The sequence below is a fragment of the Erithacus rubecula genome (assembly GCF_903797595.1).
Source record: "Erithacus rubecula genome assembly, chromosome: 1".
Taxonomy (NCBI): domain Eukaryota; kingdom Metazoa; phylum Chordata; class Aves; order Passeriformes; family Muscicapidae; genus Erithacus; species Erithacus rubecula.
In genome coordinates this window covers 26,047,925-26,186,205 of record NC_136658.1, presented here as the reverse complement: position 1 = coordinate 26,186,205, position 138,281 = coordinate 26,047,925, and the positions used below count along the sequence as shown (strand labels likewise).

Sequence of the window (138,281 nt, the reverse complement as noted above, 5' to 3'; positions counted from 1 at the left end):
TGTAGGTGGCCTTGAAGGTGTCAGTAACAGAAAAAAGGGCTAAAGATTGTAGCACAAAGTTAAAAGGGAAAAGGAACATAGGACCTAAGATCAAGCTATAAACTGGAGCATTGCCTATAACCATCAGAAAAGAAGAAATACTCTGGATCACCAGAGGAGGAGAGGTGCAATCCAGGAGGCATTTCTGGTAGCTATTGGTGAGTGTTACTGTGCCTGTGAGAGATGCTGATCAGACTTCACCTGTGGAAGAGAACTGTGCTCATTTCTAGCCAAGAAAGCTTAATTTGAAGTGCAGGTAAGAGAGCACTTTTGCACTCTGTTTGAGGAGCAAGTAAGAGTATGGAGGGCTCACAGTGCACAAGGGGGCTGATTTGGTTAGTTAAGCAAAGTGAAGTCTATACTCAAGGGAAATAAACACCAGGGAGGAAGTACAGCTTCAGCTAGAGCCATGCTGACACAGGCACAAGAGAATATAAACTAGTCGTGAATTCATTTAAGCTGGAAATTAAAAAAATTTAACCACTACAGCAGTTGGGTTCTGGGGCAGCCTGCCAAGGGGACTAGTGGGGACAATAAAATCAACCAATTTTGGGTTGGCACCTGAGAAGCTTTTGCAAGGGATTGTGAGACCATAGTGGTAAGAGATCACACTTGGTCACCAGGAGCCTCCTCGCTTTTGCTCCCACCAAAGAGATCATCCATCTTCCCATGTCCTGAAACCAGTGCTAGATGCTTCAGAGGCAGATACAGGCAAAGCCTCCCCAGAAACATTTTCTCCTGATCTGAAGGGACTGGGGCTTTACTGTCCTCAGAAGAGGAGGGTGCAGGGTTGCTTTTAACACATGCACAAGTGCTACAGGAATTCTGAACATTCCTGTTACTGTAAAGGGGTCACAGCTCTCAAATCCAGCTGACATTTTGCCACCTATTGAATTCATCACAACAGGAATATAATTGCACACTGCACAAAGAATTTTGCAAATGAACTCCTTTCCTTGGCAGGACAAGAGCCTGCCACCAGCAGAGGAGGCAGACAATAGTCTAGGCAGCCTAGTTCCACACTGGACCAAGAGGGATGCTCCTGGAAAACTGCAGATGAGAGAAAAACGCCCAAGAGATGGGGTGCCTGTGGAAGCAGTAGGGAAAACAGGTGGTTTTTATATGAGTATTTCAGCTAAGCAGGGACTAGTACTGGGAAAGCGGATGAGGAAAGAAGAGCCCTGCAGGTGGGAACACAGAGAGACTCCCATGGAGAGGATGGCAAAAAGGGAAAGGGGTCACAGGAGGAAAATGAGCTGCTATTCCGGGGCATACAAAGGAGACAAGAAGGATGTCAGAGATCTGAGAGAAACATTTGCAGCAGCTGACATGAACTGTGAGATTCTTCTGTCTACTCTACCTAGCTCTTCATGAGAATCCTGCAGAGCCAAGGCCTCATCCCAGGAAGGATGGTCCAGCTGTGGCAAGCAGCAGGCACAGTCCTCAGTGGCTGCTGTTTCCAGGGGGTCTTTGTGCAAAAGTACAGCCCCATGAGCAGCAGAGGGGGACACACATCATCTGTGCCAGCCCTCCCAACAGACCAGACTGCAGGCACCCACCTGGCACAAGGGGCCTTCAGAGGAGCACTGAGCCACTGCCCTGGTGGAGCAGAGCCAAGGCATCCCTGCATGGAGCTCTGGGGCACCACAGATGCCCAATCATCCAGCAGATGCAGTCTGGCTGGCATTGCCACAACCCTGCAGCGCCACTCCTCAGCTGGCACCAGAGCTCACAGCAGCATGGAGGTGATGGGCACACGTCCTGCTGCCCCCAGACAGGCCTGAGGGAACCTGCTGTCCAGAGATGTGTCCCCCAGCCCGTGTCACTGGTGCAAAGGAAACTTGGTAATGCGTAACAGCACTTGGGTACACACCAGCCTATCCATTCATCAGGAAACAAACCACCCTGCCAAAGGTCCCCTCTGGAGAGCAGAGGGAAGGGCAGCCTCAGCAGCCCCACTGAATAAAATATTGACTCCTTTTGAGCACACAAAGACCACCTCTGACTCCAGAGGCACCTCAGCACAGAGCAGTGGAGGGTGGGGAGAACCTTACAGAAGTCCTGCAGGGCATCTGCCCAGCTGTGTCACTTCCCCCCACTCATCAGGTATGGATGGGCACTGCAGCAGCTGTCCAGCACCTTCACCATCTTCAAGAAGGGGAGCAGCAAGCTTCCCAGAAGAAATTGTGCCCCAAGAATGCAATAATTACCATCATTAACTCCAATCCCTGGTTATCTCCTGGCATGGGGCAGCTGAAGATGGCTGGCAGAAGTTGGACATGAGCGATAGAGCAATTCAAGTCCTCTCCTACCTCCACCCTTTTCTGAACCCATATGAAAGCCCCATGTAGATATCCAAAGAGGGGGTTGCAATGAATCACTGCACAAGAGCTCTTAGACTTTCTATGCTGGGGATGGCAGATCTCCTGCTCCTCCTTATAGGATGGACATTTCTCTGTACGCTCTCTTCCACAGCCTCCTAAACCTGGTTCCTTTGTAGGGCTTAATGTACCCAGGTATGTCTGTTCTCTACTCAGGGTCTGTTTTCTCAGTCTTTTCTTTGGAAAAAAATGGGTTAAAACATAAAGATTTTATAAATGAAAACTTAGAATAATGCTCAGTTCTTACCTCACTCTTGCCATCTTCAAAGTGATTTATAAATGTTAACAAATTAATTAATCTTCACATCTTCTCCAACTGAATTTCAAGTCACAGCTGAAGTGAGCAGAAAAATAAAAAGCGTGGTTTTCAGGTGAAGGGCAAAGGCAAACCTATGCTCCTGCCCTCTGTTTGCCATCCAGCAAGGCAATTTGCAGCAATACTTTCATTCTGCACTGCAACCCTCTCATTTATTTTTCAGTCCTACTAAAGGTCTGAAGTAATTTTATGTGCTACCTCCAGCTTTCCTTTTCTTAATGGAGGTCTTAAAAGGTGCTCCCTTTGAAAAGTAAACAAAATGGAAGATTTTTCCGAGCTGTATTTAATCCCAAATTCTCCTAAATTTTTTACCACAGCCCGCCTTGAGAGGTAGGCAAATGGGAAGGGGGAGCAAAGCCTATCTATGGTTGTGCTTGGCAAATGCTGCTCCCAGAGGGATGAGTTGACCCTGGGAGAGCGGGGTGAGCCAGATGTCCCCTAACAAAGTTATGGCAGAAGGACACAGCCGGACCTGTGCCAGCTGTGACTGAACTCTGAGGATACGAGCCTGGGGCTTCAGCACAGCCTGCGGCTGGAGTGGCAAGCTCCCCCAGACCCCCACTGGTCCACACGCTGGCTGCTGTCACCCTTGTGGGGAGCTTGTGCTCCCAAGGCTGATGGCAGTGTGTGGCACAAAGCTCAGGCACTGCTCTGCCTGGCCTTTGCTGCACAGGATGGCACACGAGCACTGTCACACACAGCCAGCTTGGAACTCTCCGTGCTGGCTTCCAGCTCACTCCTGGGAGCTGCAGCCTGGATTTAAACTGTGGGTTCAGGGCACTGAAACAGACCCTCTGTGTCTAATAGCCAGTTTGGTTAAAGATAGCAAAGCCCAACAGACCAGAGAGGAGATGAGACATTCAAGGGAAAGAGCCGTTACAGCTGCTCTTCCTAAGCAGCAGGTTCTTGTGGGACACAAATATCCTCCTCCATTACTGGTAACTTCAGCTCTCCCTGGAGGTGACACTGCTCCAGCCCAGCTCCCGCTGGACATCAGCCAGTGGCTGTTAGGACACATGCTCTGTCCGGCTGCTCAGCTCACCCCCAGCCCATTCTCCTCAGCCTGTCTTTCTCATCACACCCCAATGGCTTTGCAAGAAACAAATCTTTCAAGGGATGTGAGGTGCCAGACATCTGGCAGGTGCTTGACAGGTATCTCCTCCCCTGTTGATACCTTGGTCCCAGACTAGCCCTTCCCAGGGAGCTGAAGATCTGATATACATGGACACTTTTGTTTCTTGCAGACAATCGCAAGCACAGCGCCTCTCCTCCCCGACAGAGATGAAGGTGATGTGATGTGACGCAGAAGGAGGAAGGCTCAGGTGACTTAAACAAAAGCTGGAAGCTTTGTCACAATCCCTCCCAACAACTTATGGAGAGCAGGATTCATCAGGTAGGCTCCCTATGGCTGGAAATTCGTTAGATCTCTCTAAGTGGGTGTACACAATCCTGGCTCTGCTATCCCCTCCTGTTCCAGCAGCCAGATTTGTGTCTCCCATCTGCACACCTTCATACCAAAACTCTCCTGTTTGGCACTTCTGTGCCAGGCAACTACAGCCAAGGTGCTCAATGCCTTATGCAACAGAGAGGGGCAAGGTGTGGGTCTGCTTGATCTCTTGGGAGATGGCAGCCAGTGACAGCCCTCACTCCAGGACAGCTGGCATATCCTGTCCCCAGCAGAGCCAGCTGGCACACCCAGCCCTGCCACCACACACAGAGGAACAAACAAAGCTGCTTGCAAGTTTTAGGAATTGGCGAGTTCGGTTGACAGGGTTTTCCCATCGACAGTCAGATCTGTATCATAGCAGCCTGGAATCAGCAGAGCAGTGATATGGCATTAAACCTGCGTTTTGAGGGGTTTAAGATCCGAGATGGCACCTTGCTACCACCAAAACAGGCACAGACCCACCCCCCTCCCCATCCTCTTCACAAGACTTGCTCACACCTACAGTACCTCAGCTCCAACTCTCACCTGTCTGCACGGGGAGCTGACCCAGAAGAAAATCCACCCCAGCCAGTGAACCCAACAATGCTCCAGAGACAAAGCTCACAGATTTCCTTCACAGGATTATTTTTTCCATGGTTTGCTCACACACAGAAACACAGGTTCAGGGAATCAAATTTTAGTCTTGGCACAAGGCACAGAACCAAGCGGGGGTGGGAGTCATGGTGTCAATTTACATTTACATCAGCTACACGTCGTGGAGAGGCAGTGTGACACTGACATCCATCTGACTCGGCTCCAAGCCAGCCTCGAGGAGGCATCCTTTGAAGAATCTGAGTTAGTTTTTTTCCTGGGCATCTCACAGAAGTCACTTTCACTGACTCAATTTTTTTTACCAACCAGACACCAACACCACCCAAGAACAGCTTGTGCTGCATCTATCCTGTGAGAACTCACACATGTGGGCATTGAGTCTGCTACCTTCACCTGTCAGGCAAGTCCCCACATCACTTCCCATTCTGTCCAGGATCACAGGACACACAGTATTGACACAAATAGGGACTTTTTCCTCAGTCTCTGCACCTTCTTCTAACAGTATCTGAAAATCCTTCTGAAGAGTCTAGAGGAAAATAAACCACACAAAAAACACTTTAAATAAGATTTATAATTAATTTCTGTTTCATGGATTATCCCAATAGAGATACTGTGGCACTACCTTTAAAAAGAGGACCTAGAACTTTGAGGATATTCCACCCCAAAATAGGACAAAGGCTCTTAATATCACAGCTTATTTTGGAATCTCCAGGATCAGTGTACGAGGCAAAGAGACACTACTATCCACAGGAGCACAGGTTTGTACAGATATGTCCATAGATCTATATTTTTATTATTTTATATATATTTATAATATATTTATATTTTTTTTAAAAGAATCCCTTCAAAAACTACCCTCCCACCTAGCAAAACAAAGATTAAACAATCAAAGACGATGTCCTGGAGCAAAGTATCCCAGGGGTCTCATAGAGCCAAAACGACTGCTGAGCACCAGCACCCTCTTTTCAAGCTTTTGTGATGCCCTGGGGATGGCCAAGGTGACTGTCACACCTTTATGGCTCCTGAATTTGACCTGTCAAAAGACAGGGAGAAAGAAAGAGAGAAACACGTGGCCGTGGCGACGGGGGCTTGAGCGGTTGGGGAAACAGCAACGCGTACAACCTGAAGCTCAGAGTGTGAAATGCTGCGATGGAAAGGAGGGAGACACTGCCTGGAACGTCGGTAAGGAAGACAGGAAAGAGAACAAACATGCAGCAGAGTTAGTTGGCAAGATGTATCTCAGGGAAGAGCTCAGAAGCATCACACTTGGGACCCCTGCTACCCCTCCATCCCCCAAACCTCTTCCTCTCACCCTCCCAGTTGTGAAGGGAGATCCAACTAGTTTGATTTAGACCAAATCTTCGCGCTGCTCCGGAGCCTGCGGGCACAGGGGGAAAAAAAGAAAAACGAAAGTTCCAAGTGGACACTCAGGTTCATATCTCACTCCCTCCCTAAGTGCACAGAGAAAAGTGCACTGGGGTTCCCCCAGACACACGCTCTGTGTGCCCACACTGCTCACCCTTTGGCTTTGGAGGTTTTCTTGCTCGCCTGGCGCTGGTTGGTGCCAGGGGCCGGCTCCCTGAGCTCCGTGAGGTGCTGCTCTGGGTCTTGGGACGTGGCTGCTGCAGCAGCTGCTGTTGTCACTTTAATGGTCTTCTTCAGGTTTGCCACCTGCAAATAGCAGCAATGCAAGAACTAATGGGTTTCCAAAGCTGGGGTTTTTTTGGCTACAGGTGCTTTTAGTTTCACTTTGGATTTTTTTAGAATTTGTTTCTAAAGGAAGCCCTGGAGCTAAAAGCTGCAAGCTCACATCAAGCAAAAGAGCCAACATCTGTCCAGGCCCCTGCACTGCAGAGGAGTATTAAGCTGATTTAGGACTCTTCTTCAGGCAGAAGTCCCTGGGGGTTCTGGCCTCAGGAAAAGGCAATGCCTCACTTCAGAGAAGACTGTAATAATCACAGGGTACCGGTTCTAGCTGTTTTAAGGCGAGGGGCACTGGGGCTCCCTACTGCACTCACTCACCTCACTCTCAATCTGCTGCTTCAGGGCCAGCTGCTGCTCTTTGTGCTGGTTGGCCCGGCTCACCTGCTCTTCGATGCCCGACAGGACAACCTCGCAGCCCTGGCACCTGGAGAGGAGACCCACAACTGAATGGGCCAGGGAATTGGCACAGCATAGAGAGAAACGTGAAAGACAGCAGATTTCAACTCCAGAGGCCAAAAACACTGGGAGGTGACTGCTATGCCAGGCAGGGAAGATATTGGGGCAGGAGTCTGATGTAATAACACTGGGAATTGTGTTATTATCTGGGAGGGAGATAGGTAACCAAGCCATGCTGGGTTAAGAACTACAGATAAACACTCAGGAAGCCTTCTGCCAGCAGCCAGCACTGTGCAAAGACTGCTGTATCCCCATCACCCCTCTAGACACAAAGAGGGGAATTTGGTAAATTACTTTCCGTCAGAGTATGGGAAAGGGGATCAAGTAGGTCACCTCCCAACACCACCCATCCTTAGTGACACACAAAGGATCCAGGAAAGCCACCAGCCACTCCTGCAACCTTTTTTGGGTGTTAGTACTGGGGGCTTCCTCCTCACCACTCCTGCAATGTGCGGGTGATGGTGCTAAGCTCCTCCCTCCGGATGTCCCTCCCAATGCTGTAATCCACCTCCAGGCGCTGGTTCCGTTGATCCAAGCTCCCTCGCAGCACATCTGCATACACAGCCTCAATCACCAGGTCTTCCAGCTGCCGGACATTCTTCAGCTGTAACTGCTCCAGCAGCACCGAGTAGGGGATGCACTGTGGAAACACAATGGTAACTAGCACGAGATAGTCCCAATGGGAGGAAAACTCAAGAAAAACAGGGCCACTACCTTGATCTTGGCAGCCAGAGTGACAACTGATAAGTGCCTCAGTTTGTTCTTCTGGGCCTCTGTCAAGGGAGGGAGGTTTGCTGCTTCAGCTGTGTTCAGGGGAAAGAATGGGATATTAGAATTTGTGCCTCGTTTCCCAGTTCTGCACAGAAGCATCTGTACCACACCTGTCTCTTAAAACGTCTGCACACCAATCCCCCAAGTGGTGCTTCGTCTTGCCAAGCTGTCCTCATCAATTCTCAGCTCAAAAGACCTTTTCTGAGTAGCCTATCTTCCCTCCACCCTCAACTCAGCCTTTCTAGCCGTCCCACGCGTTATTTATGTGCATCCCAACCGGATACCTAAGCCTTTCCCTTGGCCCCCTAAAACCGTCTTTGTCAGGACGCTCTTTGGCAGGTGGCAAAGGGCAGCGTTAACTACAGCCAGGTACCCCAGCAGGCTGGGCCCAAAGCAGAGCCAGGCACAGCGTGCGGGCCCTGGCTGCAGGGGGTGCTCCCGGGGGAGCGAGGCCCTTCGCGCCCCGGCTCTCCGGAGCCTTTCCCGCCCCGCGGGATCCATCCCCTCCGCCGGGCCCCGCCTCACCCAGGTAGTCCGCGTAGGTGCCGTAGGCGAAGATGGTGAGGAGGCGGAACACGGGGGAGAACTCGCCGTCGGCCAGCTGCGGGGACAGAGGGTCAGGCGGCGCCGGCGGGCCGCGGGCAGGGCCCGGCGAGGCCGCGGGGCCGGGCGGCTCTCACCTCGCGGACGGCGGGCATGTCCAGCAGCTCCCCGAACACGTAGATGCCCGGGGCCTCCAGCACCTGGTGGATCAGGCTGGCGAGCGCGGCGCCGCGGGCCGCCTTGGCCAGCAGCAGGAACTGCTCTTGGCTCTGCCCCGTCACCTTGCCCTCGGCCGCCATGGCGGGCGGGCCCGGCCCGGCCCGGCCGCTCGCTCGCCCCCCGCAGCCCCGGCCCCGGCCCCGGCGCTCCCGGCCGGCCCCGCGCACCGCCCCACACCGCCGCGCACCGCGGCCGCTTCCGCGTGTGACGCGCACCCGCCGCCCATTGGCGGAGCCGCGGCTCGTCCCGCCCCCGCCGCCTCCCCATTGGCCGGGCCGGGCGCAGCGCGGCGGCGCAGTCGCACCGCCAGGGCGCCCCCAGCTGGCGGGGCCGAGAGTTGCGGGTCGCGGCGGCGCCTCCCCCGTGCCGGGTCCGTCCGCTCCGTCCGCCGTGTCCTCCGGCCACCCCAGGCTATTCCCGGCGATCCCAGGCCATTCCCGGCCGCCCTCGTCACCCTGTCGCGGCAGCGTTCATGTCCCCGGGCCAGCCCGGGCTGCGGTCTGCCTGGGGCGCGCAGCCTCTGCCCAGGCAGACAGCGGCCACCGGCTGATCGCAGCCTTGGTTCTGCTGGTCGCAGGCACCAGCCAGTCCTCAGCTCCGTTCTGCACTTTTTTCATGCCCTGCCCTGAAACCAGCAGCGTCTGTTCACCGTTCTTTTATTTTTCATGACCCATCCGCTGTCAAAACTCCTCCAGGCTGCTCAGCCACAGTGAGATGTGTCCCAAAATGGCAATCAGTGCCAGATGAATATCCACGTGTTTATGGGTCTTGCCAGTCTGGTGAATACCTGCTCTTCATCCATACACCTGGAAATGTTCAAACGCAGGATAGACGGAGCTCTGAGCAACGTGGTCTAATAGCACACCTCCTGGCCTCCAGCAGGGGTGGTGGAACAAGATTATTTTTAAGATCCCTTCCAACCCAAACCATTCTGTGATTCTATGATTAATGATGAAATAACTGTTGAGAATAGAGATGCACTACTATATGGCATGGTGTTTTTCACATCTCAATGATCTATTCCATAACCATCACACCAGAACTAAAAGAGGTGCATGGAATACCTTGTGTGTGCCCACACATCACTCTCATTTTTGCTTTCACACCATTAAGATTTCACTATTTTGGGCAGTATTTTGGGGATATGTAAATGTAAAAAATCTTATGTTGCAAAGAACCGTACTTACGAATTTAAGCTGTGCATTTCTTAAATCCCTGCATGCCTCCATTCCTCTACTGCATTAATTTTTACAAAAAAAAATACTATCTGCTGAATCATTAACCATCGCACTTGTCAAGAAATGCATCCCTGATGCAGGCAGGGTATGGCCATAAAAAGATAGTTTAAACGCTCCACAAGGATAGAAATGTTTGTAGTGCACCTTAAGTACCTCTTCGTGGGTGTATGAGCTGCAGCAATGCAGTCATTGTTGAGGGCACAGTTCCCTGTGCCAGGTGAGAGAGAATAAAAAGTGGGGCTCATTTGGGAAAAAAAAACCCCAAACTTTTGGAATTCTTCTCATCTTATACAAATCACAGGGTAGGCAGAGGTGAGTTGTGAGGGGGACTGGGAGGAGCGCAGCCAGTGTGCATTTCAATAAGCCACATTAAACTGTTTGGCCAAGAGTTTCCAGTGCATCACCAAATTTCCCCATGGCTGGCTCCTTCAGAAATCCACAATGATTTTCCATGAAAGAAAAAGAGGCAACAGATTGATGGGAGCCTGATACAGTCTATGCAGATAGTATGTTTTTAGCATGATAAAATTGTAGAGCTATCAGGGCAAATTTGCACTCCAGCATGTGATTGCCAGCGAGAGATTTGGTCTTCAGCTGTATCAGTTTAGCACATAATAAAGGCAGTTGACTTGTGCTTTGCCAGACTTCTGTAAGTGTAACATCTTGAAATGAATGTAACATCTTGAAATCTTCATCTGGGTAAAGTCTACGTTTGTTAAGCTTTTACTTGCCAGTATCAACAACTCTCTTCTCTCGCTTTGACTCTAGTTCTTGTCACACAGCTGCTGTGGCTGAGTCATGGAGAAGGCTCCTTTGGGGTACAATTCTACTCCACGCACCATTTCGGAGCTGGAAAATACAACCCATGGCTGCCTTGGGGAGATGGATCGTTGTCTCCCAAGCTCATTTGTACAGCTATAAGGATTGAAACTACTCCTTCTCAGGGTCATCCTCTTCAGTCCCTAAGGCTTCTTTAGTGTTTGTTCTTCTCACTGAGGCTGCTGACAGGAGGCAATGGTGTGGACAGCAATGGTCAGTGTGAAAAACTGAACTTTTAATGTTAATGATCATGACACGAAGATTAGGTGGACATCACTTCAAACTAATTCCAGACATAAGGAGCAAAACAGCTCTGACTGCAGGGCCAGAGAAGCAAACATGGGCCCTGAGAGGGGAAGGTACCCAAACCCTCAGCCCTGCTCTTATAGGGCAGACGTTCATTTATGTGTTCTGATGATTTTAGCTTTGAGATGTCACAGTCTCCTTTGCCTCAAAAATCTGAAGCTGAGCAAAGAAACTTCTCTGATGATGTTCCATTGGTAACTAAGCATAGGCAATGAGTCAATAGTCAACGAGCTCTCCTAGGAAAGTTCCTCACACCCAGCATTTTGTGGGCTTTGTTGGAAGCTTCCCTGGGTCCTCAATGAATAAAGTAGTAAGGAGCATTTCCTATGCTCAAGTCAGGTAAAATGGGACCAAGACACATTTTACCCAACAGACATTTCTTCAGGAAGATCATGATGACCCAGGGAAGGAGGGAAGTCTATCAGTCTGTATTCTCAGAGCCAGCAGTATTTGGGCTTCTCCATACAGCAGAATTAAAGGAGAGGCAAGGTAGGTAAGGTTGGCTGAGAGCTGTGAAGGCAGGTTACAGGGCAATATTGACAAGGGCACCATCTCCTCCCTCCTTTTCCCTCTCTGTTCCTGTATTTAGGCAGATTCACCGTAGCCTCACACCTGCTGTCCTCACAGCAGTGCAGGGTGCATTCAAATCAGGCTCAAACATAACCTTGCTGATTTGTAGTGTTTTATTACTCTCTTCCCCACCCCTTTGCCAGCTCCTTCCATCTCAGTTTTATCTCTATCGATCTGTTTCTCTCACACTCTCTGACACGCTTGCTGCCTTTCATTATTAGTTAGATAAAGCCTGGCAGTCTGAGCGTCCTAGCTACATGATGCTCGCTCTCTTCTTCTCCACTTCAGCCCCAGTTCCTAAGTCCTGTGTGCTGGATCCCTATGTTTTTGTCTGCTCCTTTTTTATCCTGCATCAAGGGGAAAAACCAGAAGGTCCTTTGAATGATTCAAATCCTGCACTCTCCGAATGAGAAGGTCATTGTCCTCATGAGTGCAAGTTATGGGTGACATCTCCACAACTTAGCAAAACTTTGGCCTCATCCCTAGATTGGAGTGCTGGGTGTTGAAATTAAATTTCAGCCTCCTGGAGTCAGTAACTTCCATACTTTTGCTTTCCTCACAAAGCAGACACCTATCTTTATGGTCACAGGGAAACTGTGAAATGTGATTTTCATGTAACCAAAAGAGCTGAAAGTAGGAGGCGAAGAGTGCAGTTGAAAGCAAGTCTGTACGACATTTCATAATTTTAAGATAAATCTTGTGACATGGAGAAGTTCTGTGTTGTTATTTCTGAAAGTTTGGGATTTCTGATCCTGGCTGTAACCACCCTCTGGCATCATCCTTCTCTTCTGATCTTGCTCTGATCTTTGCAGAAGGGAACCTCCATTCTCTTTGCTCTATAGATCCTCTTTCTTTCCTCTGTGCTCACTGTCCCACTTTAAAGGTCTAGAGCTGAACAGGTTCATTCTAGGTTGTTCCTTTCTTCACTACCACAGAATCCAAATAACTTGTTAAAATGCTGAGGACTTTTTTTTCACCAGTCCTTCTCCAAGCATAGCAGAGTCACATCTCATGAGATGATTTTTCACAGCTGTGTGTAACACGGACTCTGAGACAAAAACACTATAAGGACAAAGGAGGGCTGGCATGACTCTATTGGATACTAAAGACTTTTAACCCTCTTGTTTGTACGGGGTTAATGCACACAGGGCTCACACCTAAAGTCAGCCCAGTATCAGCTGCTTGAGGGTAACTGCACAATGATTCTTCTTCTGATCTGCTCTCACAGCCCTCAGGATTTTGCAGACCAGGAACTGTCTTCCAGACAGGCCTCCAGTTGTGATTCAAAGACTCCAGAAGAGAGAGGATCTTGCACTTCACTAGGTAGTTTGTTTCTGTGATTAATCACTCTCCAGTGACTGGCTCTTGTTATTCTCTGCCAGAATATTTGGTAGACTTTTCTCCAGGAAAGGAGTGATACTGCAAACAAGTCATGTCTCGTTCTGCTTTTTGATATATTAAACAGGTTGACCTCTTTAAATTACTGAGATCTCCAGCCTTCATATCACCTTTGATTCAAAGTTATTTTTAAAATATGGAGCATAAAGCACTGTACAGTTTTCCAGCATGAGACTTACTCCACAGAGAGAGGTTTAACAGTTTCCTTGCTTCCCATCCTTACTTCTGTTTTTACACAGACAGGGATCATCACTTCAGATTCATTGCTGCAGCCTGGACCACTGATTCTGTGTGCAGTTTTCTGCCTGTTATAATCCCCATATCTTTTTCAGAGCACTTTTTTTGGGACTGGAAGTTGTTCCCTGTAGACATGGGCATTTTTTTTCCTGTTCGTGGCTGTACAATTTGGTCTCAACAGTCTTATAAGAAATTTTATGAGAATGACCACCTTACTGAAAGGGGCAGGTCACTCTGTCCTGGTCCTATCCTCATTATTTTTAACATTCTAACAATATTTGTGCCCTCAGTAAATTGTGTCAGGATGAACTATATCTGCTCACCAAGCACTGAGTAAAATGGTGAGTCATACCTGACCCAGGGCTCATTCCTGGGCATCCACGTAAGAAACACTGCCACTCAATGGTGGGCTTCCAGGGATGACCTCCTTTGTGTTTACAGGGCGTTAAATGGAGTTAACCAGCTCACTTAACCTCCTGCTCTCTTAATGTTGCATAACGCTTTTTTTTCTTATCAGCATGCTTTGGGAAATTAACACTTCCAGAAGCCTGGATAGATCTAAGCCATCACCTTTCCCAAACAAACCTGTAGTCACATCAAAGACTGACAAGAACAAAACAAGTTTATGCAGCAAGATCAGTTTCCTCCAAACCAGGCTGATTGGCATTAACTGGAGAATCTCATATCAGCTCTTTGTTGCTTTGCCTAGAATTTTTCAGGTCTTCTGTTTGCTCTTTACAAATATTCACAGGGCACAGTTCTCTTCCAGTCTTCTGGGATGTCTCTGATATTCCAAAGCTTATTAACCCCTTGTTTGATGAGCAATAGGGCAGAGGGAACCGGGTTCTCTGTGGACATTTTTTCCTGTGTGTTCTGTGCTTTCCACTACCATACCCTCAGCTGGGGTCTCTTGATGGCACCCTTTCCACAGCTTGCCATGTCTGTGAAGGGCAATTTCTTCTACTGGGCTCCCCCATCACTCTGTAACATTACACAGCTTTTTTTACATAGTTCATAGCTTTTTGTTTTGTTTCTGAAATAACACAGCTTTACCAACATTTTCTGCTTAATTCTTTTGGCCTGTTGAATGGACTGCTCTGACCTGTGGGGCTTTGCCCAGCAGCATTGCTACAGGCTCTATTCCAGCACAGGCATTGGAAGCATTTCTTTCCTCTGTCAGACTGCAGGTTTTTGTAGAATTTGTTGGAGCTTATTTACCTTGTAGAGTCTGGTCATTTTGTCAAATCCATGGCAACTAACAGACAGACAGACAGACAGATAGGCAGGATTCTGCAGGTAGCAAGGCAACAACATGGGTCTCTCTTCCCTTAAGGAAATAACAGGAAAACCAGCAGCAGTGGCCTGCCTGGGTTCAGGACTCCTGGGTGTAAATGATCTGTACGTGATCACTGCCAAACAGAAATAACAGCCAGTAACACCTGGTTCCATCTCTCCCCCCAAATTTCCATGTAATTTTACATTAGCTTTCCTTTGAAAAGGAAACTAAACAAGCCTTTCCATTTATATCAAGTAAGAGTGAGGTACAGGTGACATCAGCCCTTGAGCTCTTTGTTCCCATCATCTTGATGGCTTTCCTGACTCCCCCCTAGACATCTACCAAGGTTTCCTTGGTCCCTAAAAAAATGGGACCAATTCCTGCTCCTTGTCCTCTCTCATATTTCTGACTCCTTTTGCTGCCTTCTGTAGTTTTACTCTTCAGGGGGATTTTCAGTGTTTGCGTCATTTGGATTTTCACCCTTTAGTTGACCTTTCCTTGGTTGAAATTTCTCCTCTGTTTTGTGCTTCCCAATTATACTAAACACATTCGTCAGGATTTGAAAAGGTCAGAGAGAGCCTGTGTGCCTGATGTAGCCCCTTCCAGAGCTTTCTACCCTCTGTTATTCCCAGGTGAGAAAGCAGGAAAAGAAGTACAGAGAGTGAGACAAGCTGAACGCTGACTTGTTCTGCTCCACCATATCTGTACAGGGGTTTCTTTGGATGAGCGTGTGAGGGATCATTGAGCAAGGTTTGTGCAGATGATTTGTACAAGTCCTGTGAGAGCTAGAGATGAAAAGGCTGGAGTGTGACAGGAGCCAGGATAATCTGTGACATAAAGCCCCGTGTACACGAAAGGGACAAAAGCCGGGGGGGTTGGCGTGTGCGTGCCTGGTGACACACAGTGGTGCAGCATCTCACACAAACCTCAGCTTGTCTGACACCACTGCCCGCAGTGTCCTCCTCCCACACCACACCTCCCGGTGACAGCGAGCCTTCACACATCCCCATCCCTGTGCTAGCCCTCCAAACACACACCAACATCACTCCCAAACGTGAAAAACCTGTTGACTCTCCTAAACATGCTCACAAATTCACACACAAGACTCAAATATCCTGGCATTGGAAAGCTCAGAGCAGCCTGGTTCAAGAGCACAGGAGATCGCAGGAGGCCTGGTGAGGAACAGACTCAGACCCTTCAGACACCTATCCAAAGTTGGCATGAACTATTCTGGCCATCCTGTCATGCTCAGGCTTAGTACTGTGTGTCCATTTGTCACCTGCGTGCATCTCTGATGCAGTGGCAGGTTGCTTTACAGCTCTGTGCTGTCTCTACTATTTCTTTCTGGTATTTTTTTTTCCCAGGGTCAGTCACAGTCTTTCCTCATCGCTTTATGATGAAAAGTTTGATTGTTTTCGAGGATCTGAGGAAATTACTTTCTTGCTTCCTCATATTTCAGGCCCTGGAGTGGAAACTGTCTCTCTGTCATTGACTTTCTTCTCTCACCCGTTGGTTGCTCAGCTTCTCCCTTCTGATTTGGTCTGTGCTTTCTGTTTGGTTCTTGATGGTGGAGGGAGATGTTCCCTGTGAAACACTCGGCCCCTCAAAGGCACATCAGCTTCTTTCTTTAATTTTGCTGTCACATCCCCACCATTTCCAGACGCATCCCATCGATCCCTGGCAGAAACGCGCTTGGGGACACGCTCAAAAGACCTGGGTGATCTCTCAACGGGTAAAACACACCTTGGACGGATCCCCCTCCTCCCCCCGCCGCTTCCCCATCGCTCCTACCTCACCCATGTGTCCCACGGGCTCTGCCCATGAGGCTCGACCGAACCCCCGCCGGGGGTGCGACTCGCCGGGGCCGCCGCTCTGCCGCCCCCCCCCTCCCGGTATCGCGGCGGCCACGGGGGCCCGGGGGCCCGAAGCCCGGGGATGATGGATGCGGGGACGGGGGACGGGGGGCGGGCCCGAGGGGCAGCATCTCCCCGAGAGCACTGCTGCGGGGCGGAAGGCGAGGGGCGGCGGGGACGAGCCCCGGAGGGCAGCCCGGGGGAGGGGGATCCCGGGGGGCCTCCGCCCCCAAGGACGGACCGGTCCGGGGGTGGCATTCGCCGGAGCGAGCTGGAGCGACGGGTCCCTTGGAGACACCTCTCTCCATGGCAACCTAATCGCTTCCTGTGAAGATCCCGAAATAACCGACGAGACGGGGGAGCGGAGCGGAGCCGAGCGGAGCCGCGCCGTGCGGGCAGCGGCGGGAGGCGGCGGGGGGCAGGTCCGGCGGGCGCGGGGCTGCGGGAGCGCGGCGGGGCGGGAGGGAGCGGGAGGAGCCGTCGCGCCCGCCGCCGGGGCAGGGGGCTCCGGGCCGGGGGGACGCGCTGCCCCAGCCCGGCCGCTGCCCGGCCCGGAGCCCCGGCGCCCCCCGCGGGCTGCAGCGGGGGCCACGGGGCCGGGCGCGCCCGTGCCAGCAGCCATGGGGTTAACGGGAGGCAGCGAGCGAGAGAGACAGAGACAGAGAGAGAGAAAGAGGGGCTGGACCAGTCCTCGGCAGCTGTTTATTTCAAGGCATCTCTCGCTCCCTCTCCCTCAGCCAAGGCTCAGCCTCAGCAAACCTTCCTCCTCCTCCTCCTCTTCCTCCTCCTCCTCCTCCTCTCCTTCCTTCGTCCTGGCCATGAGAGGCACGGGCAGCAGCAGCTGTGCTCCCCCAGCCCTCTGCTCCGCCGCCCCGGCTGCGCCCCACTCGTCTCCCCGCAAGGTAAGTTCATCCTCTCGGCCCGGGCTTGGGGGACAGAGTGGGGACGGGGCTGCAGGGGCGGGGAGGAGGGGAGCTGCGTGCCCGTCTCCAAGTCATCTCTCCCCGTCTCCTTCCCTGTGTCCTTTCTCCCCCTTTTTCTTTTCTCTTTCCCGATCTGAGTGCTCTGTCTCCTTCTAGCCGGCTGTCTTCTTCTTTCCCCCTCCTTTTCCTCCTCTTTTAGTCGGGGACAGGGGACGCCTGAGGGGCCGGGAGGGAGGGGGCACAGCCGAGGGATCGCTGCCTCTTACCCTCCAGCTCCGGGCTCCATCACAGACCTGTTGTGCTGGAGCACTGGAGCCTGCGCTGAGGAAGGCGACTTCAGCCAAATTGGCGCAGCTGGAGAAAGGAAACAGAGGGGTCAATCCCACCTCCTACCTGGCCAAGGGTGCACCCTGCAAAAGAGAGCAATTCAGATGTGGAGACTCAGCACTTGAAGCACTTGGATGCCCGGGAACAGTAGGAAACTGGGAGGCAGAAGATTGTCAGACTCATGACATGTATTGCAGGCAGGCACTAGATGGCAGGGGACCGGCATCCTAGAGTGCTGCTTGGAATGGGGCCACACTTACAGTTCCCAAATGCAGGGAGACTTAAGCTCAGAGGATCACTGATGGGCTTCACACACCCATTCCTTTGCTATGAAAACGTCCAAATGCAGCATCACCCTTCCAGCCCCGCATTCTGCCCCAGCCTAGGATTACCATAAGTGCTTACCCTTGCAGCCTGGCACAATAATTCCTATCAGCAAGCCACTGAACGCTGCAGGACCTGCACTGACTCAGGGTGAGCAGTGTCAGCCCCTCCGGGATCCTGCTGGATCCTCCTGGGTGCTGCCTCCAACCCTCTCAGCCTCAGACATCAGCTAGAGCAGCCTGACGTGAGCCGCTGCATTCCAACTACCAACCCCCAAATTCAGCCAGCTCTGGGAGACGCTGCCCCCAGCCCCATGCATAGCAGGAACTTTTTCCCTGGATGGGCTCGGCATCTCCACCCCAGGGTACCAGCATTCAGATACACAATCCCAGCTGCCAAAACTCCTCCGAGTGCAGCAGAATTGTCTCCCTGGGTCATCTGCTCTGGGATTCCGCCCTTTCCCTGTCCCCACCCAGCCGAATACAGCAGGGCATATACATAACCCCTTTTCACCGACACCGGGATTCATGTTTCCTGCTGCCAAACCAGTAATGACTGCATCTCTGCCTCTTGGACCATGAACTCGGGGCTGCCCGTGGCCACTGAGATAAATACAGGTGTGGTGTGCCCAGGCCATCACGCAGTGTGGGGGGGTCTCGCTGCCAGTGCCTGAACTCACTCTGCTCAGTGCTTGGAGATAGCTGCTGGCTTCCGTGGTCCCAGATCACAATCTCGTATCAGCAGCTGTCACCATAGCCCTTAGTGCTGTCTGGGAGATTAAAAAATGACTGCCAACCATACATTCCTTCTCTGTAAGGAGGGCCAGGTCCTCCTCAGGTCTGTTTTGATTTTTCCATCACTACTTCGAGTGGAATCATTGCAGTGGGGGAGCTGGGCGAAGCAAGGATTTGCATGAAGCTCTCGGTGCTGCGGGGTTGCTAATGGTGAGCATTATTTCAGCCAGCAGTAAGTTTCATAATCTTGGCCCAGCTCTTGTGAATGTTCCATTTTTCAGGGTCATGAGCCTCTTTACCCTTTTTCCATCCCTTCCCCCTCTCCCCAAACTCGTTGGCAATTTCATTGTTCAAGTGGAATATATCCGTCATGTGAGGTCATCGCTGCATAAGGAGAGGTGATTGATTGCTTAGGTCACTGGGGCCTGTCCCATGCTGGGCTTTGAATGCTAGTTTGGAGACCTTGCACTGGACTCTGTGCTCAAAGGCGAGGAGAGGCGATGTGGGGTGCAGAGGGGCATGGTGATGCATTCCCGGCAGCTTGAGTCGCCGAGCAAACAGACTGCTGCATTCTGAACTAGCTGGAGTGCTCTGAGAGCAGACAGCTTCATTCCTAGAGGCACAGTATCACAGCAGTCAAGCTCTAGATGTTACAAAAATACAGATAGATCATCATTTGCCAGATGAGCCAGACAGAATCGGGTGCAACTCTTTTCCCATCCCCGGATGGAAGGAGCCTCTACCCGCTCCTCGCTAACACGGCTTGTGTGCGCTTGGCTTCATCCAACTGCTCTCCAGTCAGAGCTGATCTCAGCTAGGCATTGAGAAAGCTGTGAGATTCTCAGATTTTAATGCTGGAGGGACCATTTTGATCATCGAGACTGACCTACAGCAGAGCACAGGCCAGAGAATTTCACCAATTTAATTTCCTGCACCGAGCCCATAACTTCTGATTGAACTGTAGCATCTCTTTTAGGAATACAGCCAGGCAGAGGCTGCAGGCAGTAGGGAACACACCACCTGCCTAGGTGAATTGTGCTAGTGTGTGACCCTCTTTATTAATAGTATTGTTCCTCATTTGAATTTGTCAAACTTCAGCATTTTGTAACAGAAGGTTACAGATTGCACTTGATGTGAGGGAGCTACAGCATACAGCTGGCACCTTGGTTCTTTTACTCCTGTGTTGCCCTTTTTGTTTGGATAGGATTTATCTATGGCATTAAGGTATACAAGAATCCTGAACATGGAGAAGGAGTTATCATAAGCGAATCCCAGGGCTTTCCAGGGGCACAGGAGTGTCTGAACTCCAGAGCTCAGGGTGTCACATTCAGGGTTTAGTCAGAGCTCCCTGCTCTGAGCAGGAGTGCAGCAGGCTTTGCTCCCAGCCATTAGGTAGGATGTAAATTCCCAGCCCTGCTTGGTGAACTGATATGTATGCTTTGGGGCTTGGCTACTGAGATATGCTCTCTCATGTCCCAGCAACAGCAAGTCCATGCTGCAGGAGACTTACAAAGAGGGAGGAAGCACAGATGGGTGTGGGGAACAGCAGCAGGATTTATGCTTCCATCCTGCAAATGCATGAGAGCAGCTCCTAGCAGATTAGCCCCAATCTGGAGTGATGGTGGGGTCCATAAGCAGTAGCAAAGAACAGCATAATTCTTACTCACTACTTTCAAGCACCAAGATTCACAAACTGAGCTCAATGAAGTGCCCTGGGTAAATAGCTTTGTCATTCACACTCTGTCATCTGTGCATCACAGGACCGGAACGCTGAGATGAAGGCTCTGTACCTAGAGTGAAAGTATACAGGTTTCTTGTTCAGACCCTGGGAGGACCTGTGTCCAGTTTTATTGCCATTAGACCTGGGAAACACATATGAAAGCAACAGTCTTGCTACGAGGTACTGGTGCAGAAATCCAGTCTCTCTGCTCTGGTACACAAAGGTTTCTTGAATGGTATACGGTGGGATTTACACACCCAGTAAGAGCATTGGCATCCCCTCCTCTGCTCTGAAGGTATATCAGTTTATTCAGGATCCACACTGGGAGCTGCATCCAGAGCCAAATGAAGGGCATGTGTTACTCTTGCCCTCCCACACAGCAGGGTCGGTGCCCAGGACACAGTCCTGCTGCCGGTGGCTGACCGCAGAGTGCCCCAGACATGCTTTTTCTGCTGTTTAGTCAATAATCCACAGGGACATCTATGCTCCATTTTAAACACAAACCCTCCAAGCACGGTGGAATCCAGCATGCACTGCTTGGTATTTTCACCTGAAACCTTCCTTTGCTTCCACACCTTCCATGCCACAGGACACACCTCTCTCCTGCTCCCAGCTCCTCCACAATCAGCCCTGGGTGTGCCAGTGCAGGACACACTCTCAGTCTTTGGCCACAACCTCATTAAGAAACCAGAATGTGTTGACAACTTTGCATCAACCGACCAACTGACTTTGCATCATTCCTGCATCCCTCTGGAGCCACCTTTGGGGGTGAAGGCATTGGGAATCACCAGCCCTTCGCTCTAGGCAGCAGAAACCATGCACAGCAGTGTGTCCAGTCTGAGGCTTGCACCCCTGTGTGTGGGCTGTCCCTTCCTCAGCACCATGTGTGCATGAGGTGGTCAGTGCTGGGGCTCGCCGCTTGACAGCTCATTCCATACGTTATCTGCTCCATAGGGCTGAAATTTAGACAATCATGTGAGAAAGCCATCCAGGATTTGGCTCTGTGGGGTTTCTTATTCCCAGGTTTTCAACCCTGGAAGTCTATAGACTGGGGTGTCATTACTGGAGCTCACAATCTCAGTTTAGGAGAGCAGTGATGTCTCCATTATGAGATCTCCCAACAAGCCGGGTAAGCACAGTGAGCCCAGCATTCCTACCCCCAGGCACATTTCTGAGGGTCGAGCCATTGCTGTTAGGAGGAGTGATAGAGGTTACACATGCAGCACTACTGTACCACACTACCTGCACCTGGAGAAGGTCACCCCTGCTGGGATGGCACTGTCCAGCCCCACATCTCCTGCTTCCTGATGCAAAACAGCCCCCAGCCCCTGAAGACTTGAGCTGCAACTGAGAGTGCTGTGCCATAAGCAGAGCAGGCTCTTCATCCCAGGGACTTGTTGTCCCCTGGTGAGTCCCAGGCATGGCCCCAGGCATTCCAAGCCACCTTTGAAACCTCTTCTGCAACTTGTGTGTCCTCTGTCCTGGGGATTCACACAAGGAGGTCCTTCATGCTTGGAATTCCCTCCCTTTCAAAGTCCAAAATAAATTCTGTCAATGGATTTGTGTTGCCAGACATGATCTTCCACGGCATCGTGATCATAATCTAGATGGCCAAGATCTTGCCAGTATCTGGCTTCAGAAGAAACTTACTCCATTCTGCTGCCTCTCTGCAGAGCTGCATTTTAATACTGAGTCCCCTCCAAGGCTTAGAGGTTCAGGACCAAAGAACAAAGAAATGCTTTGAATAGCTGCTCTTTTCTCCTCATCTTCATCTCTGGATCCCTCCAGAGACTGATCTTGCCCTGGAGGGAGGGGCAGGGCACATTAGCCAACAATTTTTTTTTTTCCTGTGAACTTTGTTTAAATATTTAACAGAAGGGAACTAAAAATATACCCGGTTAATGCAGCAGGAGCTAGACAGCTACTTAGTCTTGGGTGCCCTTCCTCCTGGCCCTTCTTCTCAGGTGTACATCACAGCCAGTCCTGGCCTCTTCCCTCAGCAAGAGGAAGCCTCCCACGCAGAAGGAGCTGCATTTTTTGTTCAGGGCATGGGGTGAGCAGGGGAGGATGGCATTTACCCCTTGGAAGCTGGGAGGAGCAGCACAGCTGGCTCAGGGCTGGAGGGGCAGGGTTGGCCTCTGCATTGACTCCCTTAGCCAAGCATCCCTGTTTCTCCATCCCGGCAGCCACAGGAGGGCATGACCGTGGGGTTGTCGGCATTCATGCTCTCCCCTTCACGATGAAGGAGCAGGCTGAACATCTCGCATGATTTTTTCCTTTTTGTGCTGTGTGTGCGTGCGGTTGCCGAGAGGAGCCGGGGTCAGGCACACAGGAGCTCGCCGGGGAAGGGGCAGCACGGCGCTGTGCCGGCTGAGGGAAGGGCCATCAAGGCATCAAGGGCAGCCGGGCTGCCGAGCACCGCGCTGGGGCTGGAGCGTGCTGAGCGTCCAGGGCACAAACCCAGCTTAGCGGACCTGACCTCACCCCGTGCTTTTGTTGCTCAGCTGTGGGAGGTGGAAGAGAAAACGGAGGGATAGGGGAGAAAGGGAAGAACGGGACGATGCAGAGGACGTTAAGACAAGGAGTGTGGGAAGGTAATTTCATGTTAGCTAAGAGGAAAGTAAATACTAAATATTTGATAGGCATATTTTTTCTCTTAAATTGTTTAGCGAGGCTGGACTTTTTCTCGCTGATTCACTCTTTCTCAGTCATCTTGGTTTACCACTCTCGTGCTTCCCCTCTCACTGCCTCGCTCTGGCACACAATGAAGAGGCTCTCTTTTAATAAATGGATTACACACTCCAGACTATAAATAAACACAGGAATTAAGATTCCAACTTGTTCCAGCGATAAGCAAACAAAGATGCTGAATCCCCCTCTCGGCCCTCAGACAGGAGTCCCTGGGGAAGCTGCGCATGTGCCCGGGCACGTGTGCTCTGGAGATCATTCCTTGCTTTTGTGAGCATATGCTAATCCATGCGTTTCTGCGTGGACTTGGCATCCGGGAGGGGACGATGCACCTCCACGCATGGGGGGCATGGGAGCAGGAGAGGGAGCACGTGTGTGTGCATGGACTCCCCTCATCCTGCCTGCCAGGGCCAGGAACTCACCTGGGGTGGCATACACTCCTGCAAGGAGACACTGACACCCCTCCCTTTTGGTTCCTAGTGAAGAAGATGAGACAAGACCCTGACTGAGCAAAGACACTGTTGCCTCTGAGATGGAGCCCAGTGCCTGGTAGGTTCACAGCTTCCCACACTGGCAGGTGAGGCGGGAAGAAAACAGGAGTGTGGGTGGTGGGCTGCTCCCGGCTGCTCGGCCTTTCAGCAGGAGGAACGTTTAGATCAGGCTCTCCTCTTGTTCTCCCCACTCCGCAGCAGGATGCCTCCACTCCTCTCCCGCACCCACTCCCTGCAGCTGTGGCATCTCCTCCTCGTCGTCCTGGCCGTCCCTCCTCCTGGCACATGGTCTCTTCGCTCTCGGGGCCCAGCGGCCCCTCGGCCTCTTTGCACTCGCCGAAGCCCTTCGACCCCACGGTCCATTTGCATCTGGGAAAGGACCTCGCAGCCAGAGCGGGATTCCCGCTCGGATCCGCGCTCAGATCCACGCTCGGCCCCGCCGCGCCAGCGCGCCCTGCCCGCGCGGGCAGCAGAGCTGCGGCACGTGGTGCGGCTGAGGCGCCAGGCCGCGGGCGCCCGGCCCGCCACCCCCTCCGGATTCGAGGATGGCATGCCCTCCTCCCAGTACCCCTGGGCCATCGTGTGGGGCCCCACGGTGTCGGATGAGGATGGAGGCGACACAAACTCAGCCAACCCGGGCTTCCCACCGCTGGGATACACCTTTGTCTCTCCGCACGGGATGGCGACGGCGCAGCCCAACTCCCACTCGCTCCTGCACAACGCAGGGCTCAACCTGCGCGAGACCCCGGCCACCCTGCGGCCCTTCTTATTCGGGCCTCGGGGAGAAGGTAAACCTGCCCTTTGCTTCTTTCACCCCAGTCCCCTGCAGGAGCAGCTCCTTCTGCAAAACTCATCAGGAACCTCCCCTTGCCCTGCTGCTCTCTGGGGACCGGAGGGAGTGGCCGTCACAGCCCTCGCTCCTCTGTCCCGCAGGTGTGGACCCCCAGCTGTACGTCACCATCACCATCTCCATAATCATTGTCCTGGTTGCCACTGGAATCATATTCAAGTTCTGGTGAGTGGGGTTTGCGCCAATGGAGGCTCCCACTGGGCTGCTGTCCACAGGAGGATTGTGGGCTTGGGACCCATTTGTCCTAGGGGTGCAGATCTGGTGCTGCAATCCCTTGTGAGATTTGCTACACTGGGCTCTAATGCTGCATGCAGCAGAGTCCATCCCACAAACCTTTCTGTCACCAAGGGCTGGGGCTTGTCTCTTCCTCACCCCTTACTGTCTCCACAGCTGGGACCGAAATCAGAAACGCCGGCGTCACTCGGGGCAGCAGAGCAGTGGGAGGCAGCAAGAGAGCCAGCAGCCCCTCACAGACCTCTCCCCCACCACCGTCAGCATCCTGGGGCCCTACGGAGACCCCCTGACCCCCACACCTGAGGCGGAGGAGTCCAGGCAGGGCCAGGAGGGTGCAGAGAAACTGGGTGGCCACGGGAAGAATGCAGCCTTCCAGCTGAACCGGTGAGTGGCCAGTGAGCTGGGGCAAGAGGGGCTGGCAGGGGACAGGGGGACTGGCACACTGAGGCAGGCGCAGGTGATGTTGGCTGGCAGGAGCAGTGGGTTGGGGCAGTGTAAACGCTAATTAATTTCCAATTCCCTCTTTCCCCCAGAATCCCACTGGTGAACCTGTGAAGCTCCTGGGAGAGGCTGAGCTGGCACCCCATTCTCCTGTCACAGCTGGCGAGCACGGACTCTCGCTGCCTCTGCTACCCCAGGAAAAAACAACCTCCTTGTGCCACGGCCCACCACCACCACCACCATTATTAACTAACCACACCGGGATGTGCCTGGGCAAATGGACGAGCTGGGCCTCCTTAGCCTCCTGCTGGGGGAAGGTTGGGGACCCGCCCTGCCCATGGAGGACAGGGTGACAAGAGAGCAGAATGGTGGGAGGGAAGACAGCTAGTGGTGGTGGTGTGAAATCTTGACCTCTCCAGCCCCTCTTCTAGCATATGTGCACAGACACACTTGGATTCCATGACTCTCTCACCAGTGCATGCCTGATACTGGGGGTAGGCAAGGTGGAAAGGCGTACCCCTGTCCCCGTGGGCCCTCACCCTCTGTGTGTCCCTTCCCATGTCGTGTGCTTTGCAGTGAATGTCTGGAGTTCAGTGGCTGCAGGATTGCCTGCCAGGTGACTTGGATGGTGGCAACATTGTCTGAGACCTTGGCCCTCCTAAGAGTCCCAAGGGTGGGTGAAGTTTGGGCAGAAGAGGCTCACAGAGCACCTGGGCCCTCTCAACAACCCATTTCCTTGAAGGAAACATAATCTTCCCACTAGATGGAAGATATTCACATCTTTCCAGTTTCTTTCTGCCTAACACTCCTTTGGGTTTTTCTCTTCAGCTTGTATCTTTCTTCCTCTCTCCGTCCACAGTTTTTTCCCCTCAGTTCCCACCCCCATGCCACTTCTCTTGCCAGTTAGTTGGAAAAGATTCCTTTAGCTTTCCAAATGTTTTGATCTCTTGAGAGCCTCCTCGCTGTCCCTCTCCACTCCTTCACCTCCTTCAGCAATGTTTTTCTGAGTAACACCAGTCTATGATGATGCTTTCCAGAAAATCCAAGGTGAAGCCCTCTGCTCACCTTGCTATTTAGCAAGTGTCCTGTACACAGCTAAAGCGTGGAATACAGACATTGCTGGGCACAAAGAACTTGTATTTTGCTGGGCTTAAGAAGAGATTTGCTTTCAGATGCTCCTGGCACAGGCAACAAGGCAGCAGACAGGACTCTGTGCCTGGGATGACCAAGAGTGGTTTAGAGTTGACCTTGGCAACTCTGGAAGGGTTGCCAAGTACTGCTGGTAGGTCTCTTCTGGAGTGCAAGGTGACTGGAAACCCAAAGGCAGTGCTCACCAAGGGCATGAGAGAGGGGCATCTGGGCTCCCAGGTGAAGCTTCATGCAGTTCCCAGCTGGCCAGAAACTGAAAGCAACAGCACAGGTATCTGGCCAAACTGGTTGACTGCGTGTGTCCTTCGGGGCTGTGGTCTGTGGGGCTGGCAGCCACACTGTCACTTATTTCTGTGAGCAAGATCCATGCATCTCCACCTCTTCCTAGGCATGGACCCACGGATGTCAGTTTGAGGAAGTGTGAGATGGCAAATTTCAGCTTAATGACCATAGTTCCCCTTAGCTTTTATGGACAACTTCCAATTAATTAAGATCTCACGCTGACAACCACTGAGGTGAAAAGAGGCACATTTAGATTAGGTTGCCCCTACAGTGTACAAACACCTTTAGCCACTGGACTGATGAACCCAGAGGCAGGAAAATCACCCACAGTTTGAAGGCCCTAATGTACCATACAAGATCTCTGACAAAAGTCATCTTGGGGAGAGGGAAGTGGTCTCTCATCCTGTATCTCTGCATTAAAAGCCTGTTATTTGTAAGACAAACCATAGGGAATTTCATAAGAGGCCTGGTCCTGCCCGTTTACCCAGCTGAAGCATTAGGTGTTCTCGGGTCCCATCTGACTCACAGTGAAGGGCATTTAAATGAGAGTGTAAATTACAATAAGCTTCCCAAAAACAGTAGAGATTTGGAGAAAATGACAGGTCAAATAAAATTACTGGCTTATTAAAAGCACAGAGTGACTGAAAGATGTAGGTGGAAAAGGACTCTGGAGAGCTCTAGTCTAAGCACAGGTTGAGTCTGTGCTTACAGCAGGGGATATTAGTGCTTTAGTGCAGATTGATCTGTTACTGAGCCTGTTCTTATTCAGGATCCATGCAAGGCTTTGGTGCACATTTAAGCTGCAGATGGGCAGGGGAGGACCAGGTGGTGGTTCCTGCTCGCTGCCCCATTCATTGCTGCCTCTGTTCCCCCTCTCCCTGGCACGTCCCTGATGGGGAAGGACATCTGCAGAAGAATGCACAGCTGATTGCTGGCAATTTACAATATCTGGAACTGGCTGAAGTAATCTTCCAGACCAGATTAATTAGATTGTTCTTTGATCAACAGCATTTGTTGAAACAAGGCCAGAGTTTACACTCTTCCACTTCAAGGGCTGTCCTTGGACTTTCTCTTTCCACATGCTGTGTGGAGAGGTTTGTAAGAAAGTGGCAGGGGACCACAGGAGGCATAGTGAAAACATTTTCCAATACTTGATGTGGGGAAGCCCTGCGCTCTCCTGGGAAGGCTTTTGTAAATTCTGAAAACAAAACAGATTTTGGTGGTTTGGGGTTTTTTTCCTTCCCCTTTTACTTGTCTCTGGTTTTGGTAAAAGTATCTCCAAGGAGTGAAACCTTTCTTGGATACCATGCTGAGGGGAAAGCTGGTGAAACTGTGTAGAGAAAAATTACAACAACAGAGGTTTGGGTATAAAGAACATCTTTTCTAAGAACAATTTTCCTAGCCAAATACATTTTTATGATAGTTCAATCTCTTACACAAAACAGTTTAGATACAGTGAAACAACTTCATTGTCCTGCCCAAACATTTGTTGCTATGCTTTGCCCCTGGAATGAAACACTCAGAACACACGTGGACACACAAGCTTCTTCCAGTCAATAAATAATCCCACTGGTTCTGTTTTCTCCATGACTGGAGCCCTACAAACCATCTTCCCCTACACAGACTGGAGCCAGAGCATGCCTGAAGTCTCTACCCTGGTCCAGGGTAATGTTGTGTAGGATGTGCTCATGGATGGCTTGGCAGCACTGAGTACCAAGACAGGGCAGAGGACATACCTTCTTAGTCACAGCCCATCAGGTTTCCCTGTCTTCTAGATGAATGGAGGAGAAAGATATTTTTTTTCTTTCCACTAAAAAAAAAAGTTTTTTTTCTTTCCATTAGAGAGAAAAGTGTGCAGGGAAAGCAACTGGAAGTGTTCATAATCTTGGGCTAATCCTGCCCAGCATTTCTATGCTGCTTGTTAAAAGGGAACATCCAGGTGGGCCGAGTGAGATGAAGCAACTGTGTCTCTGCTGAGCTCCTGGGGAGTCCTGGCTGTTTGAACACAAGGGTGGTATCTGTGTACAGTGGAAGGGAGGAAAGTTCCTGCTTTGAAGCAGGAACTAGAGTCTCCTCTTTACCCAAGAGAGTTGTATGACCACAAGGCCAAATCCTGGTTGGTAGGTAGGGAGCAGACCTCCAGTGTGTGCTTCCTCACCTCTCCTCCAGTCCAGTTTCCAGGGTCTTTCATGCAGCCAAGCAATCCCAAAATTCAGAGAGGGCTATCTACCTCTTCCTCAATGGCACCCAAGTGCCCTTGCAAATCTGGTCCCTTCATTTCCCACTCCACTTGCAAAGAAAAATGCTTGGAAAGCAGTGGTTTGCTCATTCCCTGCAAGTTCTCAAACAGGACCACCTTGAGACTGTTCTGAAATAAACTGTGATTTTTTTTTTCTCTCTGACAAACCACATCTGTGGCACAGCCTTAGAGCTGAGATCTGCAGCACAAAAATCCTGGGTCAAACTCCAGCTCCCCAGCTACTTCCCAGCGAACGTCCCACCGTAGTCCCGGCCCTGCCCTGTGAGGACCATAGAGAGAAGTCCCCTTCCTTCACCAACTGCTGGCTCTCTACTCCTCTTTCCCTGTTTTCCCTCTCCCACTGTTTTCCCTCTTCCCATTCTTGTCCTGTACCACGGACTCCCTCCTGGTTCTCTCTCCCCTCCTACTGTTTCACTCTCCCTACTCCTCTCTTGTTCTCCCTTTGCCACTCAGTCTCGTTCTGCCACTTCCATCCTCCCCTCTGGTCTCCCTCCTGCTCCTCTGCTCAGTCTCGCTCTTCCCCCTTCCCTGCCCTTGTGCGCTGTGATATATATTTTTGTAGAATTTCTCTTCTCCTTGTGGTGAAATATTCAAATCTTGTGGGATGTTAGTTTCAGCATTTTTAAATAAAACTTTGCAAAATATTGAAAGAAGACCTCTTGCTTCCCTGGAAGGTGCCATACTGGAAAAGTTAGGGTGGGATGAGAGGGGACTGCACCCTGGGCAGACTCGATCGGGATGGGGGATCAGACTGCTGGCATCCCACATTTTCTTTTTGGGAATAGAGATGGCAATTTGGCCCCGTGTCCATCCTGGCTCGGGCTCTTTGCCGACTAAAGGGGTTCTTTGACCACCCTCATGCATTTCCATGGAGGTGACGCCTGGTGGAGGAGGAGCCCTTCTTGATCCACTTTTCCACCCAAAGGCGCCGTCCTGCCTCTGGAGCTGCTGCCTCCCGGGCACGCCCTGGGGCTCCTTGTCGCGCTGGGTGTCCGGGAGAGGTGACAGGAGCGAGGGGAAGGGAGGGACCTGCGGCGCTGCAGGCGCAGAAGCCTCTCTCACTCTGTTCCCCGCGGCTGCCTCCGCAATTTCTATTTACAGCCCTGCTGCCTCCCCTCCTGGCCACAGTGCTACTGCTGTTGCTGGTTTCCAGGGCTGCTCTGTAATTAAGCATCCTTGTCTCCTGCAGCTCCTCCACTTCGCCAGCCCAGCGGCAATCGGGGCTGGGGGCGCACCAGGCTCGGTGGCCACTCCAAAGGGCTGCTCCTGGCAATGGCTGGAACACTGCTGGGCATGGGGATGGTTCCCAGCCCCTGCTCCCTCTGCCCTGTCTGAGTCCTTTGGGCACCCTTATCCTCTGCTTTACCCTTGGAGAATGGAGCAGGCTTCGCAGAGCAGACCTGACCTCTGACTCTGGGGTTTCTGCCCGCTGGAAAGAGCCTTCCTGCTGCAGGGCCAGGCCCCTCCACACGGCACCCTGTGCCCTGGACAGGATCTCCGTGGGTTGTGGTGCCCTGGACAGGATCTCTGTGAGTTGGTGGTGGCCCCAGGCCGATCAGAGAGCAGACACCCTCCTGTGGTGTCTGTCCGGGGTACAGACACACAAGAGGCTGAACAGCACCTCTTCTGCCCCTGGGCTGAGTGTGGGAGGGCAAAGACTTTCACCCCTGCTGCTTTAGGTGGAAGATCCTCTCCAGTAAACAGCTTTGGGGCTGGGCAAGCCAGAGAGACTTGACAGAGGTGGCAATAGATTCTCATTGTGCTGAAATTACATTCCCTTATTCATTGGTGCAGTAAGATGTTTTGCACAAACCTCATCTGCTTCCAGCCAGAGCTTCAGCCCTTCCTGCTGACTTTTCTCTGTCGTCAGATGCTTTTCCTCTGGTGCCCTCTCTGCACAGGCTGGGGCTGCAGGCACTCAGCCAAACATACCCTTTTTCACCAGGACTCACTCTCTGACTCACAGGAGAAGCTCCACAAGCTGCCCCTTATCTTCTGGCTCCCTGAAGCACTGACTCCCTGCTCTAGTCCCCTCCCATCACCACTTCCCACTACATCACTCCTACCCACTTGTCCATGTTGGCTTCCCACCCTTCCAGTCTGGTCCCAGCCCTGACTCCTTTTCCAGCATCTCTTTTCCTTTCCAGTATGCACCTTGCCTCCTTCCCTAGCATATCTCTCACATCCTGTTCTCCAGCAGGAAGCTAGCACTGGGAGCTTGGTTCTGAATGAGGACAGCAGAGATGGGAGGAATGAATGCCATCATTTAAATCAAAGAAGAACATATAAAACCTGTACAGTGACTTCAAGACACATAAAAATCCCCCTAATGAGTGATCAAAAAACAGGCATGAGGTGTTGCTGACTGCTGTGATTTCCTGGGAAAGAGAGTAATTTTGAAAACACCTCCAAAATCTGGGATTCCCTCCAGCTGAATGCCTTCTACAACCTGCTATAAATTATCCCATCATGGGGGAAAAATTCAGCTGGAAGAATCTGTATTGAAGGGATGTGGCAGCAACCAACAACACTTGCTCACTTCCCTGCTGAAGAACCTTCTCCAGAGTTGTGGCTGGACGTTAGGACTCCATGTGCTCTGGCTCTGCCCTCCTCCAGGCCTGTGCTGCTGGATATGATTCCTTTGTGTTCCTTTGCAGCACACCTTGTGAGAGAGCCAACCCAACACTGTGGGCATGAGGGGAGTGGTGGGAAAGCATCTGTGGAGCTGTGGCATCCCTGTGTTCCTTGAGGAGGGTGTGGAGCAGGCATGGGAGCCCACTGTGGACAAGTTGTGCTAACTCAGGTGTGAGCTTTGTGCAGGGGAAAGGGAGAGTTTCTATCACAGGTAGCTCTGCACTCTACTAAAGGGACCTGGCTGTGTGGATGGCCATTTAATTAGGAGAAATGCACAACTTGAAACTGCCATAAAGAGTCGCCCTGAAACAAGCAACCTCTCATTTCAGCACCATGTAAAAGAGTTGAGTAGCTCCCTTGGTTCATTCCTGCTTTGATCCTTAGAGGCAGAATTGAATCTTTATTGAGGGCTGCTGTGTCTCCGAGTGCACATTGCACTCAGTGAATAATAGGCCATTCAGTGACGCATTCCACATTGATCCAAAGCCCAGCTTTCTCTGGGAGTGACCAGAATACAAGCAAAACCATCTTCAGCCTCAGATCAATCCTCACAAGGGATCTGGCAGGGAAGCAAATGCCAGTTTCTGCTCCAGGGCCCTGTCCTGCCTCTCTGTGGCTCCTAGTTAGCACTCCAGTGGCAGGAGAGCAGATGCTCTGGGGCAGCCAGTCTAGTTTGAAGCTCTGACTTTGTCGACAGCTGGACATACCACAAGGGTTCAACAAACAAGCAAGTAAACAAGCCTGGGGTGACTTGTTTTCTATCAGAGGAACATGGTGTGATGCCTACAGCATGCACTGGTCAAATCTGAGTTACAGCCTGGCCTGACTGGGGAGCCAGTTGGTTCCTTGTTAGTTTGCCTATGAAAGGGTGCATTAGAACCACAGGCATCATGATTCTCTCAGGTACTCCCTAAGCCTTGGTAAAGTGACACAGACTGCAGAAGCTTTCTGAGCTCTTCCCAAACCAAGGGGCAGTCAGTGGTGGGTGTCCTCTGCTAGTGTCAGGGGAGTCAATCTAGCCAGGTTAGGACACAGTTTTGCATGAACGAGTTCATTAACCAAAACATGAATGCAGTGGTTAGATTCACCTACAAGAGAGGTTTGTGCCAGTCTTATTATGTTGATTCAGACACATTTGGCAATACTGGGAAGAGTTATCTAAGCCTGAAGTGGTTTCTCTCCCATGCCTTTTTCTGCTTTGCCAATTCTTTTCTTATGTCACATATTACACAAATCACACAAACATCACACAGACGAGATCCGACGCTCTGTGTACCCTGCGTTGGCTGGATCACAGCAGGAACCCTAAGAGCTTCCTTTATAATGAGATTTCTCTTATACCAAGCATCAGGGCCTCCTTGACAAAACTGAAGACCAAAAATACTGCCCTAGATAAATATGGGTTTCTTGTATCTGCTCACATTGGCCAGCTTACATGCAGCTCCCTATGCAGTGCAGTAATTTTGAGTGCAGGATATGGGGAAGAGATCGATTTTCTCCTTGTACCTGCAAGTTAGAGGAGGGCTGGGACAAAAGGGTGACTAAGCATAACACTGCCTCTTCCAGGGTTTTGGTGACAGTTCTTTGTTGATACTCAGGCAGTCCTGCAGAGAGAAACAAATTGCCTAACTAAAATATAAGGATCTGAGGCTGCCAAGCAAAGGCCTAAAGAAGTATGAGGGAGCAGTAATATATGAAGGAGGACAGGAAAAGGCAGGGTGAGGAGAGAGTGGGCAGAACCAGAAATTGTGGCTAGGATTAAATGATGGGGCTGGAAGGAGAAGTAGGAGCAAAGGCAGGGATCAGAATAGAAATTTAGAGCTGGGGGCATTAAAAGTGCTGGGTAAGTGAAGACAAGGTGAGTGAAGCAGGGCTCTGGGAGCTCACAGTGCTGCCAACAGTGAAGCCCCAGTTTAGCCTGAACACATTCCCAGCTCTCCTGACCCTTCCAGCTGTTTCAGGAGCAGCAGTTGAATCCTCCACTGCCTGCCTGCCTCCTGGGGAGGGAAGGGAAAGCACATGCTCATAGGTCAGCCCTCAGAGCTCAGCCTCATTGCTGCAGTGCTGACCCAACCCATCTGTGAGAGATGCAGGATTGTCACAAAATATAGGTCAGGGACTGAAAGTCCCTTTTGCAGGTTTAAAGGTCTCAGCCCTCTGATGTTTGCTCCAAAGGATGATACATTCCCGCTTAAGAGATGCTGTTCCCTTTTCTTGCTTCCTTATATATGTTAGTTGTCCGGCCATCATTTTCCAGGAGCTGAGATGGAGTCCCCTTCACGTGACCTACAGAGGTGCCAAGAACTGAGCCATAGGGATCACACTCTGAACATGCACGGCACTGAGATCACCAGAAATGAGGCTGTCAGAGTCTGCCCTTGTGCTCCCAGAGCCAGTCTTTTGGACTCTAGCCTTTACCACTAAAAGGCAAGGACAGTTCCACCTGGAGCAGGTACTGGAGCAGTGCCTGGTGAGGGAGGAGTCCTTCAGACCTGGAAATCTATGCACTGGAAAGCCCAGGAAGAATGATGCATGAAGAAAGTGCTTAGCAAGGTTGAAACCAAGGATGCAAATGTGAAGGAAGGAGTGAGTAGTGGTATGAAACAGCGAGCACCATCCTCTGCACCAGAAGGGCCTGCTGGAAAAGAAGTGCATGATAACCTGACTCCAAGCATCCGTCAGGATGGTGGATGAAGGAAGAAGCTGGTGTTTCAAAACTTCTGAGCTCACTTTGCATCCTGGGTGGTTGCTGCCATTTGTTTTCTTCTTTGGTGATAATTGTACGTCGTTTCTCTGCACGGTTCACTGCACAAATGATTTCACACACCCGCCCGAGCTGTGCTTTATTGTACTTTGTTTAAATATGCAAAATTGTATGCAACTCCATGTGACATCTTATGCAAATTGCTTCTTGTGTTACTGTGCATATTTGAAATTAATTTGAGTATGATCACAACCCTGACTCTGAAGCCATTGTTTAGACTAAGCACTCACCCAGCTCCCCTGATCCTTCCAGTTATCTCAGGAGCAGCAGCCTGAGCCTCCCCCGCATGCGACGTGCACTGGAGATGACACAGCTTAGATGAAGGTCATGTTCCAGGTCTCTGCTGAGTTTGCCAGTTGGTGCAGCCAGAAACTGAGTATTCAATGGGGAAGCTGGAGCACCAACCTCATGTCCCAGAAGGGTCTGCAGACATGCACTCATGGGGAGCAAATTTTAATCCCTGCAGAGCCAGGCTAGACTCCGGACAAGGACATGCCATCCATTGGCTCAACAGCTCACCAAGATATCCAAAGGCATCTAGGCTTAGGAGAAAGCACTAGAGTTACAACATCGGGAATTAGATGCTTCCTTGAGAAGCTTGTTAACAATCTGTCCTTTCTGGCAGTGGATCTGCAGATATAAGGCAAATGCTGTACTCACAGGTGTTCCACGTTTTTAAAAAGATCAGATTCCATTAAAAATATCTACTAAACACACCAGCCATAACAGAAGCAGGAATATATTGTCTACACTAATCTCTGAACACATTCAAGCCATTTCAGCAACATTCTTCATGCTAATTTTCCCTTTTCTCCTCTTCTTGGTTATGAGTCAGCAGCTAGGCTTGAAACCCCTAACCTTCATCACTGAGGAATGAAGCAGACGTCACTCTGGCAAGGCCTTAATCATCTGCTAAAGAACTGAAAAGAGACAGTCAACCACTGAGTTTGCTGTAACTCCCGGCTGATATAATCCACAGTGATCTGGCTGCGAAGTGTTTCCTGTGAGGATTTCTGGGCAGTCGAGTGCAGGTGGGTGCCGGGAGGCAGGGGTGGCTGGAGCTGTGGGCCACATCCCAGGGCTGCTGGTGTCCAGGGCTGCTGGTGTCCAGGGCTGGCAGCAGAGAGGAGAGAAGCAGGCGGTGCTCCCAGGCTGGTTCACTGTAGCACCCAGCCTGCAGCTGCCCTGGGAGAGCTGCTGTCATCTTTCCCCTTGACAGATGCTCCTGGGGCATCCTTCTCTCATCCCCTTTTGCCACCCTGTGCCAAGGTGGTCTCATTCAACTGACTGCACACTCTGGGAAAGGGGTGATGGATGGATCCTGGCCACTAACCTGGCTGGGCACTAAGCCAGTTTGCCTTTGAGCCGGTCTCAAAGCCCCTGAGTGCCCAGTTCACTCTGCCCTGGGCTGCAGTATAGAGGAGCTCTCTTCTACTCATCAGAAATCCCCTCAGATCTGCAAGACACCCAGCCATCTCCTGAAGCAATTGGTCTTGGGCCTGCCTGTCACTTGCTGTCCCCTCCAATTTCTGTACTTAGCTCTCAGCACGCTAGAGGCAGGAGGATGCACATCCTGCACTCCCTGGGTAATTACAGCCCTGCAGCACTGCAGTCTCCCCAGGACACCATCCCACAGCCCCATACAGCCCCACTTCCAGGCCAGCCCCAGGCATCCAGCTTGGCTTGAGCTGCTTTAAGGGAAAAGTCGTTAGGAAAATATCGTGCAATTGCAAAAGAAGAGAGGACTGGCAGAGATCTCCTGCCTGCAGCAGGCAGCCCCCATTGCATCCTCTTGCTCAGAGACTTCCAGTCCCACAACAAGTTGTCTCCTGGCCTCGCTGCTGCTGTTGAAAGGCTGTTCCGGATCCTTGCACTGGCAGGTGGGAAGCTCCTTCTAATTTCCATCCTCAGTGTACCCATGGCCCAGCCTGTGATAACTCATTCCTTTGCCAGCATTGTCCTCAGGCTTAAATTCAATGTCAAAACCCTTTGTTAACACAGAGTTAATGTTGCTTGGTGATAGCTCATTCATTCCCAGAACATTATGTTCATCAAAACGCAAACTTGTGGAAAAACAGGGCATTTAGAGCTAAAGTACGTGCCCAGGCAACCTTACTTGTGCACCTTCTGAGCTGGCAGCTGCCAGCTGCCAGAGGGACTGTCAGCTCTCTGTCTGCATTCACTGCTCAAGTATAAAGTGTTCTGTGATGATCAGTGGGAGCCTTACCTGGGACCGGAGGGGGTAAGCAAGGAGGGGAGAGCCAGTCCCTTGGGGGCAGGTGAGGGGGGGGTCTGGCTGACAGCTCTGGGGTGAAAGGCAAAGTGTTTCTGCCCATGGGATCCCCAGGTTCTTTCAGTGCACTGCTGTCAAGGACAGAAGGAGATTACATGTGATTAGGACGTCCTGGGGTAAAGATTTCACCAGGCACACCACTCTGCAACAACACTGAAGGCAACAAATTTCTGGCAAGTGTCAGCTCATAAAAATGCAGCCGTGTGGCATCAGTGCTTTGGGAAGAGTACACCAATGCTCACCAAGAGAGCAGGTCCTGACCCACTGTACTGCAGAGTCACTGGGGTGGGGGAAAGACATCTCCAGAGCAAGTTTAGCTAGCCTAGCAGGTTTGGCACAACCACAGCTGGGGAGGACTCCTGCAGTTTTTGGCAGCATCAGGCTGTTTGCCCTTTTGTGCAGTTGCAGTCCTGCTGTTTCTACCACAGAGGTTGCTGTGCCTAAGGTGAAGGATGATAGGAGGCTACCAGGAGCTCCAGCCCCATCCCAGGCTCCATATTAAGGGAATTCAGACCAGGATTGTCAGCATGGCTACAGAGATGTACAGTGCACAAGAGCCAGGGCTGAAAATTTTGGAAATTTTAATATATGGTAATTGCTGAAGCTTCAAGCACAGAAGCAAAGAATGGCCAGAGGGACTCCCTCTGTACACCACTGCCCTGTTACCCATGCTGCTGCCATTTCCACCTCACCCTTCTCACTGCATTAAAACATTAGTGCTTTAGAAACTTCTAATGTTTAAAACAAATTTTCTTACAGTGTTTGCTGCTGGGTACATGTTTTCTAAAGAGTGACTTATATGAAGGACTGCCACAAATCCTGCCCTTGACAGACTGTTCAGCATTCTTCTGTCCAGCCAGGCTTTTTGCTGGGCTCTAGAAGTTTTGAGGGAGCACGTAGCATTTCTCAGATTTATTCTCTACTTTCTGCAGTTTTTTGCACGTGTAGTGTGTGCAGTACCTGCCCTCTTGCTGACCCAAAAGGGCAGCTGGCCATACCTGCCATAGCAAGGACATGCAGATGATGGGAGCTGATCTGGGGGAAGCGAGGGGCTGGCAGCTGGCAGGCCTGGAGGGCTCCACTCCAGAAAAAGGTGACAGCAAATGAGCAAAGAGTGATTTCTCAGGTGGCAGCTGCTCCTCAGACAGAGCCAAGGCTTCTGCGACAGATGCTCACTCTGCCTGCAGGGCTGGAGGAAATGAAGCCCCAGGTGACCGTGGTGCTGAGAGAGTTCCTGGAAAACACAAGCATCCTTGCTAAAATGAGGCCTGGGAATGATGCAAAATATCTTCTAGGAACTCTTGAGTATCTAGGTGAGACTGAGAACTGCCCTGAGGATGTGGAGACAATTATGCCAGTCTGTCATGGAGGAGGAGCTGAGTGGGAAGGAAGCACTTGAACATGCAAGAGCGCTACTCGCTGCATCTCTGGACTCACCTGCCCTGATCCAAGGACTTGCTGCTTCCAACGAGGCACTGGGCAGGAAACATGTGCCCTTGGGTCCCACATTCCTTCAGGCAGAACACCTGGCCACAGCTGGATTCCCTAAAGCTCTAGAGAAGCTTCCATGTGGAGAATCAATAAATAATCCAGGAACTTTTGGATCTAGTAAGAGGGCACAGGAACAAATTCACAGCTTTTGTGCACTCGGCTTGAATAGTGGAAAACTACCCAGGAAGCAGACAGCACTGTGGAGGGTGAGGAACATAAGGATGGAGAGAGCAAAATGAAAAAAGGACAGTGCTCTGTCAAACAGGCAGAACACGCTTATGGATACAGGCAGTTGGATCTGCTTGCCTCTGAAACAGAAGGAATAAATCAAATCCTGATGGGATGCAGCCACAAGTGCTGAGTGAGCCAGCAGAAGTCATTGTGAGGCCAGTCTTGATAACTCTTGATTGGTCATAGCATCTGGGAGAAGTACCTGAAGAAGTACCTGGGGAAAACAAACATCTCTCCTGTCTTCAAGAAGGGCAAGAAGGAGGATCAGGGCCAGTCAGCTTGACCTTGATCCCTGAGTAGATGATGGAACAGGTAATCCTGGAAATCATTTCCATGCACGTGAGTGACAAGAAAATCATCAGGAACAGTCAGCATGAATTCACCCAGGGGAAGTCATGCTTGACCAACTTGACAACCTTCTATGATAAAATGCCTCACCTTCAGCAGGGCCTTTGACACTGTCTCCCACAAAATCCTCACAGATGAGTTGCTGATGTATGGGCTGGATGAGCAAACAGTGAGATGGTTGAAACCTGGCTGAATGGCTGGGCACAGAGGGTGCTGAGCAGTAGCAAAAGTCTAGTGGGAGGCCAGTACCCATCATTGACTCCTGGCTGATAGAGACCCTCTGGATGATTCCTCAGCAGCAGCAGGCTGGACCAGATGACCTCCAGAGCTCCCTTCCAACCTCAGCCACTCTGTGATTCTGTGAAACCACTTACTGGGAACGATCTCTGGTAAGTGCCACTCCAGGCTGTGCCTGGGCTTTGTCTCAGGCAGCAATAGCTGAATTGGGCTAAAACTGCAGCAGCTGTGTGACAGAATGGGTGACTGCAGGTGCCCAGGCTGCTCTGTGTCCCAGGGCTGAGTTCTCTGACACAAATACAGTCATGGCTTCAGGAGATGGCAGGCTTAGCCTCTAACAAGGACAGGACGACTTCCCCATCCCAGGAAGAAGTGGAATGAGGGAAGGATGAAGCTGGTATAGGAGTAAAGGACATGATGGACAGGGAAACTGTCTGCAACTTGCTCTGCTTCTCATCAGGAGCTGTTCCCTCCTGCCATATGGCTATGTGCTTTGCCTGCTGAGGAAAAAGGAGTGTCCAGGTATGTGATATGGGGGAGAAACAGTGGCAAGCTTGCAAGATGTGCTGTGACTAGCTAACACTGCTGCTGCTGAGCTTAGCTCTTTGGTAACTACAGCACAAGGAGGACGATGAAGTAACCCTGGGAGATAAGCTGTCTGCAGTACAGTGAGAGGAAGCAAGGCAGCTGGTGAGTTCTCCCTGCTGATGTTGTAAACACATCTAAAAAAGTACTTCCCTGAACGTGATGTTTACCTGAAACTTGGGAGCCTTGCCCTGAGGGATCTGCTCCAGATGCTGTGAAAACTCTGGGATACAATAAAGGCACAAGCGCTGCTGAAATCTGAAAAGCCACCCAGAGTGATGCAGCCCAAGCCTGTTATCTCTGAAAACCTCTCAGCACGTTTTAGTCCATAATGAATTCCAGAGGGGTTCACGGTGCACAGACTTGATGCATCACTGATGTTACACACTGTTAAAACACTTGTAGCAGACAGTCCTTCCACACTTTGTGGTGCTTACCCACGGGGTTCCTGGCAGACTGTTATCCCTAGAACCCAAACAGCAGACCACTTGTCCAGCACTGTGTTTTATCCTGGCTGGATTTGCCTCCTTCCCCTTCAGCTGGCCACAGCCCCAAGCCCCTCTCCCCCAGCCTCTTTCTCATCCCTGTCAGGCAGCAGCTGCACGTATGAATTAGCTTCCCCTCCAATGTGCACTTCAAACCTGAAAAAACCCTCCAACTTCAATTCATCAGGAAGATCACATTAAGCCCATCTAAACTCGCTGTCTGACAGGGTAACTGCACTAGTGGAGTGGGGGGGTGTAGTAGATGTGATACGTCTTGACTCCAAAGCTTTTGACAGAGTAAAAGCACAAACAGTGGAAAAAAAATCCACAGTTGGAATTGCCAAAAGATGCACACAATTGCCCAAAAAGTATACACAGCTGGTTTGGGGAGATTGCACTGTCAGGGTGGAAAGGCAGTTTTCAATGGGGCTGTGGAAATCGGTAGATTCATTTTCATCACTGAGAGTTTAAGCTGTGTGATAGAAAAAGCTTTTTAACTATCGAGCAATAAAACGCTGGACTAGAATGGTCAGGGAGCCTTGTCACTGTAGGCTGTTGAGAACAGGTTCAACAAATATCTGTCAGGAATGAGTTGTGCTTACTTAATCTTGTCGTCAGGTCAGGAGGCTGAATTACATGATTGCCTGAGGTCCTGTCCCAATTTCATTTCCCCCTATTAAATTAAATAAACCTCAGAAATCATTGTCAGAAGCAAGCTGCAGCAAGCTATACTTACTGCATCCCCCCACCCCCAGTCAAGTGTTAGATCAGCACTAATCCCATCCAGGTGTAAACCAGGTTCAAGACCTACCACTCTTTCCCCAACATGAAAACCAGCACGATGAAACCCGTTCGGTTCTGCTGCACAGGCAGGTGGCATATTTAGTTCAAACTGGCTTTTGTGTATTTCTCCAAAGAACCAAGCCTTTTCTGAGATGCTGGGTTTTAAACTTCCTTTTTGAGATAGCTTATGGGAGCAGGCATTGTGTGGGAGAAACACCAAGACGTCACCTGCATAAAGAGCACAAGACTTTGGACTGATCTCTTACCCTTGAAGGAAAAACTCTTTGGGGGATGCAGCAGAAAAATGTGGTCTTGTGGGCCTGTGTTGAGCACATCTTTTCTTATAATGCTGTGCTTGTCTTGCTAACCTGCTCTGCCTGCCAAGGAAGCACAGTGAATTTCAGGGAGAGGTAAATCTGTGCAGCCTTAAAAAGAGCCAAACTCAGAAGAGAAGCCCAACTAAATCATGGCTGAGCTTCTTCCCTTCTATAATGGCTCATTTCGCTGTGCACATCCCTGTACATAAAATGGATTTTTAGAGAGAAGTTCATCCATTCCAGCCTTTTGCTAAGTGAAGGAAGGCTCCATGTCCGCTCACATGGAGAGCAGGGGTAGGCACGGTGACAGACTCTGTTATTCCAGCTCCCCCACACTGCTGCCAGCCCTGAGCCCACTTCTGAATATGAGTGACAAATTGTATATAGCATCCTAAATAAGATTAACGTAATGATCTCTTTAAGGCTGTTGTCTTTGTAATCACGTCACATCGGGGCTTCATAATCATCTCGTGAATGATGAATGCACCCAGATCTGTCTTCTCTTCTGTCATTTCTAACCAGTGAATCTCTGCGTGTAAAAGACATTCCTGTTAGCAGGAGCAAAGAACAGGACCTCACACTTCTCTGCTTCAGATTGTGAGTAATTCTCTTAAATGCATTTAATCAGCAAACTTCCTTTTCATGCTGCTTTTTTCTGAGCTAGAGCCATTACTGCAAGCAGAATTATTCCCAAGGCCAGTGACATTCCTCCATGGTGGCAGTTCCCTTTTGACTCCACACATCATCTGCCTCTGCCTGGCATTTTACCCACCTAAAATTCTCCTACTAATTCCCTTCCCTTCAGCTTATCTAGCTGCCTTCCAGCCCTTACTGCATCAAATGCCCTACTGAAATCCAACTAGATTAAATTTACCAATTTCTTTTTTCACCCAGGTAAGGGACAGGAGGTAAAGAAAAGGATCAAGTTAAGGGCACACAGTGCTTTTGTTGATAAACCCATTTTGTATTTGATTCCATTTTCCACTTACTGCTGTAGCTTTAATTCTGTTTTCCTTCTGTAATTTGTTCTTAACCTTATACTCTGTTGAGACTAGACTAATGGGTTTGCAGCTGCCCAGAGTACTTTGTTTTCTCTCTTCCTGAAATATAGCTCTTTTTTCCCAGCCCTGACATGCTTACTCTGAAGTTGATGGATATGCTGCAAATCTTTGCTCCCAAAACTGCTGCTTCTTCAGACAGCTTTGAAAAAAACCTCCACAAATATCAAGGTATAGTGGTGAGCTTCAGTCTTGCTTCTACAGAGCTTCTCAAGGTTTGCTTTTGCCTTAATACATCAAGTTGCTGTTCTCCACCCTTTCTTCTATCCTCTTCTCCCACCTTTCTCAGCATTATCCTTCTCATTGAGAAATGACACGAGACAGCTGTAAAGACCCAGAGGTGTTTTAGCAGCACTATGGTGAGCACTGAAGGAGCTGAGCACCCACTCCTCTTGCTCTCCTGGTGAGCTGAAAGCCACAGTTTAGGTTATCACAGAGGCATGTTTCTCAAAAAGAGGGGGGCTGAGAAGTGTCTGTTTAACTTCTGAAAGGGAACAGAGATCCCCTGAAACTCATCACAGATTCTCTGGCTGCAAAGAATTCAAACCAAGAATTCAAAGGAGTTACTAAAGTCTCTCTGCTTCTGAAGGGGTGAAGGCTTTGTGTAGGGAGGTAACTCCTATGCTGCAATATAGTTTTAAAAGACATTTCAGTGATTGCTGGTGTTCAGAAAAACACAAGTGTCACAGCATAAGGAGTCACCCCCAAACCAACCAGATCTTGCAGTTAGAAGATTCATCTGTAGTATAAAATGGGACAAGTTGTGCTACAGAAGGTGGTGAGCCAGCTGGAGAAGAGACATTGGTGCAGAAAGGCTTTACAGATGCTAATGCTGCTGTCAGCACAGATGCATTTCCAAGGGGCCGAAGGAGCATACTGCCCTTCTGGCTCACAGAGCCGTGCAAACACTGAACATTGGCTCATGGCAGATCAGCAGCACAAAAACACTGACCCACACAAAAGGTCAGGTGGGAAGGATTTCTAGAAGTCTCTAGTCCAATTACCTGCTTACAGCAGGGTAATTCCAAAGCTAGACCAGCTTGCTTAGAACCTTGCTCACACAACTTCTGAACACCTTTGAGGATGAAGACATCCCAATCTTTTTAGGCACCTTTCCCCTGCTGAACTGTTCCCAAGGGGAAGAAATTTTTTGTTATACCTGTTCAGAATTTTTTTGCTTCAACATTTGTGCCTTGTTTCTACAGCCTTCCTTTAGGTCATAGCAGACAGCAACCAGACACCCCCTTGGCCTTCTCTGTTTAACAAACCCAGCTCCCCCAGCCTTCTCCTTGGGCACTGAGTGCTCTACCCCTCCACCGTGGGGACCATTTGCTGGCCATGCTGCAGTTACACCCATTTTGGAGCCAGTCCTGGGTGTAATCTTCCAGGTGGGGCCTCACACCACTCAGGTGGATGGGAATAATAACTTCCCTTAATCTGCTGACTACATTTTTGCTAATGCAGCCTGGGCTTCAGAGAGCCGCCAGTGCTGAATCATGTTCAAAATGCTTCTTGGTAATTTTTGTAGGGATCTAATAAAATACAGGGGTTATTGCCACTGAGAACTTGTCACCCTACTAGAGCAGGCTTTGCTTGTGCACATGCGGTGTGCTTTGGCTGTGCCCACTCAAGAGAGATCCTCTCAGGCATTTCTGATATAACTGTGATTTTTTCCCTGTGCTGAAGGTCCTCAGCCACTCTTGCTGTCCTGATACATCCAGTGAGTGATAGTTTTTCCTCCTTCAAAATTACAGGAGTTGTATTCATGGCACATTGACAAGAAGTTTCAGTAACTGCCCTTACCACACTACAGTGGCCAGATAAACTCAGCCTGGAGCCAAGGCTGATCCAATCATAGGTTGTTAGATTCCTGCCCAACAGGGACCCACCTCCAACTTCACAGTCCCAGAGAAACCTACTTCTTTCAGTGAAAAAGGATTGGATTGTTGCTGCATATGCTTCAAATTCCAGAGCATATCCCAGGTGTGTGGTTTCTGCTCCTTGCCCTTAAGAGAGCAAGATGCCACTATAATGAAATGATTCAGGCACCCAAGCGTGTGCAGGATAACACACATCTATAACTCTCCATTACCATATACTTCTAAAAGCTTAAACAACACTAAGCAGAAAAGCTACCAAGCAGGGGAAATGCAATCTATTTCCATGCAGCAGAAAAAAAAGAAAAAAAAACAACAACCAAAAAACCCAACCAAGAATGACGTGCTGAAATGCTCTCTGCTGTGTGCTGCCAGGGGATTTAATCAGCCGATTGCCAAAGAGATGTCAGTTCCCTGAAAAGAGTGAGGACAACACGCCTTGCTGAGAAATGTACTCTCAGGAAAAAAATACCAGCTGCGGGGTAAACCAAATATTGTCCTACAAACAGCTAACAATTTGGGTGAGAATGAACAGCTGCCATCCTTAAAATGTGTGTCACTACATCATCACTCCTTCCAAGTGTATCTGTCCATCTCTGCCTACTGGTCACTACCCCAAACAAATTCAGGTATCACTTGAGCCTGCTTAATGAACACATCAGGCCAGGTTTACCAGCCCTAGAAGTCAGCCAAGCAGGATCATGTGACATAAAATACCACCTATATTACCAGAACAGCCACCATGAGCAATGCAGTTTACACACAGACAGCAAACAAAAGGTGTTCAAGCACAGAGAGTACAGTGGCACCGTGGGAGGATGGTCTGTAATCATAACTGAAGGGCCAGGGATGGGTGTTTTGTGTTGGGGTGGAAAGAAAGAGAGAAATGGAGATATCAGGAGAGTAGATAAAGAAGGAAAGCGCTGAGGTGGGAACGTGACAGTCAGATGTGATTGTGGAGGAGGCAACAAGGATGGGAGATGGAACAGGCAGCCAGCGTGGAGGTGTGTGTTTGCCACCCTCCCGGGCCAAAGCTGCACGGCAGTTGTTGTTACAAAAGTTGTGAGAGAGCAAGTGTTGTGGTAACCGGCTGGCTTTCTCCACACATTTTCTTTTCTGAGCTTGTCAGGAGCTGGTGCCCTCAGCCGGAGGTGGGAACCCGGCTGTGTTATTCACATGATTCTGCTCCCAGGAGGGAGGCCCCACTAACCTCCACCTACCGCCTGCTCCAGGGCTCTGTTACCTCCTGCAATCACTTTGCATTGCTGCTGGTTTATTTCCTCACTGCAGAGCTGTGAACCTCCGTCACCCCCAGCCCGGCTCCAGCCTCGGCTGTGCTGCTGGGTGAACCCCATGGCTGGTGCACCCCTTCTCACCTAGCTCTGAGCAAGTCTGATAGATGGAGGCTGTACCAAAGCTGGCCTTTCTAAAGAAATGAGCTGCTCTGAGGACTGGGCTGGGCTGTGGGACCAGCTCTCAGCCAAGCCTATCTTCACGCGTGAGTAAGGAGGGCACCTCTTCACCCCCTACTGCTCCTCCTGCCCCCAGCACCAGCGGTGTTACACAGGCTTTTATTCACCACACGCCTTAGCTGAGCCCAGCCAGGCAGTGTTATGAAATCCTAGAAACCCTGAACACACACACGTGGGACACGGGCATGTCTCACCAGGGAGAAACCTGCAGTGGCAACCCGGATGCTCTTCCCTGGAGTGGAAAGGAGCAAGGGCTGCCAGGATAAGTAAAGGGAGGCAACACGGAGCTGGGAAAGAAGGTAAAGAGATCAGCTGTACTCTCCAGAGACACACACCCGTGTTTCTCTGACTTTGCCTGCTCCAAAGGAAAGGAGATAAGACAAATCAAGTGTCTGTGGCAGATGTTAGTCACGCTGCCTCACGTGCTGCTGAAGGGTGCTTGGCAGTGTGGGGTGGGAGGGGGAGCAGAAAACTCCACACACCCTAAGAAAAATTAACCACTTTGTCCCAATCCTCGAGTGTCAGGTTCCTTTGCCAGGTATAGGGCATTCTGACAAGCACTCCTGGTTATCAAGTCCAGGCCAGCCCTCTTCGAGGAGGCTCAGTCCTGTTTCTTCCTAGGCAGCATGCAGGGAGGAAGAAGGCTATAAAGGACTCTCTGGCAAAGAAGAGAGAAGTAAAAGAGATGTCAGTGCCAAGCTGGAGTTCCTCTTCCAAGGCATAAGATTGAATACATTTGCTGCGTTGCAGAACACGGAGAGAAATGTCACCTTCAGAGGTGATCTGACAATCACAAAAATAAATTACATAGAGGAGAGATAGAGAAAAAAAACAAAACAACACAACAAGATGAGCGTTTGTGAATATTCATGAGCAAGTCAAAACCCCAAAATTAACAAGGAAATTAATTTCCAAACTGATTAGGCTGCCAACTCCTTTTATTTAAATAAATCAACAATTGCCTTCATGTGACTCCTGCAGAGGAACGCAGAGCTAAGCCCGACTCCTCCCAGGAGGAAGTTTGGTGCCGCCTGCGATGACCAATACCCCCGCACGTCCCGGGGACAGGCAGGCGCTGTGGCCGGAGCTGCCAGGAGATTTCCCTCTGCCCACTGCTCCGGATGTTGCGGTTTCACGATCGCCCGAGCCAATCTAACCGCTGGCTGCTGTGCTTGTGCTCTCCCCGGTCCCACCCTCTTACTCATGCTGGCTCGGAAAAGCTGTTCCAGCATGCCAAGCTGGCAGAAAACTCACGCAGCAATTAAAAAAAGAGGTTTCTCTCAAGTCAGAGCACTGAAACAACTCAGCCAAGCGCCCGGCGCGCAACACCACAGGTGAGGAAGGTAACCTAGCCTGACCTGGGAGGTGGGCCCAGCGCCAAAGTTAACCCCGCTACGAGTAGCGGAACGAAGCGCATCTTATCCTAAAGGATCTAAGAGCAGAGCAGCAACACCAGCGCGGCTCGGTGATTGTGTGGGGTGTCGGCAGTTCGGTGCGGGGCTGGCCGGTCAGCCAGGGCTGGCGCTGTCGCGGAGCGGCCCCGCGGTGCCGGGCTCCGGGCCGTGAATGCCGCGGCTCCTCCGCCCCTGCGCGGCACCGCGCCCGGCAGCGCACGGGAAACTGCCCGACCAAACTTGGGTGGGCTGGACCTGTGAAACTGAATTGCCAGCGACTGCCTGAGAGCGAGGGCGAGTTGCAGCCCCCTCTGGGGTCAAGTTGTGCACGGTTACAAATACAAGAACAATTGGTGTTTGGGTGAGGTTACAGGAGCCTCGGGCTGCGGGAAAAGGGCTGTCCTGTTCCCCTCCACGCCCGGCCTTGCCCTCCTGTTTCCGACAGGGAATGAGACGGTCTAGTTTGCCCATCTGGCACAAAACCAGCCCGCGGGCAGCCCTTTCTGTTGGCTTAGCAGGACAAACACGTTTAACAGCGTGCCAGGAGACACTGGAGCCAGCGCGGGCTGGGACCATCCCAGGCGCTGGCAGCCAAACTTTGGGACAACTCATCCGGACCATCGCGGCGGGCCGGGACTGTCCCCTGTCCCAGGCGCCGGCAGGCACAGCGTTCGGCAGAACTCCGGACTTCCCCCATCCCGCGCCGACCCGGCGGCGGCCGACTGAATTATTCACGGCGGATCATGAATATTCATGAGGGCGCCCGCCTCTCTCCCCCCCCCGGCGCGCGCGTCACGTGACGCCGCGAGGCCGGAAGCGGCCCTGCCGGCCGGGCTCGGGGCCGCCGCGCGCCCGCCCGCCACAGCCACTTCCGCCCTTCCGCCAGCCCGGGCATCCCCGCGCGCCGGCGCCCTCCGCGCTTCCGGTAAGCGCGCGCGCGCGCCCGACCCCCGCCCCGACCTCCGGCCGCGGCCGCCTCGCCGGTGCCCTCGCCCCGAGGAGCCTCCCCCGGGCGGCCGCCGCCGCCGCTCCGCCGCCCCGTTTTCAAGCGAAACCGCTGATGACGCCGTTCCGCTTCTCTCGGCGACCCGGAAGCCCCGCGGCGCGGCCCGCCCCCTGACCCGGAAGCTCCTCCCCGCTGTCTTTCCGGTGAGGAGGCCGCCGCCGCCGGAGCCGGGCCGGGGCCGCCGCTGGGGGGGAGCCCGGTAACGTGCGGGGCGGCGGGACCGCAGGCGGGGGGCCGGGCGGCGGGGCTTCCGGGGCCGGGGCGATCCGGAAGCGGAAATGGAGGAGGGCGGGCTGTCTGGCTGTCTGTCCGTCCGCCCGTCTGTCCCGCTGTCGGGGGCTTCGCCGCGGGGGAGCCGCGCTCCGGGCCGGCCCCGCCCTCATCCGCCGCGGGGGGAGGTGGGTCCGGGCCCCGCGGGGAAGAAGCGCCTGCCCGCATATGGCCGGGGTGCCCCGGCCCGCGGGCCCCGCGGAGCGCCGCCCGCTGCCATGCGGGGCCCCGCGCGCCCCGGTAACCGAGGCGGTTTGTTTGCAGAGCCGGCCCTGGAAGGAGGAGAAATGCAAGAGGAGGGAGAGTGAGAGGGGTAAGGAGCTCCCGGAGCCGCGTGAGTGACCCCTGGCCCGGGGGCTGCCGCGGGGAGGGAGGAGATGGGATGGGCCGCGGGTCCCGGCGCTGGGGGCGTGGAGGCGTTGGAGCGCCAGGGTGCGGGAGAAGGGATTGGGCGCCTGCAAGGAGCCGAGGGGCAGGGTATGCCCTCTGCCAGGCACCTGTTCCGACAGAGCTCGATCCGGGTGGAGGCTACACAAGTGTCGGGGAATGGCACCAAAGTTCTGTCTCTAGTGTGCGAGTTTGGGACAGGACTTTTTCAGGTACATTTGGGATATTCCTGATGTCTGTTCAAATGCAATTGTTCTAAACGTGTAGCAGCGTTTGAACTTTTTGTTGCTTGTGATTTCCGTGGGAGCATTTTTGCTTTTGATCTAATAGCCTGTGTGGCTTTCAGCAACCTTAGTATTTTGCAGCAATTAAGCCTAAAAGCGCCTTGTCATTGAACAAAGCTCTTGGGCAGACATAAAACAACAGTCTAAATCGTTCCTGAGTGTTACACTCAGGACCTTTTGTTGACTGAAAACTCCATGCTGAAAAGGTAATAAAAGTCAGGCATCTGGAGAATAAAGAAACCTGTTAAAAGTCGACTCTGAATAAAGACCTGCATATCCAACCTTGATTGTGCCTTCCAGAAACACAGCCTCTACCTCACCATATACTTGCACATGCTTTTATCTGTCTGTTTATGATTAAAGTGATGACCTGCCAAGAAGTATAAATCCTGCACGTTAAGTATGTAAATCTGTGAAGTATTCTCTGATATCTAAATTCCAGATCCCTTGTCCCCTGTGAGTTCTCTGGTTCACTTGGTTGTTTATTTGGTGTATGTACATTTGTGGTCTGTACATAGAAAGTGTTTTTGGTTTGTATCAGGAGGGTACGTTGACATCTGTCTGATACTAGACTGGTGAATAGGAAGAAGGTCCCATCTCTGGCCTGTTTGTGGAAGCTGGGATGATGAAGGCCCTGCAGTGGGAACGTGCTGTGGTGCAGGGTTGAAGCTCCAGCCCATGTCTGGTAGTTATAGAGCAATTGGAAGGGTTACGTGCAGAGTTCTGGTAAAGTAAGTGTGAGCAGCATCTGAGCGGGGGCTGCCAATAGGGGTGCATGTTTTCAAAATGCCCTTTTAGCCTAAAAATGGGGTAAGGGAGGGACAGCTCTGGGTACTAGGACACTAGGTTGGTGGAGGAATCTTACCTTTGTTTTCTGCCTTTAGAAGACTGGCTTGCTAGTGGAATTGCATGAAAGCTTCAACTTTTACACCATTTCTCCTTTTCCTCCACATTCTTATAACTCCATCATACTTCAGCCTTTCAAGCCAGAAGTTTGAGGACTGATAGATAATATGCCAAGCGTGAATATTTGTGGATGGGGAGGTGGATTCTAAGGGAGTCTAATGAAATCAGTGTAGCCATCCTTTGAACAGTCAGTAAGGACCATATTTGATTTTTACACTTCATAAACTGAGCAAACAAAAGTTAGATTCTCTGTGAAGTTCTGGTAGAAGACAAGATGGAGACAAGCGGCCAATGAGTGCCCTGGCCTCTACTAGTCTGGATTTTGGAATCTGGAAATGGACTTGCCTTTCATTACTTTTTAAATAAGAAAGCTGTTGTGAGATTTTTTGCTTAAATTGGCATCTTTCTGTTTAACTCCCGAAGTTTGCAGTTGCATCCAAGGGAGTCTTGGACAACTGCAAAGTTTCTTTGGAAAATGCATCTGATTATTATATGAGACTTTGTGTTTTTAGAAAGTCAGGTTCACTTTGGTGTTTTTGATGTGGAAGCTAAGAAAATAGCAGCTTGTTTATTTTAAAAACAAAACCAAAACCAAGCAAAAAACCTCAAACTTGGAAATTCCAGACAAAATACCCCTCTTGATTCAGGTGGTGTTCAATTGCCAAGGATGTGTTATCTCCTCATGTGTGTCCATCCTGTGGAAGAAAAAAGTCATGTAATTAGGGGTTGCATGCATAGGGCTGTGCTGTGGGCAGTGTACTTAATAATTAATTTGGCTCAGAAAAGAAAGCAGAGGAAGGAAGGTAAGAGTCTTGCCCCATCAGCCAGCCTCTGATTGAATCACAGCAGTGTAAATCCAGAGTAATTCAGTCAGGCAGCGAGCAGTCTGACTGCATGCCACCAACGTAAGGTAAATAATTTATCCTTAAGTGTGTTTATTGGTTGATTTGCAGTGAGTGAGTGAGGCAGGAGTACTTGGCCTTGCTGTTGCATGAGCAATTCATAAAAACAAAATTATTGGGTAATTTGGTTCATTTAAATACTGCTTCTCCACATAGAGGAAAATTATCTTTGCGTTTTTGGCTCACACACAGCAATTCCACATGTATTTATTCTGCCTCGATATACTTCTGTAGTGTGCTTCATGCTAGTGGGGGCATTCCTCTGAGCTCCCCTGATGATTGAGATAGGCCCTTCAGAAACAATATTGTTTAATTAGTAGGCCACTGCAAGACCATAACAGAAATACAAGTGGGACAGTTTGCAGGTAGCTGCGTGAAAAACCTACAGTGGCACTCTCCACCAGAATGCACCAGGTGTATTCTGAGCATAGATTTTACCTGTCACTTTTGCCATATTCGTTTAGGAATAGATGTATCTTCTGCTTCAGAAACTGTTTTGTTAATTTCTTTAAGTTTTGAATAGTGTTTTTGCAAGTGTAACAAACTTTGTCCACTAATGGCATTTCACAGAGGAGTGTAAGGATTAGAATGGAAAGTGCTTCTTCAGTCAGGTGTTCCCAAAGAGATCATACCTCTGTGTTCAGGAGACTCTCTTTTGGTGTCTGACTGGACCTATGAATGCAGAGAGAGTTGAGATGGAGCAGTGGGCACTTGACTGGGGACAGAGTCCTACAGAATCTTGTCCCAAAGATGGGAAGGAAGTGGGCAGTGGAGAGCTGTGACATGGTCTCGCTTGGAATTAGGGTATCTCAGGAGCAGGGGGACCAGGTTATTTTCCTACTGCTTAGTCGTGTTGGAGGGGAGTGAGATTTCTGTGTTTCAAGAGTGGGGCTGGGCTGGCCAGCAGGAAGTTAGGAGCCCTGAGTTTGACTTCTTGGTCTGCTGTGGCTGTCTGTTATCTTGGGCAAGTCTGTTTCCCTCTCTCTGCCTGTCTTTCTTCCTGTGTAACATAATGCTAATGTCCTTTTGCTGCATCTGGGTCCTTAGTGTTGAGCTGGGGTGGAGGGACAGGCAAGGTCCAAAATTTGCATTGCCTGTGGGGTCAGACTGTCTGTGATGGTGAAAAACGGTTTTCATCTGTATTTGCCTGGTTGCAGATGCACAGACTTCATTTATGCCATGTACTTGGGTGGATGATAATTGGGAAAATTTGGATGTGTTCTGGGTTTCTAGTCAGTCCTGGATTTTGCATGGAGGACTACCGGGCAAGGGGCATTTCATATGGACCCATGCCCATAGGAATAACAGGCATCTTTTTCTCTTGAAAATATATTTTTTTTATTTGGGAAGATAGCTCAAAAGGGGGGAGAAGTTGCTCAAGAAAGACAGGGGAAATGAAGGAACTGTCACAGCATTAGACTGAGTCAGTTCCATGTTGGAGTCTCCTGGGAATTAATGGGGTTTTTGTGTCTGTCTGTCTGTCTGTATGTCTTCATTATCCTCCATTCCTTTTCCCTTCCCCCTTCTTCCTGCCCCCTGTGCCCAGCTAGGATGGAAGAATCTCATTTCAACTCCTCCCCGTACTTCTGGCCAGCAGTGCCCACCGTCTCGGGACAGGTAAGATATTCCAACCTGTTATGTTGGTCTTGCTTCCTGTTAGAAGTTTGTGCACAATTAGTGTTTCTGTTGCGTTTCTTGCTCAGCCAAATGCTGGGCAAGGCTGTGCCAGGGTATGCTAAAACCTGTCTTTCCCCCCGTTCAGATTGAGAACACCATGTTCATTAACAAGATGAAGGAGCAGCTGTTGCCCACAGAGAAGGGCTGCAGCCTGGCTCCCCCCCACTACCCTGCCTTGCTGACAGTCCCCACCTCTGTGGCCCTGCCCACTGGTATCTCCATGGACTCGGACACCAAGCCAGAGCAGCTGACACCACACAGCCAAGCCCCTGTGACTCAGAACATCACCGTGGTACCAGTGCAGTCTGCTGGGCTCATGACAGCAGGTAGGGCACTCCAAAGGCTTTGGCAGCAAACAAAAGGGACTCTGGGATGTCCGAACACCAGGTCCTGGAGAATCCTTATTGGCCTGTAGATTATTCCCAGTCTTACTGATGGTGTGGAGTTGGTGCCTTGGTGTGGTTGCACTGTGAATCTCTAGGCACTCCATACATCCACCCTCTTTATGTAAGTTTGCCTTCTCAGTTGAGACTGGGAGTGCTTTGGGAGGGGAAGTTTCCCTTCTGTTTGTGTTGTAGTCCAAAGTAGGTGATTCTGTGGGATAAGGAGGTTGTGCATAATTGGAGATGTAATAACTGACTTCCTCCACCCTCCTTTGTTTGCAGGTCCTGGTCTGGTGATAACTTCCCCATCAGGTTCTCTGGTGACCACAGCCGCCTCTGCCCAAACCTTTCCCATCTCAGCTCCCATGATTGTCTCTGCGCTACCCCCTGGCTCCCAGGCAGCCCTGCAGGTGGTTCCAGACCTGTCCAAGAAAGGGACAACCACCCTCACTGAAGGTGGTGGGGGCGGGGGAGTTGCTCCCAAACCACCCCGGGGCCGGAAGAAGAAACGATTGCAGGAGTCGGGGCTGCCAGAGATGAGCGACCCGTTTGTGCTGACAAATGAGGATGATGAGGACCAGCACAAGGATGGCAAGACATACAGGTGGGGAGTGGGCTTAAACCTTGACTGTAATACTGCATGGGGATGGGGGTGTATTAAAGCCTTCAGAGGGTTGCATGGGGAAGAAGAGATCTTTGCCTTGTACCGAGAGTCCCTGAGTAGAGAATCTTTGAGCTGCAGAAAGAACTGAGTTTTCTTTCTGGTCAGGAATATTTACAAACTGATGGGTTGACCGAAAACTTAAAGATTTCATTTTAGTGTACAGTCTTGATTTCCTGAATATATAGTTGTTAACATTACTAGGTTAGTTAATGACCAGGATGTTATGGAGGCTAAACTCTATCTTTGATGGCACAGCCAGGTAGTGAGGCTGGTGTACTGCACAGAGCAGTGCTTTCTGGTGCAGCTGGAGCACTTCTGGTGTAGTTGAGAGCCCTGGTGTACATGGGTGCTCCAGTTAGAACTCCAGTCTGCCCAGTGTAAAGACTATAAACTGGGGACACAGAGCAGGAAGCGAACTATGGTGATAGTGTCTGCTCCAGTGTGTATTGCCCCATGTGATCTCCTTCTATCTCAGCATTCCAAACAAAACAAGAGAAAAAATGTATTTCTGAATTAAATATAGGGGTGTTTCTGAACCCTAAGTGTGTCACATAAGAGGGAGGAGAGTTCTGAGCCCTGAGGTTGGCTTTCTGAGCTTGGAGGGATGTGGCTTGAGTTTGAGTGATGGGGAGGGGAGAGATAAGGTAGGAGGGAATCCTTGAACCAGAGGACAAGCAGTGTGGGTATTTCAGGAAAGGTGGGAACCAGATAGAGCAGAAAGTGGTAGGGAGTAAATATGATGGTCTGTCCTTGGTGGGAAGCAGGAGCACTTATGGGGATTCAGTGATAGGTGTTTCTGATAGATGATTAAGATAAATAAGAGGCAAAGTAGCAGCCAAATTGAAACAGAAATAGAAGATGGTCTTCTCACTTCCCTATAATGTGCCCAGGATCCCATATAAAATAGTTTTCCTTTCATCATCCTAGATGCTCTTTGTTTTGGTACAGATTTAGTTATCTTTCTGGAATTAAGCCATAGGAAATGAAGGCATCAACACAGAATCTGTGCACCCACCTCAGGCATTTTTTCACTTTTAACTGTAGCATTTTTTTAATGTTTACATTTTTTAATCAACATAGTTAAATGGGTACAAAACTAGAGCTTGGATCAGCCTTTCTCTTAGCCAGTGTCCCAGTTCTTCCACTTTGAAAATATAATCAGCGTATGGTGAGGAAGGGTGGGAGTGTTAGGTAGCTTGCTATTTGTAATCCCACCATTTATTTTGGGCCATAGCCACAGTTCCACACTACTCAAGCTGCTTACAGTCTGGGTTGCTAATTAGGTTGTTAAATATGTATTTACAGGGGACACAATTGGCAGTGAACACTAGAATTAAAGCTGAACCAGGGCTTTAATTATAGCTCCTTGTTTACTTGTAAGTTTGAAAAAAAAATGCCCAAGACCAGGTGGAGTGACTCAGCAGAATCTTTATGGACACGCATAGTCTGTGTAACAGCTCATGAAAAGGTCTTTGCAGGCAAAAAACTGATGAGTATATATGTGATAACATGTCATTTCTATATCTTTAAGATTTCTTTATGTTTAGTCTGAGTGTGGTTGTTCTTCCACCACCCCCCATCCCAAGCAGGCCTTCCTCTGAGCAGTGCTTAGGTGTGAGAGTTAAATTGAGATTTGAAGACTACCAAGGAGTACTTCTGCCCTTCTTGAGATCTGCTCTTTGGATGATGCATTCCATGTGCAAGTTTGGAACTAAAAATTACTGTTGGAAAAATAAAGGAAAGCGCAGTCATCTCTTGGAGCTATGGGAGAGAAAACCTTTGTGAAACACAGTAAAAGCATTTCTCTATAATATGCGTATGAATAGACTCACAAGTTAAAACTTTGAGGAATACTGGGATCCTTCTGTATTCTAGAGGATGATTTCAGTAGTTCCCATCACTACAGTATGCAGACATATGCTAGCTAAATTAAGACTGTGGGTGAGGTTCATCTACTCCTGCTTCTTTCTCAGGCTGGAGGAGGAGTTGGTTTTGGCATTCATATGACTACGTTCGTATGATTTCACCAATTCCCATGATGAGGCATTGAGAATAATGTGCTCAGATTCCTGGAAGGAGTTGTACTACATTGATCAGTGTGATTTTTTTTATTTTAATACTCAGTTCCTAAAGCCTAGGATTATTTTGTCAAATTTAATTTTTTTTAAGCTTTATTTTTGAGTTCTGTGAGCTCTCTTGTCATGAGCATCTGGGCAGCACAGCCAGGCAGGAAGGTGTTGGAGCATAAACCTTGATACATGTACTCCAGCTCATCCCATTCTCTACTAAATGTAGAGATGTCTGCTCCAGCAAATGGCAGAAGTTTCACTGCTATATCATCTCTAGAAGTGCATTAGCAGCCTGTTGTGAAAGTGATGCAAGAATCTCTATGACTGGGGTTTGGTTTTTTTTATGTAAAGGTGTGAGGCTTTTGCTAATGATGGCAATACTTGCAGATCTTTGATGTCTGTCCTTAGGATTAGTCTGGCAGAGTCCTTGGTGCTTTGTGTTGTGCTGCTGGAAGAATGCTTGCACCTCCAGGGGACAGCATCTAACCCAGTCCTGTGAAGCACTTTCCTTCATGAGTATTGTCACTTCAGTCTTGTCTGGATTCATTGTCAGCTCTTTGTTAATCTTCCTTGACATCATCATAGAATTAGGTATTTCTTTGGAAAATGAGATCAGCATCAAGAGTCTTTCTAGAAAGATGTTGGCACTGTGAAGCACATGGCTTCTTTCCAGTGCTTTAAAGAGTTCTGAGGAAAAGGTAGCAAACAGGTCCTGGATACAGTAGGATTGTTTTTTAGTCCTGGTGTGGTGCCTCTACCTGTGCACTTTTAGAAGTCTGTGGTGTGATGTGATCAGTGGACAAGATTGATGAAGTGGTTTGGCTGCTCGGGGCCAGATCATCAATTCTCTTTCTCTTGACAGTTATCTAAGTAGTTTCTTTGTAAGAGGAAGTGAGCTTTGTATAGGCATTGCTAGGCTCTTTTATTAAAATCTAGGATGAATACCAGTTTATGGTCTGGAATGGATCTGCAAGCTGTGCTCTGGAGCCTTGGATACCAACAGAAAGGTTGTCAGCTTGAGAAAGGCCTGCCTCACTGTTGTAGGGTAATCAACAAGCTCTGTCTTCTCCACTTCTAGTTTTGAGTTTTCCTTACTTTCACTGGGGAGCAGCAGGAAGGTTGGAAGCTGAGGGACATAGGAAACTTCTGAGATGACTCCAAGGTGTGCAAGTGTACAGAAGCCTTAGTAACCTGAGCTGTAAAAGGTGAGGAAGCTGGATGGAGACCCTCATTAGGGAGCAAATTATGTCCACAGGGGAAGCCAGTGGTTTGAATACAGCAGATGGGCATCTTCTCAAAGAACATGTCTTGTTTTAAGCCTGTTTTGTCTTCCCTGTACTGGATTTAGCATTATTGTTTGGTGAACTTCCCATAGTTTTGAATCAATTTGTAATGTGGTGGCTATGGGTTTTGTACACCACATATGTCTGTGACAGTATTGTTGAATTTGGCCAGTTTTAAGCTTGGAAAAAAATTGATTAAGCGTGTTTTGAGATGATTTATAGTTTGGTGGCTGAAATATGTGAAGGTTATATTATCTTTGTGTTTCTTGAGGCTTGCACAACTCCAGGCACTCAGCAGACAGTCCATCTCCACAGAGGAGACAAATACAAGCCTAACTTCTCTCATTTTCTCTGTGAGGCTGGACTATATTCTTTCTGCAGCTCTAAGCTTCTTCTAGAGTTGTACTGAAGGCCAAACATGCTTTTCCTTCAGGCACAGCTACTCCTTTTACTGTTTCAGGAGTCTTTAGTGCCCCGTGTGCAGAGAAGACACTGCTTGGTTCATACATGGTAGGGATGAGAATGAGGTATGGGCAGAAACTGGAGCTGTTTGTTGAGGAAATATGGAAACTTGGTAGACATGGGAATCAGAAAGGAGGAGAGAAAAGACAGAGAAAAGACAAGAGCCTACAAACTAGGGAATGCAGCAGCTCATGTGATAGGGAGCCTCTTTGCAAGGGAGAGATGGGAGAGCTAGCGCAGGAATAAGCTATAAACAGACAAGGCCAGGGATGAAGGAAAGAGCCTGACCTGATAGGTGCTGGAAAATTAGATACCTAGAACTGGCAGAACAGAGAGGGATGAGAGTATGGGATCTGAACTGACAAACAGAAGCATGAGGGAGAGGAGATAAGTATTATGTAATTGAGGGAATGAAATAGCTAAGAGCCCCTGCAGTAGAGGATCAAGAGCTTGGGTCTGGGTCTTGGTGCAGGAGAGGGGATTGCTCTGGGCTAGAAGGCTAAGGGCAAAGGGGGAATTAAGTTTGAAGTGTCAGGTAGAAAGTTTGACCACATTCCCTCCAAACCCTAGAAATATTAAACCCAGTGTTTCTAAATTTTGCCATGCCTTTGATGTCAGCATAAGAATGTGACCTCCTCTGGCAAAGAACCTCATTTCCCTCTTAGGCTAGAAAAAGGTGACTAAGTATTATTTCTGTCATTTATCATCATAGCTGCAGTGGCAGAGGTCTGTGCAATGGATTTTAAGATTGCTGATGACCAATGTGGGTGTCAGTATGATGCCACATGTTGGAATTTCTGTTTGCTTTTTTTAACAAGTAGTTCCGTGAGCAGCGGAACTAATGATGCCTGGTTTCCAGCGGCTCTCTCCTGTGTGGATTCTCTGATGTCTAATCAAGGGTGAGCTTATTAGCCTTTCCCTCAGCAGAGGACTCCAAGAGAGTCTCTCTTCTTTCCTCAGCTGTGTATTTTTGAGACTTGTGTTGACTTTTAAGATCCTTACCCCTTTTCCAGATTGGTTGGAATTAGCTTATGATCTCGGAATTCTAAGGAAAACTGTTGCACATGCACATTTACATACACACATGCAGCTTGTACACATAATCCTTGCTTTGTATATGAATGCAGTGCTTGGAGCTTAGAAAATTACGATTTGACTGGCCACATGCATGAGGGTATAATGAGGTAAAACCTTGTGTTACGGTAAGTTCTCTCCCTTCTGTGAGATGCTGTAACTGTATGTGTGTACACATACCTGCTTTACCTTGGCAGTTCCTCATAGTGCCTAACAGAAGGAATTGACAGGAGAAGTTCTGCAGTCACAGATTCTAATTTTGGCATGTTACTTGTCAATGGTATGAGTGTGTGCAAGGGAATAAGGAGGACAGTCACGGTTTCCGCTTGGGAGAGAGGGAACTTTAAAACTGTATTTTGCATCTCTGATTTCACCTTAATTTGGCCCTATTGAATCAATGCACTTCTGTACCATCCTTGATTAGTTATTGGTGCATGATAACCTGTCAGAGTCCTGCATGTTTGCTCAACCTGAAAGGAAGGTTCTTCTGTTAAAAGAAAATAAAATGCGTTGACATGGGATTGTGGAATGGAGGAGGATAATCTGGGGAAGGCATTTGCTCGTATGAAGAACTGTTGATTACTTGCTTCTGCCTCAGATTGCTGTGGTATCCTACAGCCCTAAAGATAATCTAGCCTTGTAGAGTGTGGAAGTATGAGTTAGGTCCAGTCTTCAGTGGATTTGCATTTGTTTCAGGCTACAAATGACCACAGAGAGTTATCCTGAAATAATTAACACTTGGTGTTTCCAAAACCATAATCTCAAGTATCATTGAACACTCCTGTTACAGGTGGGACCCTGTTTTGCTTGGCAGAAGTGTTGCATCTCATAGGAGTAGCATAGAAACTTATAGGAGCAGTGATATGAATATATGTAATAGGAATTTTCCTTTAAAGTAAAAAAAGGGGCCACAGATACCAGTTTGGCCACTTTGAATTAGGGGGTAAATCTGCCTTACTGTGTTTCACTGTGTCTTTTGTGATTCCTTTCCCCTACAAGAAATAAAATGGGGACATTGTGGGGATGGATGAGTGCTTATGGAGCACTGATATTTCTGTGGTGGGTAGAGGAGATGAGTATCTGGTTCAGGAGGTTGGAATTGCTTGTGGCTGACAAGTCTTAAGGCTGTCCAGAGTGGTGATATAACAAACTGAACACTACCTTGTTAAGTATCTGTATCAACATAATAAGAGTACAGTTCTGTAGAAACTGTCAATTAGGCTATATCAGAATGCACTTGCATTGCAGAGCCAAATCATGGTGATATGGATGACCTTAATCCTGGTATTTCCAAATATCCTAGTGCTTTCTTATGGGCCTTTTGTATTCTTCTAATTTTAGCTTTTGCATGTTATCACTATACTAGGAAGCATTATTGTGTTTTATTGTTTTGTTGGTCTTTTATGCTAATGGTGACTGATTTCAAAAATTGGCAGACAGTGTCTTAGGCCTGATGTTCAGTGATTTGGAGGTCAACAGAAGGTCACGGCTGATAACCTAAAGATAAAAGCAATGCTGGTGGATAGCTGTAAAAAAGATCTTAATGCGGTTGTTTATTGTTCAGACAAAATATATTTCAATACAGTTCCTTGGAAGACTTAGCCTTTTGGGACAGCGTAATGTCTCCAGCAGCCAGGGATTGAGGTCCAGATGTTTGGACACAATGGAAAACATTATCAGACAGAAGTGTCTTGTTAGACTTTTGAATGTCTCTGATCTAAAGATAAGGAGTATGTATCCTGGAAAGCAATAACTGTGAAGAAGTCTTTTAGGAATTAAGTGACATCATGAAAGCTCCCAGTGTGAAATTGTGACAGAAAAAGTTTAAGGTACAACTGTCTAAAGCATAAATGATTGAATCATTAAAAGAAGATAGGCAACTTGTGAAGTATGCTGAAATACCACAAAATTCTGGCTCAGGTATTTTTAGGGTCATTTGGAAAAAATGACAAAGTGCAGGAATGCCCTCAAATCTGAGAACTGGGAAAGTGCCATATGATGAGAGCATTTAAAACTGTTCTTTGCCTTGCCAGTATGTGGGAGTATGCTTTTCTGCAACCTTACCAAGCTGCCAGTTGACTGAAGGACTGTGGAAATAAGTTGGCCGAGATCTCTGAGCCTAGCTGATATTTTATTACACACACTAGTAGTGTAAACTGTTCAGTGGAAGCACAGCATTGGCTTTTGAATAGGAGCTCATGCTGGGTCTGCCAGTGTGGAAGCAGAGGTACAATTCCTGTGCCTTCATTTGGCATCTTCATACTCGCTGGCTTTATTTGGGTGTTGCCCAAATAAAATGTATCTTGGATGCTCGTTTTGTCTCCTTTCCCTGCCTCTTACAAAATATTAACATGAAAGTGTTTAGCTTCAACTTAAAAAAAACAAGGGGGAATGTGAGGGTCAAGTTAGCATTTCTCATGAACTGTGCATCCATTATTATGCTATGCTTGTAGTAGTTACTTCATTAACTCTGCATTGCAAAGGGAAGATGTTTCCTTCCCTGCTAAATGAGCTGCTCATTCTGACAGCCTGAATTTACTCTTATCATCTAGTCTAATTTCAGACTTCCCTGTTTTAAATTTTAACTGATGGTGTAAGTTGTATTTGTAGCCTAACAGAAGGAGTAAGGACTCAATTAACTTGTAAGACTACTCTCAGTAGATACTAGGAATTTGAATTCTCAGAGCCCAGTAAAAGCTTACATAGTTTTCACAACTGTGATACTGATTAATTAAGCACTCGATTGAAATAGGCTGTTAATCCATGTTAGGCAAATTTTACTATGAGCTGGTATTTCAGATGGTATTTTATCTCCTAACAGCATCTGATGAATGAGGCGGAACATTCCATGAAAAGTGGAAAAAAATACAGCACTGTGTGCCACAGAGTTGTACTCTAGTTGCTATAGGCATCATTTTATTTATGACTCATTGTGATGACTTTCATATGGGAGTAGAATTGGAATTGTGCATCCACCTTTTACTGGCATTTCATGATTTTTGAGAGTGTCTCTGTCTAATATGAACATTTTCTGAATGTCTTTATTTCCTGTAAAAAAGAAAGCATTGTAAACATTGGAAGGGGTTACTTTTGATCTCTGGCATATGGCTGAGTGCTAATTTAACTGTTGATATGAACCTCTGTGTTATTAAGGATATGTTCTCCGAGGCTGTCTGAATTTGCAGAACCATAACAAGCAGCTGCAGGGGATGTTGTGTCACACCATCAATGGGAATGCTGCAGTCATTTCTGTTTCTTGCTGTCAGAAAGAATGCAGCCAAAGGAGGGGTAGTTTAGAAGCACAGTGGGGAGACTATTAAAAATGGATATTAAACAGAGGGGGGGGTAGAAATCAATTATTTCACATAGTGTTTCATTCATACTTAGCAAGGAGCATTCCTTGTTTTTCCTCTCCCCAGCCAAAATTTCAGTGAAGTAGAATATTGAAACGCTGCTAGTGTCAGATGGGATATTCTCATTATCCATATAGATTTAACATTTTTTTTAATCCATATTTGCCCACTAGAGGGCTGATTGCATCTTCCCCTTTAATATTTGATGTTGTCTGAGGCAGAATGAGAAGCCCTTAATTAAATGGATCATTTGTTCCCTTGAAAAAGCCTGATACCACACAATATAAAATTCTGAAATGCAGCTTTCTCTTATATTCCAGGGCTTTTTTTTAACTCGTAAGGCTCATGAATTTGTTAATGCTGCATAACATTCTTGCTCTCTCAGGGTTGATGCTAATTAGATGATTAGAAAATGAGTTCTTGCAAGATTTTCATTCTAAATATTGTTTGAAAAACAATATCAGAATATCTGTAGCTGCTACATTCAGACAACAGGAGTTGATTGGTTTGTTCATTTTAGAGTTTTGTTTTGGGGTAAGTTAGGGTTTTGGGGTTTTATTATTGTTGTTGAGGCCTGTTTTTGCTAATCATCAGGTTTATCATTGGCATGTAAGTGCCAGTGAGGTTTTGAAATAACTTCTTTATAATTTTATTTTGAAAATAATAAAGACACGCAGTCTATTTCTCTTCATTAAAGTTTATTTAAGAGAATTTCTGATCTGAAGGAAGATACCTGGCAAAGCAAATAAGTAAAGGAAAGTGTGCACACATGTTCTGGAAGATGAAGTTGATGGCTTTATGGCACTATAGATTTAATGCATGGGACTACTTAGACTTGATGGCATGGTAAAGTTCATTAAATTTTCAGAACAGAATAGGCTATTTAAAATATAGAGTCCTGTGTGCAGCACAGAAGAGATTAGTGCCCAGCATTCTCTTTAAACTAGAGCAAAACCCTTAGAATGGCATTTCTCTCAGAAAGGTACCTGGATTCTCAGAATACTGTTTGTAGGGGCCAAGTGATAGATCATGTTGTAGCCTCCGAGCCTTGTTCCAAAGATGCATTATTCTCATGGTTGGAATAGGCCTGTTTCCTCTTCTTTTCACTTCCAGTGACAGTTGTTCGTCCTCATTATATCTTACTTGTTCATGAAATAAGCCCCTAATAATTGATATTTTTCTCCCTACATAGATTTATTTGGATATTGAACAAGTTATCTTTTAAACTTTACTCCAAACCTAGATTGACTGGAGTCAGTGAATCTTTCCTTCAAAGCCAATTTTCCACATACCATCCTTCTTTAAGTTTGCTGAGGCTGTGTGAGTTTTTCAGTAATTGTTGAGAACATGGACTTTGGAATTAGATACGGTGTGGGCAAGAACAGTTGTTCCCCTCCTGTATATAAAAAGGATACCTGCTATTCCCCTTTGTTTTGGTGAGCCATATTAGCACAGCATCACACTGGGAGCTTGTTCTCAATTGAATGGTTCCTTATCAGAGGGCCAATGCTGTGGAATGGGGTTCAATTGAGAGTAATGGAAGTCAGCATCTGCTGAGAAGGACCTTGCTAGAAGTCAAGCATGGGATTATCCTGTAATTGCTTGCATTAGCAGGGAACTGGACTTGGTGACTCAAAGGTATTTTTCAGTTCAGTCTTCACCTCAAAGTTATTTTGAACATTGGTGCTTTCAAGGATACACACTCCTCATCCTGTAAGTGTGACTGCAAAATGCATGTGCTTTATTCAAATCAAGCATTTCAGAAAGTCTGGAACAAATTGTGTAACTTGAGATAGTTTGATTTATAAATGAAGATCTACTTTTTTTCAGAAATATGCTGATGTTCCCTTTTACTCCTTATATCTTTAATAGATGTAGGGATAAACAGCCAGATTGCTTCTGTTTGTTGATTCCAGAAGGGATTGGGGGGGTGTGTGTGAGGAGGAATTTATCTAAGGATGTACTTAGTTTGCATGTTCTGTTAGGGCTTGCAATTAAAATGGATTAAGAGAAAGATGAAGGTAGGACACGTGGGAACAACTGTTAGAGATGATAATGAATGTAAAAGAGCAAAGGTGGAGAGGAGGGAAATGTTATGACAGGTGTGTGTTAGAGTGCTTGCTAGGGAGGCATGGCTTCCAGCTAAATGGCTTGGAATCAAGCCGTGGCTCAGAAGGCCTGTGGAATTTAAGGTAGGTGCTGGATAAATACTGCTTACACGACATACGCTAATCAGACTGCACACATCATAAAGCTTCTGGCTCCAACAGAGTCACAACAGTAGAGGTAATGAAGTATCCTCCTGAGAGGAGATGGATGGGGGAAGAGCAGGATCAGCTCTCTGTGGCTTACAATACCTGCAGAGACTTTTGTTGTTGAGCAGTTTGTAAACACTATAAAACTCAAGGAAATTCTCAGACAAAACCACTGTGAAAGTTGAATTCATGTTAACCAGACTTCCTCTGGTTGGCATTTCTTCTCTCAGATGTGACCCTGGAAATTACATGTAGAGATTCTATTTTATTTTTAATGTAAATGAAAAAAAACTAAATTCAGATAAGCCTTAGCTCTGCCCCTTGTTTGACATACATGGGGGGTTGGGAAGAAATGAGTAATTTGGATGCAGCTTCTATCTCTGTCAAATTATCAACCACAAAAGCTTTTACCATCTTGAATTGTAAAACAGTACGAGCTTCTCTTAACAGCCTGGTGTCGTGGTGGAGGAACAGTTTTTAACAGCAGCATCCGTAGCAGAGCGATGCCAACTGCTTCTTGTTCAGAGAGTCTGTGTGTTAACAAATACATTTCTGATCATTATGGGAACAGATGGATCCAAACACCCAGACAAAACATTTTGCATCACGTCAGTAAGACTGAAATGATGAAAGCCCACTAGAGCAATGAAATACCACATTTGATATCCAGAGTATCTTTGTGAGACCCACTAGGAAAGCAGCACTGCTGTTATTCTCAGCATTTTATACCCTAAATATTTGAGTGTCTTCTCCAAAAATGGGAGCAGAGTTAAGTGGATTTGGCCATTTCTGCTCTCACAAACTTCACAGTACATGGAATTAACTTCTAGTACTAACTATAACCTGGGATTTCCAGGTTTTCCAAGGTTTTTTTTGACTGAAATAAATAATACGTGGGGGTTTTGTCTGGGAATTATTCCTATCCCCTTAGGATTGCTCTTGGAAAATTTCCAAAGTGCTGCCCTGTCTCTCTTACAAGCAAGTTGGTTTCTTCTGACACCTTACTTGTCTGGCTGTGAAGTATTGTTTGGTCTGTTGCACCATTTCCCAGCTTAAATTTGTCCCCCTGGGACTGAAGCACTCACAGTCAAGCAGTGTCCCAGGTGAAACCTCCCTAGTGCCACATAGTGGGAAAATGCCCCTTCTTCACTCAGTGTGGAAGATCCCCTCCAGTTAAAGTTGATCCATTTTGGGGCTTACCCCCATGTGACATTGTCTCTTCCCCTCACCCCGGTCCCAGGTGCCGGATGTGTTCGCTGACCTTCTACTCCAAGTCGGAGATGCAGATCCACTCCAAGTCCCACACGGAGACAAAGCCACACAAGTGTCCTCACTGCTCCAAGAGCTTCGCCAACAGCTCCTACCTGGCCCAGCACATTCGTATCCACTCAGGGGCCAAGCCCTACACGTGCAGCTACTGCCAGAAGGCCTTCCGCCAGCTCTCCCACCTGCAGCAGCACACACGGTAAGGGCCAGAGGAGGCTGGGGCCCTCCGCACTGCATGTTGCCGTCATCCCAGCATGCTGTGAGCACCTCATTGCGCGGCTGCCTGGGGAGACCTGGCTGGTTGTCACAGGCTGGTCAGGTCTTACACACGTCAGACTGGCAGTAGCAGTATTGGACACGTGAGACTGGTCCCTGCCTGTGAGGGGCTGGGTGCGCTCAGGTTAGCGCTGCTTCGCCGGAGGGGCGTCGGCAGCAGTGGTGCTTTCTGACAGGAGGTAGGGCTGGTTGTGTCAGTGTGAGAGTAGAGTGGGCATAGAAGGACTGTTCCCTGTCACCCCAGCGTAGTACTGCCAAACATCTCAAGTCCAGGCTTGCAGCCCCCCCGCTATTATTTCAGCCATAGGCTTCCCACACACAGCTCTGCCAATGCCCCTCAGTCCAAGCTCTATAGTTCCTCTCTCTGGATCCTCCTCCGGTGCAGACAGACCATGGTCTCTTGAACCCAACGGGAGCACAGTTTGAGACCAAGAGAGCTCATGCTGTGTTTGGAGTTCCTTCGTGTAGCAGATAGCGTGGTGCTGTCCCACCCCCTTTGTGCCCTCATTCCATCAGCACTAGCCAGATGGCGGTCATGTCCAACTGCTGCTGCTCCTCCTCCTCTTCGGCAGGATCCACTCCAAGCTCCACACGGCGATTGTCAAGCCGCACAAGTGTCCTCACTGCTCCAAGAGCTTCGCCAACACATCCTACCTGGCCCAGCACCTCCGCATCCACTCGGGGGCCAAGCCCTACACCTGCCGCTACTGCCAGAAGGCCTTCCGCCAGCTCTCCCACCTGCAGCAGCACACACGGTAAGGGCCAGAGGAGGCTGGGGGCCTGGCCCTGGTCCCCCCGCGCTGCCGGCATGCACCCCTGGAGCACGCGCGCCAAGCATGCGGGGGGCGGGCGGGGAACGCGGCCGGCTGCACCCAGAAGGAGGTGACCCACCTGAGTGGACGGAGTGGAGGCTGCGCAGGAGACACTGACCACGGCAGGGCTGAGGTGGGCACGTGCTGTCCCTGGGGATCCTTGGTCTTGCACCGTGGGCGGCACAGAGAGAGAGCGATAGAGAGAGAGGCATTGGCTGTAGGGGATCCCAGCCTGGCACCACGGGGGTTGGACTGAGTGTGTGGAAGCTGCTCCTGGCATTGCAGGGGGACAGGGACAGATTAACACTCTAGGTAAATTCAGCCTGTTACATAAAAGGAAGAATGTTGGTGTGTTTATCCTGGAGGGAACAGACCTGCTTTCTTGGTACTGTGGAAGCAAGAGAACAGATTCCTCTTGGTCATTTGGGACTCTTGATCTTGGAGCGGGGAGCCTGGACCTCCAGACCCCTCCCAATAAGTTTTTAGGTAGCTCTCATGCTGACCTGTCCTGATGTTCATAAGCTCTTGCTCCTCAGTCCTAGTTGCTCTGAAATCTGCTTGACTGCCTGTCTTCTCCAACTTTAACTGGACACAGGAGCTGGGCAGAGCTCTCTTTGTCCAGCTAGAACAGCATCTGGAGGCAACATCACCCCCTCACACAGCAGCAGGCCCTGGCAGTCTGACCTGTCTGCCTGCTCACTGCCTCCCATTTGTGCTCTTCCTCCTCAACAGTATCCACACCGGGGACCGACCCTACAAATGTGCTCACCCTGGGTGTGAAAAGGCTTTCACCCAGCTTTCCAACTTGCAGGTAAGGGGCTGGGTGTGTCCTGCTCACCAGCAGGGGTTGGCAAGGGTGCCTGTGGTAGAAGAAGTGGGGCAGCTGGGAGGAGAGTAAAAGAATACAGAAAGCTATTGAAGCCCTGGGCAGGGAAGAGATTCCTGACTTGTGGCACTAGTGGCCCAAAAAAGTCACATAAACAGTTGCGTCTTGTAAAATTGTTAACTTGAAAGCCATGAGACCTTAGCAAAGTTCCTCCCATCTGTTTTGCAGTTTTGTAATTTAGCTGATGCAAGACCTTAGCAAAATGTTACACCTAATAAAGTCTGGGTATCTGGGTGGGTTTTTTGTTTGTTTTACAATGAAATGGAGGGCGTAAGGGTTGTAGGGAAGCAGAGGTGGTGTGTCCTGTTGCAGTACCCTGGAGGAGGGGGACTGTAGAGTGTGCCAAAGAGCAAAGAGTTGTAAACACCTGCAAGCAGTTAAAGCAAATCCTGCCCTGAAGGTATTACATGCAGGGAGCAGATGTATAGGGGGGCAGAAAAGGAGAGACCAGGAAAAGACTGAGAGTTGCATGGAAACTGAGAAGATGGGGGTGGTGGAGCATTAAGAGTCTCTGCTCTTCAAATGCCTAGTTATGCATGAGGAGAAAGGGCATGTGTGGGGAGGGTGTGGTGGGCTGGAGGGAGAAGTTCTGTCCCCATGCTAGGAGCCTCGTGTACCTTCTTCAGCAGCCAGGAGCTTGGAGCCTGGCTGGAAGGGGGTGTTGGAGGTAAAGCCATCTCCAGTATGAATACTTGCTTCCTTCCTCACGCTTGCTTTCTTTTTCCTCCCTGCTGCTGCGGCCCCCCCCCCCCCCCAGTCCCACAGACGGCAGCACAACAAAGACAAACCTTTCAAGTGCCACAACTGCCACCGTGCGTACACGGATGCTGCCTCGTTGGAGGTACACCTGGCTACACACACGGTGAAACACGCCAAGGTCTACACCTGCTCCATCTGCAGCCGGGCCTACACCTCGGTGAGTGTTTGCTGCTCTGGGGGTAGCAGGAGTGGCCAAACTTCCCAGGGAGCAGCTCCTCTAGATCCAATGGGAGCGGTCCCCTGAGTTGCCATGTCCATCCCTACTGGCTTTGTGAGCGTCTGTCCCTCCTCTCACGCCATTCCTCCCGTTGCAGGAGACGTACCTGATGAAGCACATGCGGAAACACAACATCCCTGACCCACAGCAGCAGGTGGTTCAGGCACAAGCCCAGGCCTCGCAGCAGCAGCAGCACTTCCAGCCGCAGGGCGGGGGGGCAGCAGGGGGCCCTTCTGGAGACACTAACCAACCCAACCCTCCCCCCCAGTGCTCCTTTGACCTGACTCCTTACAAGACTTCAGAGCATCACAAGGACATCTGCCTCACTGTCAGCACCAGCGCCATCCAAGTGGAGCACCTCTCCAGCTCCTAGAGAGACCTCAACCCAGGGAGCAGAATGCCTCTTGTGCATAGCCTGTGCCAGGGGCACCGCTTGTGCAGCGGCCCTCCTCGTGCAACAGTTTCCGGCCTCTCCTCCTGCAACAGCCTCTTCTGGCCGTGTAACCCTGTTCATGGCAGCCCCTTGAACAAGAGCCTGTCTCAAGGGGGTGCTCCTTCTGTGCAACAGCCTGCCTGGTAGGAGGATGCTTCCTTGTGCAAGAGCCCCTTTCCTGTGCTGGGATCACTTCCTCATGCAAGAGCCCCTCCTTTGAAACCCAAAGAAAGGCCCCTGTTTTGCCTTCTCTCTCACTGTAGGATGTGTACGAAGCGGGGTTGCGTGTTGAGACACACATGGTGGATGGGATGGAGAGATGACCCTTGTATATACAGGGGCTTGGACACGTTTTTAGCAGGCCACAGAAGAATGTGGCAGGGTTGACAGCTGAATGGGGTTCTTTGAGGATTGCCTTGAGTGTCTAAGAGAGAAATATCCATTCCTGTCCCTCCTGCTTGTGAAAGGGAGGAGGGGTCACTTGTCCTGCCCCAAGGACTGGATGGGAGAAACCTCCCCAATGGAAGGTGAGACCAGTGGAGGGAGAAGTAAGGCATGTTCTCTGGCATGGACAGGTGCCTGTCCATACTACACCGCCTAAGGGCTGTGGAGTATTGCATTTTTTCTCCTCCCCTGGTGGAGAGCAATAGAGAGGAGTGTGTCTGAACTGACTGCTGCCTCTCTCTCCCAGCTGTCTCAGCAGCACGATGGCCCCGTAGGAATGTGGGTTCCTGCTCATTGCTCTTCCTGCCTGTTGTGGATGATATCCTAGCAGCTTGTACTCCTCCTCCTCTCCCTCCTCCTCCTTTTCCCCCCACCTCCTCAGAAAAGGCTGCAGGCATCAACAACAAACCAAAAAGCAACTGGAGGGAGGGTAAGAGACTGCCAAAATTATCATCACCCTTCTCTCTACTCCCTTTCCTGAAAGGCGGAATGACAGCAGTTCTGACATTCACATACCTGTCCTGCCCCCAGTTTCACAAAGGGAAAGAGGAGGAGGAGGAATAGACCAGTCTTTTCAAGGAGCTGGCAGGAGGCAGGGAAAGGCTAGCTTCTCCTGCTCATCTCCTGCCAGACTGCTCTCCCAGGCTCCCTCTTGCCAAGACGGGCTGGACTCACATGGCAATGGTGGCCTCTTCTGGACCCTGGTCATGGGAGAGAATCCCCAAAAGGTGGACAGTGGAGAGAAGGGGATGAAGATCCCCACAGAGAGACCAATCTAATGAGAAGGGGGAGCCAACAAGAATAAACTGAAGGCCCCTTGAATTTATATATATATATATATATAAATATCTATTCCCTACCCCTGGCCCGCTCTGTCCTTGCTGTAACTGTTTCTATCTCTGTGTTTATAAAACGCATTATCCTGGCGAATTTTTATTTTCAATCTTTGTTTGTTTTTCCCTTTCTCTTCGTCTTCAATTCTCCTTCCTCTTTTTTTTTTTTAATTGGTCCACATGACTGCTAGTCTTGTGTGTTACTTGTTAGTTTCTTTGGATCATGGAGGCTAACTTGGAAGAGAATGAGAAGGCAAGGGAAAAAGCATGTGTTGTTGGGTTTTAAAATCAGTCACCCACCCAAAGCCTATAGAATCCCAGACTTCTGTATGAACAACCAATAGGGGCTTCTATTTTATTTTTTTTAACCACCCTGTATAGAAATAAATTGGTGTAAAAGGCTCCTTGAAGGTGCTGCTGCGAGCACCCTGCCCCTGTGACGTGTGTTCTTCCCCCTGCACCCAACCCTTGCAGGAGCCCTGGCTGCCCTGAGTCCCGAGGGGCCGTGCGGGCAGGCACGAGGGCAGCACATCCCTCCCTTTGGCACTTTGCAATTTGCACAAGGAAAGTGAGGAGCTCTGCACCTGGGGAGCCTGTGGCAGAAACCTTTTTCTCTGCGTTTACTCACCAGGGTTGGCTGCAAATGGGTAGAGTGTTTGGTAGGTGCATAGGTTAGGCTAGAAGGAGTTGTCTGGTTTGACTCCTGCATTTCACAGGTGGCATTTCAGTCCATTTAGACTGTATTGAGCCCCAAGAACTAATGTGTATTTGAACTGTGTTGACAAAATGCATTGGCTTGATTTTGAGGCTCTGGGACACAAAATCCATTGGCAGCCTGCTGCAAGGGCTTCAGGTTTTCACTGTTTGAATATTTAAGCCAGATTTCTCCTTGCTTTGGCTTCTGGATACTAGTTCTGGAAACATTCATCCCTCTGATTCAAAGAGCCTGAGTGGGACTTTTCCCCCCCCAGACTTGTATTTAAACATTCTAATGTTCCTTCTCAATCCACTTTTTTACAAGATAAACAGACAGAACTCTGTAAATCTTTCACTGTAAGGGATTTCTTCCAACTGATGAATTATTTTCTTTCTACATCTTGTCAAATTTTACAGTATCTTACAAACATGTTCCTTTTGGAATTGAGTGTTGAAGCCCCAGTGCCGTGGATGAGGTCCCCCTGGTCCTTTGCCTTAAGTCTGCAGAGAATTGCATTTTCCCTCTTCTCATAGCATTATACAGGAGCTCACTGTGGCTGCGTGTCTGGTCATCCAAAGTCTCAGCTTTCCACGATAGTGTTTTCCCTTCTCTACCAGTGTGCTCTGGGTTCTTGTTTCCTGGATGCTTCCTGTGGGGCTGTGTCCAAGTCCAGCCTGTGTGAATGGAACTGGCTGACTGATGGACCAGGTTACTCACAGCTTCCATAGTTCTGCCACCCACAAACTGTATCAGTTGTTATTTTTACTTTCAGATCCAGGTTGAAATGCAATATTGCATCTGACCTACGCTAACGTGAAAAGCATCATTGAGTGCAACTTCTCATTAGCTTCTTTTTGAGACTTGCAGGCTGGGCATTTCTTAATCCTCTTAGTATTTGATTATGTACAGTTTATCTTTCTGACTTATGGTGCTAGGTCAATGCCTTATAAAAATTTAAGTATGTTGCACCTATGCAGTCCCCTTTGTTAAACCAAATGTATAATGCTGTCATCTAAGAATGAAATTAGGGTTTGGGTTTTTTCTTTTTTTTTTCTTTTTTTTTTTTTTTTTACTACAGAATCTGTATTTCATAAAACCTTTGTGATACAGGTTTTATTTTTTGTTCACTAATTCTTCATCTCTACAGTTTTTCCATAATTTTTCTATGGAGTTGTTTCATTTGCCTTTTGGGAGTACTGTCATGAGTGTCTTAAAGTATTTCTCTAATATCCCATGTTTAAGATCAGAAGCACTGGGCTAGAGAGCTGACCTCTTTCAGGACTCTTGTTTCTTCGCTGATTTCAAAATATACATCCCTAGTAGGTGTTGTCTCATCTCCTACTTTGATACTATGGTACTAGATAGAAGTTGCTATTTTCGTATGACTGCTACATTCTGTTCCTTTCTTTAGATGGAATTGGAAAGTATTTGTTGACTGATTTCTCCTGTCTGTGTCACTAGCATTTTCACCATTTTTATCTAGCATGGATCAGTACTATTAGTAAGGTTTCTTTGTTTATTTTGTGATTGAAAGGAATTAAAGAGCAAAATATTCCTTTCCTTTTAGTTTTGCTAGTCACAAAGCCTTTCTTAAGAGTTTTCTCTGTTTTTATTATGTCTAATTTATGTTGGTTGCTGTCTGGCCTTCACCTTTTCCATCTGTTACATTTCTCCTTACAGGAGAGTTTAATTCATATTCCTCTGCCTTTTTTCTTTTTTTCCCATGGACAACTCAGTTTATGGTTTTGCTCCCCTTGGAAGTTATCAGACTCAGCACAGGTTGATTACTACTTGTAGCTCTCCTCTGCATGTCCATGTTCCACATGGACTGGACTAAACGGCCAGCTTCACTCAAGTAGTTCTCTCATCTGGAATGCATCATCTTGAAGACTGAAAAATTACTTGCTTTGGGTGCAGTGTCTTGAATTAAGCTGGGAAGGCTTTAAAAGTCAGAATAATACTTTGCTGACAGTTGAATTCCCTGGGGAATGGCTCACAAATTAAAATTCTTTGCAATGATTTTTCGTTTTATATGTTAAAGGTACTTGAAATCACCTTTCCTGGTCCCTGGTTTGAGGTGTTGTTTTCTGACATCTACCCTTTCTCTTCTTGGAATCTGCTACCTAGCATGGGCATCCATGTATATTTAAGGCTGTACAGTTCCTGTTACCAGTCATTTCAAAGGTGTTACTGTTTGTGTTTGTGCAGTTTGCTGCTGAGACTATAGCTTTTACTGTTGCCCAGGAAGAAATAAATTATTTCCTACTAAGGGACTTTTCCACTGAGCTTCAGAAATGCCACTCTATTCAGGCCTTCTTTTCTTCCTTGTCAGTGAGAATTTCTCTGTTTACCCAGTCCTGTTGCTGATGTGGAAATAATTGAAGATACCTTACCCTCATTATCTTTGTCACTTATTTGAGTTTTGGATTAGGTCTTCCTCTTTGTATTCCCAAGGTTGTTTAACATATTCAAAGTGCTCCAGATGGTTTAAAAAGTACAAGTGGGTACCTGCAAGACTTAAAATGTTAACAACTTGTACAAAATTCTTCCCTCTTTAGATGAAGTCTGAGGTTCTGCTGTCTGCAGCTTTGTGCACTCAAGCCAACAACAGTTCAATTATTTACCTCCCACACACAAACTGGAATATTCCTTAACAAGATCCCATGGTCCTTCTTCTTCAGCTCCATTTTCCTTGTGATGCACATCCATTCGTTTCTATATGTTTGTACCCAAGAAGACAATGACTCTGGAGTTGTGTATTAGGTTGCATCTTGTATCTTTGCTGAAAGGCAATAGTATTTTTATTTCTTGTCCTTTTCCAAGCTGATTTTCTGTTCTTAGTTGGACTTTACAAATCATCATTGCTTTAAAAAGAAACATCATGTAGGCTGGAAATAATTTAGAAAAGTCACCCACAAACAGTAACAGAATCTCAGCCATGACTAATGATAGTATTGCTGGTCTATAATTCAGTTAAATCTTCAAAAAAAAGATTTAAGACTTTATGATTTAAAGCCTTATGGTTAATCAACCATGTCCCTTATTACAGTTATTTTGTTAGTTATCACTGCCATTGAAACTGCCACTCTCTATTACTATTTTTTAATACATAGGGTCTTGCTATGCCTTTGTTGAGTACATTAAAGTCTTCTGCTATAAGAAGTCTTTCTTCTTGCATAATGAATTGCAGACCATTATCAAGTCACTGTATTCATCTTGACAAACAGCTGAATTAAATTGAGCTGGTTTAGATGTCTCATTTTGGCTCCATTTTGTAGTTCTTACCTGTTGCCTTTCTTTTCCCTTTCAGTGACCCAGCTGTTTAGTGTTCAGTTAAAGTCTTGCTACATTAGGCCTAGATGCCTATCTTGAGCCACCAAACTTAGCCATACAAGATATCCAGTTCTTTTAATTAGGTTGTTTTCTTCAAATTAAAACAAACAGCAGTATGTTTCTTTCCTTAGCTGAGTGCAACCCTGTCAGTCAATGCCACTGTGATTTTGCCACATCAGTGTTAGGTTAACTGCCTTACAGCAACCTGGATGAGCCCACCTGCTTTGCAAATACTTTAAATAAAAGTATTTGCTGGTCTTCTGGAACGCATTCAGAACTTCAGAGTTGTTTGGAAAAGAAAACCCATTGCTTCCATCTGCTTGCCAGATAATTCTTTTCAAATTACTGATTGTCAGTTTCTAGCTATGCAACTTCTAGGATGTTTTATTTAATGGGTAGAACTAAACATCTTCCTGAATCTCATTGGCAATAGGTAATATTGCATTACCTCACGGATGTGTCTACATCATCCAACTTTCTTCCTAATATAGAATATAATTATGAGATTCTGTCTGTCTTCTATATTTTTATTGATTATTTTATCATCTTTATATCAACTAAAGGATATATATCATGTTTAGGATTTTCTTCTAATATTTTGCAGGTAATGTACCTGAAAGCTGCCCAAGTTTACTAGTGCAGTTTCAGAACATAGAATGAAATTGCTCTGTACACTTCCTTAACTACAAGATAGGTACCTGTTCAATCGTCCTTTCAGGTACAACAGATTAAATTTGTGTGCATGGTTTCTTGTTTCTGTATAGTAGAACACCAAAGTACTAGAGAGATGTAGTAACTTGGTCCAACAAACATTTCGATTTCATGTAGTGTCTGTGTAATGAATGGAAAAAAACTGCAAGAAAAGAAATCGTGACACCAAAGAACTAGAGTCTACGCCTAGTTTTGCTACTGAAGGAGGGTATGTTTTTGAAACATGGACACAGCTATAATTTGTGGCCTTTGGCATCATCTTTCATTTGTAAAGCTAATTAACCCCCCTGGGGCCAAGTGCTGCAGATCAATCATTTGTCATTTGTGAGAACAAAGTGTGGGTACCTCTCATGTTTCCTGAAGACAGGAAGTGGAAAGTTCAGGAACCACTGAGAATGTTCAAGAGTGGGAAGAGCTGAACATACCTCGACAGCAAAAAGGTAACTGAACAAATTACAGCTGTCCTGCTGGGTTCTGCATGAGGATCTCTCTCAAGCACTGGCCTTCACCTCACAGTTCTTGGCAACATTTAAGAAGTCTATAAGGTAACTAAAATCTGGAGGCTTGAATTTGGTATGCAGATGTTTACATTTCCAAGGCAAAACACAGAGACATCTGTAGATCAATAAAGGTTGAGAACCACTCCTGCAGATTGCTTCCGTAGGCCGGGCAGCTTCCCTGTGGGAGGTGCTGAGGCCTGGGCAGCACCACTCATCCCACAGGTCCTCTGTCAAAGCAGGAGCTCCCTGTAGGATTAAGTGCAGGATGGAGCTGTAGCGGCAGACTGGGGAAAGGGGGAGGAGCATGGTTAGCGTGCGAGGCTTTGTTACTACAGCACTTGCCAAAGGATCAGCGTGGCTGGGTGAGGGTTAGACATAAATGGTCCTGGGTCAATAGAGCTTATTTCAGCTGGGAAAGCACCCTCCTGCACACTCACCTGTGCCTGTGCTCTGACTTCAGCATGCAGAAGTGTTTAAAAAATATTCCACCTTTGGACAAGTAACTACCATGGTGACACTTCCTCTGTGGGTGAGGGTTGGAGCCCTGAGCAATGCAAACCCTGACTTTGTAAAAAAAAGCAAAAATAAGCTTTCCCAGAATCAGAGCTCAGGAACTAGTTTTTGCTGGAATGGTAGAATTTCTACTGCTGTGAGACCACACACACAGAACTGTCTCTCCCTTTTATTTTGCAAATTCACAGTGGCAGTTCCTGCAGTTAGAAACACATTTGTACACTTTACTGAGATTTGCCATTTAGATCTTAGGCAAGAGCCTCTTCTTTGCCCCTATAATTTGTATCTGCAGTGGCAAGAAGTCCAGGGGAAGATAGTTTCTCCATTTCAGTGGTCTAGAATTCTGACATCTTCCTAGCCTTGGCTTGGAGGATAAGAGGGGGTTCCCAGGTGATGCCTAAGAATGTCTGATTTTTAGCATCAGCTCCATTCAGCTTGGTAGCCCCAAGTGGGATGTGTTTGGGAGATTCTGGTTTAGGGCTGTGACATGGTATGGGGACCACTTTTTTTTTTTTTTTTTTTTTTTTTTTTAAATGTAACAGCCACATCCTTCTTCTTAATTAAGAGTGTAAGGCAATTTATACAAGAATTTTGAAGTACTTTAAAGAGGCTTAACAATAATGTTCAGCTAACTGAAGCCAGATGCTCCACATGGGAACTGAAAAGACTAAGAAATGTGTTTTGAATAATTAAAAATATGTCATAAATAACTTAAATGACTGTAGGAAGAGGAATGGAAAACTCCATCATCAGAACACAGGATCTCAGAATTAACCAAGTAGTTTAACAAGAAGATGGTTCATAGTTCAAACAGCTGCAGTTCCTTTATATAACAGCTCCTCAGTGCAGGCTGCTCGAAGACTTAATCCTAGTCTATCCATATAAATAAAGTCATGGTGTCTTGGAAGATCTTTGGGAGGAAAAGAGAGAAAAAGAAATCTAATCACCTCCTTGTGGACAGAATCTGGGAGCATTCAGTCCTTAGCAATGGCTGTCATACAGACTGCAAGGAAAAAACAGGATGGTGTAGGTGAGTGGGCAGGAGAAAGGTGGATGAAATGTAGTGTTTACCAAACCCAGTGCCTCCTAAACTGTATGGGATGCCAAATGCACGCTGAGCTCTTGAAAAAACAATCCTGTATGTCCTGGAACCTAAGGATCAGCAAAAATAAGATCATTTTGTCTCAGTTCCTCCACAATCGCATGTGACTTCACACCACCGCACCGTGTAAAGGACGGCTGGGGAAGGGCTCCTCAACTCCTCGGCAGCACGAGGGGCTCTAAACCTTCAAGCGGCTCCTGGTGTATGGTCACGAAAGAGGCTCTGGCAGGATGAAGAAAAAGAGCACGGTGACTGTAGTGAATGTAGCAGGGCCAAGGCCTTTATTAAACAGCTCTTTATTAATGGGGGGTCACAGGGAGTAGGCCCTACACCTGCTGCTGCTGCTGCCACGCAACGCCGGGAGGAGGTCCTGCCGATCCCGACGAACGTAGGGATGGGAGTCTCAGCCTCACGGACACGTCCGAGATCTCAATAGTGGCTCATTGGTCTGGGGGTGTCATTCTTCTTAACTGCCCTTAAGGTTGTGGTGATTAAACAGTTACAAAGGACATATTGCAGGTGACTTGGCTTGTTAGTTGAGATGATCTGTGAACTTGGGTTCGGTGTTGGTTGACTATTTTTGTGAATCTTTCTTCAACAACAACTTCCGGTAATGGTGGTACTGGGAAACTTCTGGAGATTTACATATAGGGTGTGGCTAACTTGATAGGCAGGCAGCAGCAGGCCGGAAATGAGGTAAGGGAAGGGGCGGAAATGGTAAGGCCGGAAATGAGGTAAGGGGAAGGGCGGAAGGAGGAAGTAACTGGGATAGGGGAAATACAATAAACCAGGGTTTGAATTACATAGGGACTACATTTAACTGGGGAAAAGAACATAACAACTTGATCAAAGAACCAACAAACGAATGAGTGGATAGAACGATAAGGTAAGCAACAATCTTTTTAACTCTTCTAGCAATGTTGTTTTATGGTTTTCAGCTAAGACTTTTTACCACAATCCCCCCTCTTTCTCTTTGATCGGGTCTTTGACCCGCATCAAATCACAATTTTCGGTTTCTTGGGGGTATAATTTTTGTAGTTCTAGAAATTGGTTTAAGATTTCTTTAGCTGAATCATGTTCTGGGTTTTGGGTTCCGATCATCAAAATTTTAGCTCTCGTTTGATCAGTCATATTCTTTATGCTGGTTTGTATAGTGGTATTTATAAGCCTAATTAGGCATGGGAGTAGGCATGGTAAAAATAAAAAGCTTATGACTGCACTTGCAACTAAAAAGACTACTTTTTTCCACCATTTATTTTTTAGGGACCAGAAGTCATCCCACCAGCTAGTGTCCATTAGAGGGGTCCATTGTTGGTTTCCTACATATGCTATTTTTCGGATTTCTTTAGATATGTTTCGCATTACTTCGCTTTTATCATCAATTTCCAGGCAGCATTCGGATGTATTAAATTTTCCACAAATTCCTCCTTCATCAGCCAATAAATAATCTACTGCAAGCCGAATTTGATAGACCACTGCTCGGGTCTGAGTTAACTGTTCGGTAATGTGGTCTAATGCGAGGGCTGTTCGATTAGATATTATTTCTAATACTGCTTGGAGTCTGATGATTCGGTTCAGCATATAAATGGGAGTACGGTATCCCCACGACCCATCCTGTGCCCACGTAGCTGGCCCATATACTTCCATGATGCGTTCAGGTGTCCACACTTGTCCCTTCCATTTTTGAGTACTTCCTAAATTAATCATACTCCTTTTCTTTCGGTTAGCCCTTTTCAAATCATCGTACAAGGGAATTCCTAATTTAGACCCCGAATTTTTTGGAAGTAGGAAGAATGCAGGTTTTATAATCCCAATTGTACAGCTCCCGGCCCAATCTCCTGGAAGATTGGTATATGCAGTGTCTCCGCATATCCAGAATAGATACTCGGGTGCTGTCCAAAAGGTTTGGTTGGTTTCGGTGGGACATGACCAATACTTGGATAATTCCTCTAATCCCCAAAAGGGATTTATTTTCTTTCCAGCACATTCATGTAAATCATATCCTTCGTGATAAACACATCCTTTTTCCTTTTGGTGTATTGTCCAATATTTGTTTGGCTCCTTAGGTATCCACCTTATAATTGACTTTTTTATAGTTAGGTACCTTTTGCAGGGCATAGTTCCTACAAATGTTCTATATGGGTTTCCAACTATTTTAATACATTCTTCTCCAATAGGTTTATATTTTAAATTCCATTGTTCTTTCTTTCATTTTTGCTTAGGTAATTGAGATGTTTGGTTAGTTTGCTTCCATTTTAGAATTTCCAATGGGCTTAAACTGATCCCTTCCCATGGCCAAATCTCAGACATTTGTGTATTACCGCATACCCAGCAATTGGTTATATTTAATTCTTTACTAATTCTTTCAACTAAATCTATGAATAAATTTTTCCCTAAAGGTATTTCCAATTCGTTTTCCTTTTTGGTATTTATTACTAATTTTTTTTTCTTTGATCAAATCTATTAATTCTCCTTGATTATTCTCATGTTCAAAGCAAAACCAGGCTTCCCCTATAGGACATTCTCCGAGCAACCGCTGCCGAAAAGTGGCAGTATTCTTAGCAATCCGTTTTTCCACTTTCTTGACAAGTGGAGATCTGGGAATGATTGAAACAGCTGGGATTCACGTTGGTGTGAATTCTTATTAGGGACTCTTGGGTCTCCCCATCATATATCAGATGGTAACACTTGCTGCATTTAACCTCTTCGCTGCTTATCAGGTTATTTGTTAGCAAGGCCAGCAACACTCCTCTCAAGAGTCCGGTATGAACTGCTTTCAGTCTCACCCGGGCTTGCCTCTTGGAGGTGGGGGTCCCCTTAGGTAAGATTTTACTTTCCCAGAGTTCTCTCATCCCCTTTTTATACTAATTTAGGTGGTTTTAGAAAGTGTTCTGTAGGGGAATTGGTCTTTATGGTTTGGCAAACTTCTAATTTGAGGATTTCGACAGAGGATTGAATGATACTTACAATCGGAGAAGGATGTATGATACAACAATTTTGTAACAACAAGAACTTTAGTGAACTACTGGGAACTTGAAAGACTACTGCAGGTGTGCAACAACAACGTTATAACAACAACTAGAGTTAACATAAACTGCGTACAGTAACACTTTGCTTTCAAATTGGAACTGTTTAAGTCTTTTCAGCTGTCTTTTTCTTTTCGCTTAAACTTAAGTTGGAGGTCTGTAGCTCCTTTTGTAATGGTCCATTCAGGTGCCTTTGGCTGAAATACTGTGGAGTCCGATTCACCAGGGGGAGGTGGAATTGGTCCTTTAATTTGTGATATGTGAGTCCAACCTTTTTCTTTTGTTCTTACAGCAGTGTGTGTAGTTAGGAGGACTAGGAAGGGGCCTTCATACCTAGGAGATAGAGATGTGTGACTTAAGGATTTAACAAGAACCCAGTCCCCAGGGTTGATCTGATGAGCATTTGAATCTAAGGGAGAGGTTTGGGGCAGGTATCCTTTTTTCTTTAGTTGCTCTATTGTTCTTCCAATGATTCTTAAATACTCTTGGGTGGCAGCTTCTCCTTCTAGATAGTTTGCAGAGCTAAAAGGGGTAATTAAAAAGGGAAGCCCAAACATCATTTCATAGGGTGAAACTCCTATGTCTGCACGCGGTCTGGTCCTAATGCGTAATAGGGCAAGAGGTAGGCATTTGAGCCAATTCATTTGGGTCTCTTCAATTAATTTTGTTAATACATTTTTCAAGGTTTTGTTCATTCTTTCTACTCGGCCGGAACTTTGGGGATGCCATGGAGTATGCAACCTCCATTTCATTCCCAGTGCTTCAATGACTCGATGTAATATATGTGACGTAAAATGTGGGCCTCTATCAGAATCGATGTGATTAATTAATCCATATCTAGGAATAATTTGTTCAAGGATTATTTTTATGACCACTTCTGAGGTTTCTTTAATAGTGGGGAAGGCCTCCACCCAATGGGTAAGATGGTCCACAATAACTAATAAATGTTTATATTTTTGAACTGGGGGCATTTCGGTGAAGTCAATTTGAACACTTTGAAATGGTCTTAATGCTAATTCCCTTCCCCCATATTCAATTTTTCGCATAACTTTTTGATTAGCTTTTTGGCAGATTAAACACCCTTTAGTTATTGATTTAGCCAGATTATATATCCCAATACAAAAATTTTCTCTGAGGAAGTGGTCACATAATCCTTGAACACCCCAGTGGGTCAGTTCATGGATTTCTGCCAATACCTTTCTGGCTAGACTTTTGTTTAAAAATTTGCGCCCATCTTTCATTACCCACTCTCCTTGATTTCCTTGATGTATTTCTAACTTTTTTATTATCTTTAACTCTTCTTCACTAAAAATGGGCTTTGTAATTTCTGATTTCTCTGGTATCTCATTTAATTTAAAGACTTCTATAGGCCCTTCGGAACTTAATGAGACTTCTTTGGCTATTTTGTCAGCATACCGATTTCCTCTTTCTTCTAAGGTATTTCCCTTTTGGTGCCCTCTTATGTGCACAACTGCAATTTCTGTTGGTTTGAGCAAGGATTCTAATACGGATTTTATTAAGGTTTTATGTACCAAATCTTTCCCCTTTGAGTTTAAATACCCGCGTTCTGCCCAGATTTTTCCAAATGTGTGGACTATTCCAAATGCATATTTTGAATCAGTGTAAATGGTTCCTGGTTTTCCTTCTAATGAGTCTAGACCTCTTTTTAACGCATAGATCTCACAACATTGTGCAGACCAATTGGATGGTAGCTTCCCCTTTTCTATCACTTCTAGCTCTTTTCCTTCTGCTCTTTTTACTACTGCATACCCAGATACCCTTTTTCCATCTACTACTCTAGATGAACCATCGGTAAACAATACTTCTCCATATGGCAACGGTGTACTTTGTAGATCTTCCCTTACTTTGGTTTGGAAATTTATAAGCTCCAGGCAATTGTGCTCTAGCTCTGGCAAGGGTTCCCCTGAGAGAAATTGAGCCGGATTAATACTTTTAGAGGTGGCCAATTCTAAATTACTTGCATTCATTAATATAATTTCATATTTTAGTATTCTGGCTTCTGTTAGCCATTGCTGGGCCCCTTGGCTGAGGATAGTCTTAATATCATGTGGAGTATATACTTTAAGTTTTCCCTGAAATGTCAGTTTTTGTGCGTCCTCTATCAAAATTACTGCAGCCGCAATTGCTTGGAGACATAGTGGCCATCCTTTTGCTACTGGATCTAATAATTTAGAGAGGTAAGCTATTGGCTTTCGAAAACCCCCCCATTCCTGAGTTAGTACACCGTAAGCTACTCCCCTTTCAGTGTTCGTGAATAGTTCAAACTCCTTTGTGAGATCTGGTAAACTTAGGACTGGGGCCGAAGATAATTTCTCTTTTAATTCTTCTAATTGTTTTTCGTCTTGTGCAGTCCAATTTATGGGTTCAGGGTTTACTAATTTTTCATAAAGAAATTTTACACTTTGAGTATATTTGTCTAACCATAATTTACAGTATCCAAACAAGCCTAAAAGTTTTCGAATGTCATGTTTAGTTTTTGGGGTCGAAATGGCTAGTATGCCCGAAATTCTTTCGGGGCTTAACTTTTTGTATCCATTTCCAATTATATGACCAAGGTATGTCACTTCTGGTTCAACGAACTGCAATTTGTTCCGGGATACTTTTAGACCCTTTTCTCCCAGAAAGTTAAGGAGTTTTATACTAGTTGTTCTAACTAGCTGTTGTTCTTTTCCAGATATTAACAAATCATCTACATATTGGAGGATTCGTGTCTCATTTTCAGGGGTGAACTGGTCTAATAGTTCTTCTAGAGCCTGTCCGAAAAGATTGGGGGACTCAGTAAATCCTTGAGGTAGACGGGTCCACCTTAATTGTTGTTTTCTCTTCCCTCCTGGGTACTCCCACTCGAATGCAAACCAGTCACGGCATTCTTCTGCTAGCGGACACGCCCAAAAGGCATCTTTCAAATCTATGGTGGTGAACCATGCATGTTCCCTGGGAATTTTACTCAACAGAGTGTAAGGGTTAGACACCACAGGATGTCTAGCGATGATTTTTTTATTAATTTCTCTCAAATCCTGGACTAATCTATATTTTCCCTCTGCCTTTTTGACTGCTAAAATTGGGGTGTTATGGGGGGACATGCATGGTTCTAACACACCTTCCGCCAGAAGGTGGTCTATAATTTGGGCTAGTCCTTCTCTACCCTTTTCTGATATTGGGTACTGTTTTACCTTGACTGGGGTAGTTCCTTCTTGCATTTGCACTTTTATTGGCGTGATGTCTAAAAAGCCAGTTTTCCCTTCTTCTGCCCATACTTGGGGATTGATTTCACTTATATCTTTTTCGGTCAATTTCATAATACGCACAACCATCCTCCCATTTTCTGGAATAACTGCTATTCCTAACTTAACTTGTAAATCTCTCCCTAACAAATTCTTTTCTAAATGTGGTAAATAAATCATCTCTGCCACACACTGTTTAAAGTTTCCTTTTAAGTCTACTCCTTCAATTATTGGTGCTTTGAAGGGTGTCCCTTCAGCTCCTATTACTTCACACGTTCGATTACTAATATGGACTCCTACTGGAAGATCTTTCAAACTGGACCGATCAGCTCCCGTGTCAACTAAGAACTCAAAACTTAAATTCTGGGGACCAACATTGAGGTTTATCAAGGGCTCATCTAGATATTTCATTGGGTCCCCTAAAGGGAAGAGCCCCTGACACCCCTAATCTTCCCCTCTCAGAATCTTTTCTAAATTTTCCTGTTCTTTTTCAATTGCTTCATCGATGGCAATCTTTTTACAGTACCTTTTGAGATGACCCACTTCACCACAGTAATAACATCTGCCCTGAAATTTTCCGACCTTCTGCCAAGGGTTGGCATTAGAACCTCCTGCGCCTGGCGCAATCTTAGGTTCTCCTTCTCTAGATCCACATGGCTTCTCTAGCTTATTTCCAGTTGCATTTATACATTCTCTAGCTATCGCTACCATCACTCGGGCGTTCGATTTCGCTTTCTCCTCTTCCCTTCTCAGATACACCCTTAGAGCCTCTTTAAGTAGTTCATTTATCCCTTTTTCCTGCCAGTCTTCCATCTTTTCTAATTTCCTTCGGATGTCAGGCCAAGATTTGGTGACAAAATGTACTCTTAATACTGCTTGGCCATCCGGACTATCAGGATCTATACTAGAGTACAGCTGAAAGTTCTTCCTTAACCGATTTAACCACGCGGATGGGGTTTCATCTTTTTCTTGTACTGCTCCAAAGGCCAATTTGGTGTTACTTTGGCGAGGAACAGACTCTCTTATTCCCCTAACTATTAAAGCTCGATAGTCAATCATATTCCGCCTCCCCTCTTCTTGGTTTGGGTTCCATCCCGGGTCTGTGAGAGGTAGTTTATAGTCACCCGGTGGTCCTTGCCGGTTTTCCCTCTCCCATATGCGTAGGCCGGCTTCTCTAATCATCCTAACTTCCTCTGGGTTGAATAGTATATTTATAACTGAATTCATTTCTCTCCAAGTATAAATGCTAGGTCCTAAGAACTGATCTACCTGTTCTGCAATGCCTACGGGATCTTCCACTAAATTCCCAATTTCTTTTTTAAATCCTCTCACTTCTGAGGCTGTCAACGGTGCGTCTACAAACCCAAGTCTGCCCTCTATTCCTCCCATAGGGACTTCCCTGAGTGGAAACATCCTTTCTGCTTTTGCTGCCCTTGACCTCGTATTATAATATGGTCCCTCTGCTTGTGCCGGTACAGGGTTCTGTTGATTACTGGAGGAAGAGCTACTGTTGGATGGAGATAGACTCAGTTCCCAATTGGAAGGAGGTGAAGGGGCACCTATTGGTGGAGGGGCCTGAACCAAGGCAGGAGGAATTGGGGTTTGTGGAGATACTAGGGGTGAAGGCAGTTTGGGAAGTGGGCACATAGGTAAAAAAAGCTGATTTGGAATAGGGGTACTAAGGGAAGGTGGTGACAGGGGAGTTATGCTAGATGCTTGAGGAGGAGGAGGAGGAGAATTGACAAGTGGAACAGAAGAAGGAAAGTAAGTGGGGGTGTTGGTGGGTGGAGAGGAGGTAGGAGGAGAATTGACAGATGGAGCAGAAGGAAGGTTATTGGAAGCATTGGTGGGTAGAGAAACAGCAGGGGGTTCGAAGGAAGTAATGGACGGAAGAGGAGGAAGAGGAGGTTGAAGGGGAGTGACGGTCGGAGGAGGAGGAAGTGGGTAATCGGGGTTATTGACAGGCGGGGGAAAAGGGGGAAGATAATCAAGGGGGGTCCCATTTACTTTTATTTTTCTCTTCCTCGTTCCTTTGTCCCTTTTTCTCTACTACTTTACATATCTTTATTGGTTCTTCTTTTGCTCTACTCCCTCTCCAACAAGCTGCGTATTCAAGTTGTTCCACATTTGATCCTCCCCAAGTCTTTAAATATTGATTCAGCATTGTACACATCCATGGATCTTGGGTACCGAACCATGGCCATGCTCCTGGTAAATCTAACTTTGGCCATACTTCAACACAATAATGGATCATTTTTATTTTATCTAACTTTTTAGTAGCTTCACAAGTATCCCACTTATTTAACATTATCGCCAAAGGGCTATCAGGAGGGATGTTCTTTACATTTTTGTTCTCTTTCGCTCTACTCTTTTGACTCATACAAGACCCCATAGTGATTTTTCAAACGGGCCTAACAGAAACTCACTGTGCCTCTACTCGAAAGGAAACAACTGACAGGCAACTAAAGACACACTCAACAAAAAATTTGGCCCTTTCTAACTTATCGTATAATTTCTTTCTTTAAAAAAAATATACGGTGCCCCTACTTCAAAGCAAATTTAATGACGGGCAACTAAAACAGGGCAAAGGAAAGAGCTGGTCACTACTGGGGTTTACCTATATCCCCCTCCCTATGCTCCTTCTTGGCCCACAGTTAAACTGAGATAGAGCCGGTCTCTAACGGGGCCCCGGTCGCCCCCTCCCTCTACTCTTCTCAGTTCCACCGGTGGGAGTCAGGTAAGGTCCCAGCGGGGCCCGGATACCCCTTCCTAAACCCTCGTCCCTGGGGGGCTCGGTCCCAGCGGGGCGCCGGCTGCCCCTTCCTGCACCCCCCCTTCTTTGAAAATAAACACAGTGGTGGGTCCTAGTGAGGTTCTCTCCTCTTTCCCAACCGACAGAAACCTGGGTCCTAGCGAAGGTTCTCCTCCTTCCCCAAGCAAGAGAAAGCTGGGTCCTAGCGAAGGTTCTCCTTCTTCCCCAAGCAAGACAAAGCTGGGTCCTAGCGAAGGTTCCCCTCCTTCCCCAACCGACAGAAAGCTGGGTCCTAGCGAAAGTTCCCCTCCTTCCCCAACCGACAGAAGGCTGGGTCCTAGCGAAGGTTCTCCTTCTTCCCCAAGCTTGGGCCTAGGCCCCAAGGAGGCGCCTCTTTCACGCTGTAGGCCTTGGTAGGCCTCACTCGCTTCCCCCTTTTCCCGGCCGGCCCCCTCGCGGGAGTCCGGAACCGCGGTACTCAGGGGTCCACACTCGCTTCGGGGGTCTGAGCTGCCAGCCCCCGTCTCATCTACACCACACTCGCTCGCCTCCCGTGCCCGCCACCAGTCTACTTACCGGTGCTCCAGGCGTTGTCCTGGTTCCGCGCAGCTCCGGGTCCGGGGTGGCCAGCTGTCCCAGAGGGCCTCTTCGGGGTGGTGCCTCCCCCTCCGACGTCCTCTTCTGGGCGTGGCCTATCCCGGACGAGCCCCCAAGTTGTAGTGAATGTAGCAGGGCCAAGGCCTTTATTAAACAGCTCTTTATTAATGGGGGGTCACAGGGAGTAGGCCCTACACCTGCTGCTGCTGCTGCCAGGCAACGCCGGGAGGAGGTCCTGCCGATCCCGACGAACGTAGGGATGGGAGTCTCAGCCTCACGGACACGTCCGAGATCTCAATAGTGGCTCATTGGTCTGGGGGTGTCATTCTTCTTAACTGCCCTTAAGGTTGTGGTGATTAAACAGTTACAAAGGACATATTGCAGGTGACTTGGCTTGTTAGTTGAGATGATCTGTGAACTTGGGTTCGGTGTTGGTTGACTATTTTTGTGAATCTTTTCTTCAACAACAACTTCCGGTAATGGTGGTACTGGGAAACTTCTGGAGATTTACATATAGGGTGTGGCTAACTTGATAGGCAGGCAGCAGCAGGCCGGAAATGAGGTAAGGGAAGGGGCGGAAATGGTAAGGCCGGAAATGAGGTAAGGGGAAGGGCGGAAGGAGGAAGTAACTGGGATAGGGGAAATACAATAAACCAGGGTTTGAATTACATAGGGACTACATTTAACTGGGGAAAAGAACATAACAACTTGATCAAAGAACCAACAAACGAATGAGTGGATAGAACGATAAGGTAAGCAACAATCTTTTTAACTCTTCTAGCAATGTTGTTTTATGGTTTTCAGCTAAGACTTTTTACCACAGTGACATTCAACCTAACTCCCGTTGTTAGTCTATTAGAAGAGTGACAATGTACCAGTCCTCCTGCAGCAGAGACCATCCCTCTCCGTTTATGACACAGCGGCAGCTGCTCGGCACTGGTGGATACGAGGCGAATGGAAAACCGCAGTAACAAGTCAACAGCACTTGCTCGCCCGGATGACAGGAAGGGCCGGGTTGGAAGTGGCCGCAGCGGGTCACTGCTCCAGAGCGCCCGCAACGGGATTGCATCCACGTGGTTCTGGGGTATCTCCAGCGAGGGAGACTCCACAACCTCTCTGGGCAATCTCCCCCAGTGCTCAGTCACCCGCACAGTAAGGAAGCTCTATCTCGTGTTCAGGTGGAACGTCCTGCGCATCACTTTCTGTCCTAGCGCCTGGCACCACCGAGAAGAGTCTCACATTCTCCTTTGAGTTACTTATAGACATGGATGGGGTTCCCTCTCGGGCTGAAGAGGCCCAGCTCGCTCAGCCTTTCCCCGCAGAGCGATGCCCCAGTGCCCCGGGTGCCCTCGCTGCCCTCCGCGAGGGCGGCCCGGGGCAGCCCTGCAGAGCCCGAAATGGCGGCGGCAGCGGGGCGGAAGCGCCGGGGCAGGCGGGCGGAAGCGGCTTCGCAGCCGGGCAGAGCCGCTTCCGGTGGGCGCGCGCCTGTGCTTCCCGCCGGAAGCGGCGGTGTGTGGGGCTCAAGATGGCGGCGGGGATGTACCTGGAGCACTACCTGGACAGTAAGAGCCGCCGGGGCGGGGCCGAGGCCGCGGCTGAGCCGGCCCGGGGGGCACGGATGGGCCGAGGGGCGGGGCCCCGCGGGGGCCGAGCGCCGCCCAGGACGCCGACGAGCTCTCCCAGCCCCTCGGGCGCAGCCCGGCCCCGGCTGCTGGGCGCCCGGTCCCCGGGCCGTGCGGAGGGGCCCCGTCCATGGGCAAGGCTCGGCTGCAGCTGCTGCGGGAGCCCTGACACCGCGGCCCCGCGACTGGTTTGTCCCGTGAGAAAGGAGCCCGGTGCTGCTCCAGGCACCTCTCGGGAGCGGAAACTTGGCTGTCGGTTTCCCGGGATAGACATCCAGTCAGAGATAACTTTTGGATCTGTGGGGCGGTAGTTAATGGTAGTTTTCCATGCTGTCAGTTTACAAATGCAGCCCTGTTTTTCTCGCCGGAGACGAGGTCTGTAAATGCTAATAGATTTGGTAACGTTGTCAGAGTCCCTCCTATAGAACCTATTTTACCATCCGGCCTTAAGGTGCTTAAAAACCTCGTCAAAGTTTGCCCTTTGGGAATGACACTTTCAGTGCGTGTTTTACCCACGCGTTCTTAAAACAGCCGAGCAGATCCATCAGAGGAGTTGTTTCTCAAGGAATGGGCTAATGAGTTACGATAGAATAACCTGTTCTTTGAGGAATGCTGCTCTCACATTTTCCTGTTGGCCTGGTGTTTGCACTAGAGAGGGGAGGATGTTCATGCAGTGCTGTGCTTAAAGCTGGCTAGTTCTGGTAATGTGCTTTTTGCTTCACTGTACCTGGCCAGTTAAATCTCTCACTGTCTGTTTGCATATCCACAGAAAAAAATTGAGTTTGGCTCTTAAGATGTCTTGCTGCACCGGGTTTCTTCCAGCACATAAATGATAAGGTGCTGAGATGGGCACAGGATGTCTCCCTTGTATCTTCAGTGCTCCTTTTATCATTAGGAAAGGAAACGTCTCTAATAAGAATGTTCAAGAACATAATAAATTTCAGTGGAAACTGAAAAGAAGATGCAGTTGAACAGGCAAGGATCTAGGAACTGCAAGGAAAGAGAATGCAAAATGCAGGAAGAAGAGTTGAATGAGGAGGCAGGTTGGAGAGGAGTGAAGATTTATGTTCTTGTGCAGTTCTCACTCCATTGTAGAAGGCTGCAGTTGACTGAGGCTCCTCAGCTGGGAGGACAAGGGCTGGGAAAGAGGAGAAAGAAGCAGATGGACAAGGAGTAAGTACATAGAGAGGATGCAGGGTTTTCCTGCTGGGGGGGCAGAGGTGTATTTTGGGTAAGAGCTGCAGAGCAAAAATAAAGGAGCAAAAGCCTGGGATCTGCAGCTGGTAAGCAGAGACAAGCAGGACGCAGCACTGAGTGTGGTAGGCAGCCAGTGGGAGAGAAGGGAAGGCTGGTGGCTGGAGAATGCTCCTGCCAAAGTCAGACACCTCTGGATCATGCCATCACAGTCAATTAAAATCAGCCAACCTGGGAACTCCTCTTCCTCTCTTGTACAGGCATGCAGAGGAAATGCCAAACTCCTCTCTCAGCTGAGATTTGTGGTCCTGCCATTGGATTAGAGATTCTCGTCCTGTTGAAGGTGGATATGAATACAGTAGAGTCACTGTTATTGTTGGGGTGTCTTAAATATATGAAAGTAATGAAAAAAATAGTTGGAAAGTGATGTGCACAATCTAAAAGACCTTAGAAATATCTGGTTACAAATATTTTAGGAAGAACAAAACATTCTTTGCTGTGATGGTTTAGCCTTTTTTGCTAGATCTCTTTTTTGCTTAGATCTCTAAAGGCCTTTTTCAGTTTTGTCTGGTGCAATATTACTTGCTATTATTAGATAATCATAAGACACTTGCTGTGCTTATTCTAGATTTCTTTCAGGAAAGCATATATGAATTGTGGTACTTAGAGTCCAAGAGCACCCATCACAGTCTTCAGTAAGTTAGGATGCTGATAGGTAATAACACATATTTCTAATTACCCATGTTGTTCATCTCTAAGCCTGCTTCCCTCTCCTGGCATTCTGCCTGAACTCCTGACTGCAGTTTAGACATGAGTCTTCTTCTTGATGCTGATTGGCAGCATTCAGTTTCCTTCTTGCTGCTCCCCTTTTTTCTCCCACGTTATTTCAGTGTTTTAAAAACATTCCATTCCATTTTAAAGTAGTTCACTAATATTCTAAAACTTCCTGAAAATTGAGAGAAATAAATAGTCCAGAACTTTTGGTCATCTCTTATAAAAAGTGTCTAATTCTTAATTTACACCTGTGTCTTGGAACACAGTTCTTTTAGTGGTATAGTGCTCTTGCAGACACAGTTTTCAATTGTCTTTTTTCCTCCCACAGATATTCTCTTTCATATGGTTTTCTGTCTGTATCTGCTTAGGGAATGAGTGAGGAATGTGTGATAAAAGAGGCCAGTTGCTTTTAGGACTTACTCATATCTTTGAATAAAGGAAGGTATTTAAGGAATAAAGTGAAAATTGTAGGAAGAAGAAAGGTGGCCTCCTGTTTGAAGCAACTGAATATCACTCTGTCAAAGTGAGTTTGATGTTTTTATTTATGTCATGAGTTCCACTTTATAGAGGTTTTCCTTGCTTGGATTGTGCTTCCCCCAGATTATGAGTGGAAATTTTTAGTCAGAGGAGCAGATGTGCAGAATGCTTATAGCTGCAGCTGGAGTCTGCCTTGAACAGATAATTCTGAAAAGTCAGGCTATGGAGCATTTTTGCACATTTCAAGAGGAGAGTTTGTAATTAGCTGGCCTTCTTGGCTTTAATCTCTTGGCCTCAGTAAATCTCTTGGCCTTCATTCTGTTGGTGAGGGAAATGGGCTGCTCCAGTGCAGCATTGTGAAAACACTTCAGTGTCACAACAGTGAACACCTTGAAAAGCTGATTACAAAGTCAGTTTTCAGATTGAGCTCTGGGTTCAGGCATGTGACTCTGTATTGAACAAAGAGAATAAAACAAAACTTTGAATCAGTGCTCAGTCACTGAGAATGAGAAACACCTTGTATGAAACATCATGTGAATAGGTAATTAAAAACCATATGTTAAAATGGGTGAGCAGTCTGACAAAGCTAGGCATGCAGCCCCAGCTGCTTTAGTTCATACATTGTGAGCCCTCTGCTTTTGACATCTAAAGTTCTTTTCTGTGATTTTTTTGTGGAATAGCCAAGTTAAGAGTTCTCCTAGTAAAAGGTGTCTAGAAGGTTCTTAGGTCAGGTATTTCAGCAGCTTTCAAGTCCTTCTTGTAATCTGAAACTGGATTTAGACCTAGAATTAGGCATGCCCTTTCCTTGGCTTTAAGCTGTTAATTACAAAGCAGATCTGTCTGAAATGTGCTATGCTCTTGGCAGATGTTTTTGCAGCAGAAGAATACACACATTCCTTCTGTGCTGAGCATCCTGACAGAAAAACTCCATATCTTGTCTACTCTGATCACCTTCATTCTTTCATCCTACTTACTGAGCTACAAAGGATTCATGGAATGGGAGAAGAGGAATGTCTCTTGTTCCACTTTTTTTCCTGAATGTTTTTCTCCAGTGGCTGAATTTAAACATAAAAAGATTTCTATCTCTTCAAATATTGTCCTTCTGGTTTCTAAACCATTTTATGCCTGGTTTTGAGGGGAGAAAGCAAGATAAAAATGTGCTTTCCCTCAAGCAGTAACAGTGCAGCTTTAGCAAGGGAAAACCTATGGGTGCAAAGGAGTTAGAGATGCAGAAAGGAAGGGAGGAAGAAGAAAAAGGAAGAAAACTGTTTCGTGATTAAAAGATGGAATGTGCATAAAGACTCATGAGAAGAGTTTGTGCCTGCTTGAGCTGGAGTTACTGTGCTTGGCTCAGTGTTGGCCCCCGTACAGGATTAGAAATACTGTTGTGGAGGCTTTGAGGGGCAGAGGGGTGATTAATACAGGTTTTCCAGAAGGTGGGATGCAAACCCTGAGTTTTCTTCATGCTTGGAAGTTTCAAGAGGATTGTAGAGTTCCTTTGTGAAAGATACTGTTGAAACACACATCCTCAGAAAACAGTCCCAAACAAAGTCTCTGTTTATGTGTGAATGTGCCGTGAGTGTAGGGATTGTCTTTATAGTAGGGAGAGCTGCTGTGCAACCACCTGTGTTTTCTGCCATCAATGCTTCCCTGTTTACCCACCTAATGGGTGCCAGAATAAAGTACTTTTAGTTAGTGACAACACATGAATGATCTTCCATGGCAGCATACCAAGGCGTGTACCTCCCCCCAACAACAAGAACTGTTTCCATCTTCCCTGAGGACCTAAAGCTAGCATTTAGTTTAAATTAGACCTAAACATCTGGGAGAGTCATGAGCAGCAGGAGTAGCAGGTAACCTCGATGAGCTGGAGGGGCAGAAGGATGTCACATGCCAGGCTGCTCGGGCTGTGTTACTTTAATTCTGGTGCCTTGTTCCAGGGACAGGCACTAGGACATACCTGCCTTGGTGCAGAAGGTGATAGAGACAGCAAGCTTCACTATGTGGTCAGTTTACCTCGAGTTTTTTCCCTTTTTTTATGTCAGTTAGGGAGGCATTGAGTTTCTTTTGCTCCTTCTATTTGCGTTTGTCAGTAGATTTATCAAATGGATTTATCAAATGAGGGTGTGATGAGTGTCATCATCTTAAAGCTCTTAGAGGACATGGGTGTGATGTTTAACATTGCTGTAGGCAAGCCCTTGATTCCCAGCCCTGGCTGTGTTCCAATTTCCCCAGCAGTTCTTTTATCTCTTGCATTCCATACCTTCATTACTCTTATCCCCTCCCCCGTGTAGCATGCAGCCATACCTCCTGTCCCTGCCTCTACAGTTTCTCACATCATTCTTCAGAAATGAAAGTCTCTTAATAAATTGTTTCTCTACTTGTCTCTGTCTTAGTGTAGTGAAAGATGCCTTTCACCTTACTGAGACTTTGGATTAGTTACACCTGTGATGCACCACATGATCTATGGAAAATTACAAAATATTTCACGCAGGGGAGAGAATCTGGTGATTCATAGGTATCATTTGTTTCTCTGTGAAAACTACTTGCACAGCCCACACTGAGCTGATACATTTAATGACCAATTCATTTAGAATTGATTTTGTTGTTGGGTGATATTTTTATTGGAGCTGATACAAGATGGCTTCACATGGCAAATCATGCTGTGTTTTCTCTGTAGTTCTTCACTTACCCAACTGCAAATCTGATGTCATTGGTTTTGCAAACAGCCCTTTGGTGGTTGTCTCTGCCTTTGGAGGTCTGTGGCAGGCTGGAAATGTCAGGAGTGTTGCGAGTCTCGCTTGTAGTGTCAGTCTTCCAAGCCCTCCAAGCCCTCCAAGCTTTTCAAATCAAAGCTTGATCTCTTTTCTGAGACTTAACAACATTGCCTGCTGTCTTGGCTGTGGATGCTGTAGCATTGAGCTGCTGTAATGAGAAGGCAACAAAAAGAGCTCACTCTTCCTGAGAAATGGGCCCAGATTTTGGGGGAGTATTGGGTTTCCATGGCTGACTGTCACTGATGTTGACTGTCACTGCTGACTGGTGCCCATTTCTTTGGACAATATCTGAAGTAGATGTGCTTGGGTGGACTGGTGTGCAGTGCCTTGGCCCAAAGCTTGGGATATGTGATATGGCCACAGAATTCCTGGGTGGCTGTGGCTAAATCAGTCTGCCATGCACCTGGGCACCCTCTTTGTAAAACTGTAGGTAGGATTATCCCTTTCCAAGGTGTTGTGAGACTAATGGTAGAGGTTAGGATTTTTTATTGCAACAGGACTGAGCCATCTCTGAATAGAGGGAATGGAATATCTTGTTCTCAAGCACCGATTTCAATAAACTCAGTAGGAAGGTAATTGATTATGTGAGAACACAGGACAGAGTAGAAGCAGAAGTTTCAAAGGGTGATACATTCTGAAAGGAGGGATATAAAAGACACCCTGCCCCCTAATAAGGGAGCAAGGGAGCTCCTGAAGATTGTTGCAAGCTGATTGTCCTGCAATGTACTTCAAGTGCTACAAAGTTTTGAGAATAATGGAGCACTGAAAAGTGAGATGTGCTTCCCCAGCAAGATCCCAGCCAGATCGCTATCTTGGGGGGCAAAGAACTTACTGTGGCAGTCCCTGGCACAAGCAGGAATTTTTTAAATTGCTTTCAGCAATGTGGTGTCTACAGTGTTTGATGAAATCTAAGCTGTTCAATAAAGCAACTATGGTTATGTTTCAAAATGTATTTTCCCATTTTTTAATAAAATATAAACACGCATCTAAACATGGTGAGTGAATGGATGTCTTGGGAAAGGCACTGTGTGTTTGGATGGTGTTTGGTGTTATTGATCTGTTTTTAGGACTTTGGGCAGTACAAATCCATTGTTTAGCCCAGCACAGACGTGCTTCAGAGGATTGAAGCACAATTGAAGTTACCAGGCTCTGTAGGCTGCTCTCTGGATTTGTGTGTCACAGTTAACATCTGAGATAAGTAGCTGAGGTTTAAATATCAGTTGCCTGCACCTGACACCCCACGTGTATTTCTAAAAAGAAGTAAATAAAAGAATAATTATTGGAGAGGGAAAAAAATGGTGTTGGATTCTGACTTTTGGAGAGAGAGTGTGTGGTTCTTAAGGGAGAAGACAGCATGGTTATGGATGCCTGTGGAAGAAGGAACAGGAGAAAGAATGACAAAGAGGAGAATAGAAGAGACAGAAGAAGAATGGGCTTAGTGAAGGACTAACATTTGAGGAAAGATGAAGGTAGGTAGAGAGACTTTAGCTTGTGATTAAATTCAAACAAGATAAGAAAAGGAAGGGGTGAAAAAATCCACGGAGAGACCTGCACCAGTGATTTGGAGGATAATCGTACCATGAGAGGAATCAGTAGGGCTGCACAAAGCCTCTGTATGGATCTGTGGAGTGAGTCCATTAGGAAAAGCATTGCCAGCAGGTCCAGGGAGGGGTCCTGCCCATCTGCTCAGCCCTGGTGAGGCAAATCTGGTGTCCAGTTCTGGGCTCCTCAATAAAGAGAGACATGGCGCTCCTGGAGCATGTCCAGCAGAGGGCAATGAGGATGATTTGGACACTGGAGCACCTCTCTTATGAGGAAAGGCTGAGAGAGCTGGGCCTGTCTAGCCTTTAGAAGAGATGTCTGAGGGGGCCTCATCAATGTCTATAAGTATCTGCAGGGAGGGTGTTGAGGATGGATCCAGGCTCTTCTCAGTGGTGCCACCACAAGGACACAGGACAATGGGCAGAAACTGATGCACAGGAAGTTCCACCTGAACATGAGGAAGAATTTATTTTCTGTGTGGGTGACCAAGCAATAGAAGAGATTCCCCACTAAGGTTGTAGTGTCTTCTTCTCTGGGCATATTCCAGACCTGTCTGGAGGCAGTCCTGTGCTCTGGGATGACCCTGCTTGAGCAGGGAGGTTGGACCAGATGACCTGTGGTCACTGGTCCCTTCCAGGCTTATCCATTCTGTGGCACGGTTGCATTAATGCCAGCCCATGCTTTGGGCCAAGCTGCTGGCCTTGCTGCCTTTCCTCCCTGTACATTTTCACCATCCTCCTGTTCCTCTCTTGCTGCTGTACCATTTGTTTGGAAATAGGCCCTTGCTTTTCCTTATTTTTCTGTCTGTTGTTGCACTTCATCACTTTTCTCTAGTGATCAAAGATGCCTCTAGGGTGTTTTTTCTTTACAATTATCGATTTCATAATCTGAGAATTATGTGGGTATTTTATGATAGTATTTAGTCATGATAATTTTAGGTGAATCTTACTAAGATGAAAGAGCAAAATTAATTGTTGAGGAAAAAAGGAGAAGAGCAGGAGGAAATGAAATTACATAAATAACATGAATGTTTTTAGAAATAGTGAGGAAAAGTGTTGTGGTAGGAATGAGGAAATGGAGACTCAAACAGAAATTATTTTTTTTAATGGGACTTAGAGAGTGATAATGTATGATAGTCAGCACAGCACAGGTCAAGCAATTTCAGCATGTGTTCTGGCACCTGTGATAAATTCCGTGATGCAGAGATTCCCTTCTGTTTAGGGCTATGCAAGAGCTTTGGAGTTAAGCTGCAGATAGTAGAAAACATCCCCACAGCTAGATTAAGTTATGTACCATACAAATCGTTTGTTGCTCAGCTATAACTTGCTTATCTGCAGCTTTATCTTGTTATGCTTTTTGTTATTGCCAGACTCTTTCTGGATCATAATTTGTAATGGTCTGCTCAGCTTCCTTCCACGTTCAGTTGAACAGATAAAGTATCTTTGTTGCAGTTCTGATTATAAAGTCACTGTACTGTCACTTGTTTCATTTTCTCTGTTTATTGACGAAGCAGTGGCAGAACATTTGTCCAATAATAGATTTGCAGAGTGAAATATTTTTGCTGTGGTTTTAGGAAATCATTTAGCAGGGAAGGAATTCAGCTGCCAGGGTTTGTCTCGTCAGCCCCAGTGGAGCCTGCCCAGCTAATGAGCCTCTGGAAGATCACGGCTCCGATGTGCATAAATGATCCGCCCTTGGTGCGTTTGCTCAGCCGGAGCCAGAGGAAGGGGACAGCTCTCCCCACGCTCTGAGAGCCGCTGGGAGCAGAGGGCTCTGCACACCTGGAGGCAGGAACAAGGCAGGACAGCCACTGGCCTGGCTGGGGGGCCAGCACTGAGGGCAGCAGCTCTGGGGAGAGAGAGGCTCTCAAGGGTGCAGGGCACAGGCTGAGCAGACAAGGCTGGGCACGTAGAGGCAAAAGAAAGACAGACATGTGCTGTCCAGACAAGAGCATGCAGCTGGCATCAGTGGTGATGGCAGATTTTTCCAGTGATGGCTTTAAAAACTAGAGCACAGTTCCTTTCAGGTTGTGTAGCAGAATCAAACTCCTGTTTGAGTTTCTCCTGGTGCAAGAAATGGCTGTGAAATGTGACCGTAACCTCACATGGGGTCGTTCTGCCCTCACAGTAGCATCCTACTGGTTTTTGTGCTGGCTCAGGTGCTTGCTCTGTCTGAAGGTTTCTAGCCCTGCTGAGGGAAAGCTGACAGTACCTGGTGGAATTTGTGCCTTTACCATCTGTCCTTTTCAGAAAAGAAAAAGAAATTACATTAATCTTTTCTAAAAACCACAAGTCCAGAATTTAGAAGCTGTGATCTTCCAGGATTAATAAACTCAATATAAATTTGACATATTGTGTGCAGTGCAGGAAGAGCTTTGTTTTCCTCTAGAGGATACCTGTCTTGTCTTCTGCAGCAGATGCTTTGGAAAGGAATGAAAAGCAGCGTGCTGCAGTATGACCCATGTTTCATTTGCTGTATAAATTGAAAGGTTTAGAGTTGATGAGGCTGGGGATTGCAGGAAGGAAAAAAACATGGTCTCTAGATTCCCAAGCTGGATATCATCCCTGCCATAAGCTCCCTCTGTAAGCAATAATAATTTTCAGCACTGTGTCCCCATCGTGTTCTGAGATGCTTTTTTGAACCGTAGGGATGTAATCCAGTAGTCAGCTGCTTAAACCTTGTATGAAGTCTGTCATGCTGAACAAACATAGAAGCAGCAAATTCAGGATGTGCCGACAGACTTAATTTTGCCACTTAGCAATTTTTCAGAATTTGAATTTGCACTGTTCACTGTCCTTGAGTGCAGAGGGGTGATGTGTATGTGCTGTGGATTATGTGTCTGGATACTTAAAGACACGTACTATCTGAGCATTTCTCAGGCAACTAAACCAGAAATCACAACAGAAATATGGTGAAGCAGCAGCTTGATTGCTCCTAAAGATTCTGTATGTAACTTCTTATTATGCCGTTTGGGAAAAAAATCTGAGTGAAAGGAATAGGTTCTGTGCTCAGCAAGGCCCACAGTTGGTTTTACCTCTTGCAGGAATTAATTCCTGTTATGCAGTACTTGTTAAAACTTGTTAAAACCTTCCTCTTGCATACAGAACCTTCCCTGACAACTGGTTGCTCTTCAGGAAAGTGGAAAAGCATTCATTGCTGTAGAGATATGTGCAGTGAAAATAGAGGTTGCTGCCTGGAATGATATGTTGGACAGCTTTGATGATGGCCAGACACAACTTCACTTGTGCTCCCTGTGAGCTGGAGAGCGAGTTCAGGAAGCTCAGACATGCTTCTCTTGACTTTGTGAAAAGCTTGTCCCAACACCTTTTTTTTTAAACCTTCAAGAGAGATTTACTATTTTTATTAGGTATAAAGGGCATAGTAATCAAGCTTAGACTTCAGGTTAATGCTGTGACACTAGATCTCATTTTGATTAGACAGGCATGGAAAAATGAGAATTGTTGTTACCAGCTTTGCCAGTTGAGCATCTGGTGATGCCTGGGGGGTCAGTAGCATAGTGCATTGAAAATTAATTGACTATCAACTTCACAGTGCTCATTCAGATCCCTACAAACATTTATTATTCACAATGTGTGGCATCCTTCCAGGTGTTGGACAGACCACACTGAGATGGCAGTGCAGAAGACACAAATTACCAATCACAAGGGGTTAAGACTGCTCTCTGTTCCCCATCCCATCTCAGACTTGGTCTTTGCTCCGCCCAAAGTGTCTACTGTCCCCTGTATGTTAAATGAATGCATTAAACAGGCTCACTTTTCAGTGTATTAGCATTTGATCAACTTAATTTTTACATCCTTGTATAGAAATAACTAAATGGCTTTAATTTACCAGCTGTTGTGCTGTTTTTTTCTAAGTGGAGTTTTTGGGTGGAGACGCTGTATTGTAATGATTGACACTCATTATACAGATTTTGGGTTTCTGCTTTCTTAGTGTGGACCTTTCTGCATGGCAGCAGTTTTCTGCTAACTAATATGTACTCTAGAACTATGCTTCTGCATTAAATATGTAATATTTTTTAAGTTTGTCTGCTTTGGGGCTGGCAACAAACAGAAGCTGATGTGCACCAGAGGAGAGTGTGTGTATGTGTGTGTGTGTGTGTGTTATTACTGGTTAGCTTTGTTACTGCCTGGGCATCTTGGACAAGAGCCTGATTTCTCCATTTATTCTCCTTTTTCTGCAGGTATTGAGAATCTGCCATTTGAGTTACAGAGAAACTTCCAACTCATGCGAGATCTGGATCAGAGGACAGAAGGTGAGGATTAGAGATGGTTTTGTTGCCTAGACAAGGAGTATGTAGCTTGACCAGCTTTTCTTTGCTTTGCCTTTGTCGTGTGGATCTCCAGGCAGGAGAGAATGCCTGGAGCTGCTCCAGTCATGAGTCTCTCCTCATGGAGTGCTCTGTAGTGTGTGTGGTGTTTGTGTATTTAATGGTTCACTCCTTTCAGACCTCAAGTCAGAGATCGATAAGTTGGCCACGGAGTACATCAGCAATGCACGGACTTTGTCTTCGGAGGAAAAACTGGGGCTTCTCAAGCAAATCCAGGAAGCCTACGGGAAGTGCAAGGAATTTGGGGACGACAAGGTTCAGCTGGCTATGCAGACCTATGAGATGGTATGAAGGGAAGTGTCTTGTGCTTAAGTGAACGCCTGAACTAAAGCCGCCCATCTCGGAAGGCCCTGATCTCTCGTTTTTAGGCCATGCCCACTCTTGCTCCTCGGCTCTTTAGTGCGAGCTCCCTGCCCCTTTGTCCCTCCTTGTCCTCTCTTTGCCTTCCTGGGCTCTGTGCTGTGGTAACCCCTGGTCACCGCTGTCTCTGCAGGTCGATAAGCACATCCGGCGGCTGGACACAGACCTCGCTCGTTTTGAAGCAGACCTGAAGGAGAAGCAGATAGAGTCGAGTGACTATGACAGTTCTTCCAGCAAGGGCAAGAAGAGTGAGTACCCCCACTGGGCTGCAGATTGATTCAGGAGGCAGCCAAGTGACTATGGAAGTGGTGGGGATGAAGGCAGGCACTGGAGTGGTGCAGATCAAAGACTGTTGCGCTGGAGTCTGAAGGACTTCTTGTGTGACCATATTGAAGGCTGCTAGATAAATTAAGATGGGGTGCACGACCCAAAGCCACTATACATTCCAAAGTAGGAGTGTATTTTAGTGCTGCAGAGGTCGTCACAGTCAGGTGTCTGTTTTGGTGGGGTGACAGATGCAACACCTTTTTCTCTTCTTACCAGAGGGCCGAGCCCAGAAAGAGAAAAAAGCTGCCCGTGCTCGCTCTAAAGGAAAAAACTCTGATGAGGAAGCACCAAAAACTGCCCAAAAGAAATTGAAGCTCGTCCGCACGTAAGTGTTCAAGGGACTTGAGGGAATGAGAAGCAGCACTAGAAATCAGACCAAGGCAGGCCTAGCCAGGCTTCCCTGAGATCCCCAGACTGGAAGTGTGTGTCCTCTGTCCCTTGTGGGAAGCAAGAGGAAGGAAACATTTTTTGTTCTTTCAGGGGATTGTGGGTTGAAGGGGAAAGCAGGTTCCTAGGTGTATGTACTTACATAAGAGAAGTATCTGTCTCTGGCAAACAAAGGCACTGTCTTGGGACACATGAAGGTACTCAAAGCCAGTTGCTTTGCTGACTTTCTTTATTCCTGTCCTGCAGTAGCACAGAGTATGGGATGCCTTCAGTCACCTTTGGAAATGTGCACCCCTCGGACGTACTGGATATGCCCGTGGACCCCAATGAGCCCACGTACTGCCTGTGCCACCAGGTCTCCTATGGGGAGATGATTGGCTGTGACAACCCAGATGTAAGAGCCTGCACATGGTGGAAAGGGAGGGAATGGGGTGGAGATGAGTCTTGCGTGGAATGTCTTGTCCTGCTTGGGTGGGGCTTGTGACAGCAAGCAATGACAAGGAGAGGGCAATGACAAGGAGAGGGCTTACTATCTTTGGGATAGGCAGAGGTGTGGCTGGCAATGACCTCTGAAGGGCCTCTTTGTTCAGGGCTTTTCTAAAATATTTTCTTCTCCCTAAACTTAGCAAGGCAGAAGGGGACTTCTCCTTGCTAACACAGTGTAGGCTGGGTGCAAGTATTCAATCCTTGATCACTGTTAGGGGTTTAGGAGTTTGTGATTAAATGCTGGGAAACTCTGGTAGCCCAAAAAGAACAAGTTCAAAAGGAAACTGCTCTTTAACTGGCTGCTCTTCACCCCAACAGTGTTCCATTGAATGGTTTCATTTTGCCTGTGTGGGTCTGACAACAAAACCAAGAGGAAAATGGTGAGTGAAGCAACCTGGGGGGCCCACTGACCTTTGGAAAAGGGAGATTCTGGATGGCAGGGGGGAAAGTACTCTATATACACACTTAGAAGATATCATTAAAAGGAAAATTTTAATTAAGGCTTTGTCAGGGACCTTGGAAAAGGTCTTTTGGGACCATGCACTTGAGGCTCATGTCATGCCCTAAATGTTGGCTTTGTACTTCTCTTTCTAACAGGTTCTGCCCTCGCTGTTCCCAGGAGAGGAAGAAGAAGTAAATTCACATGAGACCTCAGTACTGCTGCAGGAGCTGTCTTCCCCCTGCCAGGGCCTCGTCCCAGTTCCCCCAGCCCTTGGGGCCTTGGCTGAAGGGAAGTCTTGCCCTGTTTGTGGTTTGGGCCATCCCTGGAATGGTGTGTACCCTCACGGTGGTTCCTGTGTGTTCTGTATCCCTGGTTGCTTCTGAGTCCTTAAGGGAGGCCCTCTCTGTGTACTATTCCAAACAGGTCTCTGAACCTCAAAGGGAATGATTGAGGGCACCAGGGTAGCCACCAGATTCCCAGGGATTCAGGTAGCCCCTGATTTTCCTTGGCTTTCCTTCAGCCTCCTCAGAGTTCATTGCCTATTCTCTGCTTAGAGAACAAGGCTATGGGATGGGGGAAGGAAAGGAGGTAAGTCTTCAGCATTTTAGGTCATTCATTTTCCTGGATCTTTTTTCAGGAGAGAGGGAGTAACCAGGCTACTTCTTAATCTAGTGGGCTGGTTGAGAGACTGAAAACCTGATGTGCTCCCTGTCTTTAACCATTCCACTGCTGGCATTGAGCAGCCTCTGTTGTTGGGGAGGGGAGGAGGCAGAGGGAGTGTTTAGAGCTAGCTTGTCTCTCTTATTCCTGGGGTAAACCTGCTGGTCTGGGAAGCACTCTGTGTGAAGGAGGAAGAATTTCTGACCACGTGGGGAGAAGCGGCTTGGTCCAGTCTGTCTTCCGGCTTCAAAATTCTGCCTTCCTCTTGTGTAGTGGTGCTTCCCCATTATGTTGATGGTGGGAAGTTTGGGGATTCAGATCCCACTTGTATAATACAGAATTAAATATAAAATCATTGAAACCAATACTCTGTTTGCCTTGATGTCACCTCCAAAATAAACTGCGGTAATTGGTCTCTCTAGTTTTTCTTTCTCTCTTAGCTCTGCATTTATTGTAAATGGTGAATGTGGTAGAGCTTTTTCATGTAACAATTCTGTCACTAAAAAGTGACATTCTGCGTAAGTCAGGCTTGAAAATGGACTTAATGTACTTGCAGAAAGCTACTGAGCTTTTTGGTGGCTGTGAAAAATGCCTGCCCTGACAAGAAGGTGAACATTTATTCCCACTATTGCTTGATCATTTACTTCATCAGTTGCTTTCTCTTAAATGAGCAGTGGAGGTGGCAAAGGCCAACCCTCACTGTCTGTTGGGCAGCACAGCTGAGAAAATAAGCCATCACAACAAACCACGTATCTCCAAGAAGGTGGACAGGTTTTCAGACACCCTGATAACTTGCTTCCCAATAGGTCACCTTGTTGCCAGAAGCTCTGGAGCCTGTTACTAACATAACATTAGGCTCCAAAACAATTCCTGAAGATGTGCAGTCTGAAAGTAACTGTGAGGAGATGGCCCTTACTGAAGCTCCTCTCTATCAATTCCACTGGCACAGCCTGAAGACTGACAGACTAAGTCTTCCTGCTTGTGGTCTGCTCATCAGGAAGGTTTAAGCCTTTCACCTGAAAGAAACAGGGAATGTTTTCGTCACACAGATAACTTGTGTGAGGATCTTGCTCATTTAGTTATGAAGCCAAAGCTCTGCCTGAGCTCAGAGGACAGCGTGGGTTAAGATGAGTGCTGCTCCCACCTTGTCATTGCAGGGGGACCCTGGCAGCCATCAGCTCAGAAGCTGGTGCTGTTTTCTGATCAAGTGAGTTAGCACTGAGTCAGTGTTTGCTTTTGCCTCGAGATTTTTGCCTCAATGTTCATTCTGTTTTTCTCTTCATTCTGCAGAGAAGAAAGGATGAGTTCTTCCCCAGGCTGTGGCTTATATGGTTTGTGGTATCCCTGCCACAGTCTGAATCTGTAATACAATCTGATCCCCAGACTGTATTACACAACTTCCTGGGGCTTCCTTTCTTGAACAGAGGTGAAGCAAATTTCTGGAAGGTGTTGGCTGTGTCTCTGGTATGGTTTTAGAAACGGGGATACTTTCCCATGATCTGGTGGGTGAGCAGCTGTGGTAGGAGAACTGATCTCTTCAGCTGGGGATTGGTTACTCAGCTGATGCTCAACTGACAGAAGAAGTGGTGGATGTGGCCTGAACTGGAAAATGGGCTTGGGGCAGAGTGCAGGGGTGATGAAAGATGGAAGCTGCTCCAAGCAGCTTGGTTTTGATGGATAGGACATGGGATTTAATGGCCAGCAACAGCAGCAAGCTCCCCAGGAACTGTGGGCCAGAGAGGTGTTGAAGCACTAGCCAGCAGCAAGGAGCATCCCAGGGACTTCTGCTGCCACTGAGGGAATGCTCTGACTTGCACAATGAGACAATTTAGACCAAAATTTGGATAAAACCTGGGCGTTTTTAAATGGCTGCAAGTATAAATGCAAATGAAAGCACATTAAAAGCTAACCTTGAAAGAGAGGGAATAAGGGCAATAGCTGTGCAGTATTTAATCACCAGAGGAGCAAAAGAACCAGCAGAAGCTAGAAAATACAAAGTACAAAAATGAAGCCAGTGGGAACAAAGCCTGTAAGTGACAAGGCTGGAAACATGAGCAGCTTTTTTTAGAATGCCTTTTGTTTTTGATATAATTGAACATGGCACTTGTCCATTACTGACTGCAGATAGCAGAATTGTTTGTAATGAGAGGAGGGGAAGTGTTCTGTAAATATTTATTCTGTGTTGGTGCTGGTGTCATATGGGGATTGGTGTACTTCCTAGGCAAACAGCAAAGAAGGGTTTTAAATGGCACCTCTTGGGGCAAAGACTTTTTTGATCATCAGTCCTCAATAAACGGTTAGTCATCCTGTGAAAGCCACCTGGAGGCATCTGTGGGTTGATCTCTGTCAGAGTCTGGACTGCTTGGAAAAACCTACAAGGCTGGAAAAGAGCCAGCTCTCTTCTGGTCCTTAATGATGTCAAGAAGGCTGCCACAACAGTCCAGACGTGAAATACTGGAACAGCAGGGAAGTAAATTGCTTGTCTCTAAAAAAACAAGAAATCCAGGTCAACAAAATAAAATCAGTTTGACAGGAAGGAGCCAAAAAAATCTGTCAAAAATTACTTTTTAAATTTTATTTTAAGATCTTTGTTAATAGTTACCTGGATCACTGTAGTGGTAATGGGATCTGAGAAGTTTACTTCTCCTAGAATTGAAGTGCTTAAAGCAGGGATATACTCAGTTAAAGTAATCATGAACTCTGTTACAGAACTGGCTAGCTTGCAGATTTCCTGGAACAGCTGTCAGTGCAACATAAACACTTTCTAAAATGGTGCTGGAGAAATTGTCCTTTTAGAGTGATTGGAAATATCCTAGTTGATGAGTGAAGTCAAGTCTGAGTTTTAGGAGGCTGGAATCATAAGAGCGTGACAAGAGGGAAGAATTTTGCAGCCTTGTTAAGTCCATTTATTAATAATAATTTGTCATGCCCACAAAGGACCAGTTTATCTTGCCCAGTTTGATTACCCCATCTGTGGGCATCGTTCCTGGGTAGTTGGGTCAATGTGCACACGAGGATGTTCAGCAAAGTATTCCCCATTCCAACGAGCAGATGTGCTCCCTGGGCTCCCATCCCTCAGGCTCTGCCACCCTGTCCATGGCATGATGTGCATGGAAACCATCCCAGCCACACCTTCCACCAGTGGAACCACCTTCCTCTCCTGCTTTTGAACAAACTCACCCCACAGCTCAGCAACTCCCAGCCTTTCTTTAAGCACTCTCGTGGTATTGCCTACCTAACCACACTCAGAGCTGTGTGGTGGACACTCTCTCACTGTCGTGTATATTCAATTCAAATATTGCACAAATCAGTCCAGAGGTCTCATGTTGCCAGTGGAAGACATTCCCAAGAGACAGCTTGCTCACACAGACTGAAAATAAGCCAGTTTCCTCCCAGACCTGGCTGGTTTGAAAACTTTCTGAGGTGTTCTGCTTTACTTTCTCCCTGTCACTGGGAAGACATTGAGAGCTTGAGTGGCAACATCTGCTCTAAAGGTCTGGCAGTAGGCAAGGGAGACTGCAGCACTGGAAGAGTTAAAGATTAATAGAAGGAAATTAAATGTCCTGCCTTTCTTTCCAAAGACAACTGAAGGAAGTTTCTCCAACTCTGCTTCCTATCAATTACAGTATCAGAAAAAATATAGCTGTTTTTATCCAATAAAATGAACTTCATTTATAAAAATAGTCAAACATCTTGATTAATTTATGCTAATTTATGTTTATTCTTCTGAATACATAAAAGAAGCTAGGAGTGTTAGTTTTAAAAAAACACATTTGTGCCCAAGGCTTAGGGTCAGGCAAAGCTGTGACACACACTAATCTTCTACATCTTGGTGTGAAAGAAATGTTCAGCAAGGTGTCCACTCTGGTCTGTTTTTGCAGGTGTGCAATTTAATTTCAGTGGGCTGGGCTGCTGCCATTGAAGAAACAATTCATTCAAAACTGAAACCCCATCTGGGAGTAGGAAAGGAATTATTTTTTACACATTGGCAACAAGCAAGAAAAAGAAGTGTGAGATCCTGAGATTTTCTCATTCCGAAAGCCTGAACGATGCAGTCACTGGAAGAACCCATTTACTCACCACAGAAAGATTGAAGTGGGAATAAGCATCTCTGGAGCTTTGTAGTCCAAGCCCCTGCTCACATTAGGGGTAAAATCGTGGTTGGATCAGGTTGTTCTTGCATGAAACAAACCTGCCTAAAGAGAGTTTGTTCAAGCAGGCTTTTATGTAGCCACTCCATTTTAGTTTGTATTAATAATTCAAGAAACCATTTTTAAATGCTGTTTTTGCAATCAATTAAATATTCCATTTTTTAAATGTCAAGTAAAAAATGCTTCATTCACTATTTCCTAACAAAATAAAATGTAAATTAAGTATTTGAATTAATGCACATTATAACCGTGCGGTGCTTGTACAAATGTGAATAGATTAACATATCTACCAGGTTAAAAAGAGTGCCAATTTTAACACAAAGTCTATATTTATCAGCATATTCGCATAGCTCTCAGCCAATGACAGTAAACCCACTGAAATAAAGTGTAAATGCAGAATGAAGAGTATTTAACCTGTGAATAAAGACAGCAATTCAGAGAATTTTGGTTGGAACCAGAACGCTCACAGGTGCTTTTGTCTGTGGAGATGGGCATCTGTGCCCTGCTCTGGCACCTGCAGCCCTTCCCACGGGGTTATTCCACGGGCTCTTGGAGCAGTGGTTGGGAGAGTTAGTGCTGGACTGGAAGGGGGCCTGTGCTTGTCTGCTGTGTGCTGGCTCTGAGGCTTCCTGGCAGGGCTGTCTCCTCTGCTGAGAGGCTCCTCTGGACTGTCCAACTCCTTGTGGGAGCAGAGTAAGCATCCCCCCTTCTCTACCCTCTCCTTTAGCTGTGTGTGAATAAATGGAGGTATCACACCTTCCTTTCCCTGGAAGGAAGGCACAGCCTGGCATGTTTCAGGGGCTCTCTCGACCCCTTCCTGAGACCACCCCCACCTGCACAAGCAGAACTGCTCGTGGCCTCCTCCCTAAGCAGCCTGCTGTTTATTTTCTAGTAATGCACATAGAGGTGGATTTGGAAGCATTTTTCTATCATCTCTGCTTACACTGCAAATTATTTAAGACACATGCTTTCTGGGGATGCTGTTTGACATGCCACAGAGTCTGGAATTCACACCTAATCTTTGTGGCCTCCATCTTCATGGGGTTTTGAGCTGACCAGACATCCTCTCCCTGCTCCAAATCCCTCAGTTTAACTCACTGTGCTGACACAGGGTCCGTGAGCCACAGTTTCCTGGAGTTTCCAAGAGGTTTTCAGTCATTGCTGCTGCTGGTGGTGTTTGTGGCGGAACATGCAGCACAGACAATGCTGAGAAACAGCCAAAGTATTTGAGACAATAACAAGGAAGAGGAGCTCATCTGCTGGAGGGTGTTCCTTCACAAACCAGACAAAGCTCTTACAAAGCTCAGGGTTGGCATGCAATTGGAGAGCAACATGGAAAACATCACTCCAGCGAGTTGTCTCCTCCCTGCTGCTGGCTCAGGCACTGGGGGTTACATCTGTATCCCTCAGCCCGCCGGGTCCCAGCTGGCACAGGAACACCGGCTGCAGGAAACTCTGTTGTGTGCAGCCCTGAAAACAAGGGTGCAAATCTGCTTCACTGCACAAATTACACAGCTTGTAATGCATCACCGAGGGTACAGCCTTAAAGGTGCCAAGTGAACCCTCAGAAATCAGAAAATGCTGGAATTAACATCACCCCCGTGCTCCGCACTGCTGACAGCAATAATTGCTTGATGCAGCAGCAGGGAGTAGACTCCCCCCAGCCTGCAGCATTGATGCATCGTGTACAAGTTACTGTTCCTCCCCTCCTCTTCCCTCCCCCAGAGATGACTTTTGTTTTGCAGAGACTTGAAATGCAGGGGCCTCGCAGCCACCTGGCACACACCTCATCAAACAGCACAGCAGTGCCTCCTGCTCTCAGCCTCACAACCCTGCTGGGTGCATGCCAGAGACTCGCTGGCTTCTACAGAGTTCACTTGTGGACTGTGAGTTTTCTGCAGGATTCTGACAACTTGGACCAAGTCCAGGATGGGCCACAGGGAATGAGAAGTGCTGAGTAGCCAACGTGTCCTCACATCCATAAACACCTTTCCAAATAAACAGTAGCCCTCCACAGGCATTGCTACCAGAGCACCAGCCGAGGGGGACTCCTTTGACAGGTCGCCCTTCTTTTACATCCTTTCTTGTTTCCTGTTCTCATTTGCCATAAATCTTTTGCTGGCACATGAAGACACCTGCAGTGTAGCCAGCACCTGCCAGGTATCAGTAACACTGGTGGCATTGTCCAGAGAAGCTATGGGTGCCCCATCCCTGGCACTGTTCCAGGCCAGGTCGGATAGGAGTCTGGCAACCTGGTCTAGTGGGAGGTGTCCCTGTCTGTGGCACAGGGGTTGAAATTGGATCATCTTTAAGGTCCCTTCCAAACCCAACCATTCTGTGATTCTATGATTCTGTAACATGCAACTTCAGTGTGCTTTCCTTAGTCCCACATTTCCACCAGCCAGTGAGGTCAGCACTGAACTTGTCTGGGAAGCTGCTCGATCAGGGTGACAGAGCTCAGCCTAGGCTCTTTTGTTGCAGAGAAGTGGAGGTGATTAACAGAGCTAGGGAGCTGAAGGCCCTGCAATTGTCTCAAATCAGCTAATAAGCAATATGTCTCAAGCTAAGTAATGGTAGACTAGGAACTGCCAAAAACATGCAAGCTCCAGCAGTGTTGCCTGTTTTAATATGAGTAGCAAGAACTGGCTGGAAAAACTCTCCTGATCATTGTTCTTCTAATGAGCTGCAAAAACATTCAAAATTCAGCGCCGTTTTTAAGCGGTCAGGCTTCAAGCTTCTCAAAAACGCTATCTTCCAACCAAACATCTTAGAGCAAACTACAGCTCCTGGCAGGCCCCGCAGAGCTACGTGCTGTTCCCAGACCCCTTTTCAGCAGGCTGCGTGGCCGGAGCGATCTGCGCTTTTCACCCTGACAGCCCGAAAGGCCACAGGGCTCCGGCAGGGGATGTGCCAGCCCCGCAGCCGGCGCTCCGCAGCGCTCTGCAGCTGCTCCGCAGGCAGAGCTGGCATCCCCCAGCACTTGCGGCACAGGCGGCTCCTGCGGCGCAGTCCCGCCGCGCGGTCCAAACTTGGCCCGCTTTGCCCGCAGCTCGCCCTTGGCTCCAGGCTGTCGCTGGGGTGACAGAGGGGCTGCTGTGCCAGCCGCGCTTCTGCTGACGCCGGCACTTCCCGGGGCTGCTGTGCCAAGCCTTTTCCTGCCAGCCCGCCAGCTGCTCGCTCGCGTCTCTCCTTCCCTCTGCCGTCGGGAGGAGCCGAGCTGCGGGGGCTCCGTGCTGGCTGCACCCCAGCGCCTCAGCCGTGAGACACGGGGTGCGTGTGGGGCTCACTCACAGTCAGCCCTTGGGGCTCTGGGCCCTTCTGCGCTGCTGGTCCCTAAACCCTTTTTGCCGGCAGCAGTCTTCCTGCTTTTTCCTGGGAAGGCTTTACTGAGCAGAGAGAGGAGTTCAGGGCCCCTGTGCCAGGAGCAGAGCGAGAGCAGCTGGTGCTCCCCTGACTCCCCGGGAGCTCAGAAAGCGGTGTGCCTGCCTGGGAGGGATCAAGCCAGCTTCCCAACCACGTCCTGGAGGAAGCTGGTGCTGGGACGCTCCTGGGAAGGCGGGGAGTGCTTCTCAACCCCCTGCAAATGGAACAGATGTTGCCTCCTTTCCCCCGCATAAAACAATTTGGGGTTTAAGGTACCCCACAGCTACCACTTTTGGGGTACCCTCAGCCTCAGGTTGACCTGGCCAGGCCTCAAATGCTGCTGTGGGTCGTTCCCAGCCGCCGCCGTGTCCCCAAACAGAGGAGACGCTCCCGGCTCGGCCCCGCTCGTCCTCGTCCCCACAGCGCGGCGAGTCCCGACCCTGTGCGCGCCCCCGCCCCGCCGTGACACCGCCGCCGTTCCCACCGCGGTGCCAGGGAATGGTTCCACCGTTGCCAAGGGCAGAACCCGAGCGCTCAGACCGCCCTGCTCGGTGTGCGAGTGACTCCCACCCGGCCGCCGAGCAGCTCCACGATGCTGAAGCGTGTGGCAGGCACATCGCGGCTCCTCTGGCTGCTGAGTAAGTGCCTGCCCTGGCCGGGCCGCCTCGGAGCCTGGCGCTGGAGCCCCTGTTCTGCTGCTGCCACAGCCCTGTCTCTCACAGGACCACCCCACTTGGCCACCGGCCGTGCTGGCTCTGCTCTCCCCAGGGAGGGGACAGAGGAAGAGGCGGCAGGAGAGGGGCCCAGCTGGAGGCAAAGAGGGGAGGAGATGGAGGGATGTCCCCATGGACAGGGATGTGCCCATAGCATGGTGCAGGGGGCAGGGGAGCCACCACCACAGTGGGTGTCTCTGGAGGCTGGGGCTTTTGGAGGGAAAAAATTTTAAAAGCACATCAACACACTCCCTCCCAAAAAACCCCAAACAGAAAAAAAAACCCACCAAAAAACCTTCCCCCACAAAAACACACATACACACATAAAAAGGAAACAACAAAACCAAAAGTAAAACACTTCCCCCCAATCCAAACCAAGCTCACAATAAAATCTGACTTTAAAAGTTCGCTTTTTTCCTTCCTGTGTACTCTTTTCCCCACTTTTCCCTGGGACTCCTGGTTGCCCTAGCACCCTGCAGGCAGAGGTGATGGAGGCCAGCATCTGAAGTGTTTGTCCCAGCACTCTGCTCTGTGCCAGCAGGCGGGAGCAGGCCAACCTGCCAGCTGCTCCTCCATCTCCACCCCCTTGTCCCTGTGGCGGGCAGCGCAGCCCATCCCCTGTCTGTCCCCAGGTGTGCTGACCTTGCCGACGGCCGCTGTCGCTCCGCCGGCGCCGCCCACCCCGGGCAGCCCGCTGTCGGACCGGGAGTACCGGGAGTTCTTTGTGAAGCTGCAACCGCCCTGGCAGGCCAGCATGTTCTGCCTGCTGCGCCAGGCGTACGGCTGCCTGAGCCCCACCGTCCTGCACCTGGACCGGGAGGAGAACCGCGGGGAAATCCCCGAAGGTAAGGGCAGCCCCCACCCCCAGGCCCAGAGGAGCAGTGTGGCTGTTCCCAAAATGCCACAAGACTGTGGGAATGGGATGGGTTGGTTTGTGCTCTACAGCCCGAAGAGCAGCTTGGAGCAGAACTAGAGCACACTGGCTTTTGTGGCCTCTCTGGGCATCCCTTTCAGTGCTGCACTACCTCCACGGAGAAAAGAAGTCTTTTCCCAAAGGGCAGCCCTAACCTCCTAAGCAGGAATTTGCATGGCTTTCCCCCCACTCCACGTGCTGTCTGGCACCACCACCAAGGGTTTTTCCTCTTGTAGGTTTCCTTCAACCTTAAGGGTTGCTTATCCTCCTCTTCACCCAGCTGAGCAAGCTCAGCTGTCCCAGCCTCTCTTGACAGCCACTGCCACTGCAGTGGCCCTTCCTTTCTCCACATCTCTGTTGGTGGGGTGGCAGGAGGAAAAACTGGTCACAGTTTTCTCAAGCTCAGTGTAGTTCCTTGTCTCTTACCAGCTCCTTCCAACTTCATCTGAGGGTTAATGTAGAATCTTGGCTCATGGGCTCTCGTAGATCTTTAAGAAAACTTGAGATGATAAGCTGCCTTTTTAAGTGTTTAACATTTCAGGAGCCAAGAAACATCCCAGTTCAGAAAGCACCATAGCAACAGCACCCTTCAGATCTCTGCAGTCATATTTTCCCTGCACCCCTGCATCAGAGAATTTAAGTGGTATAATTATATCTGTGCAGCTGAAAAACTTGGGACTACTTTTGTTGTATTTTTCTTCAGAGAAAAAAAAAAAATAGGAGCAATTTTCTCATAAAAAAAAATATGTCTTTATATTTAGATATGAACGTCAATGAGCTGAATGATCAGCCAACTGTGCTTATTTGGACTGCTGCTTGAGGGCAACTATTTCTTGCTGGTTTCTGCAGCTGTGTTGGGGGAACGAGTCACACCCAACATCACCAGACCCAGGGATGAATCCTGTGCTCCTCACTATCTTTTGGGCACCTGCAATCCACTGTGCCATGGGGCTTCATGCACCCAGGGTCTGCCCCTGGTTCCTCTCCTCTTGGTGCCCAATTCCCCAGCACTACACTTTGTCATGTCCAGCCACACTCCCACTGCTGCTGCCTTCAGAGGCTCAGTTGTCAAGAGCAGAGGCAGCTGGAAATGCCAGGAGATGGGACAGTTTTGCAGGTTGCTCTCTCTACCTTTTCTCCCATCCCTCAGCCTAACACACCTACCCAGCAGAATTTATTCCCTTTTGTGTTACCTTTTTTCCCAGTTTGGGGGCTATTTGGGCACATTTCAGCCAGGCTGAGAGGTGGAACAGATGTGGCAGAGTGTGTGCCCTCTCATGTTTATCCTCTGCTGTCCTCACAGAGCCATAGCAGTGCTGTCCCCAGCCAGGTATCCATGAGCATTAATTGGGCCCATTCAGGTGCAGTGCTGACGAAGGCAGTCACCTTGTGCTTCAAACAAAGGACAGTGTGAGGATCTGGAGTGTTCCCTGCAATACCTTGTGATTTAAACAAAGGATGGGGAGGGTTTCTGGAGCTTTCACTACAAGCTGGGCGTGTTTCTGGGCTGGGATCCTGGCGTGTATCTGAAATTCTACTTTTGATGGTGCAGCTGTTTGCTCAGCACAAGAAGTGAATACAGGGTAAAGGATGGTGCATGAGCAATAATATCAGGAGAGCAGTGCAATTCACTGCTAATGCCCTCCCTCTGAGCCAGCAGTTCCCCTGTTCTCACAGGCCTATGTACCAGCCAGGCCATGCACTCCTACAGCAGAGGGAGCACAAGATCACCCAATTCCTCAGGGTTTTCTGCTCTCCTGCACACCCTTGGCTTTGCTGCAATCTCTGCAAGAGCTGCAGCTCTGGAGTCAGTGTGTTGGCAGTGCTGGTCAAGCCTGCAGTGTGTGTGTGTGTGTGTGTGTACAGGCAGGCTTTGCAGCACTCTGGCCCTAAGGATCCTCCTCCACTCCCTGCAAGGCTGGAATCAGTGTCAAATTACATTGCCCTGAAGAATTTGTCTCCTCTGGAGCCCTCTGCCTGGAGAAGCTGTGGCAGCCCCATCTCTGACCCAGCAAGACCAGGCTGGATGGGTCTTTGAACAACCTGGTCCAGTGGAAGGAGTCCCTGCCCATGGCAGGGGACTTGGAACTTGATCTATAAGGACCCTTCCAAACCAAACCATTCTCTGGTGCTCTCAGGCCCAGTCTGGTCATTTTTTTAACCTATTACATCACTACTTGCCTTTTTTCTCTTTCATAAACCTAGCAAGGAGCAATAATAGAAGCATCAGATTCTGGAAACAGGAAGTTTGTGTCTCTGTCACAGAGAATATAACTGTGTGAAAAAGGGCAGAAGGACAAAGTGAAACCCTCAGGGGTCTGGAGGGAACAGGGATGTAGTGCCTGGAATCAGGAGTTCTAACAGCCCACGGCTGTGATCATCACCTGAGGGCATACAGCTTGGACTGCATCCATGAGCTGCACCTCTTGGTGCACCCAGGCCTGTCCCCATCCCACATCTCTGTCCCTAGGGCCAGTCTGCAGTGAATTTCCAGAGATGAAGCAGTTCCAGACCTTCTGCCAGTTCGCCCAGTATCGCTGCCTCAAACAGCAGTTCTTCATCAAGGTAAGGAGTAGGATGTGGCATGGATGGGGGGGAGTATCTCTGGGGAACTGGAAGGGTGAGGAGGGAGGGAGGATAACAGAGTCACGTTTCTCCCTCCTCCACGCAGCGAGTCCCATGTTCGGGTGGGTCTCTAACAAGCACTCTCCCGACGGAGCCGTCCAGCACCAGCTCCTCGAGTGAGGGCACAGGCGCCCCTGTCACACAAGGTAGGGCTGCACCGAGCTGTGCAGGGCACCCCTGCTCACCTGCTGCTCTCCTGCAGCTGCTCTCCACCCCTGCAGCTTTCTGTCCAGCCTCCAAAAGCTGCCCTCCATCCCTCTGTCTCACCACCCAGAAGCAGCTTTTCTGTCCCTGCCCATGCCCTGCTGCAGGACAGTGCAGGAGACCTTCTCAAGCTCTCTGTGCACTGCTAGGTCAGAAACCACCGTCCAGGGAGCACCCCACAGCCACAGCCACGCCAAAGGCACCCACACCCTGGCAGAAGAGCAGGACTACGCACGCAGCAGTCAGGGCTTCTACCTCACCTTCCAGGACGGAATCCCCTGAGGAACAAAGCCTGAGGAAAAGCATCTGGCACCTAATCCATTCGGCCCTTTCCATGGATGCCTCCTTGGACAACAAGAACTCCTCTCAGAACTCCACTAGCTCAGGCCCAGGACACACATCAGAGCAGGAAATTCCCCCCCAAGGCAGGTGAGGGGAAGTCTGCTCCTTCTGGGTACCACATACCATCCGTGTCACATGCACACCAGACAGCAGCCTCAGGGCATCCATGTCCCTGCTCGGAGCAGTAGAGGGTGTGGGCAAGTGTTCTGGAGCAAGCTGTCCCATCCAGAGCAGGAATGTACTAGGGAGTCCCCAGGCACCCCTCACTCCAGCACAAAGCCAGCAGGGAGAGAGTGATCCAGCACTGTTAGTGCCTGAAAATGGCACTGACCTTGCATCCTGAGCAAAGTGAGTTTAGTCTGGGCCTGAGCTGCAGGCAAGGCTTTGTCCCATGCCTGTGTTTTGCCACACTGTGGCCATCTGCACTGTGCAATCACCTCTGCCCTGTCCTCCAAACACAGGTCCCAGGAGTCTGGGTGATGTGCAGAAATAGTATCCTCGCAAACACAGATCCTTGGGTTTGCCTTGCTGTGCTCCCTGCCTCTTGGTGAGCAAGGCAGATGTTTCTTACAGCAGCCTGACCTGAGGGGAGCAACAGCAGCCCTGGGCTAGGAAAGAGCTGAGGGCACAAAGCTGTGCAGGGCCACTACTTCTCCTCGAGCATGTGTGCCTCTCTGCACTCTGGATGTGTGCACAGCTCTTCCTAGGGTGTTTCTGGTTCCCCATTCTGGTTTTGGAGGCTGCATCACAGCAGTTCAGCACACAGCCTTGCCCCAGACCAGTTGCTGCAACCCTTTCACACACGCTCCTCAGTCCCCCTGGCCTAGGGATGCATGTTGAACTCTTCTCAGCTGGTCTGCCTGGATCTGTTTGCCTCTGCCCTCAGGTAGCTGGGGCTGGTAACAGAGAGAACACCTGCAAAAGGATATTGTGCTTTCACTCAAATTTTCTTTTTGATCCTTGTGGCTGAGAACCATTTGCTTTGACTGACATGCAAATATTTTGCTTGCCAAGAGAGAAAAAAAAAAAAAAAAAAGGTGTCTAGATGTGGTTTTCATGGAGAAGTCATTTTGGTTTTGCTGTCCTGCAGGCCAGAGATGCTCCTGCAAGTGCACAGATTTTGCACCTGATTGCACATCTGTGGTTTCTCCTTAACACTGCCTACCACCACCACGGTGCAGCCAGAGGTTCCACTTCTGCTTTATGTCAAGATGAATTGCATCATCTTGCTAAAGCCCTAACTGTCTTCTTGCAAGCCTCTAACATATGTCATCCTCCTTCCTAATACTGTAGGAGGCTTTCACTGCCTGGAAAAAGTTTTTCTGGCGTATGTGCTCTCAGGCAAAATTGTGTTTCATTGAGAATTTTGTTCTCCCTGACTCTGAAACTGAGCCTTGCTGTGATTGAGTTGTACTGGGATTACTGGGGGACTGCTGTGATTGCAGATGACACTCGCTATTCTGCTGCGGAGTTTCTCAAAGACACTAATGCTGACTGTGTGTCTGTAACCGGCAGCCGAGCCCCATCAATCACGCTAAGCAAAGCTTAAACCCCACTGAGGATAAAGAGGCGCGATGGACCGCGCCTGTCGGCTTTGCCGCTCGCCACATCCCGCCTCCTCTCAGAGGGACTTCAAAGCATGACCTAAAAAAGGGGCAAAATGCCTGGAGGCATTTCCATTCCAGCACGAGGAGCAGTGCTGGGTGGGACTGGTGGTTGTGCACCGGCGCCTGGTTTAACACAAGGTGGGAAGGGTTGTGATGAGCACAGATCCCAGAGCTGTGTGTCCTTCCTAAGGTCTTACATCCAGCAGGACATGCATCCCTCTTATTCATGCCTTGTGGCTTGTGGCAGCTGCTCTGGCAGCTTTTCCAGCTTTCATAGTGCCTGATGAGGCCAGCTGGGATCTTTAGAGAGAGACAGGGCAAGGGTAGTACTACAAGAAGGATCTGCAGCACTTTCCTGTGGTCTTTCTGGTAGTGGTGAATCATTGGGCAGGAGGGGGAAATGACAATTATTGCACCTATTTTCTATTTTTAGTCCTTATTGTGCTTTCTGCTTTATTTCCCAGTATTTCCTCTCCTCTGAGTTAGCTCTAAACCATGATTCAGTCTTGCAATAAGCTAAAGAGAGCTCTGTAGCCCTTACCTGACAAAGCTCGTGCAACTCTCATTTCCTGCAGCAACTCTGAGTGTCCCTTTAAAACACCCCCATATTCCAGCTCTGTGTGCACTACCCAGTGATGGGATTCAGCATTTGGGTACGTGCAAGGACATCAGCCTCCCTTCCCTGCTTTTCTGTCTGCTCAAAGAATTGTATTTGCCCTTTTCCCCAGAGCTTCCCACTGTTGTGTCATTTGTCACTACAGCCCTTATACCCCTTTCAGCCTCATGGCTGTCCTGGATCCAGATCTGATTCTGTTGGTATTCACACGTGGATGCTTACCTGTGGTTCATGTGAGCCCAGCTTCCCCAGCCAGGCTGCTTTGAGCCCTCTCAGAGTCCCAGAATTGTTAGGGGTGGAGATCATTCTGTCCAATCCCCAAGGAAGGGTCACAGAGCAGGTGACACAGGAACCTGTCCAGGTGGGTTTTGATTGTCTTGAGAGGGAAACTCCATGACCTCCCTGGACAGCCTGTTCCAGTGCTCTGCCACCCTCAATGTAAGTAAGTTCTTCCTGATGCTGAGGTAGAACTTTTTGTGTTTTAGTTTATGCTCACTGCTCCTCATCCTGTGGCCAGGCACCACTGAAAAGAGCCTGGCGCCATCCTCTTGGCACTCACCCTTGAGATATTTATGTGCAGGGAGAGACACATACACTCCTGGTGACTCCCCCTCCTCCTCCTGCTTTACCTCTCCAAACAGTCCTTGTGGTGCTTATCTACTTCAACCCCAGAGGCTTTCATTTTAAGGCCAGACCCTTCATTAAAAACACCATCCCCAGGAAAAAACCTCTTTTTGAATTATCATCACCCATAACCAGCCCTGGCATGCAGTCAAAGATCTTTTTTTCTCTTTCTGAAGCTGTTAAGAGTGGCTTTTTCATAACTGGTTTTAGTTTCCTGCAGCAACCCCCCAAAATCAGAAGTTTCCAAGTGCTGGGAAGCTGCTGTTCGCTCCTTATCTTCTTTTCTGCTCGCCTCAGGTGCTCACTGCACCTCAGCCAGCCAGTATCAGGAAGGTTCAGCAGCTGAAAGCTAATGGCCCAAATCCCTGTCATTACATGGCAGGGGAGGCGGATGCTGCTCACCAGCACTCTGCAGAGATAGCACTGAAGCAGGCTCTGTGTGTCCTTCCACATCCCGAGATGCTGAACTAGGATAAGCTGGTACCTGAAGTTTTCTCTTTTGCTTTAGATCAATTGATGATCTCGACCCACAGACTCTTCTTAATCCTGGGAGGTTTTTTCACATTCCCTTTGGATCTTTGCCTCACAGAACCTGCTAGGCTGTTTCCAGGGCAGTGGTTAGGACAATAACATGCAGAGGTACTAAGCTGGGGAGGGATTTGCATTAGGAAATCGCTTTAGATAGACCTATCCCTTTCCCTGAAGCATGGTGAAGCTCTGTGCATCCACAAACAGCTCAGCAGCGTGTCAACGAGTGGAGAGAACCAGCAGCAGTGCTGTTACACTCACCCAGAGGTGGTAAATCACCTCATAAATTTGCAACTGTGAGGCCAGAAAACCTCGCAGCAGAGATGGAGAGCAGAGATAGAGGAGGAAAAGGATGTGAGAGAGAGCACAGCAGAATTTCTTGGTAAACTCAGGCAGGTGGCACAATTCAGGTTTCTGTGAAGCTCATCTCTTTTAACATTCAGGTCTAGGAATGCCCTGACCCTGCACCCTGAGCTTCCTGTTCAGCACAGGACATGAAGTCATGTCTGGTGAGCCCTGAAGAAAACAACTGTGCTATGTGGTTGAGCCACAGACTCCTCTCCTAACAGAAGTTTGGGATATCTTTTTGAAGTCTCTGAACTGTGGAGGAAGCACTCATCAGCTGTTGCCATGCTGAACACCCTTGGTGTCAGGAAGATGCAGTTTGCTCCTGATTTGAACAGATATTGCCCCAAATTCCAGTCACCAAAAGTCAATACTCATCCACCTGCTGACAAGGAGAGCTTTCCAGCTGAAGCCCTCCTTGGTAAAAGGGGTGACTGACTAAGTGGATACCCACTGGTGTCTTTGCTCAGCTGAGTGATGCTTTCTCAGCTTCTGCCTCTAGGTGAAAGTTTTCCAGGCCTTCATCTTCATCACCTTCCTTCAAGTTCTTCACCTCTTTTTTTTTTTTTTTGTTATTTTTAATATTAATCTGAAGGTCTCCAAGAAGTTTCAGCTATTCTCAGGAAAGTTTGTCCATACATGTTAGCCCATGCATGGGTTTTAAGAGCATTTTAACTTGGACAGTTGCTGCTCTTCTTCACTCTCTGTCAGATCAAACTGTGTTTATCTATCACTGGCTTTGTTTCCAGACACAAGAGGCAAATATCTAATGAGCATGTTTACCTCTTCTGCATCATTGATGATGATTGAAACCAACCATCCCTGTCTGCTAACAGTTCCATACCATGTTTACAAATTCCATTGCTCCTAAGAGATACCAAATATTCTCATTGCTCTCATCCCATTGTTCTTACATTTTCTACTTTTAGCTACCCATGTCAGTTTGGATGAACAGTAAATTCGTGGTTAACAAGTTTTTCCCCATTTCTGTCAAATACTTGGGAGGAAGGCTTAATATATGACATCCTCCAGACCCAAATGTGGCTGCCCCACATTCAACACTCAGCAGACATCTAACAGACGTCTTCTCACTGTGCACTGGGATGAAATAAGGCAGCAGCTGCTGCAGGGGCCCTGGGGAAGCTCTTCAAGCTGTGCTCCTCATCCAGTCCCTCTCACATGCCCCCAAAAGCACAGCAACCCCTCTGTAGCCTCTGTGTCACACAGGCACGTACAGACCCTGCAGGGAGCCCCATTCCTCTCTGCAGTCTAGCCAAGATCCAAGGTTTCTTTGGGAAGGGATTTTTTGCTTTGTTTTGGGGTTGTTTTCAGTTTCTAACTAAAGATGCATCTCTTCAGTTTGTGAAAAGGAATGAGATGACTCCCTCCTTCCCTTTCCTTGCCAGCCTTCTAGCCCTACAGAACGATGAGGCAGTGCTGATCCTGTGCTACGCAGTGCTGGAGGGAAATTGCCTCTCATCGATGCTCACCATGGCCTGGAAGGAGATGGAAAAAAGAGTCATTGGGTTCGGAGACTTGGTAAAGACACCAATGTCCACCTCTGGCCCCCACTGTGTGTAGCCACCTCCTGAGAGAAGCTGACCTGGGTGACCAGGGAGGCAGGCTCCAAGCCAGGAACATGGCAACTCCCCAGCCTCCTCTTCTGGGCGGTTCTCGGTCTCCTGTCCCCCCTGACTCCCTGCCGGATCCGCCGCAGGTGTGTGACAGCTTTGGGCGGCACCACGAGGACCTGTGCCCCGACTGCGCTTTCTGCTCGCTGAAGAGGGAGCAGTGCCAGAACATTGAGACCCTGAACCGCGTGCACTGCGACTCGGGCAGCTTCTCCACCTACATCAACCCTCAGATCTCAGCCCAGCACAACAAAATAGAGGGCAAGGTACCGAGGGAGCGTGTCCTGCTGCTCTCAGCAGGAGCCTGGACTGGGAGCTGGGGGAGGGGAGGAATAAGCATGGCTCACTTTATCCTGCCCCTTTGCAGTCCAGGTCCCCACAGACCATGGAGCACTACAACTTGGACTTTTTGAGAGGGATGAGGATGGAGTACTGGTGCAGCCAGATGGCCGTCTATAGCTGTAGGGACCCTGCTGTTACTCTCTGGCTGAAGGCAGAGTATGATGCCTTCCAAGACAATGATGGCTCGGGAAAGGTGGGTGACCATCAGTGGATGTTCCCATCCCTCCTTCTCCTCTTCCTTCTGTGACCTTTATTCATTTCTTGTTCGCCAGATCTGCGACTCGAGCGGTGTTCAGCATCCCAACTATTGCATGTTCAAGAGCTACCAGTGCCTCCGGAAGAGCATCTACAACCAGAGGGTGAGAAGCAGCAGTGCTGCCTTTTGCACAGCCTGCTCTTTTCATGGCTAGGCCCTCCACAGCCAGCCCCAAATCCCTGCTGGATTCACTGGCCCACTGCTTTTCCTCCTAGGAGGACAGAATTGGGTGTGTTTGGGGGAGGTGGCCCCAGCACGAGTGGGGTGTCACTGGTGGGTGGGATTTGCACGGACAATATGAGGGGTGCTATACCTGTATACCCATGAAGGGCAGGATCTCCCCCATCTGCTGGAGCTTCCCAGGCAGTAACAAAACCCCAAAACACCAGAGCAGGACATCTGTACCCTAGCAAATACTCAGTTGAACTGGTCCTCCCCTCTTCCCCCATCCCAGCCTGCAGTTGCCATGCATCATGGAGGTCTCTCTCAGGGAAGGATGGGCAGTGGTAGCCCTCCTGTGAGCCCAGGCTCTCCTTGCAGGTGACTCGTGTGCAGTGCAAGCAAGACAAGGCCTACCGGGTGCTGAGTGTGAAGGAGGGAGACAAGGAGGTGAAGCTGTGGCAAGAGAAGTTCCAGAGCCTCTCCGGGCAGCAATCAAAAAATAATTAAAGTTCATAAAGACCTTCAAAATAGTCAATTCCTTTGACCAAATACCACCATGCCCTCTAAACCATATCACAAAGTGCCACATCTACTTTTTTTTTTTTTTTTGAATACTCCCAGTGCTGGTGATTCCACCACTTCCCTGGGGAGCCTGTTGCAATGCCTGTTCACCCTTCCAGTGAAGAAATTTTTTTCCTGATATCTGTTTGAACCTCCCCTGATCACAGTTTGGAGCATTTCCTCTTGTCCTGTAGCAGGTTGCCTGGAAGAAGAGCCCAACTCCTACCTGGCTGCAGCCTCCTTTCAGGGAGTTGTAGAGAGTGATCAGGGCTCCCCTGAGCCTCCTTTTCTCCAGGCTAAACAACCCCAGCTCCTTTAGACACTCCAGACCATTCACAGGCTCTGATGCCCTTCTTTGGAAGCACTCCAGCCCCTCAGTGTCTTCCTTGCAGTGAAGGGCCCAGAACTGGACCCAGCACTGAAGGTGTGGCCTCCGCAGTGTAGAATACAAGAGGACAATCCCCGCCCTGTTCCTGCTGGCCCCAGTGGCTGGTAGAGGCCAGGATGCCATTTGCCTTCTCAGCCACCTGAGCACAGCTGGCTCATGTTCAGCTGCTGTCCCCAGCACCCCCAGTCCTTTTCCTCTGGGCAGCTCCCCAGCCACTCTGCCCCCAGCCTTGGTGTCTGGGGTTGTTCTGACTGAAAAGCAGGACCTGGCACTTGGCTTTATTGCACCTCACCCAACTGGCCTCAGCCCATGGATCCAGCCAGTCCAGATCCCTCTGCAGAGCCCTCCTGCCCTCCAGCAGGTCAACACTCCCACCCAACCTGATGCCATCCAGGAACTTGCCCTTGATCCCTTCATCCAGATCATTGATCAAGTTATTAAACAGGACTGACCTCAGTACTGAGCCCTGGGAAACCCAACTGGTGACCAGGTGGGTGTAACTCTGTCCATCACCACCCTCAGGGCCCATCAATCCTGCCAGTTTGTAACCCAGCAAAGAATGCACTGGGTCAGGCCATGGGCTGCCAGCTTCTCTAGGAGTATGCTGTGGGAAGTGGTGTCAAAGGCCTTACTGAAGCCCAGGCAGAAGACAGCATGCACAGCCTTTCCCTCCTCCCCTAGGCAGGTCACCTGGTCATAAAAGGAGACCAGACTGGTCAAGCAGGACCTGCCTTTTATGAACCCATCCTGGCTAGGGCTGCTTCCCTGGCTGTCCTGTGTGATTGCACTCAGGATAATTTGTTCCATGACATTCCCTGGCACTGAGGTCAGACTGAATGAGGAGAGCCTCACTGTGGCAGTTGCTGGAACTCCTCTTGCAAACATTTCTCCAAAGGAACAGCCAAAGGAGCAGCTGAGCACTGGAGAAGGTGTTTCCAGGAGGTTGTGGGATCCTATCTGCTTTGGGCAAACCTCTGTTGCCCCCCCCCCCAACCTTTCCCTGAGGACGCTGGCAGAAGGGAGGCACCTTCCAGCAGGTGTGCACCTTGCAGGAGCCAACACGCCATGGCACCAGCACTGCACCTGCACGGGGGCCAGGAGAGCCTCTGGAGCAGCAGGCAGCTGCCAGCCTGACCAGGGGCATCCTGCCAACACCTCCCATGTGCTGCTGCTCCCCCAGCACTCCACCCATGGGGGGGCAGGAGCAGGGACGGGAAGGGAAGGGAAGGGAAGGGAAGGGAAGGGAAGGAAGGGAAGGGAAGGGAAGGGGAAGGGAAGGGAAGGGAAGGGAAGGGAAGGGAAGGGAAGGGAAGGGAAGGGAAGGGAAGGGAAGGGAAGGGAAGGGAGGGAAGGGAAGGGAAGGGAAGGGAAGGGAAGGGGAAGGAAGGGAAGGGAAGGGAAGGGAAGGGAAGGTAAGGGAAGGGGAGGCAAGGCAAGGCAAGGCAAGGCAAGGCAAGGCAAGGCAAGGCAAGGCAAGGCAAGGCAAGGCAAGGCAAGGCAGGCAAGGCAAGGCAAGGCAAGGCAAGGCAAGGCAAGGCAAGGCAAGGCAAGAGCAAGAGTATCTTTTTAAGCCAGGTCAATATGAACAGAAGGTGATCCAGTCTGTGGGAAACAGGATGGTTTGGGTCTGTACCATAAATCCCTGAGGCAGAGTGCTGTTCTGACCTGCAGACTATGGGGAGGGGAGCAAATCTGGCCAGAGGTGGAGGATGTTCAAGGGACCAGATCTGACTACGGCCTCTGCAGGTGTCTGTCTTTATTGAAGAGAGGCTGGAGAGGCAGGAAAGCCCTTCAGAACAGAAGAGAACAGAACAGAGTAAATTATTTCCTAAATCATAGCTGGGGTCTGTGCAGAAAAGGAGACTGCACAGAGTGGAGTAGGGGAGGCTGGGATGCCCCTCCACACAGGCAGGAGCCAGCTCAGGGTAACCAGCACTGTGCTGGGCTAGGAAAGGCAGCAGGATGCAGAATCCTCTGGGAGCACCTGGCTGCCCTGAAGGGCCTGTTGGGTGTGGGGGCTGGACTGAGCTCTGCCGAGCCAGGGAGAAGCCCTGCAGCCAGGTTTGCTCCCAGCCCATGATCCTGCCCTTACCATCCTGCCAGCCTCATGGTTCTGCAGTTTAATGAGCGCTCAGCTGGAGACACCGTGGCTCCTCTCGGGGCTGTCCACGAAGGCCTGAGAGAAGATAATCCCATAAAGGTTATCAGAGCAGCCTGACCACTGGAAACCTGCAGAGGGAAAGCAGCCTTGAAACAAGGAAAGAGACTGTCTGGTCTGGTCTGTCTGTCTTTCTGTCTCCCCCACAGACCTTTCCCTCTGCCATCTGCTCCCTGCCACCTGCTTCTTCCTTCACCTTCAGGGCTGACTCCTTGGATCTTGTGCTCGCAGCCACACTTGTGGCTGCAGGCACAGGGCACAGCAAAAGCTGAGACAGTGTTTGTGAGAGCAGACTCCCCTGTGCCTGCAGCGGGAGCAGAAATGGCTCCAGTCTGCAGAGGGCAAAGGCACTTACAGGGCACAGTGTGGGAAAAGAGGCTGTCACTGCATGCAGGAAGGATGGAGACTGCTCAGGAGAAATAGATGTCAGCATGTTCACTCAGTGCAGCTGCTCCCAAGGCTGGAAGTCAGTGAGTGACATGGCTCTGTGGCAGGGTGGGTGACAGGGTCAGGGAGAAAATTTGCTAGTCTGCAGAGCTGGCACCCAGATGGTCCAATGGGACCAAAATGCCAAATTTGGCAAAATGGGAAGAAGTTTCTCCAGAAAGCTGATATGTGTGAGAGCACTGAGTTCAGTTTGCTCTGTACTGACAGACATGTTCGCATGTGGAAGAAGGCACTGGCCACTCTGGGGATGGGTCCAGTGTGAGCTTTGCACACTAGCCCAGGAAAGGCTGATGTGTCAAGGGGACAGTAGACATACTGGAGGGACACCATGCCAAGCCTGCCCATGCCACTGCTCCCTTGCTGACCTTGGATGGTGGTCTTGCCCAAGACCTGCAGCCCCTGCAGGGTGGAACAGTTCCAGCAGCAAGAGTGGAACTGGTGCTGGCACTCACAGACAGCCAGCTCCATGCCATGCTTCATTCCTCCATGGCTGCCACCTGCCCTGCTCTTCCACCAGCCCCATCAGGCCTCCACAGCCCCTGGGGTCTTGGAGGAATTCCTGCAGGGAAGTCTGCCTGGCCAGGGATCTGTGGGACAGGGGAGAGGTTCAGTTGCAGATGGGCTACAGCCAGGGCCTTACATCTGCAGGACTAACCCTCTTAGAGCAGAAATGGGGCAGGGAGGGGGATGTGGCCTTGTTATCTGTGAGTTGGACATTCTTGCTCCCCATTCTGGTCTGCACCTCTTCAGCCTTACTATCCCTCTCCCTCCATGCTCCCACAGATGCCCCTTCTGCATTTTGGTTATCCAGATTCCTTCTTCCACCCTGTTCTCACCCTATTTTCTTTGGAGACAGCACCTCCTTAGGTTGCTTTCCAGCCCAGACAATACATGCACAAAGCATACTTACAGCCAGGTCACAGCAGTGACGTGCTGCTCATGGATCAGCACCACATACAGCCACACTGGCTCCATCCTCTCCATGGCAAAACTTCACCACTTTCAACCTGGTGCAGCAGCTGCCTGAATTGCTGCCTGTGGCTTCCCACAGTCTCTGCCCAACAGTGGCTTTTACAGCAGCTCCAGCCCAGCACTACAAAGCAGTGACCATGGGCTGTCCAGGTGTGCCTGCCAGCATCAGAGACCCTGTAGCCCAGAGAACCCTGCTGGGTTGGCCCTGCCAGGTCATCCACACCAGTGCTACAGCTCATGGGAGCACAGAGACCTTCTGCCTCCCTCACGCACATCCACTGCTCTTAAAGACACTCCTTCATCTGCCTCCTCCAGGCTGGAGATTCTTCTTTTCTACCCTGCAGCCCACGTAGCTACAGCAAACAGACACAGCCCAGCTGCTCCCTGGCTCTCTTAACTCTTTCCCCGGCAGGTCTCCCTTCACTTCCCTCATTTTCTTCCTTGCCCTTCTCCTAGGAGGCACCATGGGGTGGCTACCCCCCTTCTCATTGGGTGTCCCTTTCCTAAGAGGCACTGGGAACCCAGGAAAATGTGAGCTGTGACATTTCAGGGAGCTGAAATGTCCTGGGACAAAAGACTGCCATTCCCCCAGCCAACCCGGGAAATGCCAGCTGTTCCCACAGCCTTGGAAGGCAAAACTCCTCCACACCACAGGTTTCTGCTTTTCCTCTCCAAATCATTCAGAAAGTGAAGCAGGGCTGCTCTGGCCCTGCTGTGGTTCTTCCATAAAGGGATTCACACCTTTGTTCTGCTCTCCCACGTTTTGCTGCACAAAGAGGTCTCAAGAGTGCTGTGGTTTATCAGTCATCCTTTCAGACCTGAGCAGCCTCTCTCTTGTGGCGTGCATTTCACCTCTCTCCCTGCCTTCCCAGCTCCCTGCATCCCTCCTCCAGTTGGGTCCTTGCTCCTGCTTTCTGGAGCCAACACTCCAGGGTGGCAGGCATGTTGGGATCTGCAGCATCAGGGTGTAGCCTCCAACACACACCCCAGTAATCTGGTCTTACCTGCTGCTCACTCAGACAGCGGTGAGGAAACGCTGGGGGTTGAGCTGCTCTTCCCCACGAGCTGAGCCTGAAATAGACAGCGAGGGGCAGACGTGTGAGCCCACCCGGGTGAGGGGACACAGAGCTCGTGGGCTGATGCACCGAGATCCGGGGAGGTGAGTGAACTTGGCTGGGTGAGGATACTGTGGGGCTCACTGGCTGGGCTGGGTGCCACTGTGTCCTTGTCTTCTCACACGTGGAAAAGCCAGGACTGCCGGGCTCAGCCAGATGTGTGCTCATGTGTGTGAGGGCTGAGGGCTGCAGAGGAGGGGGAGGTTCCCACAGAATGTGTCAGACACTCCTTAGGCAAAGGACACCCCCCGTGGCATATCTGCAAGCGTTTATCAGCTGCAACACCTTGATGGGAACTGAAGAGAACAAAAGCCGTGAGAACAAAGATCCCAGCAACTAGTAAGTGAGAAAAGGGGTCTGGTTAAAAAGGGGAAGCACTGAAAAGTAGCAGGGTGAGCTCAGTTGTTCGGGTGCTATTCTGCCCACCAAGGATTTACGAGCAGCAGGAACATGTATCCCTCGCTGTGTCATCCCCTGAATGAGGAGTCACTAACAGCAGAGCAAGGTAGGCACGGAATGAGAAAATCAAACACCAGCAGGCAAGGGCTGCAGAGAAGGGGAGCCCACAGCAACTTCCCTGGGCAGCTGTTCCTGGGGCAGGACAACAGTGGGATTAGGAGTGCCACCGTGACTCGTGTCTTCTTCCAGGTGTGCTGAGACTGGCAAAGACTCAAGGCAACAGAGTGCCAGATGGGCTCTGCACAAGGTCAGCTCCCTTCCCAGCTACACGTGGCAGTGCCAGGTCACAGATATCCTGGTAAATCAGCCCTTGTACTTTCATAGCTCTATGCCTCCTGTAGCCTTGAACGCCAGGGACTGAGGTTGCTTGCCACAAACTGTGACACGTCTCCGGAGCCTGGTTCTTTCTGGGACTGTGCCACATGCCAGCAGTGCACAGCTGGGCCCCTGGGGAGGAGTTCAGTCCCAAGGCCCCCTAGCCCACGGGAGTGACAGGACTGCAAGTCTTTGTGCGGGCTAGCAATTAAATCAACTTTGCTCTCACTTCCCATATTTCACTTCTACCTCCTGTTTAGCAATATTTTGGGTAGAGGGATGTTTTATTTTCCCTCTGTCAGTCCTGGGGGTGGCTGAGTTAGCAAGACAAGCAAGTATTTGGCACTATGACCCAGGGCAGGTCTCTTCAGTTGCAAGGACACCTGGGTACTGCTTCTTTCATGATTGCATTTGCTGCTGTAGGATGTGGTTTAGCTTATCAGCTTTTGATAACAAAGTTCATGCTTTGTAGCCAGGCAGAAGTGCATCAGGAAGTGAGAAAGGAGAAGACACAAACTGCAGCATGCCAGATGCAGAATCAGCCGTAGCACAGTAGGGGCAGCTGTGATTTGGATGAAGAGCCTGCCCGGTTCTGTTGTGATCCAAGCTGCTTTGTGGGTTTGGTGCCCGGATCGAGAGCTCTGCAGTGGGAGCAGTCACCCAGCAGCCAGCAGGCATGCACTCCTGGCTCTTCTCCAGCTGTGAGGTAAGGCAGACCGGAACATCTGGAGAGCCGGATGGCCGGGCACCTCGGGCTCGGGCCCTGTGAGCTGCTGTGCGGCGCTGCCAGCCTGACCACGGGGCACTGGCACATCTGCCCCTCTGCAGCTGCAAGGCACATCTCTGCATTTATTCAAACTGGAGCTTGCTTTGGGATCCTGGGACACTGAGAGCACAGGCAGAGCTCACTTGCCAAGGTGCCCACCGTGGCAGCCCTCTTCTGAGGGCCTCTCAGGAGATGAAGAGGGGAAACATCTCTAAGGAGGAGGCAGTAACAGTGTGATCAAACCTCATGAGTTAAATACAGAGGTCTCAGTTTTTGTATCATGTATCTCTCTTTAAAAACAAGCTATCCTTAGTCTTGAACATCTTCAAGGTTCTAATCATCACAAAAATCTAATTTCTTGAACAGAAAAAGAGATTAAAAGTGGGGCTTGAATAGTGCCAACAGCAGGTCAAAAGCACCCATATTTATTTTAAAAATATATTTCCAATTTCTAGAGTAAAATCAGGTACATTTGCTGAGGTTTGACACATTTTTGTTGTTTCCTCTTTGGTTTCAGATCAACTAAGTAAGTTTGTGCAGTTTGTGTTTTAACTTCTGCACCCCAATACCACATTGGCTCTCTGCATTCTCACAGTAGCCCCAAAACTCCCCATGGTTTTAGTGACAAGCCACTAACTGAAACTGACCCTGCAGCATGCTCATCAGTATTTTTCCAGCTTTCTTTTCCTACCTCATTTCTCACCCCGTAGTCAGGTTCTTCATCATTTTTGTACTGCTTGGAGGCAGTGACTCCTAGTAGGACAGTGCCAGGAGAGAGAGGATTCCTAGGGCCAGGCAGTAGGATGCCAAGCACACATCCCCATCTCAGGGCATGCCTACATATTCTGGACCCTGTATGCAAGTACATTTAGAGCTTCTCAACCCCCAAAAGAAAAAAGTCAAAATCCCACAGATTTTGCAAGTCACAGTCTTGGCAGTTGATGGTATTCAGGGGCTCCAATTGAAGAGGAAAAAATATGCTTCCCTCACCTCCTGGGACACATAAGGTCAGCCACTAAACAGAAAGTTTCTTCAGGATTTAAGGAGAGCATCTTGTTGTGAGGAGGAGAATTATTCAACTGTGGTACCACTGCCTCCTTACACAGCTGGTGGCTTGAGATCTCTTGGCAGCTTTTGTGCAGAGCAAGAAGTACTTGGGTTTCTTTTAGAGGCAGCCACAAGGAACATGCCTTTTGACTCTCAGACACTAACCAGCAAGGATAATCAGTCTCCCTGCTGCCAGCCTGCTTTACCTACCCATAGCTTTCCTTTTCAGAGAGGGACAGACAAAGCAGGACCTCCAAAGCCCACTGGAGAAACTCTCTGCACCCACAACTTCATCTTTCCAATGATCTGTCTATATCTCATTTCAGGTCTTGGTCTCAGTATCTGTTTTGGCAAGTCTGAGACTATCAGCTTGGCTTCCATGCCAACGCTATAGCAGACTCTTTCTTCTGTGTTTCCATTTACCCACGAAAAAATCCCCTCAAAAACCCCAGTCTATTTTCTGCTCTCAGTGATCTTTGCTGCCAGTTTAGAACTGTGCTGTTCAGTGTCTTGAAGGCTGAAAAGCTACAGTACGTAAGGAAAGACCACTCAGAAAAGCAAGAAAATGTGATGGTGGGCAAAAAAATGAAGAGGTTTCTTTCACTGGTATTCATGTCATGACAGTGTGGGAGATTTCCACAGCAGAAACTATTTTTATGAGAAGCTCATGAAAGGACTGTCTCTGGTCAAAACAGTAGTAGGATCAACCATGGAGCAGCAAGATGAACTAAACAGTGTCTAAAACCACACGGCTCCTACCCCAGAGGTCCGAAAGTAACTGAAGGGTGGAAGACCTGACTAATTGTGCTATGGAAACCTTTGCTTAAAACAGCTCTTAAAGGCAGGCTCAATTTAAGAAAAGGCTCTTGGGGGGTTTCAGACCAGGGAGCTTGATGGTTTTGCTGAACAAATTAGTAAAAGCTATAATAAAGGAAAAAATCAATTGGCATGCAGTCACATCTAATTACTGGGGAAAAGTCATCATGGCTTTTATAAAGGGATGCTGTTCCCACAGTTCTTCCTTAAAGGGCTCAATAAGCATATGAACAGTGGCCCATGTGGATTTCCAGAAAGCTTTCAAAGGCAGTCTTACCAATGGCACTTAAAAAATTTAAAGAAAACGGTCCTACCTGGATAAAAAGTGCCTAAAAGAAGGGACAGAGAATGAAGGTAGAATGGTTGTTTTTCTCAGTGGAGTTGTCAGACACCTGTGCTGAGGCTTGGACTGTTTGACTTATTCATGAGGGATGAATAATAAAATAACAAGTATGTTGGAGACATAAAATTATTCAAGTTTAAAAAGATGAGGTTTGGCTGCGAAGAACTGCAGAGCTTAAGAGAAGTGTGAGTGACTGGACTTAAACTAACAGCTGAAATTTTATCTGGTGAAGCAATGGAAGAAAGCAAACTGAACTGACCATTACCACTTGCAAATGAGATCTCCACCTACGCAGCTCAGTGCTTCCACATCATCAGCCCTGTGTGTTTTCAGCACCCTGCAGAGGGATCAAAAAGGCTGTAGCAGAAGTGAAAAGGTGCTAAGAAGGGCAACAAGGATGTTTGAAAGTACAGAACAGCTCCTTTGCAAGGAAAAACTATGAAGACAAAGACTCTTCAGCCTAAAAAAAAATAAAGTTTCAAAGTGGGAACATGGCAGACATTTATAATATGATCAGCCATGAAATGAAGGTGAATAGGGGTGGGTTTTGCCCTGTCGGTTCAGGGCAAAAAATCTAGCACATGATGAATCAGAGGTGGGAAGTGATTCTTCACCTGAGGCACAAGTAAGCTGTGGAACTCCTTGGCACTCCTGGCACTGGATAATGATGGAAAATTTTATATCAACTCAAAAAACAACTGAATAAACTCCAATGAAATAGAAATACCTTGAGGACTACTGAATAAAGCTAGGTCACCTGTGGCTCAAGAAATTCCTGGGCTACAACTGATGCTGGAAGCAGGAATACAACTTGAGGCAGTGTAACTACATGATTGTACTGTTCTTAGCATAATCCTTTCACCATCCACAATTTGAGATGGACTGTTAGTAGTAGAAAGCCTCACACAGCATGGACTGTGCTTACATATTATATTTTCTAGATCTGTTAATTGAATACCTCTGGAAAGCTTGAAAAAAACATGTTGTCTGTAGAGATAAATCCTTTTCACCCAACATCTGGTTGGTCCCAGTACATGTGTTATAGCTGGTCATGGTCACTCACTAAGTCACAGTCTCAATAACTTTGTTTTCCTTAAGATAAAGGCCTGACCAGTGTGTTCAGTCAGCAGTTCATTGTAAGGTTTTGGCTCTAGCAAAAGATGACATATACTCCTAGAATTATAGAATCACTGACTATACTGAGTTGGAAGGGACCCATCAGGAACATCAAGGATCATCAAGTCCAGCTCCTGGCCCTGCACAGGTCACCCCAACAGTCACACCATGTGCCTGAGAGCCTTGTCCAAACACTTCTTGAACTCTGTCAGGCTTGGTGCCGTGACCACTGCCCTGGGGATCCTGTTCCAGTGCCCAACCACCCTCTGGGTGAGGAACATTTTCTTATGTCCAGCCTAAACCTCCCCTGACACAGTTTCAGGCCATTCCCTTGGATCCTGTCACTGGTTATCACAGAGAAGCAATCAGTGCCTGTCCCTCCTCTTCCCCTCTCAAGGAAGTTGTAGACCACAATGAGGTTTCTCCTCAGTCTCCTCCTCTCCAGGCGGAGCAGACCAAGTGGACCTCAGCCACTCCTCACACAGTTTCCCCTCAAGGTCCTTCACCATCCTCATGGCCCTCCTTTGTACACTCCCTAATAGCCCAATGATTTTTTATATTGCCCAAAAATGCACACAGGACTCAAGGTGAGGCTGCATCACTGCAAAGCAGAGCAGGACAATCACCTCCTTTGTCCAGTGGCGATGCTTCTCCTTGGGATTTTTTGAAGCATGAAACATTTCACTTGAAACCAACAACATTCTTGGACTTTTGCCACATCAGCTTATCTTATACTCCAAACTTGCACAAGACTTCATGCAAAGTATTCATGCACTAGGAAGGGTAGAATTCACTGAGATATAGTTTGATAAACCAGTAGAAGTTTCTCTAAGAAACCTGTTTTGGTGATGGACCTGTGCAACAACACAAAGGGACGGGCAAGTTGGTAGCTGTCTATACTCTTGTATTAGGTTTCCACTTCCATTGTTTAACATGTCACCAGAATGATTCTCTTTCTCTCTCTGAGGCCAGCACTTGCTTCTGTCTGCAGCAGATTCTCTCTGAATCGGTGCATTGCCACACAATGCCATGCAGAAGGTCTGACATGCTTGACATGCCTGTCAAGTTGCTGAGTAATATCAACCTCATGTCAAGATATTCTTCAGACAGAGAATTCTACTTTCCTTTTGAAGTAAATCACAATCTGCATAGACTCTTTGAGGGAGTCCCTGTTTGACCCCTGCAAACAACTGTGGGGAACTGTGTCACAACAATCCCTGTCCAGTGTGAGTTCTTTCCACAGGGTGCAGTCCTTCAGGAACAGAGTGCTCCAACATGGGTTTACCATGGTCTTCTCCAGGGACAAGAGAGGAATCTTTGTTCCAGTGCCTGGAGCACCTCCTTCCCCTCCTTCTTCACTGACCTTGGTGTTTGCAGGGCTGTTTCTATCACATATTTTCACTTTCCTTCTCTGCCTGCAATTACTGTCTCACAGTAACTTTTTCCCTTTCATTATCCCAGAGGTGCTACCACCATCACTGATGGGCTCAGCCTTGGCCAGTGGCAGGTCCCTCCTGGCACTGGCTGTATCAGACACAGAGGAAATTTCTGGCACACTTTCACAGAACCACACCTACAGCCCTCCCAGCTACCAAAATCTTGCCATGCAAACCCCAATGCTGCTATTGTATCACCTGGAGTATTCTCTTGTCCAGCTGACCAAGACCAGTTCCCTTGCATCTCCTCATGGTGCAAGTGCTCCAGCCCCCAGACCATTTTGGTGTCTTTCCACTGGGTTCACTCCAGCTGATCAGTCTTTTGACAGTGCTGCTAGTTAGTACCTAGAGTGGTTACCAGCCTCACACTGCTTTATGGTCATGCTTGTCCACATGAATCCCATGGCACTTCCTTTTTTATTGTGCTCCTCTCCATGGCTGTGCTACTCTGCATTTCTGGGACATGGGCTTCTTCAAGCTTTAGGGTGTTATAAGCAGCAGAATGAGGACATACAATCCAAATAAGCACCCCTGGTCCCATGCAAGTAAGGACACCAAAGGAACTGTATGAATGTAAGAAACATAAGGAAGTCAAAGTCACTGGACTGAGGGCTGTGTGTGTCATTTTACATAAGAAAAGGAGCTTGGGTGGAGTCATGTCTAACTGTACTGTAATTATTTTTATCTGCAATGGATGTACAAAGTCCTTCTTCTCTGGTATAAAACAGTACTATGACATTTTTATTTTAAGTCCATTCCAGTCAGTGTTTTTCCTTCAAAACACTGCTGTCTTCTTTTTCTTTCTCTTTCTCTGGAGCTGCCTCAACTACTTTCCCTGTGTGCTTGTGGTGTCCCTTTCTTGTATTCATGTGCTCTCAGCAGTAATCAAAGCAAAGTGCATTTTCTGGGGCTGAGTGATAAATGATTCTGTACAACAACCACCTTCTCAGTGCTCTGTCTTCTACTGCCATGTAATTACTCACTTTTCTACTGTCCATTTTTCCTCGTCTTTTGGTTTCTTTGTGAGTTGTTGCTACAGGAGCCACCATAGTGAGATTTTAACATTTCAAGATACTTACTCCTCTAACTTAAACTCTTCTGTTTTGGTCTTCCACTCTGACCAGGAATTGTACTGACAGCTGGCAATGATCCTCCATTGCCTTCTCACATCATAACCACTGGAAAGAAATGCTGAACTAGGGGCAGAAGCAGACTCCACATTACCATCCCTGCCAGATGACCACAGACCAGCAATCCAAAGCAGTGCCAGCCAAGAGAGATTTTGCCCATCTACCTCCCAGCTGCAGATGACAGGAATGACCTGCCCGTGGCTTCTCAGAGGGGAACGACTTTCCTCAGTGCTCTTCTTTGTGCCTCCTTAGCCCATTAGCAGGCTCAGCCATCTCAGCAAGACCATCCCCTGATCCATGCTGGGCATGTCAGCGTCCAACACGTCCAATACGTCTCAGACATGCAAGGATTACACCTTCAATCACCACTTCCTCATGCCTGTTTACACCCTGATATTCATCACAGGGGTGATACTCAATGTGGTAGCCCTGTGGATATTCGTCCGATACCTGCGCCTCAAGTCAGTAGTGATGATCTACATGTTGAACCTGGCCATAAGTGACCTCAGCTTCACACTTCCTCTGCCGCTGCGACTCTACTACTATTTCAACCACCACTGGCCCTTTGGTAGCTTCCTGTGCCAGGTCTCTGGCTCAGTCTTCCAGATCAACATGTATGGTAGCTGCCTCTTCCTCATGTGCATCAACCTGGATCGCTACGTTGCCATTGTTCACCCACTTCGCTGGCGGCACCTGCGGCGCCCCAAGGTGGCCAAGCTCCTCTGCCTCCTCGTCTGGGTTGTGATCTTCTTGGGCTCCATACCCACGGCCATAGTCCACAAACAAAACCACTGTAAAGTAAAAAACCAGACCATTTATCTGTGCTTTGAAAGCTTTAGCGACAACATATGGCAGAATAACCTCTTCCCCCTGGTAATCCTGGCTGAAATCTTGGGCTTTCTCCTGCCTCTCAGTTCTGTGACATACTGCTCAATTCGGATCTTTCAGGAGCTCTGCCAGCCTAGCCAGACGAAGACTGTGCGACAGCAGAAGACTGTCCGTCTGCTCTTGGTCAATCTGGTCATCTTCATCATCTGCTTTGTGCCCTACAACACTACCCTGGCGGTTTATGGGATGATAAAGGCCCGGGTGATAAAGGTTGAGGCAGAAACCCAGGCCTCTGTGCGCCAAGCGTTAATTATAACAATGATGTTTGCCAGCATGAACTGCACACTGGACCCCTTGATCTACTACTTCAGCACCGAGGGTTTCCGTAACACCTTCAAGAAACTGCGGCGGGGACAAGCCTGGGACTCAGAGATGGGAACACTTAAGCATCAGATTGTGGAGAGTAAGTCAACTCGAGACCACACTATGTCTAAAGTAAAACTGTTCCCATCTGAAAATTTTACCCGTCCCAGTGAATCTTCCCCATCACTTCCTACTGCCGTATTTCTGAATGGTCCTATTGAGGACTCAGAAATTTAAACCTGGGAAAGTAGTCCCATTGCAGAGCCACACATGCAATAATACAGCAAGCCTGTGGGATACAGCAAACTGTGGGAGCACAGCAGACTGTCTGTGGGTGAACGTGATGATGCAAAGCTGAAGGATGAAAGGTTGTTTTGAATAAACAGAGGTGCCTTCGTGACATGGTCATACCTGACTTTTTTGGTACAGGAAACACAGTGGGGAAGAAGGATTTGAAACAAACTTAGTGTGTCTAGGTCTGGCCAGTATGAATTCCTATAGCAAGCCCATCCTGTCTGAGTAGCTCCTAGCTGCCCTGTAGCCTGAGGCAGTTCTGGGCATCATCAGAACACAGATACAATACTCGCTGCTGACAAAGTGAATTTACTAGCAGTGGCTGAGGAGAACCTTTGACCAGATGCTACAATTGGAGTCATAGCACAGGGTACCTAAATGAGTATCTTAATTTTCCAAAAGAACTGAAGCATTTAGCAAGCTTTGTTAAGGTCAAGGAGAATAGCTGAGTTTTCAGTAATCTTGCAGAAAATAGGTTTCTAATTGTATTGAAAATTACAGACTTTAGCAAAACATTCTTCAGGAGGTATGTCAAATGTGCAGCTGTACACACACACATGTGGCACAATGGCAATACATTTACCTAAAGCAAAATGGCTTGGGAAACACTAGCATACTTTTAAAAACTACATTCCTAATGGCCCCAGAAAAAAAGAGATTGTAGCAATATTGTCATCATGTCAGAAGCTCATGCTGATGTTAGTACTCTGCACTCTCTTGTTGCTGGCCCCTATGTAGGATAATTGATTTCAGGTCTGAGTGATTTTCACTGTTGAAAAGGAATGATGTCACAGAACAAAGCTGTGGTGAAATGTATTTGCTTGCACTGTTTGTACATGCTTTTTCAGGCTACACTGTATGTGAAAGCCCTATAAATCTCCCTAGAGGTGAGATTCAGCTGTACACAGGCAGTGCCAGAAGCCCAAATTTTTCACTCCTGCTGATGGCCAAGGGTTGCTTTTCTAATTGCACTGCAAAACAGCCTCTCTGTGGCTTCCAGCAGGTCTCAGGCTATTCTGGAGTGGATCCATTACAGTGGTTTGGTTTTGGCTTTTTAATGTTAAACGAAAGGTCAGGGAAAGTGACAAGAAATGTAGTCCAGAGTGCTAGGGTTTATAGTTTTTAGACTTCTCCATAAGCAATAAATCTGGTTTCAAGTTCCTACCTCATGACTGCTGTGGGAATAAATGTATTGTAATACATCACAGTTTTGTGTTAGGAGACACCAGCTTTTAAATCCATTTTTCCAGTCTCCCCTGAAGACCCTCTCTTTTATGAGAGATAACTGCAGAAGCAGGTCTTCAAGAAGACCTGTAGAAAATGGGCCTCTCCACAGAGACCTCCTTGTGTCACCGCCTGCCTGTGAGACATATGCCCTAGGTGAGCCAGCTCTCTCCCTTTGCTCAGCCCATGCATCATCAGCAGAGCAGCCTTGAAATTCATTTGCAGATGAAGAACATTTATTAGTGCCCAAGAGATGCAGGGAGAGAGGTGGAAGAGGGCTTGTAGGGCAGTAGACACTTCTATTTTAAAAACTCAGGACCGCCATGAATCCTTTGTGACATAGTATAGCTGGAGAGGAAACACGGTTGTGTGCATCTCTTCTGGTACCCTTTTGTTCTTGGATTTATGGGATAATGGAATGATATTACAGTAGATGTACTGCTGTCCATTTTCAAATCTTCCCTCACCTTCCTCCTTCCTAGATCCCTTTCCTTGTCCCTGTCCCTCTGATCCTTTCTCTTTTCCTAATCTTATGCACCACGCACCTAAGCATCAACACAATGCCTTCACATCTATGTTTTCTCCCCTGCCCAAAGAAATTACTTTTTCTTTCCTTTTAACTTGGCTAGAGTGCTGTTATAAGTTGACAGAAAGATTCAGGTGGGAAGGGACGTCTGGAGGTCTCTACCAAGACTGCCTGCCCACAGAAGGTTGCTGGGGGCAGTGAGGGCTGGCAGCTCCTTGAGGGAATAAAAGAGCTGACAGGCAGGCATGTAACAAGGCAGGCAGAGGAAAAGGCTTAGCCAGCAAGGGAAAGCACCTGAGCAAGAGGGCAAAGGCAGGTATAGGCAGATAGCTGGGTTCAGCTGAGAATCCAGATCATCATGCAAGCTTGTGGTGATGAGGCAGGTCCAAGGTCAAAGTAAGAAGTCCAGTCAGAATCAGGATCAAGTCTGGAGGCAGGAACCAGGATGAGCCACAATCCAGAGATTGCCTAGTAAGTCCATCATGACAAGGCAGGTCTTGGATCAAGCCAGGAAGCCTATGCACAGGTCTGGATCCACAGAGGACATGGTAAGGCACAGACCAGACTCCTCAGACAGGGCAAGAGCACCAGCCTAAAAGCGTCTCCTGGGACAGGGAGTCAGTCCTGGCTGAGGCTCCAGCAGAGCTTTCTGGAAAGTGTCCCCACCATCATCGGAAGGAAGAGGCTGCCCTCAGCTCCACTGCCTCTGTCCTGCCCCAGGCTCGTACAGCCAAAGCCCCAGGAGCAGAGAGACCCCCAAGGCAGTTCAGGTTTCTCAGAGCCTTGTCCAGGTGTCTTCTGAGCACCTCCAAAGATGAAGATTCCTCAGCTTCCTGAGGTACCTACAGCAGTGCTGAAACATGCCCTGGGGAGAGGCTTTTCCTAATGCTCACCAGGATTGCTGCAAGTCATGGCTGTTGTGCTTCCTCAGGGCCACTATGAGCAGAGCCTGGCTCTGTCTTCTCTTGGCAAGCTTGCCAAGTATGAATGAAATGTCAGCTGGCAGATGCCACTCCTTCAGAAGAGGCTGCTCCTCTGCTGAAGTTACAGTATCCTCCACAACACACAACTCAAAAAGCACTTCAGAAAACATGATATTTTCTTGTAGCTTCATTCCTGAAAATAGTGGAACAATTTTTACCTGGAACATTTCATAAATATTCCACCTCCAGGAGAGGAAAATTTAGCTCAAATATTTTGACTAAATTATAAATAACTGCAAAGCTGATCTCTTAATGAATCAGATCAACCAGTTTAACAATAAAGAGGGCTGCTGGTCATGTTACACACAACAGAAAAGTTCCTGACTTTGGGTTTCTGAAGGCTTTGCTTAATTGTTACATATAGCCAGTGGTGGGTCCAGTGTGGGCTGTTTGGGTATTCAAACTTTTTCAGCGTGTATTAGTCTTGTTTTGGTTTTGAGAATTCTAGTCAAATGTAATTGCTTTGAATTCTAGAGGGGATTCGGGATATTTTTCATGTTTGACAGAGAGAATTGGTGTTCTGCTTCCGCATTTTTGCTTTGTAAGCTTCAGGAGTGTTTTATTCCATCACATGGTGATAAGGAATAGCACACATATGTGCTGTCTTTTAGTGAAATGAGTCATTCACTCTTATCTTGCTTTATGGCTTCGTTTTAATCAGTGTATAAAAAAAGCCAGACAAACAAATCTGAAAGTTCGAGAGTATGATGGTGTCCAACAGTACAAAACAGAACCACTTGAAAGCTTGTGTTTAGAACAACAGGAACTATGTGAAGCAATGGTATTCAAGAAGGGAAAGTTAAATGTGAATATAAGCTTAGCAAAGTCTTTTCAACCTGTATAGGTGACCCCCTACATCCTACTGTATAATTCCTGAATTAGTATTCTTGTTAAGTATGTCAGAGGTAAAAGGTGCCATTGCCATTCACTACTTCCCTGTACTTGGTGTCATTTGCAGAGGTGAACATCAAACAAATGTCTCCTCATCAAGTAAGACTAAACAAGTGAAAGGTCAGAGAGATGGCAAAGGTGCACAGAATACTTATTCTGTATGAGTAAGACAGCATCTGCAAAAATGTACAAATACATTAAGGTTTCAAGTCCTTAGACTTCCAGAATGGATATGTCCTATGCTTCTGGAAATGGTTCCCTACTTGGATGATATACAAAAGTATTATTATGACTATTAATATTAAAATGCATTTTGTACTTTCTAGAAACCCTCTGATACTCTGAGTTCTAT

At 48.2% G+C, this 138,281-nt stretch overlaps 6 protein-coding genes, 1 long non-coding RNA gene and 1 pseudogene across 40 annotated transcripts; 5 read left to right on the top strand and 3 right to left on the bottom strand.

The window, feature by feature from the left end:
- Nucleotides 1-5,533: 5,533 nt before the first annotated feature.
- COPS7A (COP9 signalosome subunit 7A) lies at nt 5,534-8,681 on the bottom strand. Of its 3 annotated transcripts, none has more exons than XM_079319635.1 (8): nt 8,386-8,681; nt 8,231-8,306; nt 7,649-7,737; nt 7,372-7,574; nt 6,797-6,902; nt 6,294-6,445; nt 6,087-6,152; nt 5,534-5,945 (listed from the first exon to the last, which is right to left on the bottom strand). In XM_079319635.1, the coding sequence occupies exons 1-7, from the start codon at nt 8,545-8,547 to the stop codon at nt 6,113-6,115; spliced, it is 828 nt and encodes a 275-aa protein (XP_079175761.1). In that variant the 5' UTR covers nt 8,548-8,681; the 3' UTR covers nt 5,534-5,945; nt 6,087-6,112. The 3 variants fall into 3 exon arrangements, with proteins under 3 accessions (XP_079175761.1, XP_079175762.1, XP_079175760.1); XM_079319636.1 differs by having other exon boundaries at nt 5,534-5,807; XM_079319634.1 differs by having other exon boundaries at nt 5,534-6,152.
- Nucleotides 8,682-16,372: 7,691 nt separating this feature from the next.
- PIANP (PILR alpha associated neural protein) lies at nt 16,373-29,269 on the top strand. Of its 4 annotated transcripts, none has more exons than XM_079319597.1 (7): nt 16,373-16,586; nt 16,902-17,066; nt 23,361-23,429; nt 23,570-24,159; nt 24,305-24,386; nt 24,612-24,839; nt 24,989-29,269. In XM_079319597.1, exons 3-7 carry the CDS (start codon nt 23,413-23,415, stop codon nt 25,008-25,010), a joined length of 939 nt encoding a protein of 312 aa, XP_079175723.1. In that variant the 5' UTR covers nt 16,373-16,586; nt 16,902-17,066; nt 23,361-23,412; the 3' UTR covers nt 25,011-29,269. The 4 variants fall into 4 exon arrangements, with proteins under 4 accessions (XP_079175723.1, XP_079175726.1, XP_079175724.1 ...); XM_079319600.1 differs by having other exon boundaries at nt 16,433-16,586; nt 23,361-23,457; XM_079319598.1 differs by lacking the exon at nt 16,902-17,066 and having other exon boundaries at nt 16,546-16,586.
- Nucleotides 29,270-47,379: 18,110 nt separating this feature from the next.
- ZNF384 (zinc finger protein 384) lies at nt 47,380-69,859 on the top strand. Of its 16 annotated transcripts, none has more exons than XM_079319388.1 (12): nt 47,380-47,481; nt 48,097-48,145; nt 49,045-49,234; nt 51,862-51,928; nt 52,074-52,314; nt 52,654-52,975; nt 57,671-57,748; nt 64,772-64,996; nt 65,646-65,828; nt 66,618-66,696; nt 67,529-67,687; nt 67,845-69,859. In XM_079319388.1, the coding sequence occupies exons 3-12, from the start codon at nt 49,182-49,184 to the stop codon at nt 68,118-68,120; spliced, it is 1,683 nt and encodes a 560-aa protein (XP_079175514.1). In that variant the 5' UTR covers nt 47,380-47,481; nt 48,097-48,145; nt 49,045-49,181; the 3' UTR covers nt 68,121-69,859. The 16 variants fall into 16 exon arrangements, with proteins under 16 accessions (XP_079175514.1, XP_079175505.1, XP_079175507.1 ...); XM_079319387.1 differs by lacking the exon at nt 47,380-47,481 and adding an exon at nt 47,496-47,705; XM_079319386.1 differs by lacking the exon at nt 47,380-47,481 and adding an exon at nt 47,496-47,761.
- A 17,523-nt stretch (nt 69,860-87,382) lies between these two features.
- Nucleotides 87,383-101,750, top strand: ING4 (inhibitor of growth family member 4). 9 transcript variants are annotated; one of them, XR_013775789.1, is made up of 10 exons: nt 87,383-87,495; nt 98,521-98,592; nt 98,786-98,952; nt 99,161-99,275; nt 99,571-99,679; nt 99,988-100,135; nt 100,546-100,607; nt 100,825-100,999; nt 101,093-101,157; nt 101,307-101,750. XR_013775789.1 is itself a non-coding variant. In XM_079317528.1 (9 exons), exons 3-9 carry the CDS (start codon nt 98,565-98,567, stop codon nt 100,862-100,864), a joined length of 669 nt encoding a protein of 222 aa, XP_079173654.1. In that variant the 5' UTR covers nt 87,450-87,495; nt 89,010-89,092; nt 98,521-98,564; the 3' UTR covers nt 100,865-101,750. The 9 variants fall into 9 exon arrangements, 5 of the variants coding, with proteins under 5 accessions (XP_079173655.1, XP_079173654.1, XP_079173652.1 ...); XR_013775792.1 differs by adding an exon at nt 89,010-89,092 and having other exon boundaries at nt 87,430-87,495; nt 101,093-101,750; XR_013775790.1 differs by having other exon boundaries at nt 101,093-101,750.
- Nucleotides 101,751-103,378: 1,628 nt separating this feature from the next.
- On the bottom strand, nt 103,379-108,427 carry LOC306806115. Of its 5 annotated transcripts, none has more exons than XR_013775397.1 (3): nt 106,579-108,427; nt 105,410-105,525; nt 103,379-103,814 (listed from the first exon to the last, which is right to left on the bottom strand). It is a non-coding gene; the product is annotated as an uncharacterized lncRNA (long non-coding RNA). The 5 variants fall into 5 exon arrangements; XR_013775400.1 differs by lacking the exon at nt 103,379-103,814 and adding an exon at nt 105,027-105,282; XR_013775401.1 differs by lacking the exon at nt 103,379-103,814 and having other exon boundaries at nt 105,027-105,525; nt 106,579-106,950; nt 107,267-108,427.
- Nucleotides 108,428-109,328: 901 nt separating this feature from the next.
- ACRBP (acrosin binding protein) lies at nt 109,329-120,281 on the top strand. The gene is made up of 10 exons (XM_079315597.1): nt 109,329-109,481; nt 110,189-110,401; nt 112,940-113,034; nt 113,141-113,240; nt 113,448-113,727; nt 118,767-118,899; nt 119,078-119,257; nt 119,359-119,526; nt 119,606-119,692; nt 120,130-120,281. Exons 1-10 carry the CDS (start codon nt 109,436-109,438, stop codon nt 120,256-120,258), a joined length of 1,431 nt encoding a protein of 476 aa, XP_079171723.1. The 5' UTR covers nt 109,329-109,435; the 3' UTR covers nt 120,259-120,281.
- Nucleotides 120,282-121,228: 947 nt separating this feature from the next.
- LOC306807104 lies at nt 121,229-123,825 on the bottom strand (annotated as a pseudogene). Its single transcript has 5 exons — nt 123,298-123,825; nt 123,055-123,101; nt 122,793-122,929; nt 121,695-121,783; nt 121,229-121,390 (listed from the first exon to the last, which is right to left on the bottom strand). The product of its transcript is annotated as an uncharacterized misc_RNA (transcript).
- A 2,655-nt stretch (nt 123,826-126,480) lies between these two features.
- LPAR5 (lysophosphatidic acid receptor 5) lies at nt 126,481-137,961 on the top strand. The gene is made up of 2 exons (XM_079314237.1): nt 126,481-126,872; nt 132,815-137,961. Exon 2 carries the CDS (start codon nt 133,118-133,120, stop codon nt 134,246-134,248), a length of 1,131 nt encoding a protein of 376 aa, XP_079170363.1. The 5' UTR covers nt 126,481-126,872; nt 132,815-133,117; the 3' UTR covers nt 134,249-137,961.
- Nucleotides 137,962-138,281: the final 320 nt, after the last annotated feature.

What these genes read in the sequence shown, in the direction of transcription:
- ACRBP (XM_079315597.1), top strand. Translation starts at nt 109,436, where the DNA reads ATGCTGAAGCGTGTGGCAGGCACATCGCGGCTCCTCTGGCTGCTGA. An exon ending in ACAACAAAATAGAGGGCAAG is followed by an intron (nt 119,258 to 119,358) that starts GTACCGAGGGAG and finishes GCCCCTTTGCAG; the next exon opens with TCCAGGTCCCCACAGACCAT. An exon ending in AGAGCATCTACAACCAGAGG is followed by an intron (nt 119,693 to 120,129) that starts GTGAGAAGCAGC and finishes CTCTCCTTGCAG; the next exon opens with GTGACTCGTGTGCAGTGCAA.
- LPAR5 (XM_079314237.1), top strand. Translation starts at nt 133,118, where the DNA reads ATGCTGGGCATGTCAGCGTCCAACACGTCCAATACGTCTCAGACATGC.
- ING4 (XM_079317529.1), top strand. Translation starts at nt 87,459, where the DNA reads ATGGCGGCGGGGATGTACCTGGAGCACTACCTGGACA. An exon ending in TTCCAGCAAGGGCAAGAAGA is followed by an intron (nt 99,276 to 99,570) that starts GTGAGTACCCCC and finishes TCTTCTTACCAG; the next exon opens with AGGGCCGAGCCCAGAAAGAG. An exon ending in ACAAAACCAAGAGGAAAATG is followed by an intron (nt 100,608 to 100,824) that starts GTGAGTGAAGCA and finishes TCTTTCTAACAG; the next exon opens with GTTCTGCCCTCGCTGTTCCC.
- COPS7A (XM_079319634.1), bottom strand. Translation starts at nt 8,547, where the DNA reads ATGGCGGCCGAGGGCAAGGTGACGGGGCAGAGCCAAGAGCAGTTCCTG. An exon ending in CTCTGGCTGCCAAGATCAAG is followed by an intron (nt 7,575 to 7,648) that starts GTAGTGGCCCTG and finishes GTGTTTCCACAG; the next exon opens with TGCATCCCCTACTCGGTGCT. An exon ending in AGCAGCAGATTGAGAGTGAG is followed by an intron (nt 6,446 to 6,796) that starts GTGAGTGAGTGC and finishes TGCTATTTGCAG; the next exon opens with GTGGCAAACCTGAAGAAGAC.
- ZNF384 (XM_079319377.1), top strand. Translation starts at nt 47,841, where the DNA reads ATGGAGGAGGGCGGGCTGTCTGGCTGTCTGTCCGTCCGCCCGTCTGTC. An exon ending in GAGGAGGGAGAGTGAGAGGG is followed by an intron (nt 48,146 to 51,857) that starts GTAAGGAGCTCC and finishes CCCTGTGCCCAG; the next exon opens with CTAGGATGGAAGAATCTCAT. An exon ending in CCCAGCTTTCCAACTTGCAG is followed by an intron (nt 66,697 to 67,528) that starts GTAAGGGGCTGG and finishes CCCCCCCCCCAG; the next exon opens with TCCCACAGACGGCAGCACAA.
- PIANP (XM_079319597.1), top strand. An exon ending in ATTCGGGCCTCGGGGAGAAG is followed by an intron (nt 24,160 to 24,304) that starts GTAAACCTGCCC and finishes TCTGTCCCGCAG; the next exon opens with GTGTGGACCCCCAGCTGTAC. An exon ending in GGAATCATATTCAAGTTCTG is followed by an intron (nt 24,387 to 24,611) that starts GTGAGTGGGGTT and finishes CTGTCTCCACAG; the next exon opens with CTGGGACCGAAATCAGAAAC.